Source organism: Malus domestica, chromosome 14, assembly GCF_042453785.1.
Source record: "Malus domestica chromosome 14, GDT2T_hap1".
NCBI lineage: Eukaryota > Viridiplantae > Streptophyta > Magnoliopsida > Rosales > Rosaceae > Malus > Malus domestica.
This window is the reverse complement of record NC_091674.1, coordinates 14,749,086-14,893,264: the sequence shown is the minus strand read 5'-3', so window position 1 is coordinate 14,893,264 and position 144,179 is coordinate 14,749,086. Positions and strand designations below refer to the sequence as shown.

General features: G+C 38.3%; 7 protein-coding genes and 3 long non-coding RNA genes across 10 annotated transcripts; 6 read left to right on the top strand and 4 right to left on the bottom strand.

The window, feature by feature from the left end:
- Positions 1–10,303: 10,303 nt before the first annotated feature.
- LOC103415101 (melianol synthase CYP71BQ5-like) lies at positions 10,304–12,899 on the bottom strand. Its single transcript, XM_017326767.3, has 2 exons — positions 11,906–12,899; positions 10,304–11,073 (listed from the first exon to the last, which is right to left on the bottom strand). Exons 1-2 carry the CDS (start codon positions 12,836–12,838, stop codon positions 10,432–10,434), a joined length of 1,575 nt encoding a protein of 524 aa, XP_017182256.3. The 5' UTR covers positions 12,839–12,899; the 3' UTR covers positions 10,304–10,431.
- Positions 12,900–13,368: 469 nt separating this feature from the next.
- On the bottom strand, positions 13,369–13,959 carry LOC103454730 (uncharacterized). The gene is made up of 2 exons (XR_011575237.1): positions 13,833–13,959; positions 13,369–13,729 (listed from the first exon to the last, which is right to left on the bottom strand). It is a non-coding gene; the product is annotated as an uncharacterized lncRNA (long non-coding RNA).
- Positions 13,960–70,141: 56,182 nt separating this feature from the next.
- On the top strand, positions 70,142–75,152 carry LOC103454729 (aspartic proteinase 36). The gene is made up of 10 exons (XM_008394328.4): positions 70,142–70,527; positions 71,053–71,182; positions 71,291–71,541; positions 71,899–72,126; positions 72,870–73,032; positions 73,633–73,706; positions 73,855–73,951; positions 74,063–74,126; positions 74,331–74,402; positions 74,502–75,152. Exons 1-10 carry the CDS (start codon positions 70,286–70,288, stop codon positions 74,666–74,668), a joined length of 1,488 nt encoding a protein of 495 aa, XP_008392550.3. The 5' UTR covers positions 70,142–70,285; the 3' UTR covers positions 74,669–75,152.
- A 13,029-nt stretch (positions 75,153–88,181) lies between these two features.
- On the top strand, positions 88,182–88,601 carry LOC139191181 (uncharacterized). The gene is made up of 2 exons (XM_070811749.1): positions 88,182–88,381; positions 88,475–88,601. Exons 1-2 carry the CDS (start codon positions 88,182–88,184, stop codon positions 88,599–88,601), a joined length of 327 nt encoding a protein of 108 aa, XP_070667850.1.
- A 3,215-nt stretch (positions 88,602–91,816) lies between these two features.
- Positions 91,817–96,465, top strand: LOC103454727 (polyadenylate-binding protein 7). Its single transcript, XM_070811554.1, has 10 exons — positions 91,817–92,254; positions 92,761–92,879; positions 92,955–93,148; positions 93,235–93,494; positions 93,587–93,693; positions 94,103–94,292; positions 94,599–94,894; positions 95,068–95,208; positions 95,486–95,680; positions 96,001–96,465. Exons 1-10 carry the CDS (start codon positions 92,023–92,025, stop codon positions 96,196–96,198), a joined length of 1,932 nt encoding a protein of 643 aa, XP_070667655.1. The 5' UTR covers positions 91,817–92,022; the 3' UTR covers positions 96,199–96,465.
- A 2,055-nt stretch (positions 96,466–98,520) lies between these two features.
- On the top strand, positions 98,521–104,870 carry LOC103454726 (splicing factor Cactin). The gene is made up of 13 exons (XM_008394325.4): positions 98,521–98,939; positions 99,032–99,123; positions 99,750–99,849; positions 101,087–101,158; positions 101,571–101,633; positions 101,783–101,923; positions 102,502–102,597; positions 103,061–103,345; positions 103,432–103,570; positions 103,644–103,783; positions 103,868–104,044; positions 104,182–104,448; positions 104,539–104,870. The coding sequence occupies exons 1-13, from the start codon at positions 98,523–98,525 to the stop codon at positions 104,656–104,658; spliced, it is 2,109 nt and encodes a 702-aa protein (XP_008392547.3). The 5' UTR covers positions 98,521–98,522; the 3' UTR covers positions 104,659–104,870.
- An 825-nt stretch (positions 104,871–105,695) lies between these two features.
- On the top strand, positions 105,696–106,655 carry LOC139191295 (uncharacterized). The gene is made up of 2 exons (XR_011575286.1): positions 105,696–105,827; positions 105,914–106,655. It is a non-coding gene; the product is annotated as an uncharacterized lncRNA (long non-coding RNA).
- An 8,245-nt stretch (positions 106,656–114,900) lies between these two features.
- On the bottom strand, positions 114,901–115,404 carry LOC139191180 (uncharacterized). The gene has a single exon (XM_070811748.1). The coding sequence runs from the start codon at positions 115,402–115,404 to the stop codon at positions 114,901–114,903; it is 504 nt and encodes a 167-aa protein (XP_070667849.1).
- Positions 115,405–131,257: 15,853 nt separating this feature from the next.
- On the top strand, positions 131,258–132,950 carry LOC139191476 (uncharacterized). Its single transcript, XR_011575547.1, has 3 exons — positions 131,258–131,475; positions 131,882–131,975; positions 132,761–132,950. It is a non-coding gene; the product is annotated as an uncharacterized lncRNA (long non-coding RNA).
- Positions 132,951–135,253: 2,303 nt separating this feature from the next.
- On the bottom strand, positions 135,254–137,477 carry LOC103415089 (wall-associated receptor kinase-like 20). The gene has a single exon (XM_008353444.4). The coding sequence runs from the start codon at positions 137,318–137,320 to the stop codon at positions 135,419–135,421; it is 1,902 nt and encodes a 633-aa protein (XP_008351666.3). The 5' UTR covers positions 137,321–137,477; the 3' UTR covers positions 135,254–135,418.
- Between the last annotated feature and the right edge of the window lie 6,702 nt (positions 137,478–144,179).

Below are 144,179 nucleotides of genomic sequence, written 5' to 3'. Positions count from 1 at the left end.
AGAAACATAGCTGACAATTGCTCAAAGAAACCAAATAAAGCACAATTTACTCAATTGACAAAGGCTTAAAGATTGAAACAAGGCACAAGCACTAAATTTAGAACAAATCAATGAAGTGAGAAATGAAACAATATCGAATCTACAAATTCTCATGACAATGTTGTTAACGGTCCACTATTAGCCCTCACATTTCACAATTATTTTCAATACACAAGTCAAATCACATTTAATAAGAATAGATCGATGGCTAAATATTCGTCGCCTAGAACAAATCACAAGTCTTGTTTCAGGATTCCATGGATAAAACACATAATTCACGTTGCACACATCCTCTAGGGCAATTTAGAAGGATTCAGAACGCATTGACCAAAAGTCAAATGTAGGTCAACCGTCAACGATGGGGTCCACAACCTTATGTAACTTAATTCGAAAGATCTATATATCGGATTTCTGATCCGTCATTTCCAAAGGTCTTCATTATGCTTCTAGAACAACATATTAAAATTTGATCACGATCCAATGGTCAGATTTTCGCCCATGACAATTTCAAGTGGCACTCAACAAGTCGATCACCTACGAAACTATGTTAAAACATCTGAATTTCACTAAATGAATGTCAAAGATAGATTCGAGACATCGAAAAACTTTAAGAGAGGTCCTGGGCCGAAACTCAAAAAAAGTCAATGGTCAACTCAACGAAATATTCCCCTAAGGCTAATAGAATATTCCATGTCATATTCCAATCTGGATTATGCAACTGGGTCGGGTAGGATGGATAGTGGGTCAGTCGATTTGGATTCAGCAAAGTTGGTTGGAAATTGGGTATTTTTTTAAATGTTCATATCTTCTTCAATTCTCAATCAAATTCGACCAATAATATACTAAAACGAAGCTAGAGAATAGTAGAACATGTTTATACTATTTGGAAGCCAAATGGTGACCAGAGGTGGCTGAAAAATAGCTTGAAAATAGGCCTGACAATTCCTGACACGACACAACACAAAATTAACAGGTGTTCAAGTCGACACAATAATGAATCAGGTCGTTATCGAGCAATCTGATAAGCACCTGTTAAGATAACGGCTTGGTTTGGGTATACACGTGGGTAACACAATACACGATAAGTAAAATATTGATTTTATTATTTTATAACCCTAAAAAATTACTATAATAATTATATATATATATATATATATTAATTTAACAATTTTATACCCCTAAAAACTATAATAATTATATATACATATATATTAAATTTAATTTAAAAAATTGGTGACCATTGGACTGGTTAAGATTTAATCTCAACCATCCACTATAAATTAGGCCTTTATTTCCCTCAAACCTCTTTCTGTCTCTCTCATTCTCGAATCATCTGCGAACTCAAACTGTAACCCACCTTTTCTGACGCCGCTCCTCCGTCTACCCTCTCCGACTCGAATCCGACCAGCCATAAGCAAGCCACACATAGAGAGAAGTAAGCATATTTTCTCCGACACAAAGCTGATGAGAATCAAGTCCCAAAATCAAGTTAAGGGTTTCTGATTTTCGATCGGTTTTTGTTATTTAGGGTTTAGGGTGAAATTGCATGTTGATTTCTGAGTACTTTGTCGAAATCTCCAAATAAAATTGGATGTTGGTTTTGATTTGATAGGGTTTCGGAATTGTGAGGGTTTGAGGTCATGTGGGTTTCGAATTAGGGTGGGTGCAACCGTGTTGGTTTATGTTTGTTTTCTGCAAGTCATATGCCTTGTTTTTTTACTTTTTTCTTTGGTAAATTTATTGTGGATTTCAGGGCAATATGAGTTCTCCACAGTGTTGGCTCCATGCTTCCATGTTCTAACTCCATGTGTGCTCCCTCCATGTACTAGCCCATAAGATTGTGAATGTGTGTGCAAGCTGTCAGTGCATGTGCTAGCTGAAAGTTCTTCAATTTCTGTTGTGTATAAATAAGGCTTCTTATAAGGCTTTAGATATTGAATTTGTATCCCATTTTCCCATGCCATCTGTTCTTTGTAAACTGTGTTAGATATATAAAAGTGTCCATTTGCACTGAAGCTTGTATATGTGAATTTGTGGATATGTGAATTGGATTTTGAAATTGAATTGGATATGTGAATTTGAAATGGATATAGATAGGTGAAATTGAATTGGATTGTGATTTATGGATATATAAAAATAAATTTGAATTGGATTGTGATTTATGGATATGTGAATTGGATTTTGGAATTGAATTGGATATGTGAATTTGAAATGGATATAAATAGGTGAAATTGAACTGGATATGTGAATTTGAAATGGATATGTGAATTTGAATGATATGGAATTGAAATGGATTTGTCAATTTGAATGGATATGGATATGTGAAATTGAAATTGAAATGGATATGGTATGAAATTGGTATGAGCAATATTTTACAAACCTTAGTGATGGAGGGTTAGTGGAAGTTACAATGGGAATACAACCTGATCATGGGAGTGAAAATACAGAAGATACAAATACAAGTCTGTAAAAGAAAAAGGCTAGAGTGATCAAATTAGGTAAGCGAACACTCAGGTCTTCTATTTGGAAAACTTTCAACAAATTGACTACTATTTTGAAGACGGTAAAAGCCATACTCAATGTAAAAATTGTAAGAAATTGGTAATAGATGATAGTCATCATGGGAAGGGTAATATGAATAGATATTTGAAAACATACCCTGGACGAACTAGTGGATTATTGTCGATGTCTGAATTCTGTTCCCAAAACTTTGATCATGTGGTATTCTGTGGCTTATTGGTAGAGGCCATCATCAAGCATAATCTTCCTTTTAGTTTTTTTTTTTTTAATATGAGGGAATTAAGGCTTTGTTTGTATATATATCTCCTGATATTAAGTTACCGTGTAGAAATACAATTAAAGTGTGTTGAGAATGTTCAAAAATGAAAAACAAGGGCTTTATAATTTGTTAGGCTCAGTTGAAGGTAGAATTTGTTTGACATCAGACTTATGGATCTCGCAATACACTGATGGGTATCTTGCTTTTACTGCTCACTTTGTAGACAAAGATTGGAAATTACATAAAAGAATTTTAAGTTTTTGTCACATGCCTCCTCCACATACTAGTGTTGCATTATCTGAGAAAATTAATGCATTGGTGACTGAGTGGGGGATTGGGAAGAAGTTATTTTCTATTACTTTGGATAATGTTTCTTCAAATATTTCTTTTGTTAGCATTTTGAAGAATCAATTGAATCATAGAATTTTTCTCGTGATGAATGGTTACTTCTTTCATGTGCGTTGTTGTACTCATGTTTTGAATTTGATAGTCCAGATAGACTTAAAGAAATTGATTCTTCAGTGATAAAGATTCGTGAATGCATCAAGTATATAAAAGGCTCTGAGGTTAGGAAACTAAAATTTTATGAATGTGTTAGACAAGTAAGGATATTGGATAGTAGGAGATATTTAGACAAGATGTCCCTACTAGATGGAACTCAACTTATATTATGCTAGATAGTGCAATTTTCTAATGATATGCTTTGATTCATTTAGGGTTGAGTGATTCCAATTTTAGTAATTGTCCTTCTTCTGAAGAATGGGACAAAATAATGAAGATTTCCAAATTTTGGGGGTACTTTTATGAGGTTACGTGCTTATTCTCAAGGACAAAGTACCCCACATCAAATTTGCTCTTTCCCTAAGGTGTTTGTAATTCAACTTCAAATTAAGGCAACCATGGATGACTCTGAAAGTTTCATCATGTACACGAAGTTTGAGAAGTATTGGTCAGAGTACAGTTTGATTTTGGCTATTGCAATCATCTTAAACCCTCGTTATAAATTGCATTTTGTGGATTGGGCTTACACAAAGCTTCATGGTGTGAATTTGGTCGAATTTACAAAGGTTAATAACAAAATGAATGTTCTTTTTGGTGTGTACTTGGAAAAACTTTCACATCTTGATAATTCAAATACTCCAGTGAATTTAGTGCCTAATCATCAAACAGAATCTGAAGATGCTCTTTTTGAGGTAACCTAAGTTTGTTTTTATTTACTTTATATATTTGTAGTAGTAGTACTATAAAAAGTATTGATATTATATTTGAAATTGACATGATGCATGATTCTTATTATGTTTTCGTTTTTATTTTTTATGATGTAGGATTTTGATAATAATTACGATGGTTCAAGTTCGATTGAAAAAAATGAATTGCAAAAGTATTTGGAGGATAAAAGAATAGATAGAAAAGTAGACATAGATGTTCTTTCTTGGTGGCAAATGGAGTGTTTTCCTTATCTGATACTTTCTCAGTTAGCACAAGATGTGTTAACAATTTCCATTTCAACTGTTGCATCAAAATCTACATTTAGTATTGAGGGTAGAGTACTAGATCAGTATCATAGTTCATTGTTACCAGAAACAATTCAAGCTTTGTTGTGCACATGAGATTGGCTATTTGGAAAAGGAGGTCATATATTTTTATATGGTATAGTACTATTGTTTTATTTATTTTCATAATTATTTTAGTAAACTTCTCATAATTTGAATGATTTTTAATGTTTGGTTTTTCTATACTTAGTTTATGCAGAATAAAGTTCTGACATGGAAAACCTTACTAAAAGCATCATCAACATAACTCTTGAAGGCAATAGATCAAGCCAAAATTCCAATACAATTTCCTCATGATGATCAATGAAAATTGAGGATTTTGTGAAAGGAATAACATGCAAGCTTTGAGTTTCATTGGCAAGGTTTAAACTTTTAAGAAAGGCCTCACAACCTTGAAAACAAAAACTCCTTCATTTTGCTTATCCTAACACATTTAATATTTTGTAATAGACTAGTAGTGTATGAATATTTTTTTATTTGGCTCTTATTTTCGAGTGTAAATGTAGTACTTAAACGACAAATGTGTTTAAATGTTTTGAAATAATATTTATGTGGCAATGTGTGGTATGTGCAAATTTAAGAAAAAATATATATTTTTCTTAACGGGTCACATAACGCCCTGCCCCTAAAATATTTATTTTCTGGAAATAATTCTGAGGATAGGCCCAAATTAAATTCTTGCTTACATTACTACCAATAATCACGATTCTTTATTGAATTTTCTTAATACCTCACAAAACTATAACCATAATTTACTTACCCAAAACATACGATTAAATTTGTATAATTTATCACTAACTTCTTCTCTTAAATCAAATTCCCAACTAAAGATTTAATCATGATTATTAAGGCTACATCTAACTCTTGTTAGACTGTCGACGTACCCTTTAGCGGGATCAAACCCTTCGTAGTTCATAATTCTGTTTAAAACCATTCTTATAGCTATTTTCGAAAATATTCTAGAAACAAAAAAATTCAACTAGCTTTCACAATCGAAACACATCAAATGGATACCAAATTATTATTTAGAATATCAAAATTTGCACAAAATGGCAGCATCGGCCCACTGGCCAAGCGCCTTCATGGGTGGCGGTTTTCGGTGAACGGAAACCCCAAATTCCGACAAACTCTAAAAAATACCAAATTTTACAAGCAAATAGAGTTCAATGAGAGGAACAACTTTTATACTTAGGATGAAGTCTAATTCGACCAGGAAACACCTCAAATCATACTCGAATAGTCGGAAACTCTTGATTTTAAGGGTTCTTGATTCAACTTCAAAACATCTCTGAAGCCTGAACCAATGCATGGACTTTGTTCCTAAGGTTGAGGGGAACCTATTGGTGGTGGTGGTTGACTGAGTTACCTTCAGATTTGATGGATTTCCATCCCGAATTTGATGTAGAAATGGTAGAGGAATAGTCAATATGAGGATTGGAAGTGGTGGTTCGGCTCAATTCGTTGGAAAAATGATAAATTTTGCCAGAGAAACCCTCCGGCTACAACCGGGTCACGGGTCGCATGGGTCAAGGGTTAATTATATGCTTTTCATTTCTCTCACTTCCCCTCAATTCTTCTGCTCCCCATTCGTTCAACCCCCTCTCATTTCCCTCATTTCTTTCCTTTTCCCTTCTTTTCTTTTCATCACAATCGTCCATCTTTCATTTCTCTTTTCTTTTCTTTCATCTTAGCCACACATGTGGCACCATCTGATTATTTGAGAAAATCTGTAGCCTTCTAGTGAGGCCCAAATTTACTAAAATATCCTTAAATTTAAATGTTAATAACTTATTTGTTATAACTCCGTTTCACGAACAATTTGCACCTACGCGCTCATGAGATCGAGCTCTATTCAAATATATAAATTGTGACCTCGAAGAGTCTACGGATTTTAAATTATTACTTTCCAAACTTCAAACTTCGTACCTCATTTAATTTAAAACTCAATTCAAATAAATTAATATAAATTCTCGAAAAATAATATAAAACCTCAATAATATCAATACGTAAATTATAATAATTTCTGGTAACAAAATTTTAAAATTCCTCATTTAAATTTTCATAACCATGAATTGATTTATTTTCGATTTTTTCTCCACATATTCATAATTATGAATATTCTATTCCATATATATAAATTTTCATGGTATTATAGGTCAAAATGGGTCTGGTCACTCTACCAGTTGGGTAAAGTGACCTGACCTATTAAAGACCCGTTAAGATAACAAGTGTGACACGACACAACCCGTTAAGATAACAGGTGTTATACGAAAACGACACAAACACGACAGACACAACCCATTTGCCAGGCCTACCTGAAAGGCGATTGGTCCGCTGAAAACTGGGAAAGTTCACCGAGAAACTAGAAAAACTTTAAACGTCTATAACTTTGTCATTTCTTAACTGAATTTAATGATCTTTACATGGAAATGAACCTAATAAGGAGGAGAATACATTCCTACCTATTTGGAGTGACGAATATGACCAAAGATGTCCTAAAATTGATAGGAAAGTCACGGCTCCAAAACGTATAATGGGAATTGTGTTTATGCACGGATTTTCAAGGAATAAATGTCATAATCAGATTCTTAGGGACGATAGAGAAGTGTGGGTAATGGTTTGGTTGACCAAATTGACCCAAACTTGGGAGGTGGAGGTGGTGTGGTGTTCACGTACAGAAGATAGAGCTCGAAGTGAGGTGGGAGAGAAGGGTCCCATGAGAAAAAAATGAGAGGGAGAGAGTTCCAAAAGATTAGGGACTCCTCCCTGGGTCCCATGTGGCACACTCCCATTTGCCCAAAAAGCAACATGTGTTGCAAATGTCAAATTACCAAAATACCCTCAATGTTCAAAGGTTCGTAAAATCTTTGTATAACTCCAAATTACATTACATTTTTGCATACGCATTTGTATCAACAAGCACTATCCAAATATGTCAAGACACGTGAAAAAATATGAAAGGATTAAATACAGCCTCGTAGAATCCCGTTTAGTCCATTAAGGGTGTTTTTGTTTTTTTACTTATCACAAATATTATATGCCGTAAATATAAATGTGTCGTAGCAACATACAATAACAGAATACATAATTTTAAACAGTGAAATCTGGAGACGACATTTCACCCATCAAGTCTTAATTTTAGAAAAGTCTTAGACATTCGTTAAGCTGATTGTTAAGTCAACTGTTAACTGATGATTTGGCACACCATGTGGACAATGACTGAACGCCACATGTCAATATGGGCCCACTTGGATATTAAATAATTAAAAAATTAAAAATTAAATAATTAAAAAACTAAAAAAGTTGAAAAATAAATCTTCCTCATCATTGCTGATTGTAGCATCTTCCCAAGCATATTCCTCATATTACACTCCCTTTTCACCTCTCCCTTGCTCCTCATATAGCACAAAACCAGCAACGATAGCGTATTTGTTGTTGGATCTGAATAGATTCTAGGTCGTCGATCGGAAGGTCCAGATTGAGGGTTTTGATGGTGGGTGGGTAGGCCGATTGTTGAACTAAAAGTTTTCAACAAAAGGCATCTGAGAGACTTTAAGGACGAAGACGGTGAAGGACTAGAAAGGAAGGGAGGTGAAGAGGGTGGAGGAGAGGGATGACTTAATGGCCATAAAGAGGTCGAGCTTGTGGATGTAGGAGTACGTCGATAGGGTGGGCTAGGTGAATTTAGGAGAAGAATGGGCGGCCCATTGGGGTTGAGCCACAGGGTACGTCATTGAAGGAATCTAGGGCTAAGGTAGGTGGCAGTGGCAATGTCTTACTTGTTCCCACCTCCGCCTTGTTTGACATTCTTGCAATTCGTAGGAACTGAAGCCTCAACGTCTCTCGAACTAAAGTCCAATTATTGGTAACCGCCTGAATCTCCTCAATAATCTCCAGCCTTGCTCTCAAATTTGTCGACTCACTTCCACTCGAGCTCCGACAAATCAATCACCGTGGCTCCATCTCTCCCATTCTCAACTCAACCAATTGGTACTCCTCTCTCGTTCTCAACTCAACCCAGTTACTACACCTCTCTGTCTTCGAAATCGTCGCAGTGAATGCCAGAAAGAAGGAAGAAAGAGAGGTTTTCTGTAAAAACCCAAGGAAAAGCCTACATCCCTATGGCCATTTTTTTTTCATTTTTAATTTTTAAAATTTTTTAGTATCCACATGGACCCATATTGACATGTGGCGCTCAATTATTGTCCATGTGGGCACCACGTCATCAGTTAACGACTAACTTAACAACCAGCTTAACAAATATATGAGATTGTTCCAAAATTAACACTTGAGGTATAACTCTGGGATGAAAAGACTTCATGTACTAAATGTTGGAAACCACAAAACTTTAAGGTAGTAAACTGAGATCAACCCTAAAATAAAATAAAGCAAAGTTGGCCCTTATCTAAAGTACATATTAATAGAACCCTCTTTGTCAACCAAAAGAATGTGAAAAGACTATTTAATCTTTTATCACAACAAAAAGGTTAAGGGCAATAATGTAATTTCACAAAACAAAATTTTGTTGTTTTTGGTTTACACCTCACCTATAGGTGATTTTAACATCTCTAATTTTTTTAAAATATTAAAAAATAAAAAATAGGGATACTTTGGATGCGGTCCCTAATCCTTAACATTCTTTGATTAAAACCTTAATACTATTCAAAGTTTGATCATAGTCTCTTGACTTTGTACACCTCATTATATTACAATTAATATTTATAATTTTATAGTTTTGACATTAATTGTTTGATATTTTATGAGATTTATAATCCTATAAATTTAAAATCCCTCATTATAATACTATTAGAAACGGTTACAATAAAAAGATTCGAACATTTTGATTGAATAAATGGATAAAAACTATGTAAAAATAAGAAATAATAAATGGCAAAAGAATGTATCCATAGTGTTAAAAAAATTGTTACATTTCACATATTACAAAGTGGTACATTAATAAAGAAGAATGGGTACATTATAAATAAATTAGGGTACAGATAAAAGATTAAAAAATTATGAGTACAAATGAATTTTTAAAAAATATAGGCGCTAAAAGAAATTAATACATGAGTACAAAATAAAACTAAAAAGAAAATACTACAAATTAAAAAAAAAATGTTGGAAATTAAAAGTGGGTACAAACTAAAAATATAAATATATGATACAAAGTTTAGGCATAAAACATGCGTATACCATATGTAATTTTTCTATCATTGATTAAATATACAATGTCATGTGACGGTATACACATGGGTACAAACACAAATAAAACTTTAAAAAATATAGGCACAAAAAGAAACTAATATATGGGTACAAATTAAAAATAGGTACAAACTAACAAAAAAAATATATGATAAAAAATTTAGCCATAAATATAAATATACTAATTTTAACATTTTTAACACTAAAGAAATATTTTTAAAAATAAAAATATTTTATTATTCAAATAATTAATGATGTTATTAATACCCAAGGATCTTGATCAAAAATTGAAAATGAATAAGATTTTAACCAATGGAGTAGTAAAAAGAAAGATGTGAACCTAATTTCTCCTAAAAAAACATCTCTAATTTCCTCTCTTCCTCTCTTCCTCTCTTCCTCAATTTTAAAAACAAAAATAAAAAATTTCACACTTTTGTGTATGGATCCATATTAATACAACAACTTTAACATTAATATTTCAAGATACAGCTTCCTTCATCACGTTTTTTTGAATCAAACTATCTTCTGGGGGCTTCGTCAAACCAAGTCTTTCCTCTAAGGCCATGACCTTTGGAAATTCGTTGACAATTCCTATCACCCACCCTTTGCCACCTTGCCCACCACCAACGATCCTAAAGAATCCTCCTTGCGCGGTGGATATTTGATCGACATGTTTGTCAATATATAATCAATACATCATTGATATTTAATTTTGAGAACTTCATTGATTTGTAACATGATCATTTAAGCCAATTTCCATAACTGTTATTCTGGACAACACAACATGACATGAAAACGCAAACACTTGTTAAGACTTAGTTATGGATTGTGTTTGCTAGTTCCAACAACGCATGCATTTCAATTCATTTCCGATGACGAAATGAAAGGAATGGCGATGAGATACAAATTATTCTTCTTCCTAATACTCAATCCGTTACATTCAGTCATGTCAAGCTCTTCTGATAACCTTGTCTCATTGCCACTGCCATTTGCATTGGGAAGTTTCCAGTTAAAGTGGTAGAGCAGATGAGAAAGCGCAAGTTCAATTCCTGCGGTTGCGAATGATATGCCTGGACAGATTCTCCTGCCACCCCCAAATGGAAGCAATTCGAAGTTGGACCCTCGAAAATCAACGGAAGAGCCTTGGAATCTCTCCGGCAGAAAACAATCAGCATCCTCCCAATACTTGGAGTCTCTCCCAATTCCCCAAGCATTGATGAAGACTGTCGCATCAGTTGGTATATCATACCCGCCAATAGTGCATTTTTGGCTTGCTTGTCTTGGGATGAAAGGAGGAGGGTGTAATCGTAGAGTTTCTCTTATGACCAACTTCAGGTAGTCGAGTTTCTTAATGTCTGCCTCTTCAATCTTCCCCTTTCCTCCGACAAGTTGGCGTACTTCGGCCTGTGCTTGTTTCATTGCTATTGGACTTCTCAGAAGTTCAGCCATTGCCCATTCTATCGCAGTTGCTGAACTCTCACTTCCAGCAGAAAACAAGTCCTATATATAAAGGGAAAAAAAAAAGTACTTAATTTGTTCACTTAATGCGCTTTTAAACTAACTTAATCAACAGATCAATTTTAATCAAGAAAGAAAGAACATAAGTTTTGAACATTAGTCTTACAAAAGATTAGAATTAAAAAAATAAAAAAAATAAAAAAATAAAAACTTGATGCTAGACTATTCAATTTAATTCCTTAAAGTCTACTTTTATTAAAATTTATATTCTATTTTTATTATTTAATATGTATTTATATTTAATGTCTCCACATTAAAATTTTAATTTTATTAATATGCACATATTAGTTCTTCTTTCAATTATAAATGAACATAAATGAGAAAATATTTTAAAAAAAATAGTAACACATAAATATATAAATACATAAATGTACCGAAATGTTTGTACTGACGACATATATTATAATGAACCTAAATGTATGTACCGAAATGTATTATATTGAATTAATGTATCTATATATTTGTATCGATGGATATACCGAAATATATCAAATCCATTAATGTACCTATATGAAGATTATAAAAATTGTATCTGAATATATTATATAAAAAAATTAGTTTACCTAAATGTAGACATCATAATTTATTATGATGAATGAAATAAAAATGAAAATGAAATGTAATTAATACATTAAAAATAGGAAGGAAAAAAAAGAAATAAAACATCAAAATATAATTAATAAATGAGATGATTAAATGTATGAGGGGCTAAAATTAGATTTTAATCTTACACAAGGTTATAGTCTAAAACTCATCTTTTTTTAAGAATTAAAATGAAGTTTGATGTATGTATGAAATGGTGCTGATTAATTACCAGGGTGACAGCTTTGATTTGGGTGGTTGTGAGATCAAACTGGAGCTCACCAGACTCCTGGAGCCGCAGTAGCACATCAACTATATCTTCCTGATGGTCATCTCCAGCAGCTGATTCCTCATTCCTTTTCACTCTATGGTCGCTGATGATTTCATCAAGGATCTTGTCCATTTTCTGGTGTACTTTCTCAACGGCAGGCTTCAAATTTATGACATAACGGAGGAATTTGAGTGAAGGGAAAAAATCCGGCACATCAAATTCTGCTCCAAGCCTAATTGTATCCTTGAGCAGTGATAAAAATTCTTGCTGATACTTGCACTTCTTTCCCAAGGCCGCACGGGCAATAATGATGTTTACCATGGAGAAGATCATTTCACTGAGATTGAACGGGTGACCCTCTGATAAGGAAATTGATTGAACAAGATTCGATGCCTCTTCTAGTCTTATTGATGTAAATGACTCTACGCGTTTTGCACTTAGGAGCTCCAGCACACAAATCTTTCGCATTTGTCTCCAAAAATCGTTAAAAGGAGAAAATATGAGACTTGAACAATTATAGCTCACGATTTCAGCAGCAAGAAACGTTGGCCGTTGTGAGAAAGCAACATCATGCGTCTTTAACACCTCTTGAACAAATTCCGGCGATGAAATGACTATGGCCGAGAGTTGTCCCAGTTTTAGGTGCATGATAGGGCCATACTTGTTGGCTAAGTCTGCCATGCAGCGATGGGGTAAAGAGCTGGCAGCCATTTGGTGCAGGTTTCCGATGAGAGGCAGCTTCCATGGTCCGGGGGGTAGCCTAACAGTTGTACTGGTAGTGTGCATCTTCCAGTATATAACAAGGATAACTGGGGCGACCAGACAAGTAAATATTACAGCAAGGAAAGAAATTTGGATCTCGAGCATTAGCGACATTAGAGAAGCTCTTACCATTTTGATTGAGAAGAAGAGGTATAACGACTGTGCCTAGCTTGATCGAGAAATTTGACTTTTATACTAGTAATTATCGGGAATAGACGAAAAACAATTCATTTGAGAGCTTAGAGATTCCAATCAAGCATGTGGTCAATGCACTGATTGTTGCTTATGGGATTTACTTAATCTACTTGTTGTATGAATTCAACTATAAGGTAATGCAACTTGACGATTAAATCAATACAACAGATTCAACTATAAGGTAATGCAACTTGACTATTAAATCAATGCAACAGACTATCTTTATTTAATTCAAGATTTCTTGTGAGGAATCTAGGGAGAACCAAATCAATATTGCAACAGAAAATCTTTATCACGTGAAATGTAATTTTAATATAGGAATAGTAATGTTACAGGAGAGAATCAAACATAGAAATCACTAGAAAACTTTGTCCGAGCGTTGCTGCGGGATTAATAATTGCACCAGACACTGGGCTCAAAACATGTAAAAATAGTGTAACAGCATTAAAATTATTTACAATCAAAAGGATCGAAAATTTTAATACATAAAATGTTTAGTTTATGCAATCTATAGGGTAAAAGATTGCAAAATGTTTGGTAATCTACATACAAAAAATATTACAGTCATCCATTGTGCTGCACCAAAGCACTTAGATACTAAAGATTGTATGGTGATGGACTATTTACATGCAAAAAATATTATGCTCCCTAGGTTAGACAGAATTATTTACATACCAAAAAATATTGTGCTGTCTAGATTAGAGAGAGCTATTTACATGGCCAAAAATATTAGAGATGTTTGATACATATATTGAGAAAGGACTGTAAATTTGATGCCTCGAACAACTGACGTTTTGGTCAAGTATTTTTCACCACTGGGAAAGCAACCTAGGCAAAGAAAAATGGAAAGTAAACATTTAGATCACTGTGGCAAATTTATTTTTGAATAAATTTACACCGAAAGAAAAAAACAAGGATAAATAATATTTACCTAGTCTTTTTTTAAAGCAAGAGGACCTGTCTTTGTACCAATGGGTGATGATTTTTTTTTTCAACAATTTGATTGGAACTTCATCAAAGTCTTTTGGATTTTCTTCTGAATTTTCTTCCACGTCACTAATTTAAATGCAAAAGCAAGATAAACAAAAATGAATGCATGATAGAATTGAATATCAAAGTGCACAATGAACAAGACTAACAAATAATAAGAATATTATTAAACAAACTGAGAATGCCGAAACAGCTACAAAACCTTAAGAGACTACATTGTGGCTAACTTGTTATTCTATAGAGTTACAAAGTACCATATATATATAAAACTAACCTAACCCTAATAGGCAAGGAAACGAAACCCTAATACTAACGGGCTAAGCCCAAAATACCAAACATTAAAATAAATCTAAATAATAATATTTTCCAACACCCCCGTCAAACTCATGGCGGTACACGACATAGGTTTGCCAAAGTAGATGTGGATGCAAGACTCCAAATTCCAGTGTCAATGCCGATGCCGATGCCGCTGCCGATGTCGATGCTAATACCAATACCAACTTCCAAACAAACAATAAAAAAAAAAAATTCCAACCAAACAGACCATATTTCTTTCTACCCGTGTAGGCCTTCAAACAAAAAACCAACGTTTTTTGTCTTTATTCTTTTCTACCTTTTTTTTCTCCTTTTTTTTTCCTATTCTTTTTTCCTTCAAACATCACGTCTTCTTTCTTTTTTTTTCTTTTTTTCTTATTCCTTTTTCTCTGCCCTTCTTCAATTCATGCAAAAACAGCACATGTGCAGATACGAAACAGATGCAGGTTTACAGGACTTCAAGGGAAAACGTGAAACAACACGAGTGGTGATGCAGATTAGGTACGGATGCAATTTCGAACGGTAGCAGAGGACGATGACATGACGAAGCAAACTGATTCTTTTTTTTTTTTTTTCAAAACTAATATCAAACAAACAACATGGATACCTATCAAGAACAGATTAAATCCCGAAAGATCAAACCTTCTCTGATACCAAGTTGAATATCAGAGTGCGCAATGAACAAGACTAACAAATAATAAGAATATTATTAAACAAACTGAGAATGCCGAAACAGCTACAAAACCTTAAGAGACTACATTGTCGCTAACTTGTTATTCTATAGAGTTACAAAGTACCATATATATAGAAAACTAACCTAACCCTAATAGGCAAAGAAACGAAACCCTAATACTAACGGGGCTAAGCCCAAAATACCAAACATTAAAATAAATCTAAATAATAATATTTTCCAACAGATAGTTAAAAACCTAAACAAAATTGTTTGGTAAGTTATAGCCTTTGTTCACTACTGCTAAAAAGAGACCTTCTGACTGATTTCCTATTTCATTTATGCGATTGGGCAGTTGTTTCAGGTGTGGAAGTCGAAGATGAAACCGTTGTTGAAAACACTGTAATTTCTGTTAGCATGGCCTACGGAGTTGTTGGTTGCATGGTTGTGTGTTCAGGACTAAGCATGATGGGATAAAATGTGCTTACACATAGTAATTTTAAGTTGAATAACATATAGGTGAATATGATTTTATCCAACTGTTTTAAACACCTAAAATTACTTTACATAACCATAAAAATATGATGTGCAGACAAACATGGTAAAAAATTGGAAAACAGGTTGAGTTCATGTATTTTCAAAGGGAGTAGATGATTAACTTTTTAATTTTTTTTAAGGGTTTACAATTTTGGACAATATTTTAAAAAGTTTGAATGTTTTATACCAATTTGTTAAACGTGCAATATTATCTATATTAAATCAGCAAACAAATACGTGATCGACCATATTGTTAGAAGTTGCTAAAAAAAAAAAAAAAAGTAAAATAGACATAGCAAATTTTTTAAATGATAAATAACAAAACTAAACTATAGCATTTTAGATATTACCAAGCAGTCGGAATTGGCTTCCATGTTTTTGACAAACCAATTGCCCAATTGTCAGATCCTTCTGCATTTGTTTGGCACAATTTGGGCAAGTGCTATACCACCAATTATAGCGTGTGTCAAAACGCTTTACAGACGCTTTGCACAAAAATGTATCGTCCTGTAACATATTTTAACAAAGATTTGTATAAAGATAATTGAAAATATATATAGTTTTAAGCAAAGATATAAAAATGTAGTTATAGATTTTTTTTTAAAAAGATAAAGAGATGTAATAGTTTTTATACCTTGTGTAAATTTGGATCTAGAAAAGCTAATTCCTCGATGGTTACTTTCTTGGCAGCCTGCAAGACTTCAGCTTCATTGGCCTGTTTTGAAGAGGGTGGCAATTTTTTTATAGCCTATGTGCAATTGACAAACCTGCAAGATTTAAAATGTAATATTATTTGGGGTAAATTACATAATAGCCCATCAGGTTTGAGATTTATTGCAATCTTATACAACATTTTTAAAACATTTCATTTTCATACCTCAAGTACTATTTTATTTCAATTTCATACAACCATTACATTTTCCATCCATGGATCTGTTAAATGCTGACGTGGTTGCCACATATATGCCACGTGACTGCCAAATGTCTGTCACGTGGCAAATAAAATAATTTTTTAATTTTTTTTAAAAAAACCTGTCTGCCACTTTTTTTTTTCTTTCTTCTTCTTCTTCTTCTTCTTCTTCTTCTTCTTCCTCCTCCTCCTCCTCCTCATTCTCTTCTTCTTCTTCCTCCTTCTTCTTCTGGGTTGCAGGGGTTCGATCAATTTTTTTTCTTCTTCTTCTTCCTCCTCCTCCTCTTTCTTTTTCTCTTCTTCTTCTTCTTCCTCCTTCTGGTTCGGTCCCTTCTTTTTTATTTTTTTTTCTTCTTCTTCTTCTTCCTCCTCCTCTTTCTTCTTCTCTTCCTCCTCTTTCTTCTTCTCTTCTGGGTTCGGTCCCTTTCTTTTTTGTTTTTTTTTTCTTCTTCTTCTTCTTCCTCCTCATCCTCTTTCTTCTTCTCTTCTTCTTCTTCCTTCTTCTTCTTCTGAGTTCGGTCCCTTTCTTCTTTTTTTCTTTTTCTTCTTCTTCTTCCTCCTCCTCCTCCTCTTTCTTCTTCTCTTCTTCTTCTTCCTCCTTCTTCTTCTGGGTTGCAGGGGTTCGGTCCTTTTTTTTTTCTTCTTCCAATTTTAGGTTTTTTTAAAAAAAAAAATTTATTTTATTTGCCACGTGGCAGACATTTGGCAGCCACATGACATATATGTGGCAGCCACGCCAGCATTTAACAGATCCATGGATGGAAAATGTAACGGTTGTATGAAATTGAAATAAAATAGTACTTGAGGTATGAAAGTGAAATGTTTTAAAGATGTTGTATAAGATTGCAAATAGACCTCAAACCTGAGGGGCAACCATGTAATTTACCCTATTATTTGAGTTCTTTGATGAAAAAAAACATGCCTTTTGTTTATACCATACTTAGGGCCTCCGTATTTAGATCTCGTATAAATACTCGAGGGACTCAAATATAATTATATAATAAAGGAAGGGGCAAATATGTAATAAGTGAGGAGCCCTTATTCTATAAAAAGGACTCCTCACCCTCACAATTGGGGGAGGCCAATCCTAAGGCCTGACTCTCACCCTCTCAAAGCCTCACTCTCATATTCAGAGCTCTCTCTCCCTCAGATATACAATATCAATGTGAACGTAGCCCAAACCTTGGGATGAACCACGATACATCTTGTGTTATTTACTTTCTTGCAAATTCACGGTCGGATTTACGTTGTTCCAAGACCCCTCCGGTTTTGTGCATCAACATTTGGCGCCGTCTGTTATTTACATTATGTACCATATATTGGGCCTCATAAAAAAAATACTTGGGGGACTTAACCCATTATTTATGTATTAAGGAGCGAGCCCTTATTCTATAAAAGGGACTCCCTCACTTTCATTAAAAGAGCACCTATTATTCATGTACTGAGGAGCGAGCCCTTATTTTATAAAAGAGACTCCCTCACCTTCATTAGAGAGCATCGCTGCCAGCTGAGCAACCGCCTCGCCGCGAGCATCACTCCTAACCAATTATTCACGTACTGAGGAGAGAGCCCTTATTTTATAAAAGGGACTCCCTCACCTTCATTAGAGAGCATCACGGCCAGTTGAGCAACCGTCTCGTCGCAAGCATCAACTCCAGCCCATCATTTATGTATTGAAGAGCCGAGCCCTTATTTTATAAAAGGGACTCCCTCACCTCCAACTCCACAAGTCGAGCCAACCAAGGCAACATAAGCCATAAGCCGAGCAGCCTCGCAACATGTGCTACTTCTAGTTGAGCATCATTTCACATTGAGCACCACCTCATATCAAGTATCAGTTCTAGAAGACATCCAGTTACTTCGGCCCACACATGGACTGAATTTCAAGTCTCCAACCAAAAGACTCTATTGACTGAAGACTTGGGGGACTACTGTTTATACCATACTTAGGGCCTCCATATTTAGACCTCGTATAAATACTCGAGGGACTCAAATGTAATTATGTAATAAAGGAAGGGGCAAATATGTAATAAGTGAGGAACCCTTATTCTATAAAAGGCACTCCTCACCCTCACAATTGGGGGAGGCCAATCCTGAGGCCTGACTCTCACCCTCTCAAAGCCTCACTCTCATATTCAGAGCTCTCTCTCCCTCAGAAATACAATATCAGTGTGGACGTAGCCCAAACCTTGGGGTGAATCACGATAAATCTTGTATTATTTACTTTCTTGCAAATTCACGGTCGGATTTACGTTGTTCTAAGACCCCTCCGGTTTTGTGCATCAACACCTTTTATTACAAAAATAATGAATAAGTTTTTACTTTACGTTAAAAATTGTAAATCCACTCACACTGATTTGTAAGCATTCATTCTACAATGTCTGGATCAATGAAGAAGAGTGAAGAATACTGTTCAAGACAATGTTATCTACACTTTGAAAAAATAATGTAAAAAGCAAGAAGAAAATATTAACAGACACTTTAAACACGTTTATATAACTTTAAAACGAAATAAAAATTGTCTCACAAAAGTTAACGCCTGTCTAAATAATTATAACATGCTGGGCAACAACTGATTAGATCAGCTGCATTTCCATTTGTATTTACAGCTGCACAGAAAGTTAACTAAACCAAGAAAATGATTAACTATAGTTAATAAGCACCTATACATTGTAATATTTCTATGTCAATTACTCACAGACAAAGAAATTAATAAGGATAAAACTGTTAAAAGCAGAGTTAGTTAGAAATTGTTATAAGGTGGTTATGGCAGTTTGTAGTTAGTGAATGATTGTTTGGGTATTTTGTAATTAGTTGGTTAGCTAAGACTAGTGAATCACTAGTGTATATATGTGTGTATACCATTGTATAATTTTATGAAGAAATGAAAGATAACATTTCTAATATGGTATCAATCGCCTAAAAGTCTCACAACATTTTCGATCCTAATTTTCCCGCTTCTCTCTCTTCACTCTCTGCATCATCTCCTAGGGTTTTGCTTCTCTCTCTTCTTCTCCGATCAATCGATCGCTTCAACGCTCTTGATTGTGATCTCTGCTTCTTCTTCAAGCTATGGCAAACTCTGCAGCTCAGTCTTCCGCTTCAGATTCTCTTATTCATCCAATTCCTGCTGCCATTCTAACCCTAATTCTATGATTACAATCCAAAAAATTGGATCCATGGTTCCAATCAAGCTTACAACGACGAACTACCTGACCTGGAGGGCCTTATTTGCTTCGATTTTTTGCTGGTACAATCTTACCGAATTCATTGACGGCACGATGGCTGCTCCGTCGAAATTCTTTCTTGATGCATCTGGAAATCGCACTGCCACTCTGAATCCCCAATATGTTGCATGGTATGAGAATGATCAAAACATCTTGATCTGGATCAACTCTACGCTCTCGGATGCTCTCATTCCCTACATTGTTGGTGTTAATTCGGCCCTGGAGCTATGGTCCAAATTGGAATCGCATCTAGCCACTGCATCGCAATCCCACATCCATGAGCTTCGCTCTCGTCTTTGCAATATCACGAAGGGCGATTCTACAGCTGCAATCTATCTCTAACAAATTGAAGAAATTGCTGATGCCCTAGCCAATGTCGGTGCTCCAATTGAAGACTCTGAGCTTATATCTGTAATTCTTCATGGTCTGCCTTCTAAGTATGAATCTTTCATTGATGTTGTTCAATTTCGACTTTGTTCCACCACCGTTGATAAACTCCATGGCCTTCTCTTGAGTAAGGAATTGCAATTAAATGCTCGCAAGCCAGCATCTTTGTCAACATCGATTCAAGCTTTTAATACCTCTGATGGTCTTCTTCCCACACCAACTAGTGATTTTGGTTCTCAGGCATTCTTTACTCAGAATGGTTCCACTTCGAATCGTGGCAACTTCTTTAATTCTCGACACTTCCACAATCGAGGCACTCAGCGGAATTTCCAAGGCTCTCAGAGTCATCCAAGGTTCAATCGTGGAAATCAAGGTAATCACCAGTATAATCATGGAAATCAAGGTTCTCGTTCCTACTACAACAACTCCAACATAAAGCTATCTTGCCAAATTTGCCGTCAGATGGATCATGAAGCTGCAGAGTGTCCTTACCGCATGAATCCTCATTATGGTGCCAAGATTTCTCCGACTGCATACAATGCAACTACTTCTCCTACATGGTTGCTTGATTCTGGTGCTAGCTCGCACATGACCAACTCTTACACTCATTTGCAAAATCATGAGCCTTACAATAGACCTGAACAAGTTTATGTTGGTGATGGCAAAGGTTTGCCCATCCTTAACTCTGGATCTTCTAATATTAACACTGATTCTCATTGTTTTGCTATCAAGAATGTTCTGCATGTTCCTCATCTTAAGCAAGATTTGATTTTTGCAAATCGATTTATACTTGATAATTGGTGTTCAATTCATTTGTATCCTTTTCACTTCCTTGTGAATGATCTTTCTTTGGAGAAAACGCTATTTAAGGGTCCTATGAGAGATGGATTCTATCTGTTTCATGCATCTTCTATTGTTGGTAATAAACAAGCTTTTGCAGCACATGCTAAAGCTTCACAACATACATGGCATCAAAGATTGGGTCACCCTAGCTTCAAGATACTAAATAAGCTTGCTTCTAAGTCCTGTATTTCTCTTTCTAGTGCCTTAAATAAAACTATCTGTTCTAGTTGTGCTCTTGGCAAGTCTTCAAAATTTCCTTTTGCTTTTGTTTCCTGTACCTCCAGTAAACCTCTGGAATTGTTGCACATTGATGTATAAGGTCCAACACCTATTCTTTCTATTAATGGACATCGCTATTACATCATTTTTGTTGATGATTATACCAAATATACTTGGTTCTTTCCTCTTGCATCCAAGTTTGGTGTCTTTGACACATTTGTCAAATTTAAATCTCTAGTGGAAAATCTACTCAGTTCTAAAATAGTCACTATAATATCTGATTCTGGTGGAGAGTTTCTTAGTCTCAAGTTCATCAATTATCTGCAATTGCATGGCATTTCACATCAATTGAGTTGCCTTCACATGCCTGAACAGAATGGCTATGCTGAACGCAAGCATAAACATCTAGTTGAAACTACTAGAACTCTTCTAGTAGCCTCTCAAGTTCCTAAGCTCTATTGGGATGATGCATTTGCCACGACCATCAATTTGATTAATAGAATGCCAACAGTTACCAAACCTTCTCCTTGGGAATTACTATTTCACAAAACTCCAGATTACACATCTCTGAAAGTATTTGGCTACAGATGTTTTCCATGGTTGAAACCTTACACATCATCTAAACTTGATCCAAAAAGAAAAGTATGTGTCTTCTTGGGTTACAGTTTGAATCACAAGGGTTATATGTGTCTCAATTTTCATCCTGGCAGAGTATATCTTTCCCGACATGTTATTTTTTATGAAGTCAGTTTTCTCTTTGCTCAACAGGTCTTATCGCAGCATCTCTAATCAAGTTCTAGTTCTTCAGTACTGCAGCATCACCACACCATTCCCATAACCTTAACTTTTCCCACTATACCTCCACCACTACCACCTACTTCCCTTACTATACCTAGTCCCCTTACTGCACCTCCTTCTTCTCCCTCACCTTCTAATCCCATTTCTAATCCCATGTCTGCCCCTAATACACTTGCCACACCTTCCATACCTCAAAATACTCATGCCATGCAAACTAGTTCAAAATTTGGTATTGTGAAACCAAAGGCTCTTTTAGCAACTAAACATCCTATTTCCTCTGCGATATCATTGGACTATATACCATCCACTTATCTTCAAGCCTCCAAACACTCTCACTGGAGGCAACCTATGTAGGAAGAATTTAATGCTCTTATTCAAACTGGAACTTGGTCTTTGGTCCCTTCTAATTCTTCTCAAAATCTGGTTGGTACAAAATGGGTATTCAGAATCAAACGCAAACCTGATGGTACCATTGATAGGTACAAAGCAAGGTTTGTTGCCAAAGGTTTTCATCAACAATAAGGTTTGGACTACATTGAAACATTTAGTCCAGTTGCTAAGCCGGTTACAATTCGGCTTCTTCTCACTTTGGCTGCCAAGTTTGATTGGTTTCTCAATCAACTTGATATCAGCAATGCCTTCTTGCATGGTAATCTCGCTGAATCTGTTTTTATGATACAACCACCAGGATTTGAAGATCCTACAAAGCCCACTCATGTTTGTCATTTGCATAAGTCTCTGTATGGTTTAAAGCAAGCCCTCAGGGCTTGGTATGAAAAATTAACAACTACCTTAAAGTCTCTCAGTTTCTTCGGTTCTCAGAATGACTACTCTCTATTTGTAAAAAGGGAACCATCTTTGGTCTTCATTCTGATTTATGTTGATGGTATTATTGTCACTAGTCCAAATTCCCACCTTTGTCAAGAGATTATTGTAGACATCGAAATTTCGGTAAAATAAATGTTGATCAATAATTAAAATTTCAATGTTTATGTGTCACATAAATTTTACACATAGCATGTGACTAAACGAAAAATCAAAATAAATCAGAAAAGTCATCAAACAGGACACGTGTCAACACCTGGCAGAAATGATTTATTTCATCTAATTATTTAAATCCAAAAAATCAAGTTTTGGAATTCTATAAATAGGAGGCCAAGGCATTCATTTTGGGACACCAATTCATAACCAATTCACCTCACACCAAAACCTTGAAGCTTTGAAACTCCAAAGCTCCTAAGCAAATCCCGTAGAATCAAGAAAGCCCTATTCGTTCTTCGTCAACTCAACCTTCAAGATCAAGCCCCAACGGCCCTTGAAGAACTTCCATCAATTCAAGATCAAGCCCCGACGGCCCTTGAAGAAAGTGTCCATCGTTCATCACTCGTTCATCCCTAGATCAAGCCTCGACGGCCCTTTGGATCCACGACGTCAACAAATCTGCACAACTGTTTATCCCAAGATCAAGTCCGACGGCCCTTTGGACCAACAAATCCACCCATTGCAAAGATAGAATCAGAGGCTAAATTTGTAGAAAAGATTGTAACCCCTAAATCATCAATACAAATATTATTCTGTACACGTGTTCTTGTCTCGTTCATCAAAGGAAATTCCGTGTTTACAAATTTGGCACGCCCAGTGGGACGATCTCTACCTCTCATCTCTATCTTTGAATCAGCAAAAAGCACAAATGGCATCAAAGAAGGCTCAAATTGTTCTCGCAGCCAATGCAAGGAACAAGAACGTTATCACCGTAGGCGGTGTTACTTCGGGCGTCATAAGTCGAAGCAAGGCAAGAGCTCTTTCTGCCGCATCTTCCACCCCTGCATCAACTCCGCCGAAGGAACAAGAACACCTGAGGCATGAACCTTTGATCACCCTGGCTTCGCTAAAGGCGCCAAAGAAGGAAAGCCCAAGGAAGTACTCTGGTTTCATACTTTCCGATGCCGACTCAAGTGGCAACTCAGCCATGCAAGTCATGACTGCTGGAGCGACTTCAATCGATGAACAGCTGGCTCATATGAATGAAACAATCGCAAGGCTAACACGGATTGTGGAAGAAAAAGACCAGCAAATCGCCGCACTAGTCAATCAACTAGATGTAAAGCCCGACGTGAAAATCGAGCAAGGGGATGGTTCAGCAAAGAAGGAAAACGACGAGGATGAAGAGCCTCCGGTGGAGAAAATCGATGTGAAGCCGGAGCCAGGCCAAGCAGAGGCACTCATGGGATCTCTTTCTATCCAACAACTGCAAGAGATGATCGCCAGCACCATTAAGGCGCAGTACGAAGGGAGCTCACATACCTCATCATTCTACTCAAAGCCCTACTCCAAGAAGATTGATGCCCTAAAGATGCCAAGGGGTTATCAACCACCAAAGTTCATGCAGTTTGATGGAAAAGGAAACCCGAAGCAACATGTCGTACATTTCGTCGAAACCTGCAACAATGCAGGGACGGAAGGAGATTACCTCGCCAAGCAGTTTGTGTGCTCGTTAAAAGGAAACGCCTTTGAGTGGTACACAGACCTGGAGCCCGAATCCATCAACAGCTGGGAACAGTTGGAAAGGGAATTCCTCAACCGCTTCTACAGCACTCGTCGCACCGTGAGCATGCTAGAGCTGACAAGCACGAAGCAATGGAGGGATGAGCCAGTTGTGGACTACATCAACCGATGGCGCAATCTGAGCCTCGATTGCAAGGACAGGCTCTCGGAGATCTCTTCGATTGAGATGTGCGTCCAAGGCATGCAATGGGGGTTACACTATATCCTTCAAGGCATCAAACCACGGACATTTGAAGAGCTAGCCACCCGTGCCCATGACATGGAGCTAAGTATTGCCCATCACGGGAAGAAAGAGCCGATCACCGACTTCAAGAAGGATAAGGTGTTCTCCCCAAATGTAGACAAGACTGGGAAGAAACCCTCCAAGGAAGCGTTCACCATCAGCACTGCGCCCATCAAGACCGCCTCCGCGCCTATCAATATCTCCTCCAAAACCAAAGCAAAGGAGATACAGAAAAGTGAGCCTCCTCGCACCCAAGAAAGGTACAAAATCACCTTGAGGGAATTGGAGCAGAAGGTATACCCTTTTCCTGACTCAGACATGGATGCAATGTTAGACGACTTGCTAGAAAAGAAGGTAATTGAGCTACCCGAATGCAAGCGGCCTGAAGAAATGAATCGCATAAACGATCCTAAATATTGCAAGTACCATCGAATCGTGAGCCATCATGTGGGTAAATGCTTCGTCCTCAAAGAGCTCATCATGAAGCTAGCACAACAAGGGCGAATCGAGCTCGACCTCGAAGATACGGCCGCGACACATACTACTACAATTGCATTTGGATCTTTCGATCCCGTGCCTCTCCAAGTAGCACTTGACCATTCATATCAATGTTCAAGTTACACGATACCTTCTGCGCAACCATCACCGGGGGCAAACGAACAAGATGCACATGCCGATGATGAAGAAGGATGGACATTGGTGACCTACAAAAAAATAAGGAAACCAAAACCACAAGCCATAAGACAAAAGGTGGAACAAGTGAGAAAGCACCATCCCCGCAACAGTAGGAAGCCCAAAAGAAACGTAAAAGTTGATAAGCCAATGTATGCTGGGGAACCTATGGAGCAAGAGCCACGCATTCCTATCTCATTGCACGAGTACTTCCCGAATGACTTCTTCCAACAGTGCATTATCGCTGCATGCCACATGGTCGAAGTAGAAATAGAAGAACCTTCAAAGGGCAAAGATATCACCACTGAGGGAGAAAAAACTCTCACTCTCGAAGAAGGTCTGCCAACACACTTTAGCATTGAGGAAGCGCTGCGATTACCAAAGAAGATGCGAATAGCATTAGCAACGGTCTTGGAAAGTCCCAATGACCACGAAGTGCAAGAAAGCAAGAACGAAGGCTTCAAGCTTCGGCCACATGAATATGCCACATGCTGTGCCATCGAGGACACAATCCATTTCACCGACGAAGACTTGCTGCTAGGATCTAAGCCTCACAACCGTCCTCTCTTCGTCTCTGGGTACGTAAGGGAGCACAAAGTCAATCGCATGCTTGTGGATGGTGGATCAGCCATAAACATCATGCCAAAGTCAACAATGACTACAATCGGCATCAAGGCGGATGAACTGTCCTTAAGTCGTCTACTAATCCAAGGTTTTAATCAAGGAGGACAAAAAGCAATGGGCATGATCCGAGTAGAGATGACTATTGGTGAACTCAAGTCAAGCACGATATTCCACGTGATTGATGCAAGAACTTCCTACGGCTTGCTCTTAGGAAGGCCTTGGATCCATGCAAATGGAGTAGTACCGTCCACCCTTCACCAATGCTTAAAATTCTACCGAGAATGAGCGAAGGTGATCTATGGTGACACCAAACCATTCACCGAAGCCGAATCACATTTCGCAGACGCCAAGTTCTACATGGATGAAAACATGGTGCTCGAAGCTCTTCCAAAAGAGATCAAATCCACGGGCAAAGCAACACCTAAAAAGCAGGAGTGGCAAGCCATGCCCAAGAAGCAAGAAGAAGAAGCCATGTCGTCTTCAAGCAAGAACGATGATGAGCTTGCTGAACCTGTAACAACCAAAGGGAATAGGACGCCCTCAAATGGACTAAACACACCCGTTTTCCGATACATCCCGATGTCAAGAAGAAAGAATGGTCAATCCCCATTCGAAACTGAAGCAAGCAAAGCCGATGCACAACGGTACACGGATAATGTAAAGTTGCTCAAGAAGAATGCAGTTCTACCTCTGACACAGCTAAGCAACGCTAAGGTTGCAAGATTACCACAAGGCTTCGTAAAAGCTCTACCAAAGAGAGCGGAACCAAGTTTTCTCCCAACCAAGAGGACTGAAGAAGGTTTTGATCCGAACGCCTACAAACTCATGTCAAAAGCTGGGTACGACTTCGCTTCTTCTTCGAATCTTGGAAAAAAGGTTTCAAACACCGTCAACAATAAAGAACGTGACCTCACCGAGACTCAAAAGAAGTTGAAGAAGCATGGTTACGGAGTTAACAACAACAAAGCTGGACTTGGCTTCACACCAAACGCACCCGTGAAGATTTCAAGCAAAGCGAAAAATGCTAGCACTCAACACATTAGCGTAAGCATTGAACAAGATCGAGAGGAGCCTAAATCCACCCCTCAAACGCCAATTTTCAATAGGATGAAACATTCAAGACCCAGAACGTCAGCCTTTGATCACATTGGTGGTCAAAACCGAACCTCCGTCTTCAAGAGGCTTAACAGGCCAACATCTCGAATCTCTATTTTTGAAAGGTTGTCAAAACCTAATAAGCAAAGCACCACGGCTAGCTCTCCTCCTCGTCAATCAGCTTTGGAAAGACTTGAAGACAACATGAAGTTTTCTGGAAATAGGGAAACAACGTCAAAGGAAGAAAAGCTCGACAGGCTAGCAGGAAAAGGTGATATTCGAAGCTCGATTCCTTCAAGGATGAAGCGTCAAGCAATCTTGGAGGTTGACGCAAATGGACCACTAATAGTAAGAAGGCGCACCATAATCCATACTGGACAATCTGCATACCAACAAACCCAAGAGGACGACACTAAAAAGGAAGTCCAAGATGTCTTTCACATCACGATCCAAGAAGGCAAAGAAGACGAGACCCCTGAAGAAGATGTCACTGCTGCACCACCACAACTTGAGGATGGGGGGCAAGCCACAGTTGACGATCTCAAGGAGCTCAACTTGGGCACAGAAGAGGAGCAAAAACCTATCTTTGTAAGTGCACTGCTAAAAGCAGACGAGATAGAGGAGTACTACCAACTGCTATCAGAGTACAAAGACGTCTTCGCCTGGACTTACAAAGAAATGCCCGGCCTTGACCCTGTCATCGCTGTGCATCATCTTGCAGTCAAGCCTGGAACACGACCAATAAAGCAAACTTAAAGGCGATATCGATCCGAGCTCATTCCACAAATCGAGGCAGAGATTGACAAGCTAATCGAAGCAGGATTCATTCGAGAGGTGCAATACCCCAAGTGGATCTCCAACATCGTCATCGTCCTTAAGAAATCTGGACAAATACGTGTTTGCGTAGACTTTTGGGACCTCAACGACGCTTGTCCGAATGACGACTTCCCCTTGCCAATCATTGAAATCATGGTGGACGCAACCACTGGCCACGAGGCACTGTCATTCATGGACGGCTCTTCTGGATACAATCAAATTCGTATGGCTCTCGAAGACGAGGAACTAACAGCATTCCGCACTCCAAAAGGTATCTACTGTTACAAGGTGATGCCCTTTGGTCTAAAGAACGCTGGAGCTACATATCAACGCGCAATGCAGAAAATCTTCAATGACATGCTACACAAGAACGTAGAATGTTATGTGGACGATGTGGTGGTCAAAACAAAGAAAAGATCAGATCACTTGAAGGATTTGCGAGTAGTGTTCGAAAGGCTGCGAAAATACAACCTCAAGATGAACCCGTTAAAATGTGCGTTTGGCGTCTCCTCTGGAAAGTTTCTCGGCTTCATTGTCAAGCAGCGTGGTATTGAAGTGGACCAATCAAAAATCAAGGCCATTCAAAGCATGCCTGAGCCAAGAAACCTGCACGAGCTGAAAAGTCTACAAGGACGGCTTGCCTTTATCAGACGCTTCATCTCTAACCTTGCAGGGCGTTGTCAACCGTTCAGCCGACTCATGAAGAAGGATGTTCCATTTGTATGGGATGAAGCATGCCACAATGCTTTTGAAAGCATAAAAAAGTATTTATCAAGTCCACCTGTCTTGGGGGCGCCTGTGCCCGGGAAACCACTCATATTGTACATCGCCGCTCAAGAAAGTTCAGTTGGAGCACTCTTGGCGCAAGAGAATGAATCCCAGAAAGAAGGAGCGCTTTACTACCTCAGCCGAACCCTCATCGGCGCCGAGTTGAACTACTCCCCAATAGAAAAGATGTGCCTTGCCTTGGTGTTCGCCATCCAGAAACTCAGGCATTACATGCATGCGTACACCATCCACTTGGTTGCAAAAGCTGACCCGGTCAAATACGTCATGTCCAAACCCGTCTTGACAGGGCGACTCGCTAAATGGGCGTTGCTTCTTAACCAATATGAGATCATCTACGTCCCAGCTAAAGCCGTAAAGGGACAAGCGCTGGCAGACTTTCTTGCCGATCACCCAATCCCATCTGATTGGAAAATCTCAGACGACTTGCCTGACGAGGAAGTGTTCTACATCGACATCTTCCCGACATGGACGATGTTCTTCGACGGATCTGCACGAGCAGACGGAGCGGGGGCAGGAGTAGTATTCATGTCGCCACAAAAGCTTATATTACCTTATTCCTTTCAACTAAGCGAATTATGCTCCAACAATGTCGCTGAGTACCAAGCACTGATCATCGGACTCCAAATGGCGATCAATATGGGAATCACAGCCCTTGAGATATTTGGCGACTCCAAGCTCATAATCAATCAACTCTTAACTGAATATGAGGTGAAGAAAGATGATCTCATCCCATACTTTCGGCTGGCAACTCAACTGCTACAAGAGTTTGAAACTGTGACACTAGAGCATGTGCCAAGAAAAGAAAATCAAATGGCAGACGCTCTTGCCAACCTAGCCTCAAGCATGACATTAGGAGAAGATGAAGCTGCAGACGTGCCAGTCTGCCAAAGATGGGTGATCCCCCTCGTCACTGAAATGCTACTAGATGATACAAATGTCATCTCAGTACTTCCAGTCGATGTTGAAGAGTGGAGACAACCGTTGATCGATTACTTAGAGCATGGAAAACTGCCAGATGATCCTAGACACCGCTCTGAAATACGTCGACGAGCACCTCGCTTCATCTATTACAAAGAAACACTCTACCGACGCTATTTCGAAGGAGTACTTCTGAGATGCCTAGGTGAGGAAGAAGTTAATCAAGCCATGGAAGAAGCACACTCAGGCGTATGCGGGGCGCATCAATCTGGACCAAAGCTACATTTCCAGCTCAAAAGAATGGGCTACTACTGGCCAAGCATGGTGAATGACTGCTTGGAATATGCCAAAAGGTGCCAAGCCTGCCAATTCCACGCAAACTTCATACACCAACCACCTGAGCCATTACACCCTATAGCTGCTTCATGGCCATTCGATGCATGGGGATTGGACGTCGTAGGACCAATTACTCCAAAATCATCTGCAGGAGAAGCTTACATCCTAGCTGCAACAGATTACTTCTCCAAGTGGGCTGAAGCCATACCTCTAAGGGAAGTAAAGAAGGAAACTGTCGTCCGTTTCATCAAGGAGCACATCATCCACCGATATGGGGTGCCTCGCTACATCATCACTGACAACGGAAAGCAATTCTCCAACCGACTCGTGGATGAGTTATGTGAGAAATACAAGTTCAAGCAGCATAAGTCTTACATGTATCATGCCCCGGCTAACGGTCTTGCAGAAGCATTCAACAAAACATTGTGCAATCTCTTAAAGAAAGTGATCGGCCGAACAAAGAGAGACTGGCACGAAAGAATAAGCGAAGCACTTTGGGCATATCGGACGACACATAGGACTCCTACCCAAGCTACGCCTTATTCTCTTGTATATGGCGTGGAAGCTGTTCTACCGCTCGAAAGTTAAATCCCCTCACTGAGAATGGCTATACAAGAAGGCTTGACTGAGAAGGAGAATGCAAAGTTGTGCCTTCAAGAGTTGGAAGCACTCGACGAAAGAAGGCTCGAAGCTCAACAACACTTGGAATGCTACCAAGCACGGCTATCCAAGGCATTCAACAGGAAGGTCCGCCCAAGGTCTTTCCAAACTGGAGATCTCGTCCTCGCATTGCGTAGGCTTATCATCACAACTCACAAGACGAAAAGCAAGTTCACATCAAAGTGGGATGGACCATACGTAATACAAGAGGTTTACACCAACGGCGCCTACTTAATCATAGCAGAAGACGGCTTGAAGATTGGCCCTATCAATGGAAGATTCTTGAAGCGCTACTACCCCTAAAAGGCCACAACTAGGCTCCTCGCCTGCATGAGCCTAAACTGCATAGCACAATGCTCCTGGTCTGGACGAGCATAAAAGGCAACACCAACGCTCCTTGCCTGCACGAGCTGAAACTGCAACACGGCACCAAATGCTCCTTGTCTGCACGAGTTGAAACTGCAAACGACACCAACTCTCCTTGCCTGCACGAGCTGAAACTGCAACACGGCACCAAATGCTCCTTGCCTGCACGAGCTGAAACTGCAACACGGCACCAAATGCTCCTTGTCTGCACGAGTTGAAACTGCAAACAACACCAACACTCCTTGTCTGCACGAGTTGAAACTACAAACGGCACCAAAAGAAAATACCAAAAAAAAAAAAGTATTTTGAACTACGTTTTGACTTGATCTCTTTCTTTGGAAGGGTACGTAGGCAGCTTGAATATTCAATTTCAAGTTCAGTCACATCAAAATATAAATAAATGTTTTATTAAAGAAAGTCAATTTTATTTAAAAAAAATGATGAATACATATGTTTATGTATTTAAAAATAAAAAAATAAAAAAATAAAATAAATAAAATAAATTCCTTATACATATATATATATATATATATATATATATATATGTCTTCTATCTAGCAGCAATAAGCCCATCAAAAGGAGGTTGGCCAAGCCCAAAGCCTATTGTCCAAATCCAGCTCCAAGAAGAAGAAAACCCAAATCAAACCAGGCCCATCTCCTTCCTTGTCCACCAATTACAAAACCGGGCCCAGCTCTCAAAGCCCATCTTCACAAGTCTCACTCTCTCTGCTAAAATGGCTGCGGGGAATGTGAAACCGAGCGAATCGATGGTCTCGACGATCGTCCTTCCTTCTCCACCGTTCCGCCGCCTACTCTCGTCTTCTCTCGGTCGGAGCTCCACAAAGCCTTCAGATGCAATGGTTCAGGATTAGGGTTCAAAGGTGCTGGGATCAAATAGAGTTGCAAAGCTTCCGAGAAAATGGTAGATCTGCTCTCGTCTTCTCTCGTCAGCCCTCATTTTCCCCCGCGACGCAACTGCAGCTCAACAGCAACCTCTGCCATACGCTCCATAGACCTGTCGCTGAAACGACCGCGGCCTCACCCAAATCAAATCCTTCCCTTCCTTCCAAGGCTTATCATTCGCTACTTTCTCCGACGGGTTCGATGACGGCGTCGAACCGACCCACGACCTGGACCTCATCAATTGGAATGCTCAAAAGACTCCAAACCGTAGCCTTGTACACATCTCTGCCCTCCGGTCCTGATAGCAAACCCTCTCTCTCTTCTAGAACTCGCGTTCTTGCTGTGATTCGAATCCATGGAAGATCAAACGGTGGAAATGTTCCCCCAAATCTGCAAAGACGTCGTTCCAAATCACGACTCCAAGTCCTCTTCGACCTCTGGCGCAGTTAAAACCCTAGAGACAATTACAACCCAGTTGGACAGTGACGTGAGCAATAGAGAATGTACTCCAGATATTGCTACCGATCCCGCCGATGGTGATTCTGATTTGATTGGTGAGAGTAGCACGTCGAAGGGAACTGAAGAAGGTTCTCCAGGTCAGATGGTTCTTCCAGTTTTTGCAGAAGATCACTGATTTGACTACCGAAATTCAGGATTTGAAGAGAGAGCACACTGCCTTGTCTGTCGAAGTCAAGCTCACAACGAGTTCCTTTCCAGACCCTGCAGTTCTAAACACCATTCAGCTTCTAAGTATTGAACATGAACTTTTAAAGAAGAAGTACCTAGATGAGTCGTCTGAACGAAAGAGACTATACAATGAAATGATTGAGCTTAAAGGCAACATCCGAGTTTTCTGCAGATGTAGACCCTTGAATCAAACTAAAATTTCAAGCGGATCAGGTTCCGTTGTTGAATTTGAATCCTCCCTAGACAATGAGTTACAGGTCATTTGTTCTGATTCCCCAAATTCCAGCAACCGCTAGACCTCCGAGTCCTCCGTCGCCGAGTTTATCGTCAAAAAACACTACCGCCGTCGGTCGAGACTTCAAGTTCTGGAACGCCTCATCTGCAATCCCTTAACCCTACACATGCTAGAGATAAGTTCGTTTACTTCTCCAGACGAATCCAAAACTCGAATACTCGCCAACAGCTGATCGATTTATGGGGCAACGACCTCCACCCCTATAACTCCGGTGATCGAGTTTGGACCAGATCCATCAAGTTCCTTCTTTTGTCCTCACATCACCGCCAACAATCTCGCCCGCGACGAGCTGGCTACTTCGACCGTCAACACGCCCGCTCTGCCACCGATCGCGCCAGAAAAAAATCGACAGAGAACTCGAGATTGGGACGCGCCGGCACGCCTTCAGCGTGGGCTTCAACAGAAATTGGCCTTGGTACATGAAGCAGCTTTCTGAATTCATGGAGACCCATAACGTGAGGACATCGATAAAGTTCGACCCTCTGCAATTCTCTGTAATCCTTTCTGGAATTTCTTCTTCCATAGCGTTCTCTTCAAATGTCAGCAAGCGGAGTGCTCGCATCCTTCTACCCCGCCGGCAAAATCGACCTCAATCTGTGGAATTTCAGATATTAGTTGAACTGTAGGGGTGATGCTGATCTAAATGGAACTCAGGATGTGTCTTTGGCTCCCATAAAAACTTGCATAAGGCCCGAGTCGTTGGATTTGGATGAGAATAGATTGGTGATGATGATTTTGGTTTTTATAGGTGAGAACCAGATCTGTGTGATGGCGGAAACTATAGTCCGAGCCAACGAGTTCGACGAAATGCTGAAGTTGTCTGAGCTTATGCGATTTGGCCGAGTTGCTGAATGTGTTGAAAACGGTCGGAGGAACAGCGTGCATGATATGGGCATGTTTCTTCTTTCTGAGGGTTGCAAAAGTCTACAGTCAATAAGACTCTGTGGGTTCTCCAAAGTCAGTGACCGCCGTCAAACGACTAGCCGGTCATGAGCTAGACGACTTACACTCTGCCTCAAGCTCCAACTGCTTCTGCACCTCCGCCATGGCTGCTGCCTTTGAATGAGATTGACAAAACCAAAGTTTGTCAACTCACACCCAAAGGCCTTCTCTCCGTCCGTGACAAACAACATCGAAGAACTTCAATAAACCGCCGTCAAACGACTAGCCGGTCATGAAGCCTCGACTGTAGCTCACCGTCCGTCGAGTTCCATCCCTACAAAGCACCATATATAAAGAAAAAAAAAAAAAAAAAAAAAAAAAAAAAAAAAAAAAAAGGTTTTCAAATGGTGACCAGCCACCGAAAGCAAAGAAAAGAAGTAATTGACAGGCACCATCCAAAAGGAAATGATAAAAAAGGAAAAAAACAAGAAAGACATGTCATGGTGTATGCTACTATTAGCAAGTATGAATAATTGAAAGGAAGAAAGTAGGGGGAAGACGACGAATTTCCGTCTAAAAATAGGGAGTAAAAGAATAGTGCGCATCAAGTACCATCTAAATAAAATAAAATAAAATAAAAAAAAAGGAGTAACACATCTTAGTCAGATATATGTTTTAGCACAACATACTGAATAAAATAAAGCATGTCCATTGATATCTCCAAAAAAAAAAAAAAAATTACAAGTGCGTAAAAAAAAAAAAAAAAAAAAAAAAGTCAAATCAAATTTACAGGAAGGGATCTTCAAGAATGATCAGGTGGCGCCTCATCACTCGGTGGAGCTCCAGAAAGACGAAGCACCAGAGATTGATTATTCGGAGCTTCAACACTTGGTGAAGCGCCAGAGGACGAAGGCAGAAGTTGCTGCTGGAGTAACGTCACAAACCTCTGATGATCACTCTGAATCCGAACTTCGGACTCCTGCAGTTGGTCAAGCTTCCTATTCATGCTTGTTGAGTAATTAGTTGCGAGGATGTGCAACTCTTTATTCTCGTGCCTAAGCACCCTGACCTCTTGCCGAAGACTGGCCACCTCAGCCATCAACGACTCAACCTGACGAGATCGAGCAAGAAGGCGTTGGCCCATGTTTGAAACTGAACCTGCACATCGGACGCTGTAGGCCAGAGAGTCCTGAACAGCCAGCTCGTCGGACCGCCTGGAAAGCATCCTAGTGTCTCTAGGAGTGAGAAGATTTCTGGCCACCACCGAAGCGGTTGTATCGTTCATCATCATAGAATCCCCAACTATAAGAGAACCATTGGAAGATACGAAGGACGGCTGCCAAATGTTGTTTGAAGAAGATATGTCATTATCTTCCCCGACATTCAAGTTAAGACGACGGTCAGAAGGGCAAGACATTTTCAAAGGTGTGAAAAAAAAAAAAAAAAAAAAAAAGAGGTCGGACAAATCAAGTTCTTAGAAGTGCGAGTAGGGAGCTTCTACATGCGGAAAATTCAAGTGTGCTTTGGAATGTGATGCGTGCCTCTCTTTTAAAATCAGCACTTTCAGAAATCGAAGAGGCGAGTTCAGAAATCGAAGAGGCAAGCTCAGAGATCGAAGAGACGTATGCTTTCTCAAAAGCTGGGCTGCTTAGAAACCACGGGCCGATCTGAGATATCGAAGAGGCGCCAGTTTTTTTCAGCCTCGTCAGCACCTATCACATGCACACTCAGCTTTGCGAAAATCACGGATAATTTGTCGAAGCGCCAATCTCAGATATCGAAGAGGCGCCAGTCTTTTTCAAGCCTCGTCAGCACCTGTCACATGCACACTTAGCTTTGCGGAAATTACGGGCAATTTGTCGAAGATTTTTTATGAAGAAGAAAGCGCGTAGAGCCATACTGATCAATCACTCAATGGTTGTCAACACGAGTGAAAGAATAGTACCTCTACAGGTATTAAAGAACTTCCTAAAACTGTCCACCTTCACCGTCCATAGCAAGGCAGACCTGCAAAAATGCCTAACCCTTCCTCATTTTCGAGAGTACACTCTCAGCAGAGCCTCTCGAAATACCCAGTTTTCTTCATCTTCTGGAGTACCTCTGCAAACAAATGACACCCAAAGCAAAAGTATCTCATATCACCAGGGTAGAAAGCAAGAGTATCTCATATCTTGCTTTCTCCCTGTCCTTTCCTTTGTCCTTGTTCTTACCTGCAAAGACAAGGATAAAGAAAGCAATATGTCGGAACCTCCACTCAAACTCCGGGCAAGGAACCGACTACCGGGAACCTTTGCCCGGTTGCTTACCTGGCTTTGCTCTTGAGTACTCGTCTTCAGTTGCTGACGTACTTCCGAAGAAGATGCCATATTTTCCCGGAGAACAGATAAGGCAAGTGAAAATGATACCTTGAAGCATGTGGAGACAACGTGCTGATTTCCTTCAAGATCAAATCTCCCCTTCCTTGCACAATCAACCAACCCAGCAGAAGGAGTCTGAGTTGAATCCAAGAGCTCGAGAAGTTTCAACAAACATATTGGCGGCACCATCGTCGAAGAACAAAGCCTCACTGTGCAACGCTGTCAAATCGCCACCACTACTTCGAAAGCAAGAGTATTTCATATCATGCTTTCTCCCTATCCTTTTCTTTGTCCTTGTTTTTTTACCTACGGGACAAGGAGAAAGAAAGCAATCAGACAGCACTTGGTATCAAACTTCCGATTTGGAATCAACTGCTTGGAACCCTTCCCTGATTGCTTACCTAGAACTGCTCTCGAAATACCCATTGTTTCAACATCTTATGCTTCTAGAGAAAATACCACATCTGCCTGAAGAACAGATAAGGCAAGGGAAAATGATACCTTGAAGCATGTAGAGACAAGCACAACAAAACATGAGTCGATTCATCTGTTACTTCTTCAAAATCAAAAGTATCTCATATCATTAGGGTTTCAATCACTCTGGGTTTGGTGGACCTGTTTTGACCCTCAAATTCTTGGGTCGACCCGCTAGATGTTGTGAGCTACACGTGCCGATTTACCACCCTTGAATCAAATCCTTAAAGAAAAGCCCATCAATCTTGAAGATCATACCGTTGACCAAACTGCTCAGGTGTGAGTTAGAAAGATTGAACAAAGCAACAAGTCGTCACTTTCACCTCGTGCTTGCTTGCAATATGTTCGAGTCAACCTTCAAGAATCAAGCCTCAACGGCCCTTGAAGAAGTTTCCAGCTAAATTCAAGATCAAGCCTCGACGGCCCTTGAGGAAATCACAAGTCCGATTCAAGATTAAGTGTCTACCACCCTTAAATCAAAACCTAGTTCAAGAATAGCCTGTGGAAAGTCAACAATTGGAGGAAACCAAAAAGTCCTCCGAACCAGTTCAAGATCAAAGATGTGGAAAGTCAACAATTGGGGGAAACCAGAAAATCCTCCGAACCAGTTCAAGATCAAAGCTGTGGAAAGTCAATAAGCGTAACAAAATACGTGCCAATTCACCCACTACCAAAGCAAAAGATCATCTACCACATGAAGCTCCTTGTGGTCCAATTTCAACCTTCAAGATCAAGCCTCAACGGCCTTTGAAGAAATTTCAAACAAAGTTCAAGATCAAGCCCCAACGGCCCTTGAAGAAATCACCAACCCAGTTCAAGATCAAGCCTCAACGGCCCTTGGATCAACATCTGCAGTAAGGGACTTCAAAACGCGTCTTCTACACGTGACAAGCACATGTATACGACGCGCCTTGAAGTGGGGGCATTTGTAGACATCGAAATTTCGGTAAAATAAATGTTGATCAATAATTAAAATTTCAATGTTTATGTGTCACATAAATTTTACACATAGCATGTGACTAAACGAAAAATCAAAATAAATCAGAAAAGTCATCAAACAGGACACGTGTCAACACCTGGCAGAAATGATTTATTTCATCTAATTATTTAAATCCAAAAAATCAAGTTTTGGAATTCTATAAATAGGAGGCCAAGGCATTCATTTTGGGACACCAATTCATAACCAATTCACCTCACACCAAAACCTTGAAGCTTTGAAACTCCAAAGCTCCTAAGCAAATCCCGTAGAATCAAGAAAGCCCTCTTCGTTCTTCGTCAACTCAACCTTCAAGATCAAGGCCCAACGGCCCTTGATGAACTTCCATCAATTCAAGATCAAGCCCCGACGGCCCTTGAAGAAAGTGTCCATCGTTCATCACTCGTTCATCCCTAGATCAAGCCCCGACGACCCTTTGGATCCACGACGTCAACAAATCTGCACAACTGTTTATCCCAAGATCAAGCCCCGACGGCCCTTTGGACCAACAAATCCACCCATTGCAAAGATAGAATCAGAGGCTAAATTTGTAGAAAAGATTGTAACCCCTAAATCATCAATACAAATATTATTTTGTACACGTGTTCTTGTCTCGTTCATCGCAGGAAATTCCGTGTTTACAATTATAACCTAACTCAGTGCCTTATTTCCTATCAAAGATCTTGGTCCCCTTCATTACTTTCTTGGTATTGAAGTAACAAGATCATCCTCAGGGATATTGCTTTCTCAAAACAAATACATTCTTGATCTGCTCACCAAAGCTCATATGGAGGGTTCCAAGCCTTGTATTACACCAATTAGCACCATTAAATTAGATCATGAATCTCCTCTGCTTGATAACCCTGAAGAATATCGATCTCTGATTGGTGGATTGCAGTATTTAACTTGAACCATGCCCGACTTATCTTATGCAATGAATTTGGTCTGTCAATTCATGCATAGCCCTCGGCAAGCACATTTCCAGGCAGTCAAGCGCATTCTTCCATATCTTAAGGGCTCCTTATCTCTTGGCCTATGGTTTCCTAAGTGTTCAAAGTCTCTCACTCTTACTGCCTTCTCCGATGCAAATTGGGCAGGTTGCAGCATTGACAGAAGATCCATTAGTGGTTTTGTAATCTTTTTGGGAGACTCTCTTATCAGCTCGAGTGCAAAGAAACAGCCTACTGTGGCTCGATCCTCGACTGAGGTTGAATATCGGTCTCTTGCAAACACTGCAGCCGAACTCACCTGGATTTGCAAGTTGCTGACTGATGTTGGTCTAGTTCTTCCTTCTTCTCCACAACTTTGGTGTGATAACATTTCTGCAATTTCCTTGGTTAAAACCCCTATCTTTCATGCACGAACCAAACATGTGGAGATAGATTATCACTGTATCCGGGAAAAGGTGTTACCAAATCAAGTGCAAGTTCTTTTTGTCTGCACGGATGATCAACTTGCCAACATTTGTACTAAAGCTCTGTCCAAGCCTCGGTTCATCTTCCTTAGGAACAAACTCTCTCTTCAGTTACCTCAGTTAGGTTTGCAAGGGGATAATAAGGATAAAACTGTTAAAAACAAAGTTAGTTAGAAATTGTTATAAGGTGGTTATGGCAATTTGTAGTTAGTGAATGATTGTTTGGGTATTTTTGTAATTAGTTGGTTAGCTAAGACTAGTGAATCACTAGTGTATATATATATATATATGTGTGTGTATACCATTGTATAATTTAATGAAGAAATGAAAGATAACTAATAGAAATCACTGAATCGAAAGTAAAACTATCACAAAGTAGCAAGAATAAACAACAATTGTAGTTAGAATTGTGATGACAACTATGGATTTGTAAACCAAAAATATGAACACGGGTTCCATATCGAAGACAGTAAATATGTTTAAACTGCTCCATAATAAAACACTGAGAGAGTCTAAATTAAAAAATATTTCAACGTAAAAAAAAAAGACTAAATAGATTGGTTTTTAATCAAATTAAATACCTAGGTACAACTTTACTTTCAAACTTGTCAAAACAATCATGACCAGTGGGTTGAATGCTTGAGCTGATAAAGAAGAAAAAGTTTCTGCAACATGTGCTCATAACGTGACTCTCAACTCTTTTATCCTGCAAGAGAAGTTAATTTGAAAAAAAAAAATGAAGCTGTAGTAAAAAATGTGTTGACTTTTCTATTAATAGCTTTCAATTTAATATTATAAACATGATATAATTGGTTTAATAATAAAGAATTGTCAGAGAATATTTAAAATTTGGTGTATTGTAATTATAATAGATATGCAAAATAATTTATACAATATTGAAAAAGAAAAAGTAACCTGATATTCTGAATGATTATATCACACTTGCATTCAATTCTTTGATTAACTTGTGTCCGTTCGAGATGTTGTACAGTAGTTATACGACCCATGATATCTCGTAATTTAACAAATAAATATAGTTAGATTGCCAAAATTCATTTAAAAAATAAAGACAAATGTTTTAATACATGTATATATCTATTATTATTACCTGTTAGAATATCAACCCTATTCAACCGCGGATAAAGACGGTTATAGTCTTGCAAGTAAAATCGATGTCTAGGGATGGGTGGGAATACACCCGTCAGTTTTTTGAAAGTTGTTTTTCCAGTGAATACAACTTAAGTGTCATATAGGACAACTCTATATTGACCTCTCATTCTATTCACATGAAAATCCATGATTTCATAACAACCACCAGCTTCAATTTTGGATCTCGTAGTCTATGTCAGCTGTATAGGCCTCAACTACATGTTGCTTTACAATTCATTAAAGCAGAAAAAGGAATAAAAAGTCAAAAGCATAATTAACAAACGAAATTAAACGAAGATTATGATTTTAACAACATTAGCATGTATACATTGAATAGTAACTATAGAAACACAAAATGTATACGATTTTCCTAATTAGGCGGAAACTGAAGGCAGCGCACCACTCCGTCGAAAAAAAATTGTAATCTTAACTTTACCAAACCAAACAACCACTTGAAACTAAGAACAGAATACTTGCAAAAATCCTTTATTAATTTGAACAACATAAAATTTATTGGTTAATATGTGAAAAAATGATAAAAAAGAAAATTGTCATGTCCATTGTTAACTATTCTTATCATAAATTTTAATTAAAATAATAAAATAATAACTTCTCACCATTTCATCGACTAATATACAATGAAGGCTCGAAAATTTTTCTACGCTTCCGAGAAATCTTGGTCTCCATATTTTGCACACTCGAACTTTTATTTTCTGTGCTTTTGTATAAGGGCGCATTAGATGGATAGGAGTGGGGGCCATGTTTTCCATTTAGCCTTTTAAAATCAAATGTATGAAAACAAAAAATGCATAAAAAAACATTGACCAAAATTGACACACCTCGTCCCCAAAGGAGGGCATGATGGCCGTCACGAGAGAGTGACGTAACCATTTACATAGTTTGGAAGCTTTAAAGATACAATTACTAAGATGTAACACCCGAGGGTGAGTCCTAATTTTGTGAATTCTGTCAGAACACCGTTGGATTCCTCGTGGCCACCAAAGCTCCGCTATCTGAACCTGGAGGGGCGCAAAACAAAGTTGAGTGGGTCAGTAAAACAAAGTTTTGTGAAAATCATCTCATTATCAAAACGCTAACCCCTCACTGTAAAACCCGTATACTTTCCCAGAAATATGTAATACGTATACTTGTCTCAAAACCATACTCAGAAGTAGTAATATGTGAATTATATGCCATGCCAAAATATATATCTCATCAAATCATATAAGTAACTCATGCAAAATAATATGTCAACCAGATCCACCTATAGTGGCCTGTACGGCTGAATCTATAGCTCATAATCAATCTCATCAATCTTATCTAGCCGGAGTCATCGCAGGTGACCTGTACGGCACTGCACTGCACACAAGTCGAAACCCCTGAAAAGGTCTGTACAACTGGGTGAATATAGTTATGCTCACACTATCCTCCCTTGATAGCTATGCGATAAATCTCTAGTCACCCCCGCACTATATGCTCACAATTGGATCCAATTTAGGTGCCCAGTCTTGTCGTACAGACCACTAGAGGTGGTTCCGATTGTAACATCCCACATCGCCCAAGGGAGTGATCCTTAAAAGTATATTCACATCCCTACCTGCATGAGGCCTTTTGGGAGCTCATTGGCTTCGGGTTCCATCGGAACTCCGAAGTTAAGCGAGAAGGGGGCTAGAGCACTCCCAGGATGGGTGACCCACTGGGAAGTTGCTCGTGAGTTCCCAAAAACAAAACCGTGAGGGCATTGTCAAGGCCCAAAGCGGACAATATCGTGCTACAGTGGTGGAGTGGCCCTGGGAAGTGAGCCGCCCCGGGCCGGGATGTGACAAATGGCATCAGAGCCAATCCCTGGGCGGAAGTGTGCTGACGAGGACGTCGGGCCCTTAAGGGGGTGGATTGTAACATCCCACATCGCCCAGGGAAGTGATCCTTAAATGTATATTCACATCCCTACCTGCACGAGACCTTTTGGGAGCTCACTGGCTTTGGGTTTCATCGGAACTCCAAAGTTAAGCGAGAAGGGGGCCAGAGCACTCCCAGGATGGGTGATTCACTGGGAAGTTGCTCGTGAGTTCCCAGAAACAAATCCGTGAGGGCGTGGTCAGGGCCCAAAACGAACAATATCGTGCTACGATGGTGGAGCGGCCTCGAGAAATGAGCCGCCCCGGGCCGGGATGTGACAAAAATACATTCTCTATTATTAGCTAAGGATCAAGAATTTGTAGGTCATTGTCTACTTTATACTGGCAGCAAATATTTTTTTACATTGAGTTTGGCCACAAACATAAATAGTTTACAAACTTAGAAAGCATTATCAGAAAGCAAGTTGAACCAAATTTTTTTTAACTTAAATGGAAAAGCGATCAAATAATGATTTTTTAGTAAAAGTTAATGAATTGATTTAGTTTCAACAATCTATTCAACAGTTTACACGGAGAAATTTTTTTTGCCATAGAATGAAAATCTGTACAGAAAGCCATAGTCAAGTGGGAAGCATCAATGTTAATTTGAAACGAAAAAAAATTCTAATAAATATGAAATGCCAATTAAAACTTAAATGGAAAAAGGATTAAATAATGCCTAAAAAATTATAAATGTTTTCTGTAAAAGTTAATTGAGAAGATGAAAACAGTGACCCACTTTTTGTTAACAAACTGCTAAATTTTTCATGTAATCAAATTGCTAAGCAGCATATATATATAGCCAATAAATTAGATGAATTAGATATTTCATGTATATTTAATATATTAGGGTATAAAACATAGACCAAATGTGTAACCTTAGCCAGTTAATCACAGCAAGACATTATTTTAACAAAAACAGAAAAATATTGCATGAATTTTTTTTTTCTACGAAAAAAAAAAGGAAACAGGGGAAAGCAAAAGCATTTCCTCATATACATACTTGCTAACTTATCATAATAAACCACAAGAACATGTAAAAAGATTTACAACACATTGATAAAAAGGACAATTTCTCAATACACTTTAGCTAACCATTTTCTGGGAGTAAACAGAACCACCATTGACTAAATAATAATGTTATGCAAAACTAACATAATACTTCAACCGCAAAGTAAGAATAAGTTACAAAAATACATGACAATAAGAGAAAGTAAAAAGCAAAGAATAATGAAAGCCAACCAAATAACCTCAACTAATTGAACACCTAATGTAACATCCAAAATCGCCCAAGGGTATGGATCATGTAAGCCTTATATGTATATTCTCATATCTTCCTAGTATGAGGTCTTTTGGGAGCTCACTGGCTTCGAGTTCCATCGGAACTCCAAAGTTAAGCGAGTTCGCGGGAGAGCAATCCTATGATGGGTGACCCATTGGGAAGTTCTCGTGTGAGTTCCCAAAAACAAAACCGTAAGGGAGTGATCGGAGCCCAAAGCAGACAATATCGTGCTACAGCGGAGTCAAGCCCGGGATGTGATAGGGGCCCGGGTCGGGATTTGACACCTAATTTCTGTAAATCCAAAACTAATAACTCATTATACATACCTACCAGGTTATTATAATACACCACAACAATACATAAAAAACTTTACAACACATTCTAATTAAAATCCAAGGGAAAAAAAACTTAAGCTTTTTCCATTTTAAAATAAAAAAAAACAAAACCCACAGATTTTAATAACCATGTGAATTTTACCCTCAGCGGAGTCAAGCCTGGGATGTGGTAGGGGCCCGAGTCAGGATTTGACACCTAATTTCTGTAAATCCAAAACTAATAACTCATTATACATACCTACCAGGTTATTATAATACACCACAACAATACATAAAAAACTTTACAACACATTCTAATTAAAATCCAAGGGAAAAAAAACTTAAGCTTTTTCCATTTTAAAATAAAAAAAACAAAACCCACAGATTTTAATAACCATGTGAATTTTACCCTCAAATGTTTCATAAGCACAGAAACTATCCAAGATGTTGTTCTTCCTTTGCAAATGCAACCTGCAAAACAAATCAAGCAACAAAAAAACAAACGAAAGGGTAAGTAACAAAGCTCAAAAACGCTAGCACAAAAATGTCATAGATGTAAGAAGGATAAAGTGCAAGATGATTGTACTCGATACACATGGATTTTTCCATTAAGAAATAAATTAGAGGTTTTTGCAATCTTTGCTCAGTTTCATGCCTATTTGTGCACTCAGTTTTCTGCTATAGTAAAAAAAATTCAAAGTGATGGGGGTGGTGAATATACTAGCAATAAATTTCAACAATTTTTGTCAACACATGGTATTTTACATCACAAATCATGTCCATATACAACTGAACAGAATGGTTTGGCAGAAAGGAAACATAGGCATCTTGTAGAAATAGAAATTACACTACTCCAAACTGCAAACTTGCCTACCCAATTTTGGTTTCATGCATGTGCTACTGCCTCTTATTTGATCAATAGGATGCCTTGTGCTTCTTTAAACATGCACTTACCATTTCAAAAGTTATATAACACAGTGCCTGAGATCAAACATCTTAAGGTCTTTGGTTGTGCATGTTTTCCTCTCTTAAAACCCTATAACACTTCTAAACTTTAGCCTAAAACAGCAACTTGTGTGTTTTTGGGATATGCGGGTCAATATAAGGGTTTTCTATGTCTCAATGTTGCTAATGGTAAAATTTATGTGTCTAGGCATGTTTTGTTTGATGAATCTAGTTTTCCATATTCAAACCCTGGTTTAGTTCAACACTTAAAATTGTCTTCTGCATCATCACAATTACATTCACCAAATTCTCCCTTACATTCACCTCAGTTGTCTCCAATCATCACATTAACAAATCGAGCATTACAACCCTTATTGCACTCACTTTCACCCTCATCCCATTCATTATCATCTCCGACCATAGATTCATTGAATATGCATTCATCTAGTGCTTCTGAATCTTTGTTTGCATCTCGAGCCTTAGATTCTTTGGAAACAATTGCATCCAGTGCTCCAGAGTTGCTTTCTATACCTCAAAATGCACATCCTACATCAAACATACCATGTCGCAATCACTTATCTCCAATCAGTTCCAGTACACAGCACCATATCCCTATGGATCCTGATTTTCAACATGAGCACCTTAGTGTTGTTTTGCCAATACCACAGAATATCCATCCTATGCAAACAAGATCCAAGAATGAGGTGTTCCAAAAGAAGGCTTTCTCAGTTAATGTTACTTCCGAACCAAAAACCTTCAAAGCTGCCTCACAGGTTCCAGAATGGCAGCTTGCAATGAAAGAAAAAAATATCAGCTCTTCATTCTCAAAAGACTTGGTCTTTAGTTTCTTTACCACCTGATAAGAACTTAGTTGGTTGCAAATGGATCTACAAAATAAAGAAACATGCAGATGGGTCTATGGTAAGGTGTAAGGCACGGCTTGTAGCACAAGGGTATTGCCAAGAAGAGGGTGTTGATTATCTAGAAACATTCAGCCCTATGGTTAAACCTACAACTATAAGGTTGATCTTTGCCTTAACTGCTCAATTCAAGTGGTCTCTCCGGCATCTCGATGTCAAAAATGCCTTTCTCCATGGCATACTTCAAGAAGAAGTTTATATGGCTCAACCTCCAGGCTTTGAGAGTGTCAATCATCCCTCCAACTATGTGTGCAAACTTTACAAATCACTATATGGCCTCAAACAGGCTCATCGAGCCTGGAATGAAAGATTCACCAGTTTTTTACCAAGTTTGGGTTTTCAAGTCTCAAATGCTTATCCATCCTTGTTTGTGTAACAGTCTTCACAGGGGACAATATTATTGTTATTATATGTTGACGATGTGATTCTCACAGGTAGCAGCTCTCACTTGATCAGTAAGGTTATCACGGCTCTCACTGCAGAGTTCGAAATGAAGGATTTTGGTTTATTACACTACTTTCTGGGGTTACAGATCACTTATACCTCAGATGGATTGTTTGAATCACAGACCAAGTATATCAATGAGTTAGTCGATAAGGTTGATTTACAGGAGTCAAAACCATGTGCTACACCATGTCTCCCCTATCACAGGTTACTCAAGGATGATGGTAAGCCTTATCAAAGTCCTGAGAAATACAGGAGTGTTGTTGGGGCACTTCAGTATCTTACTTTTACTATGCCTGACATCATTTTTTCAGTGAATCAAGCCTGCCAGTTCATGCACAATCCTATGGTTTCCCATGTTATTGCGGTGAAACGCATCATTCGTTACCTTAAAGGCACGTATACATATGGTCTTCATTTCAAACCAGGACCAATGCATCTACAAGCTTATAGTGATGTTGATTGGGCAGGGGATCCAAATGATAGGAGATCGATTTCAGGTTTTGTTGTGTTTCTTGGTTCAAATCCTATTTCTTGGGCATCTAAGAAACAACACACTGTTTCTCGATCATCTACTGAAGCTGAGTATCGAGCCATCGCAATCACAGTTGCTGAACTTGCATGGATTCGCCAATTATTTTGTGATATGCATATACCTTTACATTCTTCTCCTATGATGTACTGTGATAATGTTTCGGCCATAGCATTATCTACCAATCATGTGTTTCATGCTAAGTCTAAACACATTGAAATAGACTATCATTTTGTGCCGGAAAGAGTCACTTGGGGAGATCTTCAAGTTCAACATATGTCTTCAAATGATCAATCAGCAGATATTCTTACAAAAGGCTTATCTGCACCCTTGTTTCAGCAGCATTGCAGCAATCTCATGCTCAGTGCCCTCGAGCATCAGATTGTGGGGGATGTAAGAAGGATAAAGTGCAAGATTGTGATCCAAGTGAGGAGATTATCAATGGTCAAAATAAAGCCACTTGTCAAAAAAATAAATAGGTTGTTATGCATATAGTTAGTAGTTAGAATCTGGTGGGTTTGGACAGGGTTGGTTAGAGATAGAGTTAGTTGAGATAAGGAGGTAACTAACAAGGAATACTTGCTTTACAAGCTTTGTACCAAAACACCTATATAGGTGATCATTGTAAAACCTTTATGACTGAACAAATACAAAGCAATTTTACAAATACAAATTCTCCCTCTCTTTCTCTTCTCTCTCAATTCTGCAAATACTGATATCTTCATAATAGAGAGGATAAAATTGGCAAAAAAGCATATAAACTCTGTCACTAACGCTCTTAGCACCAATCAGAACCCCAAACCCATGCAAAACCCCAAATCAGTTTAAAAATAAATACTCTAAACAACTGATATCACAATGAAACAAACCTAAAGTGCTACCCTTTTTTTCACCAACGAATAACCTGACAACAACACACACAAAAAAAAACCATGATGATTGAACAAAAATTTGGGAGCAGCGGAAGAAAAAATGAAGAGCAAAACGAAATTACCTCTGAGAACGACACAGAAGGACAGAGAAGAAAATGAGAGCAAGAAGAGAAATGAAAAGCCGGGAAAGAAAAAGCAAACAAACCCAACAAAGAACGCATCAATCATCAACACCTGGGAACAATGATACATGCCTTTCCACAAAAAAATAATTAAAAACACAACCAACAAAGCATCTGGAACATGGAGGAAAAAAAAGATAGAAAAGGGAAGAGAGCAAAACAAATGCTGAGATTGGATAAAGAGAGAGGGCACTTATCCACCACAAAAAAAAAATCAAACTAGAGAAACGAAGGATGAAAGACAAATGGCAAGCATGGGCAAAACGGACATTTTCCTACACAAAAGAGATAACAAAATGGTAAAGCCAAAAAAATCCAAGGGCATATTTGTCATTTTACTGTTCATTAACAGTGCAAAATAGTGCCTGCAAACTAGGTTTTAGTATATGTATAATATGTCGGTAGTGGTTCCTGGTTTTTACTCTCAATTTTTCTTGATGCGCTACTCCACTTGTGTATAGAGACAAAAACATTCACTACATTTCAATGAACTTTACTAGTTTTTACACATTTTAAGGAGAGACAATAACACAAAAACAACTAAAACTCAGCCTAAGAACATGAAAACAATTTTTTAAAATACCAGTTATACTAGGGATGAGCACAGGCCGGGCCAGGCCCAGTTTTGAAGGAATCGGACTTTACCCGTTTTAAATAGTAACAAGACGGGCTGGACTGAGTAAAAGGATTTTGAGTTTGGAACTGGATCTAACCCGGTTCGTTATTTACCTGGACCCGCCCCGCCTCATCCCACGGGTCCAACTCTTTTTTTTTAATTTTTTTTATATAACTTATAAACTAAGAATAGGCACAACAAGGTCTGCACAGCGAAATGCCTAAAGGACCGTCGTGTCTAGCTCGCCACTCACACCGTCATTCAATTCTACGACGTCCAGGACCGGCTCGGCTACGACTGACCCAACAAGGTTGTCGAACCAGCCCCGAACCTTGATTATCCGCCCGACCTGCGGTTCCTATACCCGTTTGCCCACCCTTAAGTCATACCTCTAACGGTTTTGTTTGTTAACAAACTTCAACTTAATAAAATTAAGGATTAATCTCAGTTTACTCTCCTGAAGTTTCTTGGTTTTCAACATCCATACATCAAGTTTTTTTCATCCAAGTCTGGTACCTAAAGCGATAATTCTAGGACATTACGTCCATTAAGCTTTTTATTAAAACAGTCATTAACCAATGATGTGGAGTGATGAGTCAATATTATACTATATATTTTGCCTTATTCTTAGTTATAATATATTGGTTTCTTTGGTAGAATTTTGATACTTTGAATTATATTTCCAATGTAGGAAATTCGACTTCCTCTTGAGCAAAAAGTGGCCAAATGGATGAATTTTAGAGTGATTCTAATTGTAGGATGTTCATTAGTCTCTCAACGTGATAGTATCAGATGGTGGATATGGATACGGAGGAAAGAGTTGATAAAATATATTCTAACGAGATGACGAAGTATGTTGGGAAGGTGATTGGTGTTGGGAGAATGACTGTTGTTAAGAAGGAGATTGATGCTCATAAGGAGATTGTTGTCGTGAAGAAGACTCATGACGTGAGTGTGGAAGAAGACGTTGCTTTAATGAAGATATAACTTGCTTCAAATTCTGAACCTCATTTCTATCTTGCTGAGACTCTTCACGTTGTTGCACATAGTTTGCTTAAAGCTATAAAAATTGAGATTCCAAAAGAGCATAATTTCATCCCTTACGTGATTGACGACATGATGAAGATGCTAGTTGAGTTTGTACAACCCAAGGTACCATATTTGGTGTTACCCCCGCTCCATAACCACGAATTATATCACGTCTCTCAAATCCCATCGTCGTTACATATACTTTTTGTCTTAACTCTGGTGTCTCTTCACCATTGGCAGCTACTAATTATGTTAATTCCTGAGATATCTTACCCTAAGAAAATGTAAAGTTATATGTCAATTTCGGTTGCCTCGTAAAAACCTTGATCTATTTTGGTTTCTCCCCCTGATGAGTATGTTTCCCCTGATTTTGAATTCTTCAATCTGGCTGATTACTAAGTTGATGTAATCTGATATCATGCATGACAGTTAGAGTGTTTGCTTCTGAAGGTGGTTCATAGACGTTCCAAATTTTTGGTCAAATACATTCATGACTAGTTTTATGGAGATATGTATTTATGAGAGATATAAAGATGCAGCAAAGGATCCTTGCTTCCTTAATCATTGCATAATCAATCTATTTCCATATGTAAATACAAATCCTTTCTGAGAGTGATTTGTATGCAAGCTAAAGAGGTATTCAAAATTTTCTTGCCCAATAAGACTATGGCTATTAGTGATTTCTTTGGAATAGAACAAGTATGAAGGATGATTTTGTGAAAACATGTTCATTTGAAAAACATCTTAAGCATGCATTTAACAATTAAAAGGCGGAATCATGCTTGCATGCATTCAAAAACAAAACATTACCCATGAAATTCAAAGCCTAGTAGATTGGTGAACCAAGACTCAACTCAAAACAAAGTGAGTTGAAATTTATACCTTTGTAGATTCCTCTTTGCATAAGCAAAGGCTAATCACCCAAAGAGAGGGCCTTCATTCCTTGCTTCTTAGATCCATGGATTTGGATGGAAGAATATGGTTCTCCAAGTTCCCAAAATTGAGAACCTCTAAGTATCCACACCAAGGTAAGATTGATGAAGAAATGAGTGACCTTGGAGTAGTGGGATTGCTAGATACACCCTCCAAGGGGGCCGGCCTCTTTAGAGAGAAAGGAGAGCATTGTGTTCTCTCCAATTTCCTAAAAGAAAACCCTTAATGAATTTTGGCTATAAAGTCATATTTATACCTTTATTCATTGGAGTGGCAAACTTGTAATTAAAGCAAGTTCACTACCCTCCTCTAAATGGCCGGCCATAGGGTTTTGTTTGGGCTTTTTGGGCCTTTGTGAATTAAGTTGTCATACAACTTAAGTCAATGGGCTTGACGTTCGAAGCCCATTGGGCCTTAAGGTCCAAAACTATCCCGAGGTCTTTAACGAACTTATTCGTTTAATTAATTAACATATTAATTAATCCTTGCCATAAATAATTAAACCATTTAATTATTCTTACTCATCTCCATTGTTTCTTCAATCTCCACCTTACACGGTGTACGATCCATTAGGTTCCTTTTAGCGAGGCAGTGGGCGATTAAAACTCTTTAAAATCGATTGTGAATTGAAACTTACTTTCAATTCTCCCTTTAGTGTTTATACACGTTTAGGGCTTCCACAAACCAAGAGTGACACCTAGCAGCATATCATGGTTACCCAAGCTAATCAGAAGAGGTAGAGAACCTATTCAGTTTAGGATTACAAATGCAATACAGTCTTTCTCTAATACAATACTCTTGACCACATTGTTTGGTTTGATAGTTTATTCATGTCTACTATCCAATGTGATTCGTGTGCTTATATGATTACCTTGAATGTGATTTAGAACGACTTTTCTAAATCTCATTCATACTCTGGCCAGAGATTCTTAATCATATCATAAAGTATTCTCCCCCAAACGGTTTGAAGGTTAGAGATCCCTTGTTGCGCATTCACTTGCCTCCATAGCTAAGTGGCTTAACCCCAACGATGCCGTGGACACCTGCGGATGGGGTGACTTTGACATAATCAAAGATCAAGGACTTAACCACAAGACAAACGTGATGCCTCAGGTCAAAGGACTACTTTGCATTATCCCAACCATGAGTTCTCATGTGACATGAATATGAGAACTCTTCGTTGATCGTGTTCAGTGAACTCATTTTCTATTGAGCACCTACGTACTTGTCTTGATGTCACGCACACCAATGACTCGAGACTAGTCACTCTCCCTGAGAGAATACACAGCACGTACTGATCTTAACGGACTGTCAATGCCCAATTGGCAATCCTATGATCAGGAACGTTTAGGATGTGTCTACGAAAGAATGGTCTCATGAATCTAACTTCTTTAGATCGCATTCTCCCAATCACATATTCCTTGGACTTATTGTTTAAGCATATAACATTTATATGAGACGGCTCAAACAATAATCTTTGCCCTTTATAATTTAAACTAGATTAGTTTAACATGTGAAATGTCCGTAAAGTATCATCATATGATTGGTTTTAGGGCACATTTCCAACAAAGTACATGTCTATAATTTCCTTGAGATATCAATAAATAAACCTTGTTTCATTGTAATACCCATTTGTTGGTATTATGCTCCACATAAAGTGCAACATCTGATTCAATGTATTATGTTAAATACAGTAAGGTACATACTTCACTAAAATATGGTACTCCTAGACCAAATGTCAATTCATCATTTCCCTCACGAGGATAAATGATCTTTCTTAGTGTCTAAATATTTGGTAATCATTTGAGTATTCAACTCATAATCTTTAATCCATATGGTTTTTTTTAATACCATAAACATTTTGGATAAGATTTTTGTTGGGATATTGTTTGACCTGCAGCTCGAGACAACATTACTTTCAACACTTTATAATCTTTCTAGACTCTTCAAGAGTCCCAATTTAATATCAACTCTTGCAAGAGTATGTTGCAACAATATCATAATAATAATACTCACTAAGGCAATTTATACCATCTATTGGTGTTGAGTACATAATTTATGCTTTACCCCTCTAGGGCTTTCTTCAAGCAATTTGAATCCTTCACAGATTTTCTACACTTAATGACACATTCTCCTTTGGAATTTATACAAAGCAACTTCTTTCCATGTATACTTGAGGGATTTACTTGTGGAGATATGCTTCAGGCATTTCATGAAGTTTTATGTATATATAATTCTCCATTTAAATGAACAAGTTTCATAGTGGGAAATCATGTTTACAAGAGTATATCACAATTTTAGGTTTTAATTAGGAACCTTGTGTCATATCATGTGAGTGTAGTTCCCTTTATTACAAACACTTATATGTAAACTTTTGGGTTAAACATCATTTGGTAATTTGTACCATAGGTCAATTTTTCCACGTTTTTAATAAATTGTCATGGAATTGCCTTTCTCCATTTGGCCAATAATTTTGCTTTTTGTCGACGAACAAAAAAAACATGGCTTAATATCAACATCACTCTTTGATGAATTTAGTACCTATTGTAAAATCAAAATAAACATTGGTAATCATCAATTCGTGATCCGATAATTCTCATGTGCATGCGCATGCATATTTATAAGCATTTCATTACTTTGTATATCCTTGCCTCTTTAGGGGCTTTACATTGTCTCTTCTAGGATAGTCATCTCTTATTAGATGAATTGTTTGATAATTTGGATCATAACCTCCTCTAGAGCATTATAGAGCTTGGATTTTTAATCTCCACTTCTGGGGAGTTGAATCATTAGAACCTACACATCGATCATGCTTTAGGCATGAGATATATTAAGATTGTCATGTCTATAGATTATCCTTTTGGAACTTGCATCCATGCGGCAACTATCATGCTTCAGGCGTGCAACAATTTAGTAGTGCCAAGTCTATGGATAGTCTGACTGAGACTTCAATATGTGCAGCAACTTTGTAAGTTGTAATCAATTAGTAATTTTCATTACCTTTTTGTACATAAATTGGTAGTTTTGCTGGGGTTGTGAGTAGGATTCCCACCATTGAACTTTGGTCTTCCATTAACTTAGTCAGCCACCAATTTTCTTCCTTTGGAATTTCATGGGCTCATCGTCGATCCTTTTGCTTCATTCTCTTGTACAGTAGAAGTAGTGCGCAACCTTTGCCTTTGAATGGTCTTTCAAAGCATCACTTCTTGGTGACTCATCCATACTTGACAACTTCAATGTAAAGAGCCAACATCGTAGCAATTATTCTACGGTGTTGGTGACTTAAGACCTGGCTCCAACAACAATTGAAGATGACTACTCGAGAGCAATGCAAGGTAAGCAATCACGGAAAGGTTCTAGGCAATTGGTTCCTAACCGAAAGTTTGATTCAGATTCCGACTTATTACTTTCTTTCTCCTTATCTTGTAGGTAACAGCAAGGGCAAAGGAAAAGGCAGGGAAAAAGCATAATATGAGATACTCTTGCTCTCGACCTTGATGATATGAGGTACTTTTGCTCTTGAACAAAAACAGTAAAAGGATTTTGATGCTGATGTAAAGTTTCTCGATCAAAAATATTTCTTGCTGAGAAAATGAGGTTGGTATTTTGAGGGACTTGGTTGAAGAGGTATCTTCAGAAAGGGGGAAGACTAAGTATTTTATGAGGCTTGATTAAGGATGTATTCTCGGCAAGGAAGATGAGTAAGGCGTTTTTAGAGGTGTGTCTTGCCATGCAGAATGAAGGTCAACTATATAGGGATTTCCCAAAAGCAGATAGTGGTGCGATGTGATCTTGTCACCCACGTTTGTCAGCAACAGTGATGTGGTTGGGATGGTGAACTTTACACATTTTAACTTTGACAGAGTTGTCCTTGATATCCAGAAAGCTGAGATTGCGTTTGAGAAAATGTTAATGAACTTTATTCAGGAAAATCCGGCTTTTGAAATTCAGAAAATGGTGTTTTTTCAATTTTTAAACAAGTGGCTGTGTTGCCTCTCCTTTTACAGAGTATTAATTGTATCCAAAATGCACGCTTTGAAATTAGCCTGCTTGTGAAAATTGTCTCTGTTGTATTTATGAGATTTTACTATATCCAACCTTTTTCTTTCATCATTTATGAAAATGGCTTGCCTATCTAACCTTTGTTTAGATTTGAGTCTCTAGGGAGATGCACACGTCCTGCTTTAGGATAATATATGGCACCCATTCTTTTTATCTTCTAATGACCCTCTTATGATTAGAGACTCTGTGATGAGGGATGATATAACGGCTACAGTAATAGCTAGGAACCTTCTCAGTCCTAGAGATAAAAGAATACTTTCAAAGAGGTTTGATGAATTAGTTGTTCAAGACTCTTTGGCTTTCAGTGTTCAGTGTGCGGGTTCTGTATCCAACATAAGCCAACATCTACTTGCTCGAACACACCAAGTCAAAACATTAATGTCTGAGGTGGCAAGTCTTAGACAAGAGATTAGAATGCTTAAGCACGAGACTAAAGAGTTGCACAAACTTGCAAATATTTACTGGACGAGCATGAAAAGAAAGCTCGACCATTTGTAGGAATTCGAAAGTCAGATTCAAAGTGATCCCCATATAGTCATGGCTAGATTCCAAAGGCAACTGGTGCCTTCCCCTTTTGGTGTTTTGCCAAGTACTGGGGCATCACATGATCAATCTTCAGTGCTCCCCCTTCTAAGGTACTACCAAGTATTGAGGCTTCATATGATCAACCTTTGTGAAGCCTCCCTATTTGTTTGTTTTTGTAGTTGTAACTCATATGTATGCACGTTTATGTATAAAAAATTTCTCCCATTTGATTTTATACATGTTTGAATGCTTCTACTTTAGCTTGTTATATATAGAAACCCATGGAAACTTCTAGTTCCATAATTAATGAATTAATGAAGAGAACGATGGAAACTTTTGGTTCCATGAATATGATTCGATGAGCCTTTAAGTGTAGATGTTTTGAAATATCATATGATTCCACATGAATTCCCGGGCATTATGAATTCATGAAAGTATCTCTTGTGTATGATGCTGATGGTCACAAAATTGGGTTTTGCTAAGTTCACCATTTTCTTATTCCCAAAAGGAAGAAATTCATTTATGACAGAAATTGCGATAATTAACTCATACTATATATAACACAGGTCTACACAAAATGTTAGAACTTTAAGTTCTTAACATTATTCATATTTTGAACTTCATGTCAAAACATTATTCATATGTACTCGAACTTTATTATCAATATCGACATCATTAGAACCTTTAGGCTCATATTTTTGGAATTCATACCCATACTTAATCTGTACATGGATTATAGAACTTATGGTCCTCATTTACATGAATCAATGAACTTATGGCCCTCATTTAATAGTTTGTGGACTGAGGTGCTTATGGTTGTCACTTTAATTTAGTTGAGGAACTGCTGCTTTCTTAGTTGATTCAAAACTTCAGGTTTTGATTTTGATCAAGGAACTTCAAGTCCGATTTTTTTATATGATGAGGATCAAGAAACTTTAGGTTCTGATCTTATCATGAAACTTTCGGTCCTTGTTATACCCATCATAACAAAATGTAGTATACTAAATAAATTAAAGCAATAGGTAGTAATTCCAACCATGGTAAATAAATTGCTTTTTTAAGTAAATAAGGCTTGTGATAAGGGCCTTCATTCAGCACCATACACATAAATATAAAAGCTTAAAGCAATGAATAATAATTCCACCCACTGTAAATAAATTGCTTTAAATAAATAGAACTTGTGATAGGGCTTTAAACTAGAATGGAGTTTTGGTACTCATAAGATGGCTCTCCAGTTTTTTACGAAATTGGAAATTGGGTTGATCTTTTTAGACATCTACCACGATCGCACCGTTGGAATTTTTTGAAATTTTGATATGTTATAGGTACTGGGCGGACGAACAACTTTCAAGAAGGAAGTATCTTAATCTGAGTCAGCAAGTTGGAGTTTAAAGGCTATGTACATAGCTGTTAGATTTTCTGCCAATAATAATGATAATAGTTATATAACTAAATGTATATTTACTTTAAGGAAATTAGTCATACACAAATATGAAGATGAAATGAAAAGATTTTATTATTTGTGAGATTACAGCCGACGAAGGTGAGAGGTAAGTAGTGCTTCACCAGATTTATAACATTGTGCTTTCCATCGACAAGAGAGTTTCTCGTGCTAATAACGTGCTGTAAAATCGGTGATAGGTGTGCAGTGGAACATAAAGTAAATGAGACACAATATTTATGATGTTCGGCAAGTGTGCCTACGTCCTCAAGGCAGCAATAGTATTTTCTTTTATTATCTAAAAAATAGGAATACAAAATAACTCGCATTATTTTCTCTCTTCTCTCTAGCCTGGCTCATTGGTATTTTTTCCTTTATAACTCTTTTTTCTTTTCTCTCTTCTCTTTCCTTTCTTCTGTATGTTTTTCTCTCATCTCTTTCTTTTTATTTCTTTCTTCTTCCTTCCTCTGTATACTCTCATTTTATAGGCAAAAGATTACTGTAACAACACTATTCACTTTACAAACTTTCTTTAAATGAATAATAATTCATTTGAATAACTATTCATGTGGGCAGCCACATATTACATTACAACAAGAGCATGAAAATTAAAATTTCAATAAAATGAATTTCAGACCTAGTATGTACATGAATGACTATCATGCTTCGCTGTTTCTTTTTAAGGAAAACTAATGAAAATGGCTTGAAAACTTTTAGTTTTAACGATAAGAACAAAATAAAGGATAAAGTAAATAGTATCAAGATTAACTTTTTAGTGTAAAAATGTTGTTTTTTTGTTAAAGTGAACAGTATCGGGAGCTTTTCGTTAAAGTGCCCTTCTTTTTAATAGAGAAGATGAAAACGTATTCTCGAGATTTTCTTTTTTCCAATTTCATTCTTGCTTTGTTTATTTACAAATATACCCTTGGAATAATTAGATGCAAATTTCACTTCAGTAGTAAATTTTTTTGTTTGAAGGGCGTTGTTGTCCAATTACCTTTTTGTCAAAACCTTGTGACACGTGTTTTACATAAATGAGACAAGAGTTAAAAAAAGACTTAGAAAAGTGACACATGTTTTATATAAATGATTCTAACATACATTTTTCACCGTCTGCACATTCCTCAACCTACCATATGTTATTGCACCTTGATACTTGGAAGTCTCACGACCACTCAATAACTTGGAATTTTCAAGTCTCCAAACGAGAAGTTTTCCTCACTCGGGAAATTAAGGGAGCACTACCTCAACCTTCATGCTTCGCTCACAAAGCTTCAATGTACAAAATTCAACAAAAGGAAAAATTCAAAGAACTTAGTGAAGAAAGCCTTGGTGTATTTAACACAATATGTTGAAATGAAGCAAAGCTTATTTATTGATATCTCCGATAAGTTACAAATATGTACATATACATAAATTAAAATAAACAAATAAGAGGGAGTCTTCACAAAGGTTGCTCAGGAGAAGTCTCAGTAGTCGGCAGAACCCTAGAAAGATGAGGCACCAGAGGGTGATTATTCGAAGCCTCAGTACTAAGTAGAACCCCAGAAGGAGGAGGCACTGAAGGTTGATCATTTGGAGCTTCATTACACGGTTTAGCCCTAGAAGACGAAGGTAATAAATGTCTTTAGAACAAACCCACAAACCTTTGATGATCAAGTAAAATCTGACCATCAGATTCCTGCAGCTGGTCAAGCTTCTTCTTCATGTTTGTAGCATAGTCATGTGCGAGCATGTGCAACTGTTTATTCTCATGCTTGAGCCCTCTGATCTCCTGTTTGAGACTTATCACTTCAGTCGTCAATGATTCAACTTGGCGGGTTCGAGCAAATAGACGTTGGGCCATATTAGACACAAAACCTGCACACTGAACACTAAGAGCCAGAGAATCCTTAACAGCCAACTCATCAGACCGTTTAGAAAGTAGTCTGTTATCTTTGGGAGTGAGAAGGTTCCTGGCCACCACCGCAGCGGTCATATCATTCTTTATCACAGAGTCCCCAACGGTAAGAGGACCAGTAGAGGATTAGAAGAATGGGCGCCATATGTTGTCTTAAGAAGGCATGGATGCCTTTTCACCAAAGTTCAAGTCAAAATGACAGTCGGATGGGCCAGACATTCTCAAAAATGATGAAGGAGAAATGAGGTGCAATAAATCTCTAAAGTAAGGGGAAAATTCCTACAAGCAATAACTCTTTGAATGTACTTCTTGCACACAATTGGTGCCCTTATAAAAGAAAGGGCAGCATGGCAGTTGGTTCAAAAATCGAAAAGGAACCATTCTCCGGATTCCGAAGAGGCACCACTTTCCACACGCAACATCAGCTCCTCAGGTACCACAGATAACTTTGCCAAAGATCTCTGACAAAGTTAAGACACATAAATTTTGAAGGTCCAACTACCCTACTATTACCCACAATGGTAAAGGAATAACACCACTACTTGATAACTAGAAAATCTTCATGTGTGTCAACCTCCGTGCTCCGTGGCAAGGCAGACTGGCAAAAATGCCCAACCTTTACTCACATTCAAGAAAACACTCCCAACAAGATTGCTTGCCCAAAATTCGAAGAGGCACTACCCTCCGAATCTAGAGAGCCAGACTCCCAACAGGATTACTTTCTCAAAAATCGAAGAGACACTGCTCTCCGAATCTCAAGAGTCAGATTCCCAACAGGATTGCTTACTCAAAAATCAAAGAGGCACCACTCTTCGAATCTCAACAGCTAGACTCTCAACAGGATTACGTGCTCAAAAATCGAAGAGGCACCGCCCTCCGAATCTCGAGAGCCAGACTCTCAATAGGATTACTTTCTCAAAAGTCGAAGAGACACTGCTTTCCGAATCTCAAGAGTTAGACTCCCAACAAGATTGCTTTCTCAAAAACCGAAGAGGCACCATTCTCTGAATCTCGAGAGCCAGATCCCTGACAGGATTGCTTGTTCGAAAATCGAAGAGGCACCGCTCTCCGAACTTCGAGAGCCAGATTTCCTTGGATAAAGCTTGTCTGCAATCTTCACACGCAACATCAGCTTTCCAGATACCACAGACCACTTTTTCAAAGTGCTCTGACAAAGTTAAAACACGTGAAGCTTGCATCTCCCACTACATTGCTATGACCAAGAAGGGTAAAAGAATAGCACTACTACTTGTTGTTAGGGAGACTCCTATATATGTCGACCTTTATCCTCCACAGCCAGGCAGACCTGCAAATAAAAAAAAATGCTCAACTTTTCTTCACGTCCGAGAGGGCACTCTTAGCAGAGTCTCTCGAAATACTCAGCCTCTTTTCCTCCTGATAATACCTCTGCAAACAAGACACACCAGAGCAAGAGTATCTCATATCAGCAGGGTTAAAAATAAGAGTATTCCATATCATGCTTTTCTTGTCTTTTCCTTTGGCCTTGTTCTTACCTGCAAGACAAGGAGAAAAAGAGCAATCAATCAGCACTTGGAATCAAGCTTCCAGTCAGGAACTGACTACTTGGAACACCTTACCTGATTACTTACCTGGCATTGCTCTCGAGTACTCATCTTCAACATCTTATGCTTCTAGAGAAAATACCACATCTGTCTGAGGAACAGATAGGGTGAGAAGGATACAAGGAAGCATGTGGTGACAAGCGTAATAGAACACGTGCCGATACATCCACTACTTTGTCAACAACAAAAGTATCCCATATCATCAGGGTCGAACATACTCTAGATTTGATAGACTTGTTTTGACCCTCAAATTCTTGAGTCAGCCTTATACTCTGGAGGAAACCAGAAAACCTTCCAGCCCAGTTCAAGAATAAGTCTGTGGAAAGTTACTTCTTCAAAAGCAAAAGTATCTCATATCATCTCTTCTCCATTTGCTTCTCCTTATCCTTGTTGCTGTTTACGACATAAGGAGAAGGAGAACAATCAACCGGAAGTCGAAGTTGAACCTCCGATCCAGGTTGCTTGCTTGGAAATCCGATTACTTACCTTGTCTGTTATCTCCTTCGGCAAATCTCCTAACTCGACGACTTGGGGGACTCCTACTATAGGGTTTGTATTGCACTTGACCAAGCCTGAAACTACAAGTAAGCTTCAAGTGAAATTGATACATTACCTTGTGCATCTTTATTAGTTAAAGATACTACCCATGGATGGAGGAAAAGTACTTCCAAAGAAGATGCCACATCTACATATGAGACAGATAAGGCAAGTGAAAATGATACCACACTTCGGTACTTAGAAGTTTCGTGATTACTCAATAGCTTGGATCTTGCAAGTCCCCAACCGAGGAGCATCTCTCACTCGGGAACTTAAGGGAGCACTGTTTGTACCATACTTGACCAATCCCGAAACTACTGAACACCGGTCAACGTTATACCGTCAAGGACCCGGAAGAGTTTCCCTCCAATCAGGAGGCCAATCACAGCACAACACGTGTCGACATCAGAAGCCAATCATAGCGCGACATGTGTCAACATCAAAAGCCAATCACAACACGACACGTGTCAATGTCAGAATGAAACTAGAAACTCTCTTCTATAAATAGAGATCATTCTCTCACAATATTTCCGAATGTCATTTGTACTAAATCATTCACTAGTACTCACTAAAGGAGAGCTTGAACCTATGTATTTGTATAAACCCTTCACAATTAATGAGAACTCCTCTACTCCGTGGACATAGCTAATTTGGGTGAACCACGTAAATCTTGTGTTTGCTTCTCTGTCTCTATCCATTTACATACTTATCCACATTAGTGACCGGAGCAATCTAGCGAAGATCATAAACTTAACATTTTATGTTGTACCAAAGTCCTCACTGATTTTTGCATCAACATAATTATTTTATTATTTTTCTAGATTGAGGAAGAGGCTCAAGGCCAAAGAGGTAGAGGAAACCTATGAAGATTTGGAAAGAGACTTTAACACAAGACTTGGATAACTTGGATTTAATGGAAGACATGACACGCAATCGAGTGCAGTAGCGTTTTATGATTCATATAACCAACATCACTTAGTAAGTCAAGACTTTGTTATTGTCATTAATTATTTTCCTATTTATTCGAGTTAAAAATAAAAAATGAAGAATGGTGTCTGAAAAGTCATCCTATTCGTAGCTGTATGAAACTATGCATAAGAAAAATAATGGCCCAAAAGCATTCAACAAAGAGCTGTACAATCTTTGAGTACTTTCTTGTCGTGGAACCTAATAATATGCAGTAGTGGAATAGCAAGAGTTTAGAGTTTAGTCACAGAACAAAAGTCATCCTATTGGTAAAGCTAAACGTTGCTAATTAACTTACTTAATTAGCCATAAAGCACAGATCAAGCATTAATCTACAACCCAAGGAAGTTTTACATATAAAATTAATTAAAATACCTTTAGTCATGCATGATTTGAGTTTAACGTGGGCAGATGTGATTGTCCACATCACCAAAGTCACCTACCAACTTGAGTTCTGTTCTCTTAGATTTAAAGTTCAATAAAATCGTTTTCATCTTAATTAATTCGACAATAAAGAAAAAAGTACAACAAAAAATTTAAATGATCACCTTTCGTTAGATTATGATCAAACGGTAAATAACCATAATTTTCTTTGTTCAGAAATCAGGGTCCCTTGTATATATCTTCATCTTCTTTGAAAAAGAATAGGAAGCTTCCTTCCTTCATTGACTCATGTTGTATTATTGCTATACATACATTATAGGTTTTGGTCCATGGAGGGAATCGACTCTTCAACTATTTAATTTAAAATAAAGACAAGCAAATCATACTTTATTACTTAGAATTTCCATGTTTCTTCCTCAAATTTATTAATTAAAGAATTTGGTTGCTGAAATTTGCAAAACGACTTGAGTATATATGCTTAATTTAAGTACGCAATGTAATGTCACTTAATATTACGGTCTAACAATATTCTCTCTCACTTGTAAGTAAGAGATCTTAGGTTCGGTTTTCGCCAAAGACGAATTTCAACCAAATTATTGTTAGCCCATTGTGAGGCTAAGTCTATATTCTCCTCCATAGTGTAGATAATATCGTTTATTCAATAAATAAATAAATGCAATGTAATGACGATGAAGAAATATGAATTAAGATTAACAAATGGTAGGATTTCTTTCGCACTCAAGGAAAGGAAACCTTGCATATGTAAGAGCTTACATATTTTGGGCACGTCCACATTCTAACACTATAAATTGTGAATGTTACATTGAATGTATAACACTCTAATAGTAACTATTGTGAGTTTCGTTTTAGTTGAACAGTTTAAATTGTGCTAAGGTCAATTATTTATGCGTATTAATAATATTTTCCTCCAAGTTTAGTGCTATATATAAATGATGAGCATGGCGATTTTGCTTGTCTTTTTTCCGAACGATAACTATAGTAATAACTAGAAAGTTTTGCCCGCGCGTTGCTGCGGGATTAGAAATTGTGTAAAAAATTGTATTTCAAAGGTATATACACCTCAAGTTATACCACATTTAATTAAATTACCGATAGAACACATTGATGCACTTAATATGGAAATTCATAAACTATTTGATAATATGAAATCAAGCAATCTCTGAAGATGATAATGGATCTTAGAAAGTAGAAATCCAACCTCATATATATTAAAACAATTAACAAATTATTAGTGAATGATCACAAAAAATGTATAGAAAAGTAATTCAATTCCTTAATTTCAAAAGGGGAAAGATAAAGAAAAAAAGGTTCTAAGTTCTGAGTTCTTACCATAATGAAAATTATGATATTGTTTTAACATGAACTCGGGTTGATTTCCATCACCCGAAAATTCCAAAAACATATAAATAGAAAACTGAGAAGTAGCACATACCAGTTTTGTACATTACATTTCAGCACACATTCATGCGAAGGACTTAGAACTGAAGAAAGACACATGAAACCAAAATAAACACCTGTAGTCCTGATGGAAATGGAACATGAGGATAACCTACACCTGAGAAATGAACTGAGAAGCTGAATTATGCTGAAAAAAAAAAATAGATGCTTTAAGAAGATTCATTATCTTTGCTGAAACCACAAAAGATGAAATTAGAGGATCTTGCATTTGGAATTCACCTGATTGAGCACTAAGCTCCAACAATTGGCTATGAGTAAGTGAGAGGATGATAAATTAAGATACGCTATAGAGGTCAGGTGCAGAATTACCATGATATCAGTTGAATCTAAGAAGAAACACAGAAACATCAGTTCCATCCAATTTGCACAAAAATTGAAAAACAAAATAAGCAAATACAATTTTTATTTGAGATATGAAAAAATATTACAGCAAAGACCAAAAAGAAGGCACAACCAAGTTTAATAACCTAAAATCCATCAACCCTAAACCTTAATTCTGTCAAAATACCCATAATACCTGCAAAGAAACTATTTGCATGATTCACAACCAAAAAGAGTGTAAATACACCAATTTTTGCTCTTAAATTCAAAAGAGGAGAAAATTAGGATTAGAGTGTCACGGTTCTTACCCAAATTTGGCTATGTTCAAACCTACCCATAGCCATTCTAGTTTGTACAGCCTCAAGTCATCATCACCTCAAAGAATGTTAAACATGCAAAATGGAAATAAATCAATTCCCTAAAATTTTGAAACTGGGGATATTTCGAATATGGACAAAAACCTAGAATATCTTACCTTCTTGTGTATAGCACGTCCTCCAAAATCCATAGCTGAAAACAGAATGAAGTTCAGAATATGATGAAGAAGAAGAAATGGAATTGTCCCTATGAAAAAAATGGGAGAGCATGTATCAGAACAATGTACGAAGAAGAGGAATTTGAGGTGAATAAGAGGATAAAGTGCTTACATGAAGAGCTGATTTCAAATCGATAATCCCTTTCTCACCCTAATTACATTTAACAATTCCAATTAGTAAATTTTTCTTGGTAAGAAATCTAGGAGCGTGAGTAACATGCATTAGAAATGGAAAAACCTTATATGGTGATTAAGGCCCTTGAATTAACTTGCGAAGCTTGAAAAGTCGTTCTCTTCACATGGCTGCAAGAACCAGTCATTAATTTGGAAATTATCCAATATACGTAAAAACATGAATCAAAAGCAATTTGATGAAAGAGAAACAGAAGGGAAAAAATGTTATACATGCATCTTTATATTAACCACTTAACATGTAAATTATATATGCTTATCAAACGGCCACAAACTAATTTCATTTAGGGAAGACTGATGAGGGGATATGTGACTCACAAACAACTGAGACCGTCTTTTTTTCATATCCATAACGCAAAAACTCTTATATTTTCGAAAGCATCTGCACCCAATATCAAAACTAAATAAAAACTTAAATAATACATGAATCATCTGAGTTTTGCTTTGGAAACAATCAAGGGGACAGGAACTAAAAGAAATTCTCTGACCAACAACCTCATAAAGACCAAGTTTGAAAGCATAAAAAACAAAGCCTTCAATCTTTTTGTGCAAAATTAATACCACAATCAATTCAACCCCATTTCCTTAATTCAAGCATCAAATTTAATACAAAAATACAATAATTTCCAGAATTTCACCCCCAAACATAAAGAGAATAGTACTGTTAGATGTTGAGAAGAACAAATAAGGGAAAATGGAAAATGGGTTTTACTTGAAGACTCGAGCTGGGTTTGTGGTTTCTGAGGGAGAGTTAGTGGTTTCTGAGAGAGAGAATTCATTAATTAAAAACCCTTAACGAAAGATATATTGAGAAGAAATAAAAAAAAAATTTCATAAGAAAAAATCGAAGAGAACTAAGAGGGTGAAAGCAAACATACCCAATTGCAATCCAATGATTTAGCCTGGAAAAACATTTCACAGCGACAAAAAAAATGAAATTAAAAACCCTATTGAATCAAATGAAGAATTTTTTAGAGTGCAAATAGTTTAGTATTATCAGCAAGAAGAAGCTTGATACCTTAAAATGCAAAAGTATGTGCCTATAATGCAATCCGACAAAACATTTAAGAGCAGCCATCAAAGAATTGAAAATTTACTAATAAAATGAACCAAAGACCAATTTTAACCAATCAGGAATGATGACGTTTTAACATTGACATAGTGTGTTTGTGTGTGAGAGAGAGATGGAAATAGAGTTAAGAGTTCCCAAAACCTTTGAACTGTTCAGAGTCCAAATTCCAGAAAACAAATGATAATCAATAGCCAATTAATACTGGGTAATCATTGAAATTAAAGTCCAGTTACTAATGTCAAATTTACAACCAAAGGAGCAATCAATGTACTGAACTCCAAAGAAATATCTTCACATAAAAGTATTTATTTTCACAAAATAAATGAAACTATATCAAATGTCTTGATATAAACTAAGAACTCGAAAGCTTAAGCAAAACCCACTCTCAACAATCAAAATTAACAACACACTAAGCTCTGCAACTAAAAAAACAGAACCATTTCGCAAGCTAATACAAAATCAAGCCAACAAATTCCATTTCAATTTTGACAAAACAAATCGAAAAGAATAATGAAAATCCACCTATATGTCAAAACCCTATACTTAATTTTCATAAAAAAAATCCAAATAGAAAATCAAGACAAATAATTGGATTAATTGACACTAATCCAAGTCAATTAAATAGCCAAGGTCAAAAATCCATATCCAAATACACTTGTTTCCCACGGTTTCTGCACCCAATAAAAAAATAAATAAATCAGACTACGACCAAATTTGGACAGATGTATTTGCATCTTGCATTCAGATTCAAAAAATCAACTTTGAAGAAAATAACCCATTAAAAATTAAATTAAACTAAGTAAACCCAAATCAAGTAAATCCAGTAAAAAAGTCAAGTTCGCAGTACAACTTTATATTTGTTTTCACTTACACTGACGATAAGTATAATCAAGACAGAGAAACTCATGAACCAGCTCTCAAAGATACAGAAACCTATCAAGTACTTGGACAATGAACATACCCAAAAAAGGAATTTCTTGGACATGAAACCAACAGGTCTACAGAAAATTAAACACAAATTCAAAATCGACGGTTCATATAGAGATCTTCGATCAAATCGCAAAAAGTGAAGAAAATTCATAACAAAACGGGAAAAAAAAAACATAATCTCACTTCGCATCAGTTTTTCTGTGAGCAGCAACTCTTAATTTCCCCATGCTCAACTAAACCTCCACAGAAAACTGCAAAACAAACAGATGAGAATCATTTAGAAACGACAAAAAATCGATATTAATAGATAAAAAAGAAGTCGGAGAAAAAAATCTCTCTCTCTATTTCTGTCATCTCAAAGTCACATTCTTTATCAAATTCAACAACTGGATTTTAACAAAAAAAAAAAAAAAAACTGAATAATTCACACATATTGAAAAAAACCTACTCACATCGAGACAGAGATCTTTCGGAAGCAGCGGAAAGTAGTCCTGTGGAAGATCAAAGCTGTTTTGCATAGGAAATAATAAAATTGAAAAAAAAATCAAAACTTTAAATTACAACTAAATTTATTAATTTCTTAATTGAAATCCAGAAAAAAAAAATGCAAAATTTAAACAATGCAGAGAAAATCCAGATCCCACCTCAAATTTGTACATGAAGCATTTTTACAAATCACCCAACCATGAATCACAGGAGAAGCAGAGGATTGAGTATGGTGGAGGAGAGACAGGGAGAGAGAAAGAGAAGAGGGAGAGAAAGGGGAAAATGAAGGCCAAATGGGTCTCTCCCATCCCTCTCAATCTTTCCATCACCGACACCAACCCTTGATTTGAGGAGGAAAAATCCACCCTAACCCCACTTTTTGGCAGCCTCACTCGTCTTTCTCCCTTCCCCTCCCTCTGCCATCTCACGCCTCTCTCCCTAAAATCCCTCCATGGCTGAAATGTAAATAATGCAAAATCGAGGGCCCATTTTATAATAGACTGGTAAAACCGTAAATATTTCGAAATATGTTCAGAGACAAAAGTACCCTCATACCTTTTGATAATTTCCCTCCCAACCAGCCCATTTGGCTGTGGCATTGTGGTAAATAGCGTGAAATCAAAGGACAAAAATTTGACTGTAGCTAAGCTACAGTCAAATCCCTCCTCAATTTTAGAATAGATAATGACTAAATTTGAACCGATACACCAACGTCAACAACTAGGATATTGAATTACGTGAGGGATTGATCATGGAAGTGTAGTATTGAAAGGAGGATGTTTGCATTGACTGACAACTTGAAGTTAACCATATTATGAATTAAATGACATCACATGTCTATATACAAACATATAATTGGGGTTTGTGTGTGGGAAATGCACTTCACAAATTATGCATTTGGCTTTTGAAAAAGACTTGACAAGTCGACGTACTACCTCTCCCTTTCATCCAACTCCATCCATTTAAAGCTACTACGTACAACTTGTTTATTTAGTTGGCATTTGAGCTGCCTAGCAGTAGCCTAGGGCTTGTTTCTTTTGCCTCCATCTGATTAAATTTCCACATTTGCACCCACAAATATGTAAAGCAAAAGAAAATATTTAGCCGTTTATGGTACATCGTTCAATCAGTTTTCGTTGGGTATTGTTTGTGTTCAATTTTAAATAATAAAAAATTCAAATGATTTTTTACTGCAAAATGATTGATGAACATATAGAATGAATTAATCCCTAGGATCCTCACAAAGAGGATATGGATAGGATCTTGTTCCAAAAAAAAAAAAAAATACAATCTTACCACATTTTCATGGGCTTTGCTCATCAAGGAAAGAGGTTTACTTGTAGCAAAAACATTATTACATTTTTTCCCTTCTAAATTCACAGTATAACTAGTGTAATAACATTATTGTTTAAGTGTTGTAATATTTCTTTTTACTTATAAATAAGATGTTTTAAATTCGATTTTCATAGATGTCCAGTTCGATACTAATTTATTAAAAACGACTCATTGTGTGACTTAATATCTTACCCCTTAGTGTAAACATAATCGTTGTTGTATCAAACAAAAACGTTAGCATGACAACGTGCACAATTCAAAATTTCAAATTAAAGACTATGGGTTTTCCTAAAAATTAAAAACCAAAGAGGCAGCCAAAAGGCTAGATTCAATACAAAAAGTTAGTCTCCAACTACCTTAATAATAAAGCTTACGTATAACAATTGTAATTTTTTTTCATTTCACCATTTTTATCACGTAACAAAAGAGTATATGTGTCGTAAAGATAAATAAAAAAATAATTTGATAGAAATAAACAAACGAGAGTTACGCTCAAAATGTGTTAATTTTCTTTTGACCTTAACAAACGCCATATTTTATTATGTTAAGCGATGATTAAAACTTTTGAAAGTTAAGTAGTGTGTAAGATTTTATTTTTTTTCAAAAGATATTATTCGACTTACTCCCAAAACTTGTAAGAACACCTAATTTTTTTTCTTGAACTTTAACTTTAACCAAAAATTTTATAATTAGACCATTTTTCGACTTGCGCCTATATTTACGAATTTTTGGTCCAGTATTTCGTCAATATCTAGCCACGTGCTGTCCAAGTGAGCAACAAAAAAGGGTAGAACTGTAATTCTAGCCCTCAGGAAAACCTAGTGTCTTCTTCCGCATCTTCGTCATCTATCCAAGCCTCTGCAACTCTCAACAACTCACCTCCCAAGACTATCTCCAACTCCCATTCCGCCACAAACAACCTCTCTCTTCCCCCTCTCAAGCCCTCTCACACGACCCACCGGCTCTCCCTCCTCAGCGCGTCGTCCTCCTATAACAAATCGAACTCCGGTGAGATGCAGGGAGAGTAAAGCAAGTGAATCCAGGATCACCGGCATGCGAAGCCGTGCGGGTCCTGCGAGGTGGAACTGAAGAGGGGGTGATGTAAAAACGAAAATCGGCTAATTATAAACAATCACGCTCGGATCCCCCAGTGAGTGGTACACAGCCTCCAAACAGTGACTAGTGTCAGCAAATGTGGCCGATTTCATTGTTTTCTTTTTAACAAATAATTTTACTCCTATTAAAACGGTGAAGGAGTTTATTAAATTTTATAATAAGTTATCAATAATATAAGTTAATTTTATTTTTGACGAAAAATGAATTTAATAATTCTCATTTACAAATCAAGAGTTCTACCGTCAGACTTGTCACTGCTAAAATGGAGCGTGCTGTACACGCAGCGCGCCGAACGTAGAGAAGCCAACTCACGTTTTGCCACCGGCAAAGTCTGTTATTCCCTTTTCGTTATTTCCACTTCTTTTTTTTATTCACTCCTCCACTTGAAGAAATTTCAAGAGTAATCCAAATTCCCACCGTATAAAAAAATACAAAAAACTTTCCACATGCCCGAGATTACCCTCCTGCTTCTAGAATCATAATAAAAGAATGTGTGTTTGAATTTTTTGGTCTAATGTGTGAATTCGGTTTTTTAAAAGAACTTAGCCCACTTTGTATATGGTAGGAGAAATTTTTGAAATCGAGCTCCAAATAACATTACTGCGACACTTTTTATATGAAGATAATCGTTAAAGTGTTATATTTATGTTATTGCAATATTTATGTGTTATAATATAGATTGATACTTAAATAATAAACCAACGAGAAAATTTACAATTACAAATTAATCGTATCATATTGGATCCTATTTCATTTGTCAATTAACGTAAAGCGAGGAGTTGAGCTCGAATTAGCAAACCGAAGTCACTTTCAGAACCATACTTCCTAATATGCGTATGTGCATAATAATTGCTTCTTATAGTGTTGAAGCAGGTGTATTGAATTTTTATATTAGAATTTTGTTTTGGTAGACAAATATATCTTGAATAAGAAAATGGGTACAACTAGACAATTGTTATTATTGCGGTATATATAATTTGAACTTTAAATTTTGAGGTCTCTTTCCACAATAACACGGTTTAGTTGAAACCAGATTTGCCCAAATGAGTTTGTTTTGGGTTTGTAAAAACACTCGTAGAAATGGGACAAATATTCAAGGGTATATCTCTTTAGTATTACGGTCTAGTGGTATTCTTCTTCATTTATAAGTGAGAGACCTTAAGTTCAATTTTTGTTAAAGGCGAATTTAAACAATATTATTGCTAACACATTGTAAGACGATAATAAAGTCTTGTTAAAAATAGAAAAAGTATTCAAGGGTATAATCGTCCTTCTAGTATCTATTAAACTCCTCGAGTTGAGTGCCCAAATCATTTCTCGTAAAACTTAAATTTTACAACTTTCCGTTTTAAGCAGCAAACAGCAAACGAAGCAAGAAGCACCAACACCACCACCTCCATCTTTGCCACTGAATTTCCCTCTCAGCCAACTCAAAAAAACGCACCGCTTCGCCGAAATGCGGGTCTCCAAAGTTCCGATCTTGGCCTCCCTCGCCGCGCTGCTCTCTCTCTCCGTCGTCTACTGCGGCTTCCCGGCCACCTTTCTTTCTCTAGAACGTGCCTTTCCGCCGAGCCACCGAGTCGAACTCGACCAGCTCCTAGCCCGCGACCGAGTCAGGCACGCCCGGCTCTTGCAGAACGTGGCGGGCGGCGTTGTCGACTTCTCAGTCGAAGGCACCTCCGATCCCTACCTCGTCGGGTAATTTTATCATCCGGGTTCTCTTGAATGAAGCTTCTAATGTGTTTGCATTAATGGGTTTGTCTCAGATTTTGGTAGATTTTGTTGGATGAGTTGAGTGTTCTTTCTGGGTGTTTGTTAATCTTTTGTGGGTTCTTAATTGGGTAAGCATTTATTGTGTCTCTGAGGGGTTTGTATTTTCTATTTCTAGTTCTGTTTGGTTGCTGAGAAAATGTGAAGTGAAAGAAAAGTACAAAAAGCTCGAGTCTTTCTGTTATCAGTTCCTCTGCAAATGAGTTCTTCAATGCTTACTCACTGACCAAATTTGACGATTCATGGGTTTTTAGAATATGCAAATTTGAAGGAAAAAAAACATTTTTCTTTCTATTTTTATGTAGTTTCTGTTGAAAACGTTGACTGAGTTTGGCTTCTTGCTGTTTGTTTCTGGGTCGATGGATTTTTTTTCTTGTTTCTATTCGGTTTTCTTCTGTTTTATTATGCAACTAAGATATATGATTTTTTGTTCCATCATTTCGGTTTATCCAGGCTTTATTTTACCAAAGTGAAATTGGGCTCTCCGCCGAAAGAATTCAATGTGCAGATTGATACCGGAAGTGACATCTTGTGGATTACCTGCAATTCCTGCAGTGATTGCCCCCAATCTAGCGGACTCGGTGTTAGTTTCTGTTTCGTTTTCTTGCTTGCTGTCGTTTGAGAAGTTTGTAGAGTAAATAGGTAATTTAAAGCGTAACAAACTTGCAAATTTCTGTCCCCTGGCTTGCAGATTCAGCTCAATTTCTATGATTCTGTGAGCTCTTCAACTGCGGGGCTGATCCCCTGTACAGACCCAATGTGCACTTCCTCAGTTCAAACTTCGTCAACTGAATGTTCTCCGCAGAGTAATCAGTGCAGTTATACTTTCCAATATGGTGATGGAAGTGGGACGACTGGTTATTATGTATCGGATGCACTATACTTTGACATGATTCTGGGACAGTCTTTTATCACTAACTCTTCTGCATTTGTTGTTTTCGGGTGAGTGTTTCAACTTCAACTGAAATGGTGTGCACAACAAATGTGGAATAGAAAGAAATCCTTAATGAACAAATGATAGAGGCAAAATATAATAATTAACTTTGAATGAAGATTGCTCAGGTTTTATCAATAATTAATTCATGTTTTGTTTCAGGTGGTACATAGTTTATCTGTATTTACTATTTACGATAAATTTTAAAATGGCATGGCTGAACAGTCTCATCATTTAGCAGTAATAGTGACTGTGCTTCATAAATAACAATAAGCATCATTGTAATTTCTCTTCATTCTTTCTGGATGCCTACATCATTTTTCATGTTTCTTTTTATTGAAGCGTATTGCCTTGGATGGGTGCAGGTGTAGTACGTATCAGTCTGGGGATTTGACTAAGACAGATAAAGCAGTGGATGGGATATTTGGGTTCGGTCAAGGGTCTCTCTCTGTTATATCACAATTGTCATCTCGAGGGATGACTCCCAGAGTGTTCTCCCATTGCTTGAAGGGAGATGGAAACGGAGGGGGTATACTTGTTCTTGGTGAGATTTTGGAGCCAAGCATTGTATATAGTCCCCTTGTGCCGTCACAGTATGTCTCTACCCTGTTGAAATTTATTTATTTATGGTTGTGATGTTTGATTTAGGTCTTAAGTTTTATGATATAAGTATAACCCAGTCTGTGAAGTGGAATTTAATTTCTACTACAGATTTAGATTATTGTTTGTGTTTTTGTGTCTCTATATCTGTCTTATTTCATTCAAACGCATGATTTATTCGGTCAGCAATGGACCTTGACTCTGAATATGTTTTATGCACCAAGGCTTGGATACCGCAACTTCATATCGAGTCATATCACTTTTGGCCTTTTAAACTTTTAGTGCTTGGCTTTTTTATATTAGCACAGAGGTTGTATTTGGGGTCTGCATGGTTGAAATACGAGGATCGCTATCATTCTACCCAGAAGAAAAAGAATACAAGGATCAACTGCTGCATTTTTTTCCGTCATGACATGAGAAATAATGTGTTTATTCATTGTTTGTTGCTAAGTTGGATACTGTTCAGCATCATTCATCCCCGTCATGCTAATGCTTTGTTTTTAACATTATATGTTAAGAATACGATTATTGTTTCACTGAGGAAGTCTGGAAGTTTTCTCTCTGTTACTTTAATGTTCTTTTAATTGTAACAATTTATAACATTTATGGTTTTGTCTTTTCATGTGTACTTTTTCGGTAATACAGTGTTCACTATTAAATTGAAAATTGTCATGAGTTTTGTTTTTTGTTTTATGTTTTCAGTTAATGTAACTGATTCCTTATTTACTATTTTCAGGCCGCATTACAATTTAAATCTGCAGAGCATCACTGTCAATGGGCAAACCTTACCAATCGATCCAGCAGCCTTCACCACATCAAATGGCCGAGGAACTATTGTTGACTCGGGTACAACGTTGTCATATTTTGTGGAAGAAGCGTATGATCCTTTTGTTAATGCTGTAAGTTTGTTCACTTGATTTGATACGCTAATTTGCTTAAACAATTTTCATCATTAGCATTGGGACGGAAAAGGTCATTTTGTTAGAGGAAAAGAATATACATGTATTACATATATTTTTGATGATTCACTTTTAAAAAATTGGTCAAGTTGATAGTGAGTCATCTTTAACTGTATTGCTTGATCTATGACGTAATTTCATTGGCAGAAGCTACTTTAATTAGGGCACAGTTAAGCTTAGTTCCTATTGTAATTAGGGCACAGTACGACTGTCGTGCCCGTCGCGAGCCGTCGACCGTCAAGGTCGTCGGTCTCGTGCGGCGCCGGCGTCGAAGAGGAATGCACCGAGCGCAATGGCGTTCTAGGATTCATATAGCCGACCCCACTTAGTGGGAAAAGGCTTTGTTGTTGTTGTTGTATTTGAATTTGATTCATTTCATCTCTCGTTTTAGTTTCTAATGGGGCCAACTTGACTTTGATGTGGTTGTCCAATATCTGCTCCTTCCTTTCTATTTGACTTCAGACTTCTTTTCATATGTTGTATGGAAACAAAAAGATTTCATCTCTGTACTAAAAACGGATTTTATGATTGTTTTTGTAGATAACTTCGGCTGCTTCACGAACTGTAACTCCCACCATTTCGAAAGGAAACCAGTGTTATCTAGTTTCCACCAGGTTGGTATTGTGTCTAAATATCTTTGAAGTTTTCTCTTTAGAACAGCGGTGGACCATGGAGGGCGGGCAGAATTGTGGCATATTCATTTCTTTCTCTTTTTGTTTATAAAAATAAATAAATCTGAATGACGTCTATTTTTTTTTTCAGTTTGGCTGATGTATTTCCTTCGGTTAGTCTAAACTTTGCCGGAGGTGCATCGATGGTGTTGAAACCAGAGGAGTACCTTATGCATACAGGTTTCATTGTAAGTATTCTCTGGCTTCCATTTAAACTTTCTTATTTAAAGTAGTTTCTTTAGACATCACGACTGCAAATTACATTGCGTAATTGTAATGTGTCATTTCTATTGTAATAGGAAAGTGCTGCTTTGTGGTGCATTGGCTTTCAGAAGGTTCAGGGAGGGGTAACTATTTTAGGAGGTTAGGCCCCAAATTTTAGGCTGGTTATTTAACTCTGGCTGAAAGTTTGAAGTAATATTGTATGTGCAGAACATACTGAGCGTTTTGTTATTTTGTTTTTCTGATAGATAGTGACTATCATAATTTGCTTTTTTAGAACAATACTTAAACATGTGTGCAAATCATATATGTGCCATCTGATGACCTTTCGTTCTTCAATTGCAGATCTTGTTCTAAAAGACAAGATATTTGTGTATGACTTGGCTCGCCAACGGATTGGGTGGGCTAACTACGATTGTAAGTTGAATAACGCGTCCACATAAACTCTCACTTCCTTTACAACTTTGGACCAGTTACCAATACCTTTATCATATTGTTTGAGTTTCTCCTTTACAGGCTCAATGTCAGTAAACGTCTCTGTAACTTCTAGCAAAGACGAATACATTAATGCAGGACAGCTGAGTAAAAGCAGCTCATCGGGAGACATGCTCTTGAAGCATCTAACGTCAGGAACTCTGATTTTCCTAATGCACATACTGTGGAGCTCCCTCGCTGTAATATAAACATCAGATTGTAAGTTCTATTCTCTGTTGAAAGCGTTGTGGGTTGGCTGATCTGTTATTTATAGTGATCGGCGGGGCCTTCTGCTGTTTGTTGTATTGCCAAGCACCCGGTTTGGTCTGCTCTACTTCTGATTCGCGTGAATGGGGGCGTCATAAAGTGTTCTCCATCTACAGCATTGCAGAACGGTAACCTATCTTTCCACAAGTTAATGAAGGTAGTATCCAAGTAGAAATTCTGTTCGTCAGTCCGCGTCGATATCATGTTGACTTGATGATTCCATGCCTTTGTACATAACTGAAACTTCTAACGGTTTCTTGACGTTGACACACGCGTTTTGTCCTCGAAAGAAATTTAGAAAAAAGTCCATTGTTGTAGTGTGGAAATGTCGCAGAGAATTCAAAAGTGTTGTAGTTTTGATGATTCTGTTTGAAAATTGAAACCCATTTCATTAAAATATGTAATGGAATTAATTTGGTTTTTTAATTTTGTTGAAATTGTACTTTTGGGGTACATATGAAGCCCTCACAATTATTTAATATGTACTTGTTTTTTATGAAGCACAAGTATTATGGCCCCGAAAGGCCATTCTATTTATACAGGCCAAATTAATTTGTTTCGTGGTCTTGTGGTGACATTTCATTTTCAATGTGATGTTCGTGTTGAAAAAGTTGTCCAAATTCAAATTTCCGTTAGTTTTCTGTTAAAAAAGTAGTATGTGAGGTTGCTAAAACAAAATGAAGAAACCAAAAACATGGAATTGTCGTGCGCTGACTATGAGTTGAAGATGACTTAGGTTTGGATGAAATTGGGATTTGACGGGAATTCAGATGCTTGCAGCTGACAACTAGCTTTGAAAATGGAGACCAGACATGACTGTGAGGTAATAACACCAGCGTTAGAGCATCTCTAATGGGGGTTTTATCCTCTATAAGGCTTCTATATTTAAAGTTGGGCCGGGGGAAATTTCTATCGTCAATGAATCAGAAAATGTGGATGGATCCACCGCTTGGGCTAGCATCTTCCTTTTTTGAGTAGCAAAATATTAGGCTACATCTAGCCTCAAAAAAATAATGGATCCCACGAGAAAAGTATCAATCAGTGTGTGCCAATTCTATCACTCTCTCCCCACTAGCAAATACACTTATACTGTCATTTTATTCTTTCTTTTTTTAACATATTTGTTTCAAAGGTCCTCCTCCATTGTGTTTGTATGTTTAATGCTTAAGCCATAACATAATATAACTTGTTTTACTAAAAAGGCTTACTTTAATTGATTTCAAAACAAAAACACACTACATATTGAAATGACTTTGGTAGTTTAGAGACCTAAACCGAAAACATAAACAAACAACATACCTAAATTGTAAGGGCATTACAATTTAGTTAATTGAAAGCATAAGTAAGCGGACCTATATTGTAAAGCCTTTACAATTTAGTTCTTTAAATGCTACAAACACAAGACTTAGCTTCTATGTGCATGTTCATTCCACACGTGTGCAATCAAATTATTTCGGAGGGCGAAGTGGGCATTTGCATCTTCCAACGGATAAGATTGAGATACAAGAATCTAATCCAACGAACGGTTTATAAGTGATGAAGTCTAACTTTGTCAAAATTTTAATTTTTTTAGGTTGAAAAGTTCATTAAAAAATTTAAGATAACAAGTCAAAAATCAACTTAAGAAAAGTTAACAAAAATAAAAAAAAAAAAATTCATGTAAACAAATTACTTTATAAATAATATAGCCATATGTAAAGCCCGAAAGATATATAGCCCCTCATCGAGGAAGATTCTTTTTTAGAGCCCAAAAGATTCCTCGGAGCTGTAAAATTGATTATGTCCATCACTTTTTCAACCCCATATAGAGCCCCTTATTGGGGATTCTCTGTTATGTTGTCTCATAGCTTGATACTTGTTACCCTTTCCTGGCCCCGCTTGGAGAGAACAATTTACATAGAATGAGTATATTGCTATGTGGCATCCTGTGCCGATGATATAAGGACATGTGATAAAAAAAACTTACACATATCTTTATTTCAATGGTATGGGACACCACAATGATGGTGTCCTAATGTTGTGTAATTCTTTCTCCCACTCTCGCTCTCAGAGCTTTTTCAATTGGAAGATGCAATTTTGATATATTACATCCCGTTTTATACTTCCTAAAAATGTAAATGTGAGTTTTACTCTAATGAGAAAATTGTAAACTTAAGTCCTATTTATGTTTTACTTTTTGGCGAAGATGGATTCCGACCAAATAAATAGGTAAAATAAACATTTTACTGTTGTAGGCATAATTTACTAAACAATTATGGAGGCTAGATAGAGGGGTGTGGCATTAGTAGAAAGAAAGAGAGAGATGTGTAATTGTGAGGTGTGTTCTATTCCACCCCATTGTGCCTTTATTTACAATAGTAGGGAAGGTTAATTCCTTACCTCTAATAGGATTACACCTCTAATAGGATTACAACTCTAATAAGATAATATCTAGTCTCAGAGATATGGTAGAATCCCATAAGGAGATCCTAGATATGTTAGGATTTACACAATCACATTTCTAAGTTAATAGGACTACAACACTCCCCCTTGAGTGTGTAAATACTCAACTAAGTGACGCATTAGGTCTTCAGCAATGAAGTAAATACAGTTGATGAAGTTGTTGGCACAATGAGCGAATACGAGTCTCAAATCAACGGATGAAAGCATAAAAAGGGTAAACCTCACAAAACCTCGCTATGGTAAAACCCAAGGTGGGAGAAAAACCCATAGACTAAGGAGAAAAGTGAGAAGTTGCATTAAGTCAAAACTATACGTCTTCTGGATGCAAGTAGAAAAGCTCACAAGGGTATGACCAGCCCAGGATGGGTGCCTCGTTAAAACCTAGTTAGGTAGCAAAAACCCAGTGGAAAAATGCTTCTAATCGTAGGGAAAAATAGTACATTAAGATCAAGTGAGTATACTTCTGGATACTCATCCTAAGTTTGACAGAACTTCTAAATGAGAACTACAAGTATTGCATATGAATAGTTAGGCATACCAATTCTTCAGACAAGCTTCTGGAAGGTTGACTTCGATAATGATGTCGTGTAGAGGTCAGCAAGGTTGTCTGGGATTGGCTTGCATGACTTCAATCTCGTGATGCTTTGCTGATGTGATGTAGATGCAATATGTCTTGGTGTTGACTTTGTTGATGTACCATGTCTTGGTTAGGTTGATACATGCGTCATAGTCTTCATGGATTATTGTCGGGACTCAACGATGGATGAAAACAGCAAGTACTTCGAATATGCCCAACAAGAACTCCTAACCATGTCTCACATGTGGCATAGTGAAGTAAGGTGAGTCTTGGAACGAGTCAAAGATTTTGCAACTAAGGTCATAACGTGGACCTCCAAGATATTGCGACATCCCTAACGGTAAAGACATAACCATTTAGGGATTTGCCTTGTGTGAGTTTGATAAGTAACCTGCGTCAACATAACAAACAAGGCAAGCATCATTCCGAGGACCAAGGGATCGGATATACTCGGGATGCGTTGGGATTTGCCTACATTCGTAGTACCTTCAGGGTACGTCTTTAATATCAATTCAGTGGTTGCGTGTAGGTGCAGTACAACATCTTTATCAATAGATCAACAACGAATGAGATGTCCAATCTAACTGCAATGAGCTAAGTACAACGAGCGCAAAGTTGAACTCTCATATGGAACTTCGGATTCCATAACCTCTTCAAGGATCTCATTTGCATATCGTATATGGAAGATCATAAGTATACTCAAAGGATAACACCTTCGAGGTATAGTTCGACTGGTAGACCAAATTACAGTTGAAACAATGCTTTAACTTCAGGTTAAAGTATAAACGAGTTTTCCCAAGATCCTTCATCTCAAATTTCATCTTCAGGTATGAGGCAATTTTCTCAAGCTCTTCTAGAATCTTAGTAAGATTCATGTCAACTCTAGCAATTTGGAATATGACTTCATAGTTTAACACGTAAGGGCATACTTCATGTCCTTAGTTGATCAAATAATCACTTAGACGGGTATGCCACATCATCCGGATTGCTTCAATCCATAAGTGAACGCCGCAAACTAGTTGAGAGGGTGTTCCGTGATTTGGAACTATTTGAACTAGTCCATGTAGTTCTTTGGGAACTTACATGTAAATCTTCGTATTCATATCCCCATGGAGAAACATTAACCACATTTCATACTGTTGTAGTCAATCACAAGGCGTTTAAGAGAAACCTTACACCATAAGGCGTGCATCATATCACATTATTTCATTCATCTCATAACACTTCCTTTCCCACTTGTAACACAATGGGGTTACCTTGGGCAGTGTAGGAACGATAAGTCCAAAACACACTTTGGTAAGGAATTTGACTTGGATTGTAATTTCAGTTATCCAATCAGTTTTATGTTGTCACTTAATCAACAGATCAGGGTTCGATATCATTGCTTTTCATTTATGTCGATAGCTACCATATAATTGAAAATATCATCGATGGTAATCTCATTTCAATTCCATTTTCTTATTCAAACTAGTATACTGGACCAAGAACTTCAAGTCTTAGGAGTAATTCGAATTAATTTCATGAGATGGAAATGATTTGAGACAACGATCAAGTATAGATTCATTTTGTGCCGTGTCTTCCTCTTCTAGGGAAATGAATCATATGAACTAAGTAATCTGTCATGCCCTAGGCCAAGACAGATTGATTGGCTATCCGCCGATGTACTGGACCATCCAACAGGGGAGGCCAAGCCATCTATCAGGGGTGACACACCCTTCGAGGAAGTTGACTCAACATCCGTTAAGTACGTCTATCCTTGTAGACATGTTTGCAGTTGGTATATTATCTCGTCACTTTAGCTAGATTAGAGGAATGCATCTGAAGCAACATTCTGAAAGCTAGATTTCATCGCACTTGCTTACCATACTTGTGCAATACAAAGATAAAGATGAGACATAATGGCAACGTCCACGCAAATTCGCACCGTTCTACAGGAATGTTAACGTTCTTATCTCCTCCTAAAGGTGGGAATATGTCTCATTGAAGTGAAAATCCATAAATGAGCAGTAAAGAGATCGATTGTAAGGGTTCTAATAGAGCTAGTGCGAAGGAGAATCGTAATTGACAAAGATTCACATCCTTCTTTGAGGACCCATGTTGGTACATTGCGGTGGCGTAACTTGGCACATGGAATGCACATCCAAATGAGTAAATACAAAACGTCAGGCTCGTACCCAGTAACCAACTGTAACATTAAATAGGTTGGGTGGCAATGAGCCTCAAGACAGACCAATATAGCTGCGTACAAGATTGCATAGCCTTCGGCAGAAACCGAAAACTTGGTGCGTTCACCCAAGGTCTAGGCTATCAATTAAATTGCTTTTTATGATCACTTTGCAAGGCTATTTTGGGGTGAACATGGGAACTCAATGTTCAATTATAAACCCAAAAATGTGCAATAATTTATCGAAAAAAGCAATACTTCATCGAAAAAATCGTCGATATAAACTCTCCAACATTATCTAGTCTCTTAGACTTTATGGGATAAGTAGGTTGGTGAACCTTTAGAATCGGCCATGAGGTTTAGCAGCAATGTATATGGACAAACATGTGACCAGTTTGTAGATTCATTAACCAAAACCATAAGTTTTTATATGGTCAACATTTTGGTTAGATTAGTCCACATATATTCCCTTGAATCCATTGTGAAAAGGGGGGGTCATTTCATATGTTTGCTAGGAATGATTTAGAAAATCATTTTCCCACAACGAGCAGGCTTGGCAAAGTGTGCTTGTAAGCACAAGATCCTTACTTTGGGTAAGGAGATATGTTGGAGCATCATTGTTCGACCTAAGTGTCCCAAATGGTCATGTCAAAGCAAGTAAATTGCTCAATCACCAGGCTCTAAACCGTCCATATTTGGCGTGTTCCCAGTTAAGAGATAGCCCATTGGCCCTAAAGCAAAGTTTCATGCTCATTTTTTGGAGGTGGTGTAAAGATATGCAACTTTGTTTTCTTTAGTAGTTTCATTTATGATCTTTGTTCTCTCAAATATCCTTAAGATTCAACGACGTTCTTCTGTAACGAGGAGGATATAAGGTCTCTAACATGGTAATGTATTACCATTCATACAATGAGGAGCGTGCCAATGCTCTTAATCAGGTAGGATAGACCTGAAGTCATTCTTAGAGATGTGATTTAGGTGTAAAGTTAGTGTGCATAGTATCACATTCATCCAGATAACTAACTATCCCACATTCCTACCTAATCACGTGTTTAATTGAATTTGGTCACATGTATACAAGAAACATGATTCAATTAACTCATATTCAAGGACAAGATTGATAAGATTATCCATAACTAAAACAAACACCAAACGTGAATCCAAGAATATAAAAAAATGTTCACAAAGTAAATGGTTTACTAAGGGGATTCGGCCAACAAGGCCATCCATGTCAAAATTATGCTTTTCCAACGGTGTTTTGTGGAGCAAAATTAGTCTCACATATTGACTACTAGAATGGTACTCCTTAACAACATTGGTAGGGGCACAAATAGATGCATAACCAATGATCTATTCCATCAAGATGGAAGTAGATTTTGCATGGTTGAGGTTGAGGTTGAGGAATAGTATCCCTTATTCTTGAAATTTTAGGTCTTAGGTGCCAAGGATCAATCTCGAGCGTGATGCCATACCTTGATAGGTCCTGATTTTACCATAGGTTGTAAAAATAAACTCGAAATTGGATCGTGAGAGAGACAGACACAGAATTGGGTTTGGTGGGCTACATCCGAGGCTGGAGGGGTCTATTCGGTAGGCCTTTACCAAAGCAAAGCAATGTCATTCGGTGCATCTTTGCTGAAGCAGATCATGCCTTTCTATGCATCCCTGCTGAAGCTAGGGGTGGGCAAACGGGTTTTAGACCCGCGAGTCGGGTGGATCTTTGTGGTTCGGGGTGAGTCCAAAAATTAAAAATACAAAATGGGGTGGGGCGGGCAAGTTCTTGATAAATAACGGGGTGAGTCAATTCTAAAGATTGGAGAAAACGGGCCCCCAACCCGGACCGTTCATTACCTACTGTGATTACCCTCTATTGTCTATTACCTTCTCTCTCTTATTCTTAGACCTAATTCGACCCTCACCCTTTATTGTCTCATCTCTTGATCTCTCTTGATCTCCTCCCTCTCGATCTCCTCTTTCTCGATCTCTCTCTCCCTTTCTCCCATCTCACTTGCCTTAAACTTTCACAAAGCACAACCAGGCATATACCCAGCTCACTCACTGTAAACCATTTGCGCCACAAGTTGCCGTCCATAAAGCATTACCATTTACGCCATAAGCCGATGTCCACACCCTTCTCTCTTTCCTTCAATCCTGCGCTTGAGCTGTTGATAATTTCAGGTAATTTCTCTAAAACACTTTTTAAATTTTCAAGGTTTATCAATTAACTATCACTCTTTCTGGACGCCTCTGTCTCCGATTTGTGCACCTCCAATGGGAACTTGATTGAGAGGTTTCGGACTCGGTGGAATGCGCGGAGGATCTGGGTCGGGTCAAGCTTGGCTGAGACGTTGTCTTGAAGCGATTTGAAGATGTTGAGGAAGGCGATGAGGTACTGGAGCGATTTAAGTCTGTGTGGGGGATAAGCAAGTTAAATTGCTTGGAAACGGCAAATGGATGAGGGTCTTGAAAAAAAAAAAGACTCGTGGACTCGTCCCGAACCGGGTTGGGTTAGGTCTGGTTCTAGTGATCATATTTGCAATACCTGACCTGGCTTGTCCTATTTCCTTTTTAAAAGGGTCAGGTCCGGTTCAGTCCCTTCAAATTTAGGCCCGGCCCAGCCCGTGCCCATCCCTAGCTGAAGTAGAGCATCACTATTCGATAGGTTTTAACTGTACTGGGTTGAGGCATTCGGTAGACTCTAGTCGAACTGGGTCTCTACCGTTTAGTAGACTCTAGCCAAAACTGGTTCTATACCTTTCTCACACGTTTATGGTAGTAATCAAATTTGAGAATTTGGTAAACTTCCATTCTCTACATTGTTGCTTCAGGAGCGAGCTAGAAACAAGGAAAACTGAGAAAAATATTCTCCAGTCAAAATTCGATCAAATTTATATACTTCATAATTGTACTCATTCATGGACGTAATCATGGTGTGCTTCAAGCAATGTCTTTCATGATTAAACGGTCCATAGAAGCGAGCCAAAGAGCCATGGAATCCTCGTTCGGGAGGTATTTCCGTTTGTAATGCTTTAGGCATAACTCTTCGAATGAAGATCATGACAAAGGCTTATTTAGCTCTTCCATGCCATTGTTGGCTTCAATGGTTACTTAGCTTATTGATAGTCAGATGGAGATTCACATCTTGTACCCCATATAAAGTGGTTTCTATTAGAAACATCCAAATCAGGAAAATCGAAATTGTTACGGTACGACAATCCACTAAATATAGAGAATAAGATTGTGATTAGTGCTATGGGAATGAATCATCCATAAGCATCAAAGTTAGAACATTTGAGTTCTAAGACATGGTTTCCATGAAAAACGTCAGGTTGTCATGGGTGTATTTGTTCTATGAAAACTTTGAGTTTCAAAGGCACTAAATTCGAAACTACAAGTTCGAGTTTAGTTATGAACTTTTGGTTCGTAAGAGGAGGTACCTATAAGAACACATAATACAATATACAACTAAGTGTAGTGGAATTAGGTTGCTTCAGGAACTCAAGTGTGAGTGCTTCAGGACTATGAAAGGGAGTCAACGGTTCAATGAAACGAAATAATTTATTGAATCGTTAATTGCCAAAAAGTGGACTTTAGGCCAATAATTTTGGATTAATTGTCAGATTAATGGATTACTAGTCACTTTAATTAATTCAATAAATCGGACCATGCAAGGACGATTATAGAAGCAAGAAATAATAATAACATTCAAGCTAAAATGATTGAAAATGCCAAAAATATCATTGGATTCGAAAACCATAGTCTAAAAGGGTTTAGGCTTGGGGTGCCGTGAGTAAGGCAAAGCACTTAGAGGCTTGGGTTGGCTACAAAAGCAGCCCAAAAATGGCAACAGGCCACAAGCCGAGGGGAAAGAAGCCCAGCAGCAAGCTGATGGCGTTCTTGGGCTGAAACCAACGCGAGGAGTAAGCCCAGCTGAAGCTAGCTTGTGGTAAGCTTAAGTGAGGCCTAGCGAAGCTGGGACCGTGGGACAAGCCCAACTTGCAGGGTTGGTTGTGGTAGCAACAGGTCGGGGCTTTCTCAAGCAAAAGCTTGCGGGTTGTGGGCTCAGGATGTGGACCGGGGCTTCAGGTTTGTGGGGTTAGTCAACCCAAGTCGAAAGCCTGGTTGGGTTTTAACATGGCAACAAGCCCAAAAGGTTGTGCGCATGGTCCAAGTGTCTCACTGTTTCCTCCACATGGCTAGGCTTCAGGTTAGCATGGTGATGCCAGGGTGGTGCTACGATGGTGCAGTGATGGTGTCGCAAAATTCTCAATTTCCCCCTCTTTTTTCGAATCTCTAGGGTTAAAAACCATTAATTGCTTCTAAATTAATTTCAATACTTTGACTCAAATTCCACATAGCATAATTGCGTATTGCATGAACAAGTATATATATTGACAAAATATGTGAACACATATGCAATATATATAATTGAAGGGAAAATATAAATATAGGAGGTTCATGCATCATAGGGAATATTTACATGCTTCATGTTCGTTTCAAATATCTTAATTTATTTTAAAAGAACCTGATTGACAGAAAACAACTAAACCTTTGAATTTGTAGAAAATCCTTCTCTGAAAGCCAGAATTGCATCTCCAATATATTGTATCACGTGCAACAAAGAAAAATTAAATTGAATCAATAGCATGTAGATCGATTCAAAATAATAAATTAATCATAAAAAATAATGATTAAAACATAATGCTCTCCTGATTGAAGATCAAACTCTCTTTAGCGCAGCTTAAAGAGCGTGCTGATAACGTGTTGTAGGCATAATTTATTAAACAATTATGGAGGCCAGAGAGAGGGGTGAGGCAATAGTAGAGAGAAAGAGATAGATGTGTAATTGTAAGGTGTGTTCTATTTCACCTCATTGTGCCTTTATTTATAGTAGTAGGGAAGGCTAATTACTTACCCTAATAGGATTACAACTCTAATAGGATAATATTTAGTCTAAGAGATATGGTAGAATCCCATAAGGATATACTAGACATGTTAGGATTTACACAATCATATTCCTAATTTAATATGATTGCAACATTTACATGATTTTGCATCTTCTATTATTGAGACTCTCATAAACCTCTCTGCATTCGACACTAGCCGCACTACTCGTGTTGACGTGACAACTTCCGTATATGCTTGACCACATAGCTCCCCTATGCCTTTCGTACCATACCTAGTCTAAATGTCAAAGAGAACTTTCATATAACAAGCTCATCCACCTGGTCTTTATGTAGCAGGGAAAGTAGAGAAATTTATTTGATATTAGGACTTGTTATGTCAGGAGAGAGAGATACCAACAAGAAATACAAATACGTGTTCTAAATGCAATTGTACTATTTCGTGCTACTAAAGTAAATTTTTAAGAAAACTAATGAAAATGGTTTAAAAACTTCGAGTTTTAACGAAAATGACAAAATAAAGGGTAAAGTAAATAGTACCATGATTGACTTTTTAGTGTAAAAATGTGGTTTTTCATTAAAGTGAACAATACTGGAAACTTTTCGTTAAAATTCTCTAAATTTTTGTCCTAAATGCAATTATACTCCTTGTACTACTACTAAGACCTCTCATTTTCAAATGAAGAGGAATACTACTACACCATAATTTTGAATGACTATAATGATATTCTTTTTATTTAATTTATCGTTTCTTTTTATTTAATACTAATAATTTATAGCCAAAATAAAAAATTTAAAACATGTAGGAAAATAAGTTAGTAAAAGGACCGCAAGCGTAAAAGAGGGCGTTGCTTGGGTTAAAATCCTAGATGTGAAAAATGCCAATAATCCCTGTGAAGAAATGGTTGTGTGAACGTTGAAGTAGTCTTACGCTCTTGGGCCCCGCTTACTTACCCCATTTCCCACTCTCTCTTTTACACGTGGCATTCTCATTCCACATGTGTGACCTATTTTCATGCTCTTCTTGTCTTGGTCCCATTTTATTTTTAATTTTAATTTGTACGGTTTTACGTTTTTACAAACTCTTGTTAATTTTTTTCTCATTGATCGTTTTCAATTCATTTGATCCGACGGTCTAAAATTGAAAGAAATAAATGAGAAGTAAAAATAAATATTTGGATAACAATACCCTATAGATAATGTCGGTAATGTAAAGTGTTAATTGCTTTACAATTTATGAATCTTAACTTTATAAAGCATTTTATCTAACTAGATGAGTTAAAACAAAAATTACCATCTTAAATTTGAGAAGTGACATTCCCGCTCCACTCTTACATTTTGATAAGTGTGTGAAAGTATAGTACCCAATCACAGTAACGTAATTCACGCGCTCTTACGTTAGTGTATATCAATCATCGACAACTCTTACTTGTTCTTACATTATCCAACATCAATAAATTTAATTACGCAAATTAATAATGACGGATTATTTGGAAAATCAATAACATTCCTTAAAACCCTTATAACCAAAAACATTAAAGTTTCTTAAACTCGTGCAAATTTCCTTTACACTATGTTTGGATAAGAGAAATAAACTTGAAATTTGAATTAAAGTCGGAATTTATAAATTGATATGCACTAATTCCCTTGTTTGGATTCATAAATATATAAATTTAGAATTTCCGCAAGGAAAAAAAATTTGGAATTTGAGACCTTCAATTCCCAAGTTTAAATTCAATGTAAATATGTGTCATTTCCCAATTTCTATGATTGAGAGTTTAAAAATAACAAATTATGTATTCAATTCCATTATTATTTTTTTTGGTTAACTAAACAAGAAAATGCACAAGTTCTAGAAAATAAAATCTCATCATTTTAAAATTCATTAGTAATCTTAAATTTCTTCATCCAAACATGTGTTAAATTGTGTAAATTTCCAAACAAAACCAACAACTCGCCCACACGTCGGGGACCTTTTTTTGTTGCATAACTAGAACATTTATCTGCAACTGACGACAGATAATGTGGCAAAACCGAATCGCACATAGTACAACGGTCTGGTGGTAGAATTTTTCATTTAGAAGTGAGATGTCTCATGTGTTGAATCTCATAGATGATGAATTCGATACCAAATTAGATTGACTATTGTGTGACTTAGCTACACTCTGTGTTCCCTTAGAGTAACTCCACCCATGGAGCCCCCCTGGCAATCTACTATTGAATCAACCCTATTGAACAGTAATTGCCTTTAATGAATAGTAACTGTTCTTAATGAACAGTAACTGCCCTTAATGAACAGTAATTGCCATTTGCATCTGCACCCTTGGAGCCCTCCCCCTGGCAATAGGTAATAAAATATTTGTTTTTTTTGTTTGTTTAAATAATACAAAATAAAATTATTTGTAATTTCGGATAAGATTTTTTAAATCGTTCTCGTTGCGCCACGTGTCATTTTATAAAAAAAAATTATTTAGCGATGGATTTCAATAAGATTTTTATCCAATGTCATCGTGCCACGTGTCGTTATCTTTTGAGAATCTTGTCTAAAGATTTCGATCAGATTTTAACTCGTTCAAAATTGCGCCACGTGTCATTATCCGAACAGATAATTATTAGAGATTGATTTTGATAAGATTTTTATCCAATACGAACGTGCCACGTGTCATTATCTTTCAAAATCTTTGAGGATAGATTTCGATCAAATTTTTAACGAATGACGGCATGCCACATGGCCTTATCTACAATCCAATCCTTTCTGAATCGTCCATATAATCCACCATCCATCCTCACAAATCTCACACCAATTTTCTCAACATCTTTATCTCATTATTCATAGTTTCTGCTTCTTCTTCACCATCTATCCTTACAATGTCTTCTTCTTCATCAAGGATGATGTGGGAAATCGATCAGTAATAGGAAGAATTGTTTAACCAATCTGAATGAATGTTTAACCTTCAAATAGCCAAAAATGAGATGGAAGAGGATGAGGAGCGTAGAAGGAGAGATGACGAAACAAGAATGGCCAGAGCCTTACATTCCGGTCGAGTCATCCAGACTGTTGCTCAGATATGCAGGCCCAACCGTTCAAGAAACCTTGATAGAAGCAGGCAACGATGGGGTGAAGAGCTGTTGGACGATTACTTTGTCCATAACAATGCATTTCCTGATACGTACTTCATACGCCGTTTTAGAATGGAACGACATTTGTTCAACAAAATCATAACTGATGTTTGCAACCATGATTCTTACTTTGTGCAAAAGAAGGATGCTTGTGGTGTTATGGGTCTCCTGCCTCAGCAAAAAATCACTGCTGCGTTGCGGATGCTTGCGTATGGAGCATCTGCAGACCAAGTGAATGAGATAACGAGATGGGGAAATCAACCATTCTTGAGGTCCTGATGAGGTTTTGTGGAGCAGTCGAATCTTTGTACACCGCAGAGTACCTCAGAAAACCTACTCACATGGACTTACAAAGGCTTCTGAAGAAAGGCGAGATGCGAGGTTTTCCTGGGATGATAGGAAGCATCGATTGTATGCACTGGACGTGGAAAAACTGTCCAAGTGCATGGCAAGGCACATATGAGGACAGAAAATGAGCAAAATCTATCATTTTGGAAGCAGTGGCATCTTTTGATACATGGATATGGCACGCCTTTTTCAGGGTTCCGGGGGCTCAAAATGATCTCAACGTCCTTACCCAATCCCCAGTGTTCAACGACGTCCTGCAAGGAAAGACACCAAAAGTCACGTACGTCGTCAATGGACGTAGGTACGACGGGCCATACTGACAGTGGGAAACATTTGTCAAAACAGTGCCACGTCTGCGAAGTGCAAAGGAAAAACACTTTGCAAGCTATCAAGAGGGGTGCAGGAAGGATGTGAAGCATTGTTTTGGTATCTTTCAAGCTCGTTGGGCGATCGTCAGAGGTGCTGCCAAAATGTTCGATGTAGAGTCACTTCGATCCATCATAATGACGTGCGTCATTCTTCACAACATGATTGTGGAAGATGAGTTCGATTATGATGCGGTTGATGAATATAAGCCAGAGCCAGACACGATGAACAATTCAAGAACACGGATATATTGTGCGCATGATGCTACCGAAGAACCCGCGCAACACGAGCCATTAGAAAGGGATGGATGTTACATTGAAAGGGTCATTCAACGATATACTACACTTCAAAGGTCATCTATGCACAATGATCGGCAAATTGACTTGATAGAGCACCAGTGGGCATTGAAACAAGCTGAAGATACTTAAGTTTATTTAGTATGTTTGTTTGTATTTGGTGTGTTTATTTAATTTTATTTGGTGTGTTTTTTGTAGTGAGTTTTTTTATTATTTGCTATGTTTATGTATTATTTGGTGTGGATTATTTGGTATGTTTATGTAATTTTATTTGGTGTGTTTTTTGTAGTGAGTTTTTTATTATTTGGTATGTTTATGTAATTTTATTTGGTGCGTTTATGTAATTCCATTTGGTGAGTTTTTTAGTTTTATTTGGTGTGTTTTATAATTTCATTATACGTGAACAATTTGATGAATAAAGATTCTATTATTAGGATAAATATATTACGAAATTAAATAAATGTACTCTTACTTTAAATAAAGTACTAACTTCAATAAATTGGAAACAACATAAATAATAAATTACAACCCAAAGTGATTGGAAAACTATGGGCTTCGATTACAAAATGTACCTTATTCATCATCACTTAACCAATCTGTGGTGCTAGGATCATCTTGTCTTGTTGTGCTAGGACCATCTTGTCTTGATCTGGCTTCTCTTGCACGCCTCATTTGCACCACATCCGCTTTCTCCGACTACCAAAAATATTTAGAATTTGGAGACATCCCTTCTAAACGCGTGTTCATAATGTCACGATCTCGTTGTGCAATTCTTTCTTCTCTAAGCAACTCCCTTTCTTGCCTAAGTAGCTCTTTTCCCTCTGTTCAGCTTGAAATGCTTGTTGAATAGTTGCAGCTTTTGCCTCATCTCTAGCCTTTTCAGCCTCATATTTCACCAATTCCCGCGCCAACGTCAATTCACCTTGATGAGCAAGTTCTTGCATGTACTTTCCAGAATCATTCTTGGAAGCACTCCCTTTCCTCTTTGAAGCCTTCTTACCTTGAGGCCTAATTGGATAATGGGTCGACCCCAACGCTTGTTCAGGAATGGGCGTTTCAGGCATTTCTTCTCCTTCTTGTTCATCAACATGGGAGCCATGATTGGGTGTAGAGTGTGGAGGGGTGCTGTGTAGAGGGGTGTTGTGTAGAGGGGTGCTGTTCATGCATACTTTTGGACCAACATGCACAACTTTGAATTTAGGACAATCTTTAACAATATTCCAACATTCCCACCGGTTGAATGATTTGTTTCTTCATTTGATTTTGACAGCATACCATGCTTGTGCTTGAAGTTGCTACAAATGAATAATAATGAAATTATTAGGCAACAAATAAATAATACAAAAAAATAATACTAATGAAATTAGGTCACAAATAAATAATACAAACAAATAATACTAATGAAATTATTAGGTAACAAATAAATAATACAAACAAATAATAATAATGAAATTATTAGGTAACAAATAAATAATACAAACAATTAATAATAATGAAATTAGGTCACAAATAAATAATACAAACAAATAATAATAATGAAATTAGGTAACAAATAAATAATACAAACAAATAATTATAATCAAATTAGGTAACAAAATAATACTACAAACAAATAATTATAATATATTCTTACCTCATCCGCATAATTTGCCCCACTTCGAACATTACTACTAGCTTGTGTCAAGGCATCTCTCCACGTACTATAGGAATGGCAAAGTATTTTCCAACGACTAGACATCGATTCTTTGGTTCTTTTCCCACCTATTTGCTCAAGAAATTTGGTATGAATTAAACTCCACATTTCTCGCAACTGCATCTCATTACCAGTAAGGGAATTATGAGTAACTTCAACCCAGCTAGTGCACAATGCAACATCTTCAAGAAGCGACCAATTCGTACCTGCATTAGTAGTCATTTTGTGGAAAAAAAATTGGATTGAAACTTTGAGAGAAAAGATAGGAATTTGATTGAAAGTAGTTGAGAAAATATGAAATTGTGGTGTAAGGTAGATGGAGAAGAAATGGTATTTATAGAAAAGTAAAAACAATTTTTTACAATTTTTTTTCAGATTTTTTACAATTTTTACGGATTTTTTACAATTTTTTTAAATTTTTATTCAAATAATTAATCTCTGCCGTTGGATTTTAAAAAATTTGAATTCCAACACTCCAGATTGTGTCATGTGTCACAACGATAACTTTTCTTAATTTGAAAACTATTTTTTCTTTTTTTTTTTAAATTTATAAAGCAGATTAATATCAACCGTTGATCTCAGATCGAACGGTTGATATAAAATCAGCTTTTTTTTTATTACCATTGGAAATCAGACTGCTCGTATGAAAGAGCCGTTGGGATCGAACGGACCGTGGGAAGCCACATGGCTTCCCAACGGTCACTAGGTTTTCTGCCTCGCGCGGGCCCATGCCCTGAAATCCAGTCGGGCGACACGCCCCCACTCGCAAGTGAGGGGCACGCGCCTGACACAAAAAAAATAAAAAATAAAAGGCCGAACCCAGGCCTGACGTCACGGGCCTTGGGCCACAGGCTTGTCGATTCCCCACCCCCCCCTCCCGACCCTCAGGCTCTCCAAGGCTGGAGGCCTACCAACTGGCCCTCAAGCCCTTTCCTAGAGGCTGTCCCCCGAGCAACCACCATGGGTGGACTTGCTCTTAGTGTAAAAATATATGAATGTACCAAAAAAAAAAAAAAAAAAAAACTGAATCGCACACGAAAAGCCACATTCTTTCACGGCGCGTACTAAAACGCGCCGATACGCGCGTCCACACGCCCTTATGGGAAACGAATCCTTGTGAAAAAGAACCCCAACAACCTCCATGCAAATAAAATATATATACACACACACATATATTTCATCTCCACAGAGTGAGTCCTTTTCTCTAAACTCTCCAAAATTCTCCAGAAAAAATCCAAAAAACCCAAACGAAGGGAAATCTTACTTTCTAACTCGTCAAAACCACTCTCTCTCTCTAACAGTTGGTGGTGCAATTACTGTAGATTCAAAGAACCGAAGAGAAACGCGGGGCATTTGTTTATTTTTTTTAATTATCTGTGTGCGATCATGGCCGTTAACAATTCTCAGACGGTGGTGGGGGGTGGGCTGACGGCGGGGGGTGTGCCGGCGGCGTCGCTTTACGTCGGAGACCTCCATCCGTACATGACCGAAGGTCAGCTGGAGGAGGCTTTCAAAGGCTTCAAAGGTGTCACGTCCGTACGGCTCTGCAGGGACACCGCCACCGCCACCAACCGTTCTCTCCGCTATGGCTACGTCAACTTCACCACGCCTGAAGAAGGTTGTTTTTCCTCGATTTAATTAATTTAATTAATTATTGGTTTTTGTTAAGTAATTGAATTTTGGTTATTTGTTCTGTTTGGTTACTGAGAAAGTGCATGCGACTAACTTGGATTGTCATGGTTATTTGTTCTGTTTGCAGTAATTTGATTTTGTTTTTTCCTGACTGGAAAAATACGATAAATTTTCATAAAAATTGAGATGAGTTTTTTAACTTTTTATTTATTTAATTTTTTAGTATATGTTTTGTATTGAGATTCTTGTGTTATTATTATTGGAATTTGGATATCCATAAACATTGTGAAATAGAAAAGGGAGGAATTACGATTTTGTAATTTTGGCGTGTTTGATTGTTCCACTGCGTGCGATTTCTCGATTGATCTGTTTGGTTTGTAAAGAGGGACAGCTCCTCTCATGCACCTGCCCGCGAGAACATAAACAAATGTTAAATTGCTATGTATATGGTCATAATCTTATTCTAATTGCGTTTGGTTTTCGTTTAAATAGCAATTCGAGCCATGGAGGTGATGAACCATTCAATGCTGCATGGAAGAGTGATAAGGGTCATGTGGTCACATCGTGATCCCGATGCAAGGAAAAGTGGAATTGGGAATGTGTTTGTCAAGGTATGTCTCGTTGCTTTAGACCTAAGTCATGGAGAAATGCTGATATGGTAAAACTATTTTGGTTTTCTGTTGTAGAACTTGAGCGAATCGATTAATAGTGTAGAGCTTGAAGAAATGTTTAAGAAGTTCGGACGTACTTTGTCTTGCAAATTGGCCATGTTTGAAGATGGGAAGAGTAAAGGTTATGGCTTTGTTCAGTTTGAGTCTGAGGAATCTGCGATTGCCGCTATTGAGAAGCTAAATGGCACCACTGTCGGAAATAAGCAGCTGTATGTGCAGGTTTTTTTTTATTGTTTCCTGTTTTCCTTCTTGTCTCTGGACGTTAATCATACAATAATTACAACTCGTGTCACAGGTATGTTGCGAAATTTGTTAGAAAGAGCGATCGGGTTTTGCCCAACCCTGGTGTTAAATATACAAATTTGTACATGAAGAATTTGGATCCAACTCTCAAGGAAGAGCTTGTGGAAGAGAAGTTCTCTGAATTTGGGAAAACTGTTAGCTTCGCAATTGCGAAGGATGACCATGGGAATTCTAGAGGTTTTGGTTTTGTGAACTTCGAGAACCCAGATGATGCTAGACGAGCAATGGAAGGAATGAATGGATCACAACTTGGTAAATTATGCATTTTTTATGGCATTAAATTGGGAATATAGTTTTCCATATACAGACCATTAATATTTGGTCCAGCGGTTTATTTTGACTAGGCTCCAAGGTTCTGTATGTTGCAAGGGCACAGAAAAAGGCAGAGCGCGAGCATATTTTGCGTTGGCAGTTTGAGGAAAAACGAAAGGAGCAAATGTTGAAGTTCAAGGTAGTTTGATTTCCCATTGCTCTCCCAAGATCTCTTGGCTCCATTAGGTTTACAAAAAATGGGGCTTGCATATGGAATTTTTTTGCTTTCCCATGTTTGGTATGGGAGATTAATTACACCGCGTCATTATTCCCAATATGCCATCTTTAATACAATTAATATTAGTAAATTCTATCCTTTGACAGAGACTGATTTATGGATATAATTGAAACACTGAACAAAATTTGTTTCCAACTCTTGCCCAAAACTAACATGGGAAAGGAAAAAAAAATGATATCCCATGGTTTACTTTCTCAACATCACAAACACGGGAATGACATGGGGATCGATTCCCACCAATGCATTTCCGCAAATCAAACGGGGCATTATAGTAGCATCTGATCTTTCTATTTCTTTGTATTATATGCAGGGATCAAATGTCTATGTGAAGAACATTGACGATGATGTCAGTGATGAAGAGCTGGTAGGACACTTTAGTCAGTGTGGAATGATTACTTCTGCAAAGATTATGCGAGACGACAAAGGAATAAGCAAGGGGTTTGGGTTTGTTTGCTTTTCTACCCCTGAGGAGGGCAACAAAGCTGTGAATACTTTTCATGGTACGAAGTTGATTACATGCATTTGTTGCTTTTAAAGCTAAGAAATCTTCGTATGGTAATATCCCTCAGTTTTGCTATTCAACGGTTTTCTTTACGATTATTTTTAAGGAACTAACACACACGTATTCAATGTTCCTCTTCCTTAATCATATAATATCTGCTGCTCTATAATTTTTATGCCTACATTTTTAAATGTGTTTCTATTTATGGTTTTTATTTCACGGTAAGAATTTTAAGCTAAGTGTTAGCCTTTGTATTTCGTGTTTTCTTCGAGCTGCTAATCATGCTGCCTCTGATATCTCACAGGATACATGTTTCGTCGGAAGCCATTGTATGTGGCTATTGCTCAACTAAAAGAGGAAAGACACGCACAGCTGCAGCTTCAGTATGCACAGCGTATGGCAGGATTTGTGGGTCCTTCCACAACTGTCATCCCTGGTGGATACCCTCCTTTCTACTACCAAGCACCCTCTGGGGTTGTTCCACAAGTGCCTCCTCGACCGGGACTGATGTATCAACCTTTGGGTTTGAGGCCAGGATGGATACCCAGTGGCTTTGTACCTACGTCCGGACCAGCCTATCAACCACCACAGGTTCCCGTAGTGAGTACTATTCTTCCAGTGCCTAATTATCTAGCTCATGCAGTCATCTGCATGCATATTTTTATGCCTTTTTTTACGCAATCATGTGGAATAATTGGATTTTTTTTTTTTAAAAAAGCAGAGAATTAATATAGCAATCGTGCTTGTGCTAACTCAAAAATCTTCATCTGCAGATGCCGAATGCTCCAAGACAACATAGGCAAAACAGGGGCAGAATGAATGGGCAAATGATCCCACAGGGAGGCGCATATATACCACATTTACAACAGCCCACTCAGTTGCCACACACTGCAAAAGATTCAGACAATCAGCAGGCTTGTGTTCTCTTACTTACAAGCTTTTGTCACCGTTGTGTGTATGCATATACGACCTTGTATATAACCGCACAACTCATACCTTTGAGTGCTTAACGAACCTATAAAGCGAGTACTGATATTGACTACTGTTGGGTTTCATTAAAAAATTAATAAGGAATAAAAAACCAACAAGTTCTTTAGGACTGAGATGAACGTTTGTTTCCCTGGCTTTTAAGTATGCCTGATGTGTCCGTTACTCAAGAAATTCTAATTCTCTGAATGACATTCATTGCAGCGGACGGGGCAGGCTAAGTACGTTGCTAATGAGCGTCAACGCGACATGAATAAAGGAGTCTCGTCTGCTGCTTCCAATTCTGTTGGAGTTGGGGTTCAACCAGAGATGCTGAGTAGCATGCTTGCTGCTGCTTCTCCTGAGCAGCAGAAACAGATACTTGGCCAACAGCTCTACCCACTCGTCCATAAACAAAAGGTGATGCCTTCACCACATTGATGTTTAATTTCTTTTTAAGCATACCGGTGTACAAGTTTCTATAGTTGTCGTCTCTAGCAGTATTAATGCTCCATAAAAATTTCTGAAGGGCCCGTTCGGTAACGTTTTTTAAAACTGTTCTGCAAAACGAAAACAACAAATAGGATTTTGCATTTTTCTGATTTGCAAGACGTCAATGAACATATCCAAATTTTCTTGATGCTGTTTCTATCATTTTAAAAAACTTTCAAACATGGTATCAGCCAAACACAGGCTATTAAGGGCCGACACTAAAATTTACTCACCACTTTTACGTGCAGCCCGACCTAGCTTCAAAGATAACTGGGATGCTACTTGAAATGGACAACTCGGAGCTGCTGAATTTATTGGAGTCACCCGACTCTTTGACTGCGAAAGTGGAAGAAGCAGTTCAGGTGCTTCAGATCTCCAAGACGAAAGTACCTAACAAAGAGAACATTCATCCAAGTTATCTTTCTGCCGAGGTTGCAGTCAATTGAAAATGGGAGATGGATAGACGCTTTATCGCAGCTCATGACCTTCTTTCTTTGGCCCATCACAATGTTTTCTTTTACTAGTTTTTTGTTCTCACAGCAGAGTATTTTTCTTTCCTTCATACAACATTAACTTCTTCTTTGCTCTACATCGCTCTGGTATCGTAGTAATACTGATAGAACTGATGAATTTTCGGAACTTTAATATTTCGGGGTTTCGGATTCAAGTTCTTTTAATATTTTGGCAAACATAATTCTCTGTTTTCATTTGAATTTTCTATTGCATAATCTCATCAATTGACGAAAACTAACTTAAACCCTGACGTTATGATGGTTTCGTAACCCTCATCCGTCAATTACATATTAAACGAGCAACTCGAAAGCTGTTGAGGTGATATCGAAGGTAAGTAGAGAAGCTCAAATAAAAAGTTTTAGGTCTTAAAACATCTTTTGTGTAACCAAGCTCGTCGTATTTCATTGATCTTTAATCGCCTAATCGTGTATCAACTCTAACCATAGTGTTGAACTTTTGATAAAATAGGAATTATTCCATCACTAGCGGTATCCTAATTTTTATAGTATAAAAATGTTTTAAATTTTAGCGGCAAGACCTTTGAAATAAAAAAGGCTTGTGACACTCCACCTGTAGACCTGACATTCGTGTCGTGTTTCTCGTGTTCATGTCGTTTTCGTGTCATACCCGATAGCTTAACGGGTCGTGTCGTGTAATACCCGTTAAATTAGTATATACATACTAAATTTCGAAGTTGATCCCTTTATGAAAGTTGTAAAGCTTTTCATTACAAGTGATTACATTTTTCACACTTCTACAATAATTATTATTCATTTTGCACTCAAATAAAAAAACATTGTTCATGAGATTTGGAGGGTTTTAAAAGTCTAAACGATCATGTAACTATCGTATAAGCGTTGAAGATGCAATTATGAACTTTTATTATGCTTTCACATATTTCAGACTTATACATTAATGATTATGAATTTTGTTTATTCTGAACTCCCTTAAAATTACTATTCATGAGAGTTTGTAAGGTTTTAAAAATTCAAACGATCATATACCCATCCTCAAAGCGTAAAGAATGCGAATACAAGCATTTGCATATTTTTTTTTCATATTTTTTTGCACATGTAAATTAATTATTATAATTTTTTAATGCGTTTGGTATTTTTAAATTACTTGATATTTTTATTTTTAATGTGTTTTGTGATTTTTAATCTCAATATTTTCCTATAATATCCTATAAAAATAAATAAATAAATAAAACTTACATTTTATATATAGAATAATAATTAATAAACAATATATACATATTCATTATATCTATTGTATTTTATAGTAAGTTTTTTTAGTAGTTTAAAAAATTATAATCATCAAAATAACTTTTTTCTTATCGTGTCGAAATAGGTTACTCGCGTGTCACTCTCGTGTAAACCTGTTAGAGCAAGTCCACCAGAGTGGACTTTGCCCAGCACTTAGTCCAAATAGCAGCCCGGCACCCTATCCATATCCTCCAGCCCGCACAACAGCCTGGCACCCATCCCATGCTGGTCTCTGGGCTAGCACAAAACAGGCTGACCAAGAAGCGGGGCCATTTGCTGGCGCATGGCCATGTGCCCGATCCTGGGCTCTTGGATTTGAATATTTTCAAATCCAACAGTCCAGATTAATTAACTACATTAAAATTAATTAAAAAATATAAAAAAATACAGAATTTTTTTTTTAAATACAGTAAAATTAAAAAAAAGTTATTTTTTTTCTATAAATACGTAACCCTCATCTTCCACCTTACACCACATTTATTTAGTGTGTTTTTTTTTAAGTTTATTTGATGAGTATGTAATTTTATTTTAGTGTGTATTTTTTTTAAGTTTATTTGAAATTTTATCCGAAATTGGTTAAAAATCTTATCCGAAATAAACTTAAAAAAAAAAAAAAAACACACCAAATAAATGCACTGGGTGCCAGTGCATTTTTTTTAGCGGTGGAGATGCCTTGGCTTATTACTGTTCACTCAAGTCTATTACTGTTCACTTGAGTGGATAAATGCGCTGGGTGCCGGCGCAAAGTCCTTAGGGGGTGGACTTGCTCTTAAGGATCCGTTATTAACTGGTTATTATCGTGTGACCCGATAATGATTCGATTATTTATCATATTGATCTCAAACCTGTTATTTTCGTATCATTTATATAACGTGTTAACGATCGTGTAAGAAATTATCAGGTCTACTCCCTGACCCTGTGCCCAACTTTCCCTCTTTTTTGGTTAAAGGCATATAATAATAAGATATGCCGGGTTTGGGCCCCCGAAATATATGACCGACTTAACTCCAATTTTAATTTGTACATCCGTTCGTTTCGATACAAACCCAAAAAAAACCTCTGGAAAATTATTACCGCGAAATATGGGCAGTCACGGACGCAGCAGCCGAAGAAAGGAGGCGCCGTCGTCTTCCTCCAAGAGTCGCCGCAGAAGAAGATCCGACGACTCCGATTCCGTGTCGTATACCGACTCCGATGATTCCGACAGCCACGACTCCTCCCCGGCGAGGAGCTCCAGGAAGCGCAAGGAACGAAGCAGTCGCAGAAAGAGCAGCCGTCGGAAGGACTCCGACGACGAGTCGTACGACAGTGATGAGAGCGAGGAACGTGACCGCAAGACGAAGAGGTCGTCGAAGAACGTTACGGAGGAGCAAATCGCTGAGTACTTGGCTAAGAAGGCACAGAAGAAGGTTTGCGATTTGGTCTCTTAGGGTTTCGTTTTGAAATTTTATGTGAATTTTATGATATTGACTGTACGGTGCTCTTGGTTTTGATTGAGTAGGCAGCTCGAGTAGCCAAGAAGATAAAATCGAAGACGGTTTCGGGTTACTCGAATGATTCGAATCCCTTTGGCGATTCCAATCTCAATGAGATGTAAGTTTTTATTAATTTTTGTGGGATTTAGACTCTATTCATTGGTTACATTGGGTTCGGTATTCGATGTTGGGTTATAGAGCACATTTGGACACCCTATTGCGAAATTAGTTGGCTTTGTGAAGCAATAGGTTATTGAATGCTTATGCTTATCAATCGTGGAAAGCTTTCATTTATAATATGGTCAATTATGAGTGTTGAATATGGTTAACCTCAAAGGACGAGGAAGAGCGTTTATGCTGAAATGTAACTGTTTACATTTTGCCGGAAGCATAGGCCATTCATATGTTACAGGGTGTTTTGCTCCTTCTTTTATATTCTCGTTATAGTTGGTTGTATTTAGTAAATTTCAGATTTGAATATTTTTTTAGTACAGCTATAGTTTCGTAGTCTTATTGGCATATCTCATTGGCTCAACTATCTATCTGATATGTGGTGGCTGACAAATACATATGTTTCGTTAGGATATGCTTATGTGGTGGCTGACAAATACATATGTTTCGTTAGGATATGCTTATGTGGTGGCTGACAAATACATATGTTTCGTTAGGATATGCTTATGGATTGTAATGTTTTTTTTATATTTTTTTTATTTTTTATTTAACTTTACACTCTGCCATTTTCAGGTTTGTATGGCGAAAGAAGATTGAGCGTGATGTGTCACATGGTGTTCCGCTTGACGAGTTTTCAGTTAAGGCTGAGAGAAAAAGACAGAGAGAAAGAATGGTACATAATTCTAGCCCAAAATTACTTCTCTTATGTTACTTTTCTAATTTTTGTGTTCTATTCCTTGTGGTTATGGAATTATTAGTCTTAAACAGGGGTTTATATATTCTAGCCCAAAATTACTTCTCTTTTTTAACTTTATTCTGTTGTTGGAAGATCCCTGGAGGATTCGATTGAAATTCATGACCAAAAAATTCGATTTTATCTTAGAAGTTACTGGAATCAGCATTAGTTGTCACTATAAGATGGATTACATGGAGTAACAAGCTTAGCTGCTGAAGTTTGTTGACATTGTACAAATAGAGACTGAGAGCCTTTTTCTGCATCCATATAAATGGATCTATGTAGATCATTGTTATTACATTCCAATTCTTCCCGATACCTCCCAAGGAAACTTCTAAATTGTATCACAAATTGACAGTTCTTTCTATTATATTAGAACGGAACATAATCCTGAGTCCTCACGTAGGATTGGATGCAGATAGAAAAGGAATTTACTAGTGCATAATCATTTTGATATCTCGATAAACCTTTTAGGATAATTAATAGGCAAGAGAGGCATTTGAAATTGCTAGGAATACAAAGGGAACTAAACCCTACACTGAGACTGAGGCTCATTCTTTTTCTCAAGGTTATTCTTTCTCTTAGGTAACTGTGTACTGCACACATGTACTATGTATTGTATTCCAAATAGATTAATCCTGTGCCTTGGCCATGACGAAAGTTAGGTGGGTTGGCGGTTCTGTTTCATTGTCTCTACATTTGTACTTTATTGACTGCGGAGACAAGAGAATGAGACTCTAGGGAACCATTTACATCCGGTTACCAGCCTGCTAAATTACTTTTTGATGGAGCTCCTGCTTAGCTAGGATGAAGAACAAGAAGAGTATAGAAACCATCCAATTATCCAGTAACCCATGTGCTAAAGAAGTTTTTTCATGGAGGACATGCTGCAGAAGTTAGCTAAATAGGAAGATAAAAACAGTAACGGGATAGCTTATAATTTTAATAAAGACTTTTGCTTTACTATAATTAATAAACATATCACTTAGGCTTTGTTACAACTATTTAATATATCACAAGACCAATTTCTCTTCAGATGCCATCTTGGGGCCCTGGGGTTGCAAAATAAATGAGTTCTATGATTAAAACATGGGATTTTTAACCTCAGTAATTTACAGCTGTTCAGTTTGCATCTTTAGAGTTTTAATTTATTTATTACAAACTCATCCTTCAGGCAGAGATTGAAAAGGTTAAGAAAAGAAGGGAAGAAAGGGCACTTGAGAAAGCACAACATGAGGAAGAAATGGTAAGTTTATTGCCTGGTATGGCTTATATTTTTTCGTTGAAGATCTTGGGCATGTTTGGAAGTGCTTTTAAAATGACGTAAAGTGCTTTTGGTGAAAGTGTTTTTGGGTTCCGAAAGCACTTGAGGTGCATTTTGGAAGAAGCACCAGTGTGCTTCTTGCAGGTAAAAACTCCAGAATGCTTTTCCAGGATTCACTTGCATTTTTAATAAGGATTGGTTCCAAAAGTATTCCAAAAGCATTTTCATCAAAAGCGCTTTCAGTCATTTTAAAAACACTTCCAAACACACCTCTTGGAGTAAAATCTGAATGCATTTTCCCATTGGAAATGATACTTTTAGTTCTATAGTTTCTCCTTTTCCTAATCAGTCTAGCATTGCTTTTCGGTTAAGTAAAGTTGATTTCTTTCTGCAGGCACTGCTAGCCAGAGAACGTGCTCGGGCTGAGTTCCAAGACTGGGAGAAAAAAGAAGAAGAGGTGTGGTGCTGAATTCAATCAATAAATTCCTATTCTTGCCGATTTTTGCGTTGAACTTGCATTTTTCTTTTCCAATGCTCTAGCTTACATGAACGTGTTGGGATTTTGTTTTACCTGTCAATTTGACAATCAACATGTTCTACGTACAGTTCCACTTCGATCAAAGCAAAGTCAGGTCAGAGATCAGATTGCGTGAAGGGCGTATTAAGCCAATTGATGTATTGTCTAAACATCTGAATGGCTCAGATGACTTTGAGATTGAGATAGACGAGCCGTATATGGTCTTCATGGTAAATATTCCTGAGAGACTGGTGCATACTTTCACAAAAATTTATTTAATCTTCACAGCAATTTATTTGCTTCTCATTTCTACATTGTACGGAAATTATTAGGCACCTTTCCTGTGCAATGAGTGGAGATAGAAAGAGAGTGAATGAATGTTTCTTTCCATGACTTTTAGATGCGTGTGTGTCTGTACACGCTTGTGTGGGTGGGGATGGGTTATCTGGAAGGGCTTGGTTTCTGTTCTTGTTGATCGACTTGGTTCTTAATTAGAGCTCTCAAGTAGCAAGAGTCTTAATTCTTGCAATAGTAGCCTGGACCATCAATTTCTATTTTATTTTTTCAATATTTAGGAAATTATTACTTTCTTTCAGTTCTCCATCTCGAGACAGATGTTATAAAGTTGAACACATGAAAAAAGCATTACCTTTTCCATTTCAAATCAAATGTTTATCTCTATTTAATGTCCAGTGTCTTCTGTTTCAATGTTGTAATTTGGTGTTGTGTGCATTAATAAACATAATAATGACATAGATTGAACTGTTTGAATCATAATTCACATTGGCATTTGACATGTACAATGCAGGGATTGACTGTAAAGGAAATGGAAGAGCTTCGAGATGACATCAAAATGCACCTTGATTTGGACAGGGCAACAGAAACACATGTGAAGTACTGGGAGGTATTATTTTCTTTCTTTTCCTTTCAGTGCATTTCTACCTCTTACAATGTTTCTCATGGATACTTTACCTCCAGATATGAGTGCTTCAGATTAATCAGGTTATGCTAATTAGTTAGTGTCTCCTGTTTTATGATATGGTTTGCTTGCTTCAATATTTTGTATTATCGATGTGGTTGGAGGCTTTAACAAATATAATGCTCCTTTATATGATTATTTTTCTTTTTATTCAAATTTTTTTTGTCCATTGGGTTGTCTAGAGTTAGTTAGCTGTACCCAACGAGCTAATCAGAAAATCAAAGGCATGTGAAGTTGCAACTTTGCCAGCTGCAAACAATAGTTATAATTAGTTGGACTTCATTTAATTGCCTAAACATTTAGTAATTTAATTTAGATGGTGCCTAAATAGTTATATATTAAAAGCTAAATTTGTTTTGGGACTGTATCCTAATATACAATTTGACAGGCACTTTTAGTGGTTTGTGATTGGGAGCTAGCTGAAGGTCGGAAAAAAGATGCAATAGATCGAGCTAAGGTTCGTGGAGAGGAACCTCCTGCTGAGTTGCTTGCGGAACAAAGAGGCTTGCATACTAGCGTTGAAGCAGATGTCAAGAACCTCTTGGAAGGAAAGACTTTCAGGGAATTAGAGGAATTACAGTCCAAAATTGAGTCAGAAATGCGTTCTGGAACAGCCAAGGTTGTTGAGTATTGGGAGGCTGTTCTCACACGCCTCCATATATTCAAGGCCAAGGTACTTTATCCTTACATTCTTTAATGTCTTTGAATTTTATATAGGATATAGTGTTTGGACTCATTATTTAATTCCATCCAATACAGGCTTGTTTGAAAGAAATCCATGCTAAAATGTTGCACAAGCATTTGCAACGGCTTCAGAAACGGGAGGATGGTGAAAAGAACTTGGATAGGGTTCATGATTCACAACCTGAAGAGGAGGAGAGTGAGTCTGATGTCAAAGGTATGCACACTTTTGACCTGTGGGTTTATGATTTTATTATGAATACGGGTTGCTAATATATTTTTGTATGTAGATGCTCAAGCATTTTCTCCAGAACCCATGGAGGAGGAGATTCATGTGGCTGAGGAAGAGGCCGGGTCATTTTCACCAGAGTTGTTGCATGGAGATGAAAATGAGGAAGTAATCGACCCTGAAGAGGACAGGGCTATACTGGTAATATTCAGGTCCTAATACTGGTAAGATTTCTTTGCACAAGTACATTGGTGTAACCGCACGAGTGTTGTGGTATGTTAACAGGAAAGGAAGCGTGTAGCTGTGTTAGAAGAACAACAGAGGCGGATTCAAGAAGCTATGACATCAAAGCCAGCTCCACCAGAAGATAATTTTGAGATGAAGGCCATGAAATTCATGGGAGAAATGGTTGAAGGAGATGCAGTTCTTGGCACGGGTTCTGAAGTGAACCTTGACTCACAGGTACTTCATCTTGTCCATTCTCTTCTTTTGCACTTTATTTTTTTTTCCCTCAGTTTTACTCAAGGAAAAATGAAATTGTAGTGGGGCACATCTCTCAGATCTTTATGCAGAATTTGATGAAATAAATGTGGATGTAGGTATACTGGTGGCATGACAAGTACCGACCTAGAAAGCCAAAATATTTCAACCGTGTTCACACCGGATATGAGTGGAACAAGTACAATCAGACTCACTATGATCATGATAACCCTCCTCCGAAGATTGTGCAAGGATACAAGTTCAACATCTTCTATCCGGACCTTGTTGACAAGACGAAGGCCCCACATTATACGATAGAGAAGGATGGCAACAGCAGTGAGACATGCATTATAAGGTTCCATGCAGGGCCACCCTACGAGGACATTGTAAGTTTTCTTGATTTGGTAATTGAATCTTGTTGGTTATGATCCTGTTCAGGATGAAATTATTTAGTCACTCTTCTAATTGGATCGCAGGCGTTCCGGATAGTAAACAAAGAATGGGAATACTCCCACAAAAAGGGGTTCAAATGCACATTTGAACGTGGAATTTTGCACGTATACTTCAACTTCAAACGACACCGCTATCGTAGGTGACGTGTTGGTAGGTTTGTTACTTTTCATTCCGAAGCTGACATATATAAACAGTTTGATCGAATCTTGATTAATTTTCTTTCTGTGTACTATAAGATTTTTTGAGTTTAATTGACGTGTAGTCACAATGCTGCCATATGAGCATGTATAATATGCGGGCAACGGTTTGTTTAACCTTAGTTGAGAACTCAGTTAAAAGAACAGGAGTTTGGATACCTTGCTTTTGTTTTGCATGGTAATATTGTACTTGTATGCCTCTAACTAGATTGTGGGTCAAGTTTTGAAAAGAAAAGGGTAGTGAAATTTACGTACGAGAAGAATAAGGCATGCTTTAATGCATTTTACTACGGCTTGGAAGTCTTGCTGGACTTTGTCTACGTCGTGTTTTTTTTATTTTTTTATTTATTTTTTTATATATATATATTTTTTTATACAAGCGATATTGTGACAAGCGTGGAGAGAGGCTGCCTCATAAAACCCAGTTAGTGTTTGATTAGGACTGAAATATCCCATTGGTCCATAATCCTTTGTGCTAGGAAGTGTTCTTTTTTCACCTTCCACTGAAGTTATTGCGGTTATTTGTAATTTACCAATTTATCCTTCCCCAGTAAAAGAGGTTATGCTTAATGTCAAACATCAACCGTCCCTTCTTCATGGGCTCATCAACCATCCCTCTACCTCTGCTGCAAAGCTCCGGCGAGACCACCTTCGGATTGTCTCTCTGCAGATTCGATTTTCTGCACAGCCTTGCGAGAAAATATAAATAGGAGATTGAAGAGTTTGGTTTCAAAGGATGAGTATTAGGTGCAGTTAGAGACAGAAAAAGGAGGAAGAGGAGGAGAAAAGAGAGAGAAATCAGTTCGCTTGGAGATATGGGGATGAAGAGGAGGATAAATTATTTGGTAGTACTGATATTTTCATTTAAAATTTGACACGTGAACCATTTTACTCACGTCCGGACTTATTATTCTTTATTTTTTCTTTTTTGGTAAACTGGAATTACAACAGGACAAAACCAAAATACAACAGGAAAGCCCACATAGAGGACTAACATACCTACAAACCAGAGAGACAACAAACATCATAGTGATATAAGGCCAAGGACCGACACAAGCAACAACTATATGTCACCCTAGATCACTCCAACAAAGACTCAATTTAATGTGGGCAAGGTAGACCATCTTTGTTCAGAATATGTACAATCGAAGATGACTTATAATTCATATTAAGGAATTAAAATTAAATTATGTTGAAGCAGGGGTGGAAGCTCTCAGAGAACATGTCCAAGTTGCAGCGGGCTTGGATAATTGTGAGGTCGACCCCGCCGTGCAGTAGGTCTACCGTTCTGATGCCTTTTCGGGCCATTTCTTCGTGGGTCAGTGTACAAAACCATAATTTCATGTTACCATATTTGTTGGGTTCGGGGTGAGCGTGAATAGTGACAACAAGTTAGGTTTATGGGGTTTGGCGCTGCTTGCTTGCAGACAGAGGAGATGGGAATTGCAGAGAGAACTCATGGCGCCTGGGAGGGAGGGACTTGGGGGATTTTAAAATCCCGTGAAAACCATGGCAAGTAGGCCAGTGGGTTGGAGCCTTGGAAAGAAAACAAAGGGAAAGTCAGCAACCATGGCAAACAATACCAAGCAAGTGGGATTGGAGCCGTGGAGGCTGAGGTGGATGGGAATTTTTTGGGCATAGAGGGTGTTCGTACAGGATTCTAGATCTGGTCCCTCTCACAGCTCTCCGAGGAAATTGCACGTTCTTGCTTGTCGGGCAAGTTCTTGTTGCTGGGTGTTCTGCAAGATGAGTCTACAATTAGTTTGAAATGTGCCTTTGTGGGGCCTTTGGTATAGTCCTTGAGGCTCACAATCAAAACTAACAAAGATTTGAGCGTACCACTGTTATCTTTGTATAACAGATTGTTGGATAAACGTGATTTAAGTTGATTACTTGCTTCCTAAGTTACTTAGACTTCTTGTTTATCAAAAGATTGTCACAGATGGGTTAAGTCTACATTAAGTTCTTTTTTTGCCTTGTAAATAAGGACTTTTAATTCATAGTTTTGTATGTCCAAAATGAAGGGGGTCCAGGACCCTTCCAACAACTTCCTCGATCAAAGTTCACTTTAATAAAAACAGGCTTACTAACTTGACCAGATTTGAATGCAAATGAAACTCTTAAGTAGAAAACAGATGAAAATGACTTAGATACATGAAGGAAAGTACATTAAACGACAGATCTACTAAATATAAGTACAGACAAAAGAGACTCTGGCAAGATTTAACCTTCTCGGGTAAGGTTGACCTTCTTGCAACCTCTTATCTTTGTGTTTACATAGGTTTGGGTGCTAAGAGGGATGGAAAGTAAATAGGTTTTACACGAGAGAATCGATACTACAACACTAAAGGAAGGTAGCTGAGCTTTTTCACTAGATAAAAGATGGCTTTCTATAAGGGAACTATAGCTAAAAAGGACTGAATCTAGACAAAGTTTAGCTTTCTGGATATGAACTAGCTTGAGAGCAGAGTTTGTATGCCTTTTGATTGGTTGGTTGAGTGTCCTTGTCTCTGGTGTCCCTTTCATCTTTTATAGACAATTTGGCTCGACTGTCTTGGCTCTGCTTTAGCTGATAACATTCGGAGGGCAGTGAGTCATCGCTTATTTACTTATTCATGCCATTGAAAAGTGCTTTTTGGCTGGTGGTGAGGTGCTATCTGTTGCCCATCACTTCAATCATAGGCATGTGGCCTATGCCTTAGCTGAAATGGCTTCAATTTGCCTCAGGCCTATCGACTAGACTCGAGCAAGTCCTCATTTGCTTTGGCGCCTTTGAGCCTTCATTACTACAAAGTCCAATGTTAAATATTAACCCAAATAGTGCCCCCTTTAATCATTGTTAAGTCTATTAACCAAGATATTTATAATGATTAAATATTAACTACTTGCTTTAACTCGGGACTCGCGCCATTTACTCAACCATTTTCGAATAAACCTTTGCACTAACCCACAATCTCCAACATTAACTAACTGCCCGTTAAATAACCTCAATTTAAATTTCCTCGACCAACACTTCCAACAAACCTATCTATCTGAATTTCTAGAATTCTCGACCCTCTTGCATTCTCAATCTTTTCTTGCTTGCTGTCTTCAATCGCCTTCAATCAACTTCATTTCTTTCCCTTCAAAATCAACCATGGCCCCCAAATTGTGCCCTGCATCCGAATCTGGAGAGGAGTCGTCAATTTACGCCTTCGACTCAACGACCTTCATCTCCCTCAAGTTGGCCTGAATCTGTCTATTTTCTTCGAAGAGGGAGAGATGCATTCTTTGGGGCCAGCCTAGATTGCCCAAGTCCCCATTGCAGTAAAGAACAAGATGCCCACTGCCAATGGGTTCACCTCCTACCCTTACTTCAACGAGGTTGGGATTTTTGCTTCCAAATGGTCGAATTTTAGAAGGGGTTTCCCTTTAATGAAGGATGAAGCCTAGTCATAATGGGTGAATGAGCTCGAGCCCATCTGGAAGCAGAAATGGATGGCAAATGGCATTTACAAGCTCAATATGATGTCTAAGGTCACTGTCATAGCCAAGCTCGAGCTTTTAACCACTGCACTTATCTTCTGGAATAATGGGACCAATACATTCGACTTCAGAATGGGTCCCATGACTTCCACAATCCTGGATATAGCTCAGCTCTTCAGCCTAAAGCCCTCGGGCAGATGTGTGGACATCACCCACGATTGGTCATCGCCCTTTCTCCCAACTGTTGAAGACTCAGAGGCATTTGAGTCAATCACCCATATAGAGTACAACTCTTCAACTTTCAAGAGCTATGAGACATTCTTCGCGGGCTTCATTCCATTTGCCAAAAAGACGTTCAACCCACCCTCTCCAATCGTAGGTAGGGCTCAGGAACACATGCACTTCCTTGTTTACTGGTTGAACAAACAAGTGTTCCCAAACAAGTCAAAGGGAGTGAAGCTGGAGTGGATCCCCTTGGTGGAGGCACTGTACTCATTTGGTGACATTGCTACAGGGCCTTTCATCTTGGCCCACCTCTACCATTTTCCCCACAAGATGAACAAGGGTGAGCCATTCAAGACTAACCTCAATAGGCCTACCTAGATGGTTCGACTTTGGCTCAAATGGTACTTCCTTGAATTTCAGGCGGCCAACTTGGAATTCCCCAAAGGCGTAGCTCTAGCCCGCATCTTAGCAGAGGCTTCCACTAACAACCACTCTACTCTCGCCTGCCTTTACTTCTTCAGAATTTGTTGGACTCATGAAGATTTGGAGTGGGGTGCCTCTATGCTCAGAAATTACCCTTGGTTTTTGGATCAAATCTTCGAGGATTCTTTTGGAAAGGATGGCAGTAGCCTGTGCAAAGAGAAATTTATAAGCTGCATCCAACAAAGGGACCTAGCCTAGGGAGTTCGAAATGACTGAACTGGCTACGAGCATGGGCTAGAAGTCTACCACCTTAACTTCTGTGGTAAACAATTGAGATTCAGGTAGGCAATCCCAGTGCCATTCTTCGATTCTCTGCACTATGGAACCTCTTATTCCTCCAGAGGTTTCGGGCAACTCGGCTCAGCCTTGAGGTTATGAACAGGATCACACACAAGCCTGTGGCCTTGAACTTTGAGTGTACTTCCTCTTTCGCCACTTGGTAGGAGGCCAAGTGGTCAAAAAAATATGATGGGGATATTAGGAAGGCCCACGATCGTCTCTTTGGCCAGGTCTTCTTCAAGTCTTTCCCTAAGAAGGAGAAATTCTCGAGCTGGAAGGAGGCCATTAATCAAAATAACCATCTTTTGCTTATACGTATGTCACCTCATCTTTGTTGCTGTTTCTCTTTATGAGGTTTTTGCAATATGTGGTTATCTAACCCTTTTCCTAATTTGCAACCCAAGGCAATACTAAATGAGTGGATGTTAGGCCAAATGAGGAGGTTGCAAATGCCCTGGTTCTCCAAGAAACTGCTGCTAAGGTAGCAAGGCAAGGAGTAAGGTCCAGCTAAGCTGCTGGGGATGTTGGAGACATTTCCTAGCTTTTTAATGAGTCAAAGACCAAGGCTAGGCTTGAAGTGGAAACAAGGGCTCATCGTCGAGCAAGGGCGACCGTGGTGGAGTCTTCAGAATCTGAGCTCGATGAGAGACCTCAAGCTCAACTAGCCTTGCCTGACCCGAGAACTACTCCTACCAAGAAGAGAATCAGGGCTCAAACCTCCCAGGCCTCCAAACCTTTCTCTGTCCATCCAATCAAAGTGAGCATAAAGAAAAAGAAAGTTGCTAGTAAGTGTTCTAGATTTGGTTTCTTCCCTTAAAACCTGATTCCTTTGTGTTTTGAACTAATCCCTCATCTCTTTTGTAATTAAGGCCTCCACTTACTAAGAAACCTGCCCCCACTCCTAGAGAGTCGGGCGTAGAGGTGCAACAAGAAGATAAGGAGGTCCTCGTTAAGATCCTTGAGAAGTTGAAGGTATACCTTCTCAACCTTTGAGTACTAAATTGATGTTGAACATCTTACTCTTCACCACTCTTTTTGAGTCTTTGTTGTTTTCTTGGAATAGAATACCAGAGTTGAGTCTCCCAGCCTAATCTTTCTTATCACCCAGCTCAATCGGTGTGTTCTTCTCATTTTGGGCCAAGCCTTCAGAGGTGCAATCTCCTCTCTCAACATTGGTTAAGTTTTATGTTTTCTAAGTTTTCAAATGCTAACAAACACTTTAGTTATTTTCCAGGCAAATGGTGGCACCTCTACACCTCAAGTTGGGTAAACCTCAGCCTCTACTTCTTCCTCCATTCCTCTTCCTATGATGGTCACTCCCACTTCCCAATTTAATCCAATAACTGGGGAGATGCTTCATTACGTGGAGGATGATAGTACTTCAGTAAGATTTTTTTTTCTTAAGCCCTTATTTAACATTCTCTTCAAGTTTCTTCAGTAACTTTTAATATGTGTATTGCTTTTTCCAGTCTTTTCCAGTGCACGAGACAACACACCAGCCACCACCAGCTTTCAGGGAGCCTATAGTTCTTGAGATACCTGTTGTCTCAGAGGTAACTAACCCCAAGGCTCCCCCAACTATTTTTTGGGCCAACCCGTCAGCTTTTTCTAAAGCAGCAGCATCAATAAAGGTCTATTCTCCCAAAACTCAAGGTTCAACTCATGTATACAAGTCTTTTCACTTCTTATTTTTCTCCAGTTTAAGTGTAAAACAACCTTCTTACTCATTATTTTCTTGGTTTAAAACAAGCTCCATGTGAGGGCTCGAGCATGTCTCCCCAGCCTACAGTGCATAAAGTGGTCATCCCTCGGCCTCTTAAGGCCTCTGGAGTAACAGGGATCCCCATCCTTAGGCCCAGAAAAGCTGCTACTGCCCTAAAACCTTCCTCTATTTCGGTTGAAGCTGCCTTTGGGGGAGTTGGAGTAATGCCTTCACCTCTTGCATCTATTTCAGCCACGTTCTTTTTGCCCAAACTAGTAAGAGAGTTCAAGCAAATAAGGACAAAGCTGAGGTATCCAAGGAGCATTTTTGAGCCTCAACATCTTCAGGATCTACGCCGAGTTTTCAAGGAATGGATGTAGAGGGACTTCACTACTTTCTTCAGTCTCAAGGCACTCCAAGAAGCTGAGAAAGCACTCACTGAGTTGTACAAGGCTCAACAAATGTCAAAGGTCTAATACGAGTCATTCCTGTCTTTCTTTGGGAACTTGAGGGCTCTGAGGAATCAACATCTTTAGGCAGAAAGGCAAGCAAACCGAGTGAAGTGCTACAAGGAGAAGCATAACAAAACTTCCAGCTCATTACAGCAGCTAGTGGAGGAGGGTTCAACCATAGAAGATAGGATCATGGTGGGGACATCTGAAATCCAAAAGTTGGAGGAGCAACTCTTTGCATTGAAGGCTGAGCAGATAACCTTCTCAAGAAAGTTATATCAGAAGATCGAAGAGGTGAAGAGGGTCAATCTTGAACTGGAGGACTCCAACGCCCAACTGGCCAATAGCAACATTACTTTGGAAGAGCTAAGCATGATTTTCACTATTATGCAAACTTACCATTCCAGAACAGCTGCCTTAGCTAAGGATGTAAATTTTTTAGGATATGATCTTTTGTAACCTCCTTTTGATGAAATGAAATGAACACTTCTCTCTTTACTTATTACTTGTCCATTTATACCAAACTGTTTTAAATAAATAAATAAAAGAATCCCACACTTCTTCCAGTGTTTAAACTTCATCAATGTAACAATCTCTAACATTCCATAGAGTTAGGTGATACTTCTTTAAAAACTTAGCATTAACTGGATGTTTCTGCAAACTTCCTTCTAAATCTGCCAAGTAATATCCTTCTCTATCTAACATTTTGTTGATGATAAAAAGGCCTTCCCAAGTGGGACTCCACTTCCCAAAACCTCTAACTTGAGCTCCCAAGGATATAATTGTCTTCCATTCTAACTTTCCTTCCTTGAAAGTTTTCAAATTCACTTTCCTGTTGTATGCTCGAGCAACATCCCTTTTTCCTTCCTGGATCTTGTTCAAGGCTTCAATTAGGCTATATCCAACTCTTCAATCCCTTGACACATGACCTGGATATATTCCTCACTATGTAAACCAAACTGGTTTTAAAGCCTTAAAGAACTTATATTGATTTCCATAGGGAGTACAACATCCTGCCCGAAGGTTAATGTACAAAGGGTGGTCCCAGTTCCTACTCTCTTTGAGGTTCTGTAAGCCCAAAGATTATCCCCCAACTTTTCATGCCATCTTTCTGAGCTGTCTGTCACCATCCTCTTAATGATATTCACCAAGATCTTATTGCTAGCTTTTTCCTGACCATTGGATTGGGGATAGTAAGGGCTAGACTAGATCATCTTTATTTTGAACTCATCCACAAACTCTTGTACTTCTTTTAAGATAAAAGATGGTCCTCTGTCTATGACAATTGTCTCGGGCACCCTATATTTTGTGTAAGATCTTGGTCTCAATGAACTTCCTCACTACAACTGAATTAATGGTTTTCACAACTGAAGCTTCTACCCACCTAGTAAAAACGTTGCCACAATTATGAAGGTATGCCCCTAACTGGAAGCTAGATAAATTTACTCGATGAAGTCCATCGCTACCCTTTGAAGGGCCAAGGCTTCACTACTGGATTTAAGGGTACTAAGGGTATGTGTTGGAGAGGTTCATGTTTCTGACAATCTTCACATCCTCTAGAATAAGCTTTACAATCATTTTCCATGTTAGGCCAAAAGTAACCATACCTTCTCAACAACACCCTCATCTTAGTTCTAGCTTGATGTGCCCCACAAATGCCCTTATGTACTTCAGCCATCACTTTCATTGATTCTTCTAGGCCTAGGCATTTCAACAAAAGCACACCTAGAGTCTTTCTTAGCAAAGTTTTGTCCCATATGACAAACTTAGTTGCTTGCTGCCTAATCTTCTTACTTGTGGGAGAAGAAAGGTCTTTTAAGTATTGAATGATGGGTGTTCTCCAGTCTCCTATCTCAGGTTCCTTAGTCATTATATCTAAGCTGAACCCTCTTTCAAAGATAAAAGGAAGATTTCTTCTATGTACCTCTACATTCACCTTAAACCTTATTTCTTGAATATGTGCTCTAGAAGCCATCTTTGCCATCTCATTGACAATTAAATTTACTTCTCTAGGGACATGATTGATTGATACTTCAGTGCCCTAATAATTTAGTAACTGAGTAGCTTCCAAGTAATAACCTGCTATTGTGAGATGTTTGCACTTATAATCTTTTTTCAACTTATAATCTTTTTTCAACTTTTAATCACTAACTCAGAATCACCATATATTTCCACCTTAGTTGCCCCCCAACTCTATCAGGATCTCTAAGCCAATGATCAATGCCCTGTTCTTTGCCCTGTTATTGCTATTATCTTGGTAATCCAGAAAGAGTGAATAACAATGTTGAATTCTATTTGGATCAATAATGACAATCCCAGCTCCAGCATGTTAAGTACAAGATCCATCGAAATACAACTTCTAGGGAGTGATCCTTAGGCTGGCTATTCTCCTTACTTCTTGCTGAATCCATTCTTCCTTGCCCGAGTGGTCTTTACTAGGTGAGATCCAAAGGCTAGCTACTTCTAGAGTTCTCGAGATGTTGACAAGTTCTTCTTGGTGCTCAATCAAGAAATGTGCAATTACTTGTCCTTTTATTGCCCTTTGAGGCACATATTGAAAACTGAACTCTGATAGTGCTAGAATCCACTTCCTAATTCTTCCAGTTGGCATTGGCTTAGACAACATACACTTGATTACATCAGTCTTGGTAATTATATGGATGTGGCAAGGTAACATGTAATGCCTTAACTTGCAGGTAGTGAAGTACAAAGTCAAACATAGCTTATCAATTGGGGTATATCTTGTTTCTACCTCAATAAGGATCCTACTGAGGTAGTATATTGCTTGCTCATTCCCCTTTCATTGTTTTGAGTCAATAAGCTTCCTATTGACTTTTCAAATGCAGAGATATTTAACTTCAAAGGTTTCCCCTTCTAATGGGGCATGAACACTGGTGGAGAGGCTAGACAAGCCTTTACTCTATCAAAAACTTCTTGCTGTTGTGGGCCCCACTTGAACTTTTCTTGATTCTTAAATCTCAATAAAGGAGTCCAATCTAGGCATCTCTGTGTAATACCATGCAAAGAAATCTTTGAATTCACGTAAAAGGTCAACTTTCTTTTCCCAATCCCCAACTTTCAACAAACCACTGATTTGTATTGGCCTTGGATCTTCCTTAGTCCTCAAATTAATGGTTTCTAAGGGGTCTTGCACTTCTAGTGCTGGTTTATCAAGCTCTGTACAAAAAAATTCAACTAACTTTGGACCCTTGGGCACATCATCTGGCCAGTCCAAATCATATATACATTCAGCCATATGAATGGATGTTTCTACCTCATCTCCCAAAAACTCTTTTTCGTCCCTGTCTTTGGTGCTCAAAGCTCATTCTTCCCACTTTGCCACCTCCTTGGCTGAGCTATCTCCAATCTCTTTTCTCTCTTTCCCATACACCAGCAGACTCTTGATTAAGGATCTAACTGCAATCACTTGGTCTTCTTCTTCTGATTTGTCATCATTGGTGCTGGCGGGCAGGGACAATGTGAGGCTGCTCATTCCTTATTTATGAGAGATTGTCCTCGCTCTAAGAGCTTTTGGGCGGTCACCTTGGTAGGGCGGCCATTCTTATCAGCTCCCAAACACTGCTAGATCCCAACATTAGGATTGTAAAAGTTTACTTCGGCAACATTGGCTGTGGGAAGAAATGGCCGTGATTCAGCTTCCATTATCTCCCAAAATCCTGGTTCCTTAGTTCTAGCCTTATAGTAGACAACAACTTGTTGGTGTAAGGCGGATGACACATACAGGCTCTGGTGAATCCAATCTCTCCCTAGCAATGCCCTATAGGTAGAGTTGTTGTCCACCATAAAGAATGCCAACATGATTTGCTTGGACCCCAAGTCTACTTCCAAAGCTAATATCCCATATGTTCTGGTGATGGCCCCAAAGAAACTAGAAATTGTAAGATCAGTGGGAAAAAGATCATTTTCACTCCTACACAGTCTCCTCATTTGTCTCAGTGGGAGAACATTGACTGCTGCTCCACCATCTATCAATATCCTCTTAAATATAACTCCATCTAGATGAGTTGTCACATAAATTGGCTCTAGATGGTTTGCTAAGGCCAGACTTGGGTTGCTGAAGACCATCTTGTCAGAATAAACCCTCTCAGTCTTCTTTGGTGTAGGTTCAGGCAAGTCTGCCAGGCTTCGTCCTTTTTCCCAGCTTCTTCAATGTTAACAAATGGCATCATTAGTTCTGGTGCCAAATAATAACCATTCGTTGTGGCTGGCTGATCTGGTTCGGCACAAAACATGACTGATAAAACATAAGCCATGTTTACATGGAAGCTGCTGGGTCCAAGTACTTCTTCTTCTTTCTTCCCTCAAATTGATCAATCCATACCTGTGCATCCTTGGTCAACATTAACTCGGGCACTTCCTATTCTCTTGTTATACCAAAGTCATATAGCTCATTCAGGATTTCACAAAGAGTATCTACCAATAGAGGTGGGGGTATCCCTCTTTCAGGGGAGATGGCCCCAAAACAGATAGGCTCTAGATTCTAGCCTAGTGTAGGCATCATCACTACACTCTCTTGAGTTTTTATCAGGATTTTGTATTTAACTAGATGGGGGTTCTGAGGCATATGATCTTTTTGACCCTCAGCTTTACTGTTAGCTTTTTCTATTTCTTTCTTACTTTTACACTAAAGTTGTTTCTTTCCTCCTGGTGTAACCTCCTCAAACTAACATTTCCAGAAGCCTCTGAAATTGTAGGGATTTTCAATGAGTTCATGTAAGCCTTATGTTATCTTTGAACCCTCCTTATCATGGATGCCCTTATCTCCCTAACAAGCTTCTCATCTTTCCATATTATGTACCGCTTCCGACCGAGTCAGGCTGAATCATTTTTAGTAACTGGGGGAATTGGGTTTCTGGTTCCCTCTTGCCACTCTTGTCTCACACTGCTATGATAACTTGGCTGGGGAGGCTTCACATCCACCCATTTTGGCAACTTTGCTTCTTTATCCTCAGTTTCTTCAGAGGTTTCATAGTTTCTGAACACTTCAGATAGGCCCTTAGGTTATGAATCTTCTCTCAATCTCTAGAACACATTCCTGAAGGTTTCCTTTTCTGCAACTCGAATAACACTTCTGCAGGCATCTTGTTATTCTATTTCTCTCATTCTAACTAACTATTGGTCAATAATGGCGCCCGATGCTGGCATCTCAAGCTCACACTAACACTGACACTTGCTGCATAACACCACTCCTTTGACCACAGCTGCTTGGGGTCTGTTGGGAAACCTTTTAACACATTCTGATGGTCTAACAACTTGCCTTTTCTCTCATCTTGCTTCCCAGGTAGCCTTTCCCTTTCCTTTCTCAACCCAATTAAGGCTGATCATGTTGATTAGGGCTCCAGGGAACGGATTTGTGTCAATCATCATATTAACTTGAGGTTTCTCTAATGACAACTTTCCTTTGACTACGAGATCTTAGATCCAATCCTTAAACTGTATAGTTGGTTATGGAATGATTGAAGGTGTAGTGGAGCTTGCAGTACTTCTTCCTTTTAAACTCCTCAAGTTTGGGCATCTTCTTGGTATTGTAGGGCAAGATTACCTTAGCCCTCACTAGTTTCTCATAAATGTCTGATGCCTTAGTTAGGTTAAAAGAATATGCCTGGTACTTTGGGGCCTTCATAGGCACAAAACCTCCATCATTCATCACTATCTTTTGGTCTTTGATTGGCTGGACCAATCCTTTCACCATTAAACGTTTGAAAGGGATGGTCATCTCTGCTACATATAACTCATTCCCTTTTCCCACACTGCTACCATTTTCTCCTGGCTCTAGGCCTTCAAACTCTAACTGGTGTATCGGGGCTTTGTTCTTATAGAATAGAGGCACTTTAGATGAGTGTTTCACCTATTGTTCCTCTATTAGCAGCTTCTCATACTTAGTAGCTACGATCACTAACTCTTGAAGCTCATTGGACTGCACATTGTAGAACTTCTTTCTTAAGGGTATCCTTAGAGCTTTTTAGGCAATGGATATAAGCTGAGCATGATTGATTGGGAACTGTCACCATATCTTGGTCCTCCTAAACCTCATCATGAAATCATATGTAGACTCATGTTCATACTGTTTCACTTCCACTAAATCATTGATGGTCATCTCAGGCTCCACCTTATAGAACTACTTGTGGAAGGCCATCTCCATTTCCCCAGTTGGCAATGGAATTAGGGGGTAATAAAGAGTACTACTGAGATGCCAAGCCTACTAACGAATTCCCAAACAGTCTTAACTTGTAGTTAGGGTTGTCTTCAAATGCTACACAGTAGTTGGAAAACTTGAAAATGTAGTGTCTGGAAGATACATTACAGTTATCCCCACTAAAGGTTGGGAATGCATGCATCTTGAAGTTCGGAGGGAAAGAGTTATGCTCATCAATGTACTCAGGATAAGGCTTCTGGTATGTTATCCTGAACAACAGGCACACCTATGGCTGGGCATTCTAGACAATCATCCTTCTTAGTTATGCTAACTCATTTTTGAGTTATTGGTTAGCTACATTGTTGTGCGGGGTATAAGGAGGTATCCACTTCGGGCTACGCTCATTGCCTGAGAAAGCCTCCCTTTGTGGTTCTGCCTGCCTCTACCTAGTTTCCCCTTACTTATTGGCCAATGGTGGTGGCCTGTAAGTGAGGGGTTTGCCCGCAGTTATGGGTAAACATTTTCCACTAGTCTCTTCCACTTGCTAAGTCATCCTAAACTTCATTCCTTCTAGCCTGATTGCCTCCTACCATCTAGTGGGAATAACAGAGGATCAGGGCAAACTTATCTCGTGGAACTCTTCTTCCTCGAGTTGACTGGTCCCAACATCTTCCTTCTTCTTCCCCTTATCCTTCTTCTATTCAAGTAAGAGGAACAAATGAATCACTGGTTTCTTCTCTGGACTTGTTTCTCTGATCATTTCCCTACTAAAACCATCCCTTGGTGTAGAGCACTCTAACTCAAGCTTCCTATACAGAGTTCCTGTCAAGGAACAAAGTCTGCTAATCTTTCCTCTGGTCTCCAGAGTGATATTTTCCATACTTTTTAATACTTGCACCATTGTGGCCTATAAGTCTTCATCGGTAACTTTTCCACCTAACTTCTCATAAGAAGTTGGGCTCTCTAGGATCACATGGTTACGTAGTGAAGGGAATTCTTCTGGGTGATATATCATGTTTGCTTCTGTTGGACATGGATGTTGCCCAAACTCTACTTTCCACCTGAACACTCGTTCCTTCCTTCTTCTTGGCATACACAACTATTAATGAGGTTCTACCAGGTGTGCCAAAACTATGTTTAGGCAGGATTCTGGATCTGGTCCCTCGCATAACTTCCCGAGGAAATGACACGTTCTTGCCTGTCGGGCAAGTTCTTATTGCTGGGTGTTCTGCAAGATGAGTTTACAGTTAGTTTGAAAGGTGTCTTTGTGGGGCCTTTGGTGTAGGCATTGAGGCTCACAATCAAAACTAACAAAGATTTGAGCGTGCCACTGTTATCTTTGTATAATAGATTGTTGGATAAACGTGATATAAGTTGATTACTTGCGCCCTAAGTTATTTAGACTTCTTGTTTATCAAAGGATTGTCGCAGATAGGTTAAATCTGCATTAAATTCTTTTCTTGCCTTGTAAATAAGGAATTTTAATTCATAGTTTTGTATGTCCAAAATGAAGGGGGTCCAGGGGCCCTTCCAACCATGTCCTCGATTAAAGTTCCCTTTAATAAAAACAGGCTTAATAACTTGACCATATTCGAATGCAAATGAAACTCTCAAGTAGAAAACAGATGAAAATGACTTAGATACATGAAGGAAAGTGCATTAAATGATAGATCTACTAAATATAAGTACAAAAAAAGAGATTCAGGCAAGATTTAACCTTGTCAGGCAAGGTTAAACTTCTTGGAACCACTTCTCTTTGTGTTTACATAGGTTTGGGTGCTAAGAGGGATGAAAAGTAAATAGGTTTTACATGAGGGAATCGACACTACAACACTAAAGAAAGGTAGCAAAGCTTTTACACTAGACAAAAGATGGCTTTCTATAAGGGAACTATAGCTAAAAGAGATTGGATTTGGACAAAGTTTAGTTTTCTGTGTAGGAACTGGCTTGTGAGAAGAGTTTGTATGTCTTTTGATTGGTTGGTTGAGTGTCCTTATCTCTGGTGTCCCCTTTCTATTGCCCATCACTTCAATCAAAGGCATGTGGCCTATGCCTTAGTTGAAATGGCTTCGATTTGCTTCGGGCCTATCGACTAGACTCGGGTAAGTCCTCATTTGCTTTAGTGCCTTTGGGCCTTCATTACTACAAAGCCTAGTGTTAAATATTAACCCAAACAGAGGGTGATCGCCGAAATTCTATTTTAAGTATATAATTTAATTTTAATTCCTTAAAATAAATTATAAGGCCAGGTGTGAGTGAAATGATCCACATGCCAAATTTTAGATGGAAGTATCATGAATGACGTGGTAGTATTGTACTGCTTAATAATTTATGCTATTTTTTTTTCTCTCATATTCATAATTTAGGTTTTTGTTATCTATCAGATTTTATTTTTTCAAGGAAAACAAAATCAAATACATCAATGAAAAAACAACAAAATTAAACACAAATGAATGCAATATGATTTTGGTCAAAAGTAGTGAATCCAACTTCAACACCGACAACAAATAGATTACATAGAACATGGGCATTTTAGTAATGATTCATTCCAATTCATGTGAGTTAGTAAACAATTTATATGGTTCAATAGCATTCATACTCTGATTCGAGACAATTTTAATAAACAAATTTAACAAGAATCTGATTCTGATTCCACCTCATTCTAGTTCCTCCTTGATTTAATTCCTTTTTCAATTCTATTCCTCTCAATATGATTATGGATTAGTAAACGAGTCATTATTCCAGTATCATTATTCCATGCAGAATGCACTGCTCTAAAATTCCCGTCTTGCACCGCCTTGCCCTAATTAATCCATATGCGTTTGAAAATCAAGAAACAGTGCCTAGACTTACTTAGGCATCCTCCTAGTGCCTAGACTTACTTAGGCATCCTCCTAGCCCCCTAGCATGCCTAGGCGCCCGCCTTGCCCCTTGGCATGACTAGGCGCTCGCCTAAGTCGTGACTCTCACTTATGCAGAAAATAAATAACTTTCATTTTGTATTTATTTTCTAAATAAAATGTAAAAAACTTGTTGAATGGTCGGGTGAACACTCATTATATGTTTCCCTTGTTTTCAATATGTTTTAATACTTTATAATTTATATGTCATTCTATTATGCAATTTATGTATCCCAATACAATTATGTATTTTTTTTACTATAAGTAAGCATTTATTTATACGATATATAATAAATTTACTTAAATCAGCCTAGTATGCCTAGGCCCTCGCCTAGCCGCCTAGGCGCTAGGCCCCAGTAAGCACTTATTTCGTTTCATTCTATAGAAGTTGTGGGTTCTTATGGTATTTCACTCGCTATCAATCCATAAAACTATAATTGTTAATAGGCTTGTGCTATTCACACACCCCTTTTTACCCTCTACACAAATCTTTGGGCATTGGATCAAATGAATTGCATAGGACCGAAATTGACTAGGAGTGTATGTGATGTAAAAAAAGGTATGTTGATAGAACAACCTTTTGTTAATAATACTAGTATTGATGCTTTTTAGTATTGACTTTTATATTTACTTGCTAAAACAAAACAAAAACAATTGATTTTTGTCAATGTTGATCCCAAAACTATAAGAATCACAATGAAGAAATAAGAACCATAGTATATCATATTATATAGGGTTAAGTACATTTTGCACCCTTCAGATTTGGTTGATATTCAAAGTGGGCCATAAAGTTTTAATTGACACTCTAAAGTATTAAAATTATATAAATTTGTGCCTTCAGTTTGATTGATTATATGCTAATTCATTAAATTGACAACCATGTGAGTTTAAGACTCTTATAAGGGCTATCATGTAAGCCACATTTGCAACACGATAAAAAAACTCATCAATTCAATAAATGATTAGAAGTCTAAAGAATTGCTAGGTTTGCTCTTCATTCGGAGGGTAATTGTACTTGGTTTGTTGATCCTCCTTTGTTTATCTATGATCTTCTTGGGAAGGACCTTTCCTTTCCTTATACTGTTTAGCCTAATTTATGGCATCTAAATGAAATATATCGTCTTTTTATCAAATAAATAAATAAGTAAAAAATACAAAATGTCAAGATACAATATGAGGAAAGTTGAAACCTCATGGTCCATTTTGACAATCACCTCAAACCTAAAGATTGTAAATGTAGAGGGTGTAATCAAATTAGGATTTGATAGGATTTTAATAGATTTTAAAATCAATGTGTAGTTAATTAGGATTTAAAAAGACTTTAAAATCATGGTGCAATCAAATTAGGATTTAAAGAATACATCTAAATCTAGGGGTAGTCAATTAAAATTTTAGAAAGTCCATACAAATCTAGGTGTAGTGAGAATGCCAAAGATTTACTAAGATATTAATGAATGAGAAATTTTGATGGATTTAAAAGTGGGTGGTATAAATATCAAATGCCATCAACAATCTAAACCTTCGCCTTCTGATTTATGTCCACGCCAGATCATAGGAGATGAACAGTCCATAAACTCTGTTTATACTATATTTAGGGCCTCGTATTTAGACCTCGTATAAATACTCGGGGGACATAAATGTAATTATGTGATAAAGGAAGGGGCAAATATGTAATAAGTGAGGAGTCCTTATTCTATAAAAGGACCCCTCACCCTCACAATTAGAGGAGGCTCATTCTCACCCTCAGAGGCCAATTTCTAGGCCCTTTCTCACCCTCTCAACGCTCTCACTCTCAGAGCTCTCTCTCCCTCAAATAAATACAATCAGTGTGGACGTAGCCCAAACCTTGGGGTGAACCATGATACATCTTGTGCTATTTACATATTATGTAGATTCACGGTCAGATTTACGTTGTTCCAAAACCTCCGGTTTTGTGCATCAACATTTGGCGCTGTCTGTGGGAATCGACACGAAAAGCTATGTCGGTTCTCTTTCATTTTTTTCATCTCATCACCGTGAGACCTCACCACAATATTCACCGTGAATCTGCAAAAACCAAGAACCCAAAACTTTCCCAGAACCCACAGAGCCACCTCCTCTCTTACTCAGTCTCTTTCTCTTTTTACAGAGATTGCAAACTCTTCAATTAAGTCTTAAAGTTTCAGACTTTCAGAATCAGAAACAGAATGGCAGTGGCACTATCAACAACTCCTCAACCTTCTGGGTCCTTCCGTTTTGGTAACAAGACCAATTATTACTTCTTCTCTCTCTAAAAAAAAACCGCCTTATCTTCTCTCTATCTCTCTCTCTCCTCACCCATGCAACCGGCAAAACAATTTTCCTTTTTCGGTTCAATCTCAACAGTCTTCAGGGTCTCCGAGGCATTTCTGATCAATGGAGCGTTGGGGAAATTGAGGATTCGTCGTCCTCGAATGGGGTGGAGAGCAACGGCGCTGTACCGGCGGTGAGGAGGGAGATCTGTTGAGGAAAATGGATACGTGTTGATGAAGGAGACAGAGATCTGTTGCTGCAGCAGAGCAATCGAGAGGAGCTGAAAGCCACCGGAGCTGAGCCGTTGACCGATGGGCGACACCACGCCTCCGTCTCCGAGATCCATCATCAACAACCCCAATACCCCTGACGCCCTGCCTGAAAGGAAATTACTCATTAGAGTGAATTTCAAGTCTAATAGAAGTCAGATCTGCAAGCCTCCGACGCCCAGCCGGTGGTCCTTTTCCAATATTTCACAGTTGTGTTGATGATTCTGGACACTGGGGTCGTGGAGGAATGTTTGATGCACTGTCCAAGTTATCTGCAAGTATCCCTGATGCGTGTCAACGAGCTTCCGAATTTGGTGACCTGCATCTTGGTGATCTTCACCTTATAAGAGTTTATGAGGATTCAGATGAGCCTGAGATGGATTCGAATCCTCCTCAATGGGTGGCCTTGGCTGTTGTGCAATCTTATAATCCTAGGCGTAAAGTACCCCGCGGCAAGATTTCTATCCCTAACTTGGAAAGTTGTTTTATCGAAAGCATTATTTTCAGCTGCTCAAAATTCTGCTTCAATCCACATGCCACGTATTGGGTATGAAGATGCATCAGATTGTGCAGAATGATCGACTTTCGCAACAAGAAGAAGAGGTCGCTGAGAAAGCAAAGCAGCTGCATGTCTGGGTATGATTATTAACAGCCCATCAGAAGGTAATTAGTTTTATTGAAACAATTGCAGCCCCAAAACAATGGGTCCGCCAAGACGAAGCTAAGCTTGTTGCCCAGGAAGCTGCCCTCAGTGTCCCAATCTCCCAGCTTTCCAATGATAACTTCACGTAGGAGAACATGCAGTGAACAGAGAGAAAGCAAAAGCAAAAAAAAGAAAAAGAAAAAAAAAAGAGTGATGGGCACGACCATGCTGTCCAAGAAAAGCAAGGAGAGTTAGCCCTCCAGTTTCGCCAAGAGACAGAGACGCAATGGAAAGCAAAAGGAAAAGAGAAAGAGAAAGTAAAAGCAAGAAATAAACACCACACCAGAATGATGTGATTTACTTTTCTTGTTTTTTGTATGATGTAAATTATTTTTCTTATCTTTCGGAGACATCTGTATAAACCCCATTAGAGGGTCAAAAAAAAGAAAAAAAGAAAAAAAAAAAAGAAAAGCCCAAAATAAAATGGCTGAAATGTTGTGTGGAGGGTGAAGGTCCATAAGCCCAAAATAGCTCCAACCAGGCGATCAAAAGTACGCTTAGTACTCCACATTTATTTGGCAACCTGCCGCTATTACCACCAACCAGGTGATCAAAAGTACGCCCAGTACTTCCAAAATTATTCGGCAACCCGCCGCTATTATCACTAACCAAGTGACCAAAAGTACGCCATGTACTCCAAAAATTATTTGGCAACCTGCCACTATTACCACCAACCAGGTGATGAAATGTACAACCCGTACTCTAATATCATTTGGCAACTAGCCATTCATGCCACCAACCTGGTGATGAAATGTACAACCCGTACTCTCCTTCATGCCACCAACTAGGTGATCAAAAGTACGCCCAATACTCCAAATTACTAGCCATTCATGCCACCAACCTGGTGATGAAATGTACAACCCGTACTCTCCTTCATGCCACCAACTAGGTGATCAAAAGTACGCCCAATACTCCAAATTATACATGAGCATTACTCATGTCATTCATACATAAACATTCATGAGCATTACTCATGACAATCATACATAAACATTCATGACCATCATTCATGTTAACATTCATGAGCATCACTCATGTTAACATTCATGAGCATCACTCATGACAACATCCATGAGCATCGCTCATGTCAATCAACATAAACATTCATGAGCATCACTCATGTCAAACAGTTTCAAAAGCTTCATTTACAAAACTCTAGCTTCAAAAGCTTCATTTACAGAGCTCTAGCTTCAAAAGCTTCATTTACAAAAGCTCCAGCTTCGCAAGCTTCATTTATAGAGCTCTAGCTTTAAAGCTTCACTTGCAAAGTTTCACCCACAAAGCTTCAGTGCAGGGTACACAAATACTGCCTCCGAACAACCGCCACTTCAGCCCATACATGGATTCAATTTGAAGTTTCCAGCCAATAGACTCTATTGACCAAAGACTTGGGGGACTACATTATGTACCATATATTGGGCCTTAACTAGGCCTCATGAAACATACTTGGGGGACTTAGCCCATTACTTATGTATTGAGGAGTGAGCCTTTATTCTATAAAAGGGACTCCCTTACTTTCATTAGAGAGCACCCATTATTCATGTACTGAGGAGCGAACCCTTATTTTATAAAAGGGACTCCCTTACAATCATTAGAGAGCAACGCCGCCAGTTGAGCAACCGCCTCGCCGTGAGCATCACTCCTAACCCATCACTTATGTATTGAGGAGCGAGCCCTTATTCTATAAAAGGGACTCCCTCACCACCATTAGAGAGCATCGCCGCCTACTGAGCAACCGGCTCGCCGCGAGCATCAACTCTAGCCTATCATTTATGTATTGAGGAACGAGCCCTTATTCTATAAAAGGGACTCCCTCACCATCATTAAAGAGCATCAACCCTAGCCCATCATTCATGTATTGAGGAACGAGCCCTTATTCTATAAAAGGGACTCCCTCACCTTTAAACGCCGCAAGCCGAGCCAACCAAGGCAACATAAGCCACGAGCCGAGCAGCCGAGCAGCGTGTGCTACTTCTCGTTGAGCATTATTTTAGATTGAGCACTGCCTCATATCGAGCATCAGTTCAAGACAGTATCTAGTTACTTCGGCCCACACATGGACTGAATTTCAAGTCTCCAGCCAAAAGACTCTCTTGACTGAAGACTTGGGGGACTACTGTTTATACCATATTTAAGGCCTCGTATTTAGACCTCGTATAAATACTCTGGGGACTTAAATGTAATTATGTGATAAAAGAAAGGGCAAATATGTAATAAGTGAGGAGTCCTTATTCTATAAAATGACCCATCACCCTCACAATTAGATGAGGCTCATTCTCACCCTCAGAGACCAATTTCTAGGCCCTCTCTCACCCTCTCAACGCTCTCACTCTCAGAGCTCTCTCTCCCTCAAATAAATACAATCAGTGTGTACGTAGCCCAAACCTTGGGGTGAACCACGATACATCTTGTGTTATTTATATATCATGCAGATTCACGGTCGGATTTACGTTGTTCCAAAACCTCTGGTTTTGTGCATCAACAAACTCAAACAGAAGACAAAAGAGGAATGTTTGGTTATATTATGTCGTTGGTTTCCCTCAGCTGCACCAATCTTGGTACAACTAAATTATGTTGTTGTTTTTCCTTCCTCAGCTTACAACAACTTATGCATTTGAGGATATACATACTATGGTTTTGATGATTGATCTGTTTTCCATAGTATATATTTATGTTAGGCCCTATATGCCTTACTGTTATATCCTTTGTTACCTTTTAGTATATGAGGAAATGGTTGCTATATGATAACTTAGCAGAAGATATATTTTGGCTAATATGGCTAGTGGGTATATAAGCCCATTTGTAATGGCTATCTGCTATGAATGAATTAAGTCTTTAATTTTCCTCTCAACTTATCATTTTTTCCTTTTTCTCTAGCAACTAGAACTCTAACATTTGGTATCTAAAGCCCAGGTGTGCTTCCATGGGCAAGAGCAAGGTGTCGGTGATAATGGTCGACGTTTCTGAGGCGGAACTAGATCGAGAATTTCAGTAGCAGCAAACCATCACTCAATTCCGCGACTTCCATGACACGGTCACAATGATGAACCTTCGTCAAGATAATCTGCAGCACCATATCACAGATCTGTAACAGTCTCTCGCAAATTTGGTTATTCACCGATCTCGGCAAGAGCAATTCCAACAAACCATCCTTGAGGAGCTTCATTCTCTCAAAACCTAACCCACTACCCATCTTGTGTCCTAGATCCCCATAGGTTCCATTCCAATCTCGCTCAGCTCAACACCTTTTCCCACCATCCATAGCCACAACCACTCACTACCTCCCATCTATTAAGCTCTCATTTGACCGTTGGTCATTCATCCCTCTCTCACGGCACGCCACCATTCCATTCATCTTTTCATCTCGTTGCCCATCCCCCTACCTTCATATATTTACCCAGTACTCCAACAACTTTATTTTACATATGTTGGACTCCGAAACTCTATTTTAAAGTTAGTTAATTGATTAAGGAGGACCAATTAGATAAAAGGAAGAAAAAGGGCAGCAACCCAATCAGAAATTAGAAAAGAAAAAAAAAAAGGAGAAAGCTCCTAGCTTTCCCGTGCACGCCACCACCTACACCACCCAACTTCCAAGGACAATTTCGGCCAACTCCAGTGGAGTTTTTCGACGCCACCACCACCATCTTAAATCTCTCATTCCCCTCTACAAAACCCACCCAAGAACCACCTTTAGAAACCACCACGTGTGGCAGGGCGAAGCCACGAAATCTGACCCGTCAACACCGTGTTCGGCCACTCTTTTCAATTTTTTGGCAAATCGCCAAAGCGATGGCCGATGTCACCACTGGTCTTTGTAACCCATCATCCCAGGAGCAAATCCCAACCAACCTTGACCCCGTTGGTCCACCGTAGATGACGAATCGACGCCGGGAAGTTTTAGGCACCGCCGACTTTGTGGGCAAAATTGATCATCTTTCGTCCACTTTTGAGCTTCATGGCAGGTATGAAAGTTGTTCATCTCTTTGAGATTTTCACTTCTGTAAAATTTGAGAATTTTTAGAAATAGTAGAATTTTCCGGCGAACCGTGGTAGCCAACCACCACCCACGACATATGTGATGAGATATGGATAAGTCATACAGGTCACTAGAAGTGACTCCCGACTTATGAGCTAGCATATGTGATGAAATATGGATAAGTTGTACAGGTCACTATAGGTGACTTCAACTTACGAGTTAACATTGATTGATGAGATATGGGTGTAGTCGTACAGGTCACCATAGGTGACTCCGACTTGCGTGCTAGTATGGGTTATTAATCACATGATTTTTGATATTGCTGATGAGATGCTGTGTTATGGCATATTTATGGTTTACTATTGATATACTTTTGATTTCACATTGATACGTGGTATGATTTTCTGGAAACTATACAGGTGTTGCAGCGAGGGGTTATAATGTTTTAGATGGTTTCTATTAAAATTTCATTTCTAGGGCCACTCACCCTTATTTTGTTTTCACCCTCCAGGTTTTATTAGCTGAGCTTTCTTATCGTCAAAGATTCGTGGCGATTCTTAGTATTGGAGATTCTTTCGAGGGTACAATTCTTAATCCACCATACTGTACTTACTTATGCTTTAGCGTCACGTGTGAAGTGGGTTCCTTCCCGCTCACCAGCACACTATAGTATTTAGGCACTTTTAGGTTTAAATTTACTCACTTTTTCCACATCATCACACTTTATGGCTTCGTCACCTTCCAGGTGTTGGCCAGCCCAGCTTGATTCAGAGTCCTAGTGAACATTCCGGGTCGGGGTGTGTCAAATAGTCATATGATTTAATCTAATTTATGTGAGATTAAATCTTTACTGTTGGATATCCTTGAATATTTGGTATTTAGTAATGTACTAATGTTTTTTCATTAAGCTCTTATTTTGGGTATACTTGAAAGTCAAATGTTTTTTTATATTTATTTTTGTTATGTCGTGAAGTAATGTTTATGTGACAACGTAGTAGGCATATACTAATTTAGTATTAGGTCTTCTATTTGTTTTTTGTCAAATTATGTTTTTCATTTTCATTCATTCTTGATTTAAAATATATTTTCTTTAATGTGTAACGGGTCGGGTCATTTTAGTTGATAATATTAACGGGTCGATTTTGGGTCGGGTTAGATTACCCGTTTACTTTAACGGGTGCTACACGATACGACCTGTTATGATATCGGGTAAGTCACAAAAAAGACACGGATGTCAGGTCTAGCGCACCAACCATTGCAAACGCTCCGCCTATCATCCTCTTCCAACACTACTTGCGCAATTTTGTGAGCAACAAATTCGGGGACTGGATTCAGTGGCTAGCGTGGGCAGAGTGGTGGTGTAATACCACCTTCTAATCCGTCATCAAAATGACCCCCTTTCAGGCCGTGTATGCCTACCATCCACCCACGGTGTCGACTTACCTTCATGGTTCTTCTTCGGGGCACCTGGTCGATGTCACCCCCTGTGATCGAGATACCCTACTAAAAAGTTAGGTGAGCATCTGCAACTTGCACAACACCGAATGTGCCAGCACACTGATAAGCATCAATCTGAACACTCATTTCAGTTGGGGATTGGGTTTTCCTCAAGCTTTAACCCATCACCAAACCTCGGTGTCTAAAACTCACTGCCCGAAACTGGTCCCCTGTTACTATGGTCCTTTCAAGATGCTTGCTCCTGTTGGTCAGGTTGCTTGTACACTAGACCTTCCCCTTCAATCTCCCATTCACCCTACCTTCCATATCTCCTTGTTGAAACCGAAAATTGGGACTCATAATGTGACTTCTCCCGTTCTGCTACCAGTCTCCTATGAGGGTAATTTCATGTGATCCCCTAAAAAAAAAAAAAATCTTTCAAAGGGTCTATTCAAGAAGGCCTTCTGGAGCATGATGCGACTTGGGAGGATGTAGACTCAATACTCACCCGTTTTCCAAAATTTACAGCCTGAGGACAAGCTTGTTCAAGGGGGATGCCATGTTAGGCCGTTACTGTATTTGTAGTTAGGCCTTTACTGTTAACTATCATATATAGACCCGGCAGTTTCTGACACGACACCAAAACGACACGAAAATAACGGGTTTCGGGTCAACACGATAACTTATCGGGTCATTATCGGGTGACCCATTAACAGGTTCTTAACAGATATACACGCGGATAACACGTGGGTAACCCATTAAGAAAAAATTTATTTTGATAATTTTAAAGTTTAATTACTAAAAGATTTATTATAAAATACAATAGCCATATTAATATATACAATATATTCTATATTAAATATATAGTTTTGTATTATTATTCTATATAAGTTAAAAAAAAAGTTTTAGTCTTTATTTATTTTTATTATGAGAGTTCCTCATTATCATTATTAGGATAAATTTTACTTAACATGTTGTTGTCCAAAATTAAAATAAACTAATATAGTATTTGTATAGGCAAGAGCTAAGAAGACATACATACAAGTATGAAAAAAGTGAAAAAATATATAAACACTCGTGATTCATCATTATTCCTCCACAAGTAGATAATGGTTACACTTACATTATCGTTTAGATTTTTAAAATCCTCCAAACCTTCATGAATAATGTTTTTTATTTGAGGGAAAAATTAATAAAATTAATAATAATTATTGTAAAAGTGTAAAAAAAATGTAAAAAAAATATACAATCACTCATTGTGACAAACTTTACAATTTTCATGAAGGGGTCAGCTTCAAAATCCAACACTATAATTCATAAACCTTAAATTTATATTTAACTGTCGATTGACATTTACGTTTTATTCTTCTTACTGAATTTAATTTTTAAAATTTTCTTTTTTAAAAAGATGATCATCTGGCAGATGTAAGAAGATGAACAGTTCAGATCTTTGATATCACGTTTCGATATTTACGGTTAACTGAAATATGAGTCTATGTTATATAGTTTGTAGAAACTTTATAAACATCAAGCAATATTTTTACTAACCGTAAAACTCTGAATATAATATCAACGATCCAAACCGTTTATCTTCCTGCATCCTCTAATAGATCAAGTTTTCAAAAAAGAAAATCTGAAAAAACAAAATTTGATGAGAACAATAAAGCGTAAATATAAACAACAATTAACGGTTAAATTTTGATCTATGATTTATATGATTATAGTGGCGAATTTCAAAATTAAGCTCTTCATAAAAGTTGTAAAGCTTGTCTTACGAGTGTTTATATATTTTTTCTATATTTTTTTACACTTCTCCATTAATTAAAAAATTATTAAATACTTTAGGTGAGTGAAAATATAATTAAAAGAAAAATACGTTTTTGTTTGTGACAATATGGTATGTATATACTTATTTAGTATTATGTTTTTCATTTGATTATTTATTGGTTTAAAATATATTTTCCTTATCAGGTAATGAGTCGGGTCATATTACTTGTTAATATTATCGGGTCGATTTCAGGTCGGGTCATTTTACCCGTTTATTTTAACGGGTATTACACGACACGACCCGTTAAGATATCGGGTATGACACGAAAACGACACGAACACAAAAAACACGACACGAATGCCAGGTCTAATCATATATCACTAGTGAAAAAAACTACAAAATAAAGAAAAATAAAAACAAACATCCAGTTAACTTTCCATAAAGATACAGGCAAATCTGAAACGGTTATATCTTCCCAGTTTACCCAAAAAGGAGATATAATCGATTGAACACGGACAATAGAACACAGATGCAACAGAAATTCAATGGAAGATATAATTGGTCGATAGAGGAAAAATCATAAACGATGCGACTACGAAGATGAACGCCCAAATTCGAATCGATCCTAAGTGACAACGAAGAACGCAAACACGGCTTCGCCTACGAGAGAAAGGTTGTCTCTTCTCGACAGTTTTTTATGGCTGCAATTCAGTTTGTTTTTTTATCCATTTCGGTGCTGCGGGGCTCGGTTCGCTGTTGGGTCGGTTGCTGTTGCTTATTTACTGCTTCCGTTTGTTTCTAATCCTGGCAAGAATCTCCCTTTTTTTTCAATTTTTTATTCTGGATAATTTTTTGGTTAATAGGTTTGATCCAAGCAATTGTGTGTGTTCTATTGAGGCTCTTCAATCGATTATATCTCCTATTTTCGTAAACTGAGATCAATCAATTAATGGGTGTGATCCAAGCATGATGTTTGTTTTTATTTTTCTTTATTATGTAGTTTTTTTCACTAGTGATATATAATGGTTAACAGTATTAATTAAGAGTTAAGTGGAGGGACAATGGTGTTCTTATTGCAGATTATGAGGGTAGAGATTCAGATGGTTGGATTTTACAGGTGTTTGAGACATGATAGACGAGAAGAAGAAACGCCGGATCAACAAATACGCTTACGTACGCGTATTTCATTATATTTAGATTTTTTTAAATATTTAAATAGATAAAAAGTTAACAGAGTTATTTCTTAATTAAGTTCAGAACACGTGTCTATATATTGGTAATGAGACACAATAAGAGACGCTAAAAAAGCGACAGCAGATCTTTGGCCTACCATGATTCTGATGCGTGGTCTCTAATTTCAAATTTCTGACACAGGAATCAATCAATGTTGATGGGTTTTTATTTGATATATGTTTTTAGGAATTTTAGGATTTCAATTAATGCCCAATTTCTTATTTCACATAATTTCTACTTTTTATTATTCAAACGTTCACTTCAATTAATAGAAAAGATGGGAGCTTAGGATGATTTCACATAAATGTCTATTTTTCACGAGTTTGTGAGTGAGCTGAGCAGCTTTGCAGATTGCAATCCACCCCAATTTTTAAATCCTAATTTCTCTCCTACTCAATTTCGTCTGCCATTTGGTAAATTTTCACATATATTAATACTCATGATTGAATATGTTGTTGTTGAACTCATCATTCTTGAATGGATATGCTGTTCGCTAAAGCTATCCTTTATAACTTATTCAAGCTCTTCGATCAATGTTCTCATGAACCATTATGTTTACGCGTTTTGCGATTATATGTAGTTCATAACATGTCGTCAATAAATGTTTATTAACTTGCTTATGATTGGGTATATATGTATATATGTGTGTGTGTGTATATATATATATACACGATTCTTTTTTTTTTCGTTAATTTGCTTATGATTTTATCTATTTGGTTGGGTAGTTTATAAAATGCCTCAATCAAGCATGGAAGGGGAAGTGGACGAAGAGGAGGAAGAAATGGAAGTGGAACAAATGGAAGAAGAACAAATTGAATAAGAAATGTCATGCTTCCTTAAGAAATGTAGTCGAGGATATTTGATATTTTTCTTTAAATCACAATTCAAATGAGAATGGGGGAAGAAATTCATTTATGTTGCAAGAGTCAACTAAATCCTAAGAAATCCATGAAAGAAGTCTATACAAATTCATAGATATCTATAATAGAAATCCATATAAATATGCCAAAATCCATATAAAATTGTGAATTTATTAAAATAGTTTGAAATCTGTCACTTAAAGAAGGGATTAATGTTAGGGAGATTAAATTTGTAAACTAAATGATGTGTCACCAATAGGAAATGATCACATTTATGAATGCTTAAGTAATAATTTAATCATCAATTTTCATATCATTTAGTTTACAAAATTTAGTTTCTCTAGCATTAATCTAGAAAAAAGTCCATTAAAATTCTTTGAAATCTAAATTGACAACACTCGCAGTTAACCCTATTATATAATAAAAGACAATGTAATGGTTGTGTTTTGACTAATCCTAGTTAAAACAATAAGGGGGTGTTTATTTGGCCTCTTTATACTTCATTGGATTGGACTGGCTTAAATGGGATTGCCAGGCCATGCTTAGTGTGAACAATGTTAATGAGATTGAGTCGGACTCACCCCACTAAGTCCTTCGCTAGGTAGTCTTAGTGAGTCCCCCCGAAATGTATTGGATCGTTGATCCCATCTCCAAATCTGCTTGTTTGCACACTGCATCGTCTGCACGTTGCTTCGTCTGTAAGCATTCTTCTCTGCAACTCTGTTTGCCCACCCCCAAATCTAAAATCCCACCCCACCCATTGCCTAAATCTCAAAATCCAACCACAAAATTAAAATATATATATATATATATATATATATATATATATATATATATGCAAAACAATAACAACAACAGGAGAAGCTGATTTGCTAGCATTCTTCCTTTTTCCCAGAAAATTCTGAGATGGCTATCTTATTCTGGAATTGCAGATGGAGAAGCCAACGCATGTATCAGAGGGTGGAGAAAGATTCGAAAAATTTTGGGAGAAAAGAGGTTGAGGAAGGTGGAGATGCTTAACAGGGGAAGAGGGTGAAGAGGATGAGCATATTTTGAAAGAACTCTCATGACCTTGTTTTTGAAGGGCTGCATTTTGCAGGAAAGAGAGGGAGGAAATGAGAGAATGGGACGGAGTCAAAGGAAAAAGATAGGAGAAGTTTCTAGAGAGAGGTAGAGTGTTATAGAGAGAAAAAAAAAGGTTAAAGTAATATTATTTGATAAAATAATAAAATATTATTAGATATGCGTTAAATAATTTAATATTATAGTTGTTTATATCCTACTTTTTAGTCCGACAATGCATCAAATGTTTCACTATGTTCGTTTTGCTTAACCTATTCTAAGACTGTCCAACTTAACATATTCTAAATCAGTCCAACTTAATCCCTCAAACTACAAATAATGAACCCTAAACATGCCCACTTTATACCCCTTTTTAGTAATTAAATCTCATTGGCAATCGCATGGTTTTTTTGGTAACTTTATCGCATGATTCCCACGTGTATACTTTTCATTTTAAAATGCATTGCCAACACTAAAACCAATCTTAATGATGCTTAATTTCTACTTTAATCACATTGGTGCAGGATATCTTGAGTTCAAATTCACACGTTCCCATTTAATCTTGTTTTGTTTTCTTTTAATTTATTTAGCCTCTAATACTTTGTTTTCTTTTAATCACTGTTCTAAAAATCCTCACCTGGTGCCGCCACCGCCCCGATTAATGCCTAGGCATTTGAAAATTAAGAAAGGGGCTTAGACCTGATGAGACACCTGCCTATCCCGCATAGACCCTCCTAGGTACTCGCTTAGGTTGCGACTCACTTAGACAGAAAATAGATAACTTTCATTTTGTATTTTATTTTTTTCAATAAATTGTAAGAGACTTGCTGAATAGTTAAATGAACACACATTATATGCTTGTTCCCCATGTTTTCATTATGTTTCAATATTTCATATTATATATATCATCCTATTTTGTAGTTTATGATGAAATTATATATATTTAAGTATAAACATACATTTATTTACACGAAATATAATAGATTTACTTAAATCCACCTAGTCCGCCTAGACGCCCGCCTAGACCCCGCCTAAGCGCTAGGCTCCAGCCCGCTACTCGACTACCGCCTAGCGTCTTTTAGAATCCTTGCTTTTAATTAATCTTTTTTTTCGTGTGTCCATGGCAACCAATCAAAATCCAAAGAAAGCATCTGATCCCAAGAGCCCTAGTTTTTTCCATCAATCCAAAACCAATCCTTCCTTCCTTGGAATGGAATCACTACTTTGGCTTCTGTGGGCTGCTCCAACAATGATTCTTTGGCCTTCATCTCCACTCCTTTATTTTACAAATGAATATTCAAAGAAATAATGTACATATATTATCTGACGAAATTTGTTCGCTCAGTTAATAGTCTAAGTTGATAATCTGGCAACATAACAAGTTACATGAGAACATTTTCAAACTCTACTACTATACTTACATAGGACATGGATATAATTTCATGATAACTAATGATGTCATTAATTATGAACCACTTGTTGATCCAAAACTTGAATTATGCAGTGGAGTTCTTGAACAACATCCTTCATGGCTGGTCTATCTCCCTTCTTTTCCTTCAGACATGCAAGTCCAAGCTCTAAGAAAAGCTTTACACTTGCCACTAAATTCCCCGAAGGCTCTTCTTCGCTAAGCAGCCGGCGATCCACTACCTCCATAGCAACACCATTGTTGGCTCTTACACTCACGTAAATGGCTAAGTTCACGTCGTCATGATCGCGTGAGAAATCAATGGCTTTTTGTGATGTTAAAAGCTCAAGCAGCACAACTCCATAGCTATAAACATCACTCTTGTCAGTTAACTGATAGTTCCGGTAGTATTCGGGGTCTAAGTACCCTAATGTTCCCTGAGCACATGTCGAGATATGACTCAACCCCGGACAAGCCAACCTGGACAGCCCGAAATCTGCAACTTTTGCGTTCAAATCACTGTCCAGAAGTATGTTGGTTGACTTGACATCTCTATGGTAGATGGGAGTGTGCGCCGCGGAGTGTAAATAGGTCAATGCTTCAGCAGTTTGCAAGGCAATTCTGAGCCTAGTTTTCCAGTCAAGAAATGTCGAAAACTTGCCGTGTAAATGGTCACTGAGAGTGCCATTAGAGATGTACTCATAGAGCATCAATGGCTGCTCAGCTTCCACACAATATCCCAAGAGTCTGACCAGGTTCTTGTGGTTGACTTGGGAGAGTATCCCAACTTCATTTAGTACTTGTTCTGTGCTCTTGACGTTGCCAACTTTTGCAGACTTGACGGCGACGAGAGTCCCATCTTCGAGCTCTCCTTTGTACACTTCTCCAAATCCACCACTCCCCAAAACTCTGTCTTTGGAGAAACCATTGGTGGCTTTCTTCACGTCTTTCAAGTGAAACATTCGAGCCGATTTCCCATCACTATTGCTCTTCAACATGTCTTCTCTTGCCTTAGTAAGTTTCTTCTGCTCCGAGAACTTGCAGGATCTTTTCACTGTGACAATTGCTGTTACTGCCGCTACAACGAAAAATGAGATTACCCCAATCGAGACCTTTAGAGTCAGACCTGCTTTCGTGTTCCTCTTCTTCTTTGAGCAAGTGCCATCAAGATGATCCCAATAGTACTCCCTATTGCAAAGGCAGCGTGAGACACCGCTCGAACCCGTAGGTGAACATTTGGAAGCTGAAGAGCAATCAAGTTGTGTTCTACAAATTGGTTCAAGTGCGGATGCCCATTGAATTTCCAATCCCTCTTCCCATTGGCTCGCAGGCTTGTTTATATCCAAATGAAGGATGCTTCTGAAGGCTTTGCAGCCTGAGCTGTGAAGCCGAATCTTGTATGCTGAAGGCATACCACCAGCAACAAATGTGCAGCAAAGATTAAGCCTGTTTTCGCACTGTAGTGCTCGGTTTGTATCAATGTGTCCTGAGCTTTCTAAGTACCGGTGACAGAGGCTAGATGAAGTGCAATTGAGAGGAGAAACCAAGAGCCGCGGAGAGCAGTTGAAAAGAAAGATAGTATTCGACGAAGTGATGTTGAAAGGAAGTGACTGATTCAACCAGAGGCCCTCACTCACCACCAAGTCTTGAGTAACACATTTTCCGGGCAGCCATGGGGACGGTTGTACCACCATGCGCTGATACGGAGCCATGATTTGAAGAACAAGATAGTAACTTCCATTGAGGGCATGAACAAAGAGTTTCTTAGTGGAGGGGTCACAATGGAGAGAGTAGTCGGGGTCACCACAGTCGGGGCTTGTGCTTAGTGGATACGGAACTTTCATGGAGCCACAGTCGGGGCAGGTCTTTTGGGAGGAGCAGCAGTGATAGATGCAAAAAAGGATGAAGAAACAGCGGCAGAGGAAGCCTGGCATTATCTTTGTCCTGATGACCATATTTGCACGAACAAATGGGAAGCAATGAAAAGCTTATGGCAATACATATGGGACGCAAAGATGGGGTAAATAAAAGGATACGAGGTTAAGTCGGTTGGGTAGGATATTGTGGCCGTCCCGTTACACTCAAGTTCGAATCCCTCTACCCGCATTTTAGAGTAGTTTCGTCAAAAGTTGAAAGAAGGAAACAAGAAGAGAATAAAGTGGGTGAAACAGAAATTGGAAAGTGGCTGCAAGAATCTATGTTAAAATCATAAAAGCTTTGGCGTTTATAGGAGCTGTGGATTCCTCCTTTATAGTGTGACCTCTACTTAAGGAAAGCAGTTACTACAAAACGCTTCTACTTTTGTGCTTTCCTTCAAGTTGAGGAACAAATCATTAAATCGAGAATACTAATCTACTACATAGTGAAAGAAAGATTTCCACAGCATAATGGCTAGTCACACCCAGCTTAGCTAGCTAGGATTTTTTCAATGTTCTCTTCTCCAATAAACATACACGTGGATCATCGACGAGATAAGTTAGGGGATGCAAAATACAGAATTATGCAGAAAAAATTACTATGTTCTGCATAAAAGATAAATGATTAACATTTATAACAAGAAAAATAAAGAAAATCGTGAATAAGCAAACGATGATCTGATCATTCAATCTTCGCAAATACTTGCATACCCAACTTCTGCACTATATCCTCAATATTAGATGGTCATGGAAGAAACAACATTTCCTAGTACAAGGGAACTTGCAATGGATGAAATCTCCAAAATATCATTCCCATGCGGGCATAGAGAAACCTCAAAAGTAATTCCTCTATTTTCTCGCTTGTAAGAAGGTAATCCCATTTTCTCTTCTTACTTGAAAGAGAGGTCTTAATGGGAGCAGCCTCTCCATAAATGGGGGTAAGGCTAGCCGACATTCACCTCTCCCAGACCCTGCGTAAAGCGGGGGCCTTGTGCACTGGGTACGATGAATGAAACTTGCAACGCTAATGATATTTGTATCACTTACGCGGTTACCCTAGTCATTGTTGAATTTTTCAGGTCGACGGGCCAAGGGCCCCACTTCAACTATACCGATACTTGATAATTACTACCTGCCCAGTCCGTAAAATGTGGGGTTTTGTCACAAATAGGCTGGGTATTAGGCTCTATGTTTAGAGTTCAGGTTTGTTTCCAATTCCACACTTCTCATGACAAGGACTTGGCTTGCACTGGCTGTAACCTGGCTCTGATAATTATCACCTGCCCAATCTATTAGTTTGGGGGGTTTTATCACAAAATGCCTAGATATTAGTTAGAGATGAATAATCATATTTAAGAGCGATTGGTTCGGTCTATTTCTTTATCTCCCCATGAATCGTACGTTTGAAACGAGAAACGAAAGAAGACTTACATCTCCAAATTTAACTTAGACTTAGCTTGCTTCTTTTTTTCTTTGGGGTTGCTTTTTCCAATAAACGTTGGTTACATTTCTAACTCTTTCTTTCTTCTTTCCCTCACCGCGGTGGGATAGCAAACAGTCATAGTGTCGAACAAAAGGACAGCTTTACGGTTTACAATGAAGAGAATAGCAAGATTTATTTTTCCCACAACCTTTGGAGCTTCTATTCTCCTCATTTACATTACACAAGAGCATGTGCATAAGAATCAGTAGGAAGAGCATAATTTCATTAACCTGTAACAATTTTTACACAGACCTGCACAAGAGAGAAACAAGACCAAACAACTGCTACGTATCCTCTAGTGTGTGTATAAAAAGTTTATAATTACAGTTCACAGAACCCATTACTTACCCAAATGGCATTTTTACTGGCGAGTAGTTCAACGTCCAACCGCAAGTTAAAAGAATATACAGAACAGTGAAGAGGAATATAGGGAAGGGCCCATGAAAGAGAGTTAGAGAGGTATAGAAAAAAGATGAAAAGAATATAAATCATAATGCGAAAGAGAATTGCGATAGAGATAGATTAGCTCCAAGAAATATAAAAAAAATAAATAAATAAAAAAAAAAACTTAAGATTCCTACACTTTGTATGAAAGAGAATGGCAAAGGAAGTCGATTCTGAACACCATCTGGAGGGCATTTTAAGAAATTTACAGCGCTGTAGTTACGTGCAAATATACATGTTACCATGGAAAAAGCCTAAGAGAGGAGGAGAGACGAGGAGAGATTTGTGGATGAAGACCTTTGGGAGATGAAATTTTGTTACCTCTATACTTGAAACTCAAAATATCTCCAAGATATACTTGAAACTCAAAATATTTTTTCTCTCTGCATAAATCAAAATCCGTAACGGTATTCTACTCGAGGCTTACTACTAAACAGTGTTTATACCATATTTAGGGCCTCGTATATTTGGGCCTTGGGCCTTGTATATAGGCCTCACACTAAAGCCCATACTTTGTAAAAGAGGAGGAGCCCCTTATTCTATAAAAGGGGACTCCTACCCTCATTCTAAGGGGGGCAAAAGAGCCAAGCCTAAGAAGGCTAAGAGAAGCTCTCATTACATTCAGGAGAGACCTCACACCACCGAGGCTCTCCTCTCCCTTCTCTTCTTTCTCTGGGGGACTTCCCCCAAACGCTTGTATCCATACACTTACAGAGAAACAGAATCAACTACAGTGTGGACGTAGCCCAAACATTGGGGTGAACCACGATACATCTTGTGTTATTTACATTTCATGCAGATTCACGGCCGGATTTACGTTGTTCCAAGACCTTCGGTTTTGTGCATCAACATTTGGCGCCGTCTGTGGGAATCGACACAAAAAACTATGTCGGTTCTCTTTCAATTTTTCACCTCCGACGTGAAACTGCAAAAACCAAACGGAACCCAAAGCTTTCCCAGAAAACCCAACGATTCATTCTCTCTCTCTACAAACAGCCTCCTCACCAAACACCTTCTTTCTCTCTCTAGAAATTCCAGTTCTCTTCAGACAGTAAGAGAGAAGAAAGAAGAAGAGGGGAGAGAGACAACAACAATGTCTCTCCCCCCAACGACCATAAAAATTTCAGATCTCTGTACCCTCGATGGCTCGCTACATTTTCCCGAGAAATAGGAAACCCTCAAAAACATTTTATCGAGAAAATATGTCCGACGCTTTGATCAATGGACTCGCCGGAGCTGGCGGCGGGATCATCGCCCAACTCATCACCTATCCTCTTCACACTGTGAATGCTCGTCAACAAACAGACCGTGATCGGAAGAAGGAGAAGAAGAAGCTCGGAACTGTGGAGCAAATATGTCAGGTTATAAAAAATGAAGGATGGGAACGGTTGTATGAAGCTTTGACGTCATCGTTGGTGGGCATGGCAGCAGCTCAGCTGCAAGTCTACAACTCTCAGCTCCCTCTCATGGCAGCCAAGGCCACGCCTTACTAAGTTCAACGAAGTCAACTCTCTTCGCCAGGGCCCCACTCAACTTCTCATTCTCCACCTTTGGAAAAGAATCGTTCTCTCGGAAAAACCTCGTGGTGTATGCTCAGAAGCTATCGGGGTTGGAGGAGGCCATGAGAATCAAAAGGTATGCGCCGCTCCTGTTTGTTCCAACCATGTTGTTGGTACCATATATTCCTCACCGCCTCTACACGTAACCCACCACGAGCAGAGGCAGCTGCAGCCATGGAGGCTGAGCCAGCATTCATTAGGAACCAACAAGAAGAGAGAGGTGGTGATGAGCTCCCTCCACAAGTCTCTTGTTAGTACATCGTCGTATCTGGTACCACTCTTACTAGAACCACCGCGGCAACTGAACGCATCTAGCAGCAGACTTTTGCGAAAACACAAGGCAAGTGACTTTTGCGAAACGGCAGGCAAGGCTGATCAAGAAAACTCATGAGCTTTCTGTGCTATGTGATGCCTAGATCGACCTTGTCATTTTCTCAAGCACTGGCAAGATGTTTCGGTACTGCAGTGAGTCATTAAGTGTTCTTATACATGGTGCTCGACAATAATAACAAAGAGTTGCAGATGCCACCAACGCCATCCATGCCACCGTTGCCGGACCTACCAGCCACCTTCAGCTGATCGCCGAGCCCGGCCTCAACCTCCTCGGCTGCTGCAACGAGCTCAACGCCGGTTATGCTGCTAAAGGCTACGGGCGCGCTAGGAGGATTGGAGAGAACGTCGTTGCGTTCACTGTCGGCAGGCTCAAATGTGCTGAACGCGATCGTCGTTGTGTGCAGCGAGAACTTGCCGGTCATCTGCATAATAGGTGGGATGAACTCCAACGATTACGGCACGAGCCGAATCCTTCACCACACGATCGGGTTACCCGATTTCACTCAAGAGCTTCAGTGCTTCCAAACCGTCACCTGTCACCTTAGTAAGAGATTGAGGGTGGTGCTGCAAACTATCGATCATGGCGACTCAGAGGGTCGGCTCGCTTTTGAATCGTTCCTTCACTTTTGCTTCTACGTTTTCCGAAGAGATTTCAGAGCCTGCTGCTCTCTAAGTTAGGTCATTTGGTAATTTTATGTTAAGTGGAAGGGCAAACGACTAATGAGGAGCCTAGAAATTGGCTCTGCTTTTGATTCTGGCATTTACTAGTGCTGCTCAGTATGATGGAGAAGGGAATAAACTTTTTGATCCAAGACCTCACACTGTGTCACTCTTGGAGTTTGGAGCAGTTGAAGACGGGACCCAAGGTGATGGGACCCTGCCAGGAAGTAAGATGCTGATGGAGATACCAAGAAAAGCAAAAGATGAGATCACTGTCTGCTGCCAATGATGAAAGTAGAAATATAGATAAGCTGTCTTATAACAATATCATTATTATTCCACTTTGGCGTTTGCCACTTGCCAAAAGAGAAAAGAGAAAGAACAGGAGTGGGAGAAACAAAAAAAAAAAAAAAAAAAAAAAAAAAAAAAAAAAAAAAACAAAAGCAGAAAAGAAAAGAGAAAGTAAAAGGGAGGAATAAACACCTCACAAGAATGATGTGATTTACTTTTCTCATTTCTAAATGATGTAATTTATTTTTCATATCTTTCGGAGACATCTGTATACACCCCATCAGAGGGTAATATGTATAAACCCCATCAAAGGGTAAAAAAAAAAAAAAAAAAAAAAAAAAAAAAAAGCCAAAGCCCAAAATAAATGGGCTGCTATGTTGTGTGGAGGGCAAATGCCCATAAGCCTAAAATAGCACCAACCATGCCATCAAAAGTACGCCTAGTACTCCACAATTATTCGGCAACCCGCCGTTATTAGCACCAACCAGGTGATCACAAGTACGCCTAGTACTCTAATATTATTCGGCAACCCGCCACTATTACCACCAACCAGGTGATGAAGTGTACAACCCGTACTCTAAATATCATTTGGCAACTAGCCATTCATGCCACCAACCAGGTGATGAAATGTACAACCCGTACTCTAATATCATTTAGCAACTAGCCATTCATGCCACCAACCCGGTGTTGAAATGTACAACCCGTACTCTCATTCATGCCACCAACCAGGTGATCAAAAGTATGCCCAGTACTTCAAATCATACATGAGCATTACTCATGTCATTCATACATAAACATTCATGAGCATCACTCGTGACAATCATACATAAACATTCATGACCATCATTCATGTCAACATTCATGAGCATTACTCATGTTAACATTCATGAGCATCACTCATGACAACATCCATGAGCATCACTCATGTCAATCAACATAAACATTCATGAGCATCACTCATGTCAATCAGCTTCAAAAGCTTCATTTACAAAAGTTCCAGCTTCGAAAACTTCATTTACAGAGCTCTAGCTTCAAAGCTTCACTTGCAAAACTTCACCTACAAAGCTTCAGTGCAGGGTATACAAATACCGCCCCTGAACAACCGCACTTTGGCCCATACATGGATTCAATTTGAAGTCTCCGGCCAACAGACTCTATTAACTGAAGACTTGAGGGACTACATTATGTACCATTTATTGGGCCTCAACTGGGCCTCATGAAAAATACTTGGGGGACTTAGCCTATTATTTATGTATTGAGGAGCGAACCCTTATTTTATAAAAGGAACTCCCTCACTTTCATTAGAGAGCACTCATTATTCATGTACTGAGGAGCGAGCCCTTATTTTATAAAAGGGACTCCCTCACCACCATTAGAGAGTATCGCCGCCAGCTGAGCAACCACCTCGCCATGAGCATCACTCCTAAATTTATGTATCGAGGAGCGAGCCCTTAGTTTATAAAAAAGACTCCCTCACCATCATTAGAGAGCATCGCCGCCTGCTGAGCAACCGCCTCGCCGTGAGCATCACTCCTAGCCCATCACTTATGTATTGAGGAGCGAGCCCTTATTCTATAAAAGGGACTCCGTCACCACCATTAGAGAGCATCGCCGCCTACTGAGCAACCGTCTCGCCGCGATCATCAACTCTAGCCCATCATTTATGTATTGAGGAGCGAGCCCTTATTCTATAAAAGGGACTCCCTCACCTTCAACGCCACAAGCTGAGCCAACCAAGGCAACATAAGCCACAAGCCGAGCAGCCTCGCAGCGTGTGCTACTTCTAGTTGAGCGTCATTTCAGATTGAGCACTGCCTCATATCGAGCATCAGTTCAAGACAGTATCTAGTTACTTCGGCCCACACATGGACTGAATTTCAAGTCTCCAGCCAAAAGACTCTCTTGACTGAAGACTTGGGGGACTACTGTTTATACCATATTTAGGGCTTCGTATATTTGGGCCTTGGGCCTTGTATTTAGGCCTCACACTAAAGCCCATACTTTGTAAAAGAGGAGGAGCCCCTTATTCTATAAAAGGGGACTCCTACCCTCATTCTAAGGGGGGCAAAAGAGCCAAGCCTAAGAAGGCTAAGAGAAGCTCTCATTACATTCAGGAGAGACCTCACAC

Excerpts from the sequence above, each read along its gene's own strand:
- LOC103454726 (XM_008394325.4), top strand. The coding sequence starts at position 98,523 with ATGACCGACTTAACTCCAATTTTAATTTGTACATCCGTTCGTTTCGAT. Across the intron at positions 98,940-99,031 it reads CTAAGAAGGCACAGAAGAAG|GCAGCTCGAGTAGCCAAGAA; the intron begins GTTTGCGATTTG and ends TTGATTGAGTAG. Across the intron at positions 99,850-101,086 it reads AAAGACAGAGAGAAAGAATG|GCAGAGATTGAAAAGGTTAA; the intron begins GTACATAATTCT and ends CTCATCCTTCAG.
- LOC103454729 (XM_008394328.4), top strand. The coding sequence starts at position 70,286 with ATGCGGGTCTCCAAAGTTCCGATCTTGGCCTCCCTCGCCGCGCTGCTC. Across the intron at positions 71,183-71,290 it reads CCCAATCTAGCGGACTCGGT|ATTCAGCTCAATTTCTATGA; the intron begins GTTAGTTTCTGT and ends CCTGGCTTGCAG. Across the intron at positions 73,033-73,632 it reads ATGATCCTTTTGTTAATGCT|ATAACTTCGGCTGCTTCACG; the intron begins GTAAGTTTGTTC and ends TTGTTTTTGTAG.
- LOC103454727 (XM_070811554.1), top strand. The coding sequence starts at position 92,023 with ATGGCCGTTAACAATTCTCAGACGGTGGTGGGGGGTGGGCTGACGGCG. Across the intron at positions 93,149-93,234 it reads ACTGTCGGAAATAAGCAGCT|GTATGTTGCGAAATTTGTTA; the intron begins GTATGTGCAGGT and ends CTCGTGTCACAG. Across the intron at positions 95,681-96,000 it reads CACTCGTCCATAAACAAAAG|CCCGACCTAGCTTCAAAGAT; the intron begins GTGATGCCTTCA and ends TTTTACGTGCAG.
- LOC103415101 (XM_017326767.3), bottom strand. The coding sequence starts at position 12,838 with ATGGTAAGAGCTTCTCTAATGTCGCTAATGCTCGAGATCCAAATTTCT. Across the intron at positions 11,074-11,905 it reads AAATCAAAGCTGTCACCCTG|GACTTGTTTTCTGCTGGAAG; the intron begins GTAATTAATCAG and ends CTTTATATATAG.
- LOC139191181 (XM_070811749.1), top strand. The coding sequence starts at position 88,182 with ATGGGGAAATCAACCATTCTTGAGGTCCTGATGAGGTTTTGTGGAGCA. Across the intron at positions 88,382-88,474 it reads AAAAACTGTCCAAGTGCATG|GGTTCCGGGGGCTCAAAATG; the intron begins GCAAGGCACATA and ends CGCCTTTTTCAG.
- LOC139191180 (XM_070811748.1), bottom strand. The coding sequence starts at position 115,404 with ATGGTCTTCAGCAACCCAAGTCTGGCCTTAGCAAACCATCTAGAGCCA.
- LOC103415089 (XM_008353444.4), bottom strand. The coding sequence starts at position 137,320 with ATGGTCATCAGGACAAAGATAATGCCAGGCTTCCTCTGCCGCTGTTTC.